Source organism: Hippopotamus amphibius, chromosome 12 (assembly GCF_030028045.1).
Source record: "Hippopotamus amphibius kiboko isolate mHipAmp2 chromosome 12, mHipAmp2.hap2, whole genome shotgun sequence".
Taxonomy (NCBI): Eukaryota; Metazoa; Chordata; class Mammalia; order Artiodactyla; family Hippopotamidae; genus Hippopotamus; species Hippopotamus amphibius.
In genome coordinates this window covers 26,878,300-27,006,649 of record NC_080197.1, presented here as the reverse complement: position 1 = coordinate 27,006,649, position 128,350 = coordinate 26,878,300, and the positions used below count along the sequence as shown (strand labels likewise).

Sequence of the window (128,350 nt, the reverse complement as noted above, 5' to 3'; positions counted from 1 at the left end):
TGAGAGAACCAAGATATGCTCCCTGGAATCTAGGACCTGACCCCCAAGGCCCAAAGCATCTTTACCTACCCCTGAGCCCAGCCTTGAGTGTAGGGAGGGGGTGCCTAGAAACCTGAGGTGGAGGAGTGCAGGGAGGATTGGCTGGTTTACCCCACCAGGCTTTTTTCTCTACCCTTCCCTAAAAGTCCCTTCAGGAAGGGTATGAACAAAATTCCTTCATGTATTCATTCAACAGCTAATCCTGAGTGCCACCTGTGGGACAGATGCCCTGACAGGTACTGGGACACCATGGTGACCAAACCAGATGCAGTGCCTGGCCTGGGAGAAGTCAGAGTTTAGTCAGGGAGGTACACACGTCGAAAATCACGTGTGTGAAATTAGTAAATGATGCCAAGAAGTACAAAGTGCTTTGAGAATGCATACAGGGCACCTGTACAAGTCCAAGGTACCTGGAAGAGAGTAAACCTTTGGGTGAGTGACAGACTGGGACTGAACTCAGACCCCCGATTCACCGTCCAGGAATTTTAATTTTATAATAGTTTTAACCTATTAAAAAAGATATCCCTGTCAGGGCCTTATATTTATTCATATTTTTATGTATTAAATCAACTCTGTTCAGGTATAATTTATATACAATGAAACACACCCATTTTAAGTGTGTTCCTTTACATTATTTTTAACTTAAAAAAAAAATAACCACGAGGAAACCACTAGATTTCCTTCATTTCTGCTCCCACAGTCACTGGTACTGAGGCACTCAATAAATGTTTGTGGAATTGAATGTGACAGAAAATAGAGAAGGGGAGAGAAATTCACTTGAAATTGCAGCCCAACACCGCAGTAAGACAATAACTGTATTGTTTTCCATTCTTTTTCCATCTCACAGGTCACTGGGGCGTCTGTGATTTGTTTCGTTTTTACATATTTGGGGCTTTCCCAGTTTGCCGAGCTATTTAATCTCTGATACTCAAAGTGTGTCCCTTGGACCATTTGCATGGACATTACCCAGGAGCTTGGTGGAAATGCAGACTCCTACACTTGCCCTAGACCAGCATGTTACACAAGATCCCCAGGTGACTGATGATCACATTCAAGTTTGAAGTACAAATAATCACCGTTTTAAAATGCCTACCACATGCTGGGCTTTATTTTATGCACCCAAAGACACACCGTGTATAATGTTAATACTTTGCATGGTCTACCTTTTGTCCCTCACATTATTTCTATTTTCATGTTTATCACATTGTGTTTTTGCTATCGTTCCTTTACGTCTCCTTTGCTTGCTGATTATGTTGTTTTCGGTAAATTACTAACCTTTCTGTGCTTTCATTTCTTTTCTGATTGGTAAAAATAGAGACAATGATACAACCCACTAGAAAAGATGAAATGAGATAATGCTTGTAAAACACAGCACAGCAACTGCCCACGGTAAGTGCTCAATAAATGCTTTGTTAGGAATAGTATTCCAATTTTTCAGTCTTATAAAAAGAACATGGCAATAAGCATCCCGGTACAAAATTCACTTTCCACATCTGATTATTTCTTTAGGAGAAATTCCCAGAATCGCCGAGGGACATTATGTTCAGAGTTTCATGGTTCAAAATAGCGCTAGGATGACAAACTTTCAAGTTAGGGAGAGACCAGACCATGATTTATCTGAGAGCACCCAGAAATTAGCATTTCAGCCTGAACAGGAACCTGGCGGCAGGTCCCTGATGAGGACCCTGCTCTCCTAACCCACATCCCTCAGCCCTGAGAAGAATTCCAAGTTCTCTAAAAGAAACCTCAAAATCTCACACAACAGCATTCTTGGTTTCAATTATAAATGCTACAAAAACATCATCATAAAATGCAGCAGTAATATTCTACTGAGCGAGATGAGAATAAACAGTGCTCATGACGAAGCCCCGTTGGTTGCGAATTCGGGTCTTAACAATTTTTCAATTTTATTGAGAACTTGGTAACTAACAAACACAATAGATAAAAGTTATCTTTCCAATGTTCTTCACAATCCACTCTCAGATAGAAAGGAATGGTGATTACTGTTAATGAGATAACTTTGTAGCAGGAAATGCAGACCTGGGGCCAGGCCTCCTTCTAGAGAACCCCTGCCCCCAGCAGCTCCCACTGCAGCCTTAATGAGGGACCTTGCTCCCTTCATTCACTTTAAAATGTCCCTGCGGAGGGCAGAGGAGGCCCCCTCCCCCCACCCCTGCAAGTGAAAGGAGTTCATTAAGAAGTCCTTTCTCAGGCTGGAGGATTCCTGCTGGGAATTTCACCAAGGGGCTAGGTTCTCCCCAGGAGAATGGTTGACACTTCAGGTTCTGAAATGCCAAAAGGCATCTTTTAAAAACTTAAACTTTTTATTTTGAGATAATTGTAGATTCACTTACACTTGCAAGAAATCACGCAGAGAGACCCCTGTACCCTTTTCCCAGTTGCTCTCTATGGCACAAATCCTATCTTGCAAAACGAGGGTGAACCAGGATATCGACATTGATACAGAGACACAGAACATCTCCAGCACCACAGGGATCCTGCATTTTAACAGGAGGGACAAACTCCAGATCCTCTTTCTGCCAAAAACTAGTGGAAAAACATTATGGATATTTTTGTGTTTCGACTTGTGATTAACCTCATCATACCTTCCGTATTATCTCCTTTATTACAAAAGCACATAACAAAAGCCACAAAATTACAGTTAGCCTGGACTCTTCAAAACACCTGTGTCATGAAAGTCATCAACAAAGGAAGGCTAAGGAATTTTTCCAGATTAAAAGAAACTGAAAAAGACAAGGTGACTACATAAATGCAATGTGTGATCCTGAATGGAGGTAAACAATTGCTATACAGATATTATTGGCACAACAATGTGAATATCCTTAATGCTACTGAAGTGCACACTTAGAAATGGCTAAGGGAATTCCCTGGCAGTCTACTGGTTATTACTTTGTGCGTGGGTTCAATTCCTGGTCGGGGAACTAAGATCCCACAAGCTGTGCGGTGCAGCCAAAAAAAAAAAAAAAATTAAAAAAAAACAGAAAGGTGGCTAAGACGGTAAATTTTATGTGATGTGTTTTTTTTTTTTAACCACAGTTTTTTTAAAAAAGACATTATTGGGACAATTGATGAAATTTGAACACGATTTAGATTGGATAACAATCTTGTATCAATGTTTAATTTCCTGAATTTGATCATTGTACTTGATTTATGTAAGAGAATGTCTTTTTTTCTTAAGAAATACACACTGAACGAATTTAAGGTAAAGACGGATCAAGTGGTTCAAGAAAAAAAAATGAGGAGGGGGTAGTGCAAATATGGCAAATGTTAACAACTGGTGACTCTGGGGAAAGAATATGCAGGGATTCTTTGTATTATTCTTACAACTCTTGTAAATTTCAGTTTATTTACAGAATACATTTTAAAGCGTTTTTTTTAAAGTTAAATGATCTTTGTTCCCATCCTGTCACAAGAGAAATGATTTTCTATTTTAACTAATATATCTCTGAGTACTCACTCTGAGAAGAGGTGCCTGGCATGTATATGCATTTTCTTCCTTAATCCTCTCAGTAACCCCACCAGGAGGTCATAACTCATCCTTGTTTTTTTATAGAAGGGGGGATGGGCTTAGAGAGGAAAGGTGCTAATCAAGGTCACTTGCTGATTAGGGGCAGGACTGAAGTTGGAACCTCCCAAATGTGCTCTCAAGATCACTCTGGAATGGCCTGTTAGACTTCTTTCTCCATGTTATATACTTTTTGAACCATGGACTCATATATATACTGTTTACACTATTTAGCATAGTGCCTTTTCACTTAGCAGCATATCTTGGAGCTCTCTCCACATCAGTAGTTACAGATTTGCTATTTCCTTTTCAACAGCTGTATAGTCTGAAAGAATCATACCTGATTTAAGCAAGCACCTATTGTTGGACACTTAGGGTTTTCCCATGTTTGCACTGTTACAAACAGTATTAAAGGGAACATTCCTACATCTACAGGTAACTGCACTCTTATGAATAGAGTTGCTGGGCCTTAGAACGGAATTGCTGGGTCAGCACCTTTTTTTTTTTTTTTTGGCCATGCCATGGGGCTCCTGGAATCTTAGTTCCCTGACCAGGGATTGAACTCCCACTGGACTGCCAAGGAACTCTCCCTGGGTCAGTACTTTTCATTTGGGGAGGATTTGCCAAATGCCCAAGGAGATTTTTTTTTTTAATCCTGGCTTTTAAAAAATATTTATTTATTTGTTTGTTGGCTGCATTGGGTCTTCTTTGCTGCTCACAGGCTTTCTCTAGTTGCAGAGAGCGAGATCTACTCTTTGTTGTGGTGCATGGGCTTCTCATTGTGGTGGCTTCTCTTGTTGTGGAGCACAGACTCTAGGCATTCAGGCTTCAGTAGTTGCAGCATGTAGGCTCAGTAGTTGTGGTTTGCAAGCTCTAGAGCAGAGGCTCAGTAGTTGTGGCGCACAGGCTTAGTTGCTCTGCGGCATGTGGGATCTTCCTGGCCCAGGGATCGAACCTGCGTCCCTTGCATTGGCAGGAGGATTCTTAACCACTGTGCCACCAGGAAGTCCCTGCCCAAGAAGATTTGAAGTCAGCTTTGTGGATACATTTGTTCATTCACGGGACACATCTTTATGGAACACCTGACATCCACCCAGCACGATGCTGGGTGCTGGGATAGAGCAGTGAACTCCCCTGTTGGGAGGCTGTTAAGGGCAGAGGAAATGAGATGCTTAAAATAAGAAGATTTTAAAAACAAAAAGATAGTAAATCAGGACCCAGGTAGGAAGCAAAGTCACCAACACATGGAGCAGTGGAAAGATTACTGATTAGTTTTCAAATTGGCTCTGAGCTTGTTGGCAGCCGGGGCGGAGGGGGGAGTCAATTCCACTTTTAGTTTTTTATCCTTATACATGTAAATAAATGCAAACAATCCTTTATTGTTAGACTCCTAGGACAGTTCCTGGTCTCTGATTTTTGTATAGGATGTGGTGATGTACTTGCTCGTCTGTTCAAAAATATTTCTCCAAATCTCAAGATTTTTCCTTGAGACAGATTTGAGAAGTGGAATTCCTGGGGTAAAGTTTAAGCCTGTTTAAGATGCTTGGCCTAAGCTCCAATGGACATTTGTAGTGTCCCCTCTAGAAATTTGCTTTTTAAAGGGCCCTTTGGCAGTTCCTAGTTTTGAGGGTGGGGGTGATAATGCCTCCAACTTTGGGAATCTCACCCCTTATTTCAAATTCAAGGTGGGATTCATTTTGCCTGAGAAAATGAGGGCTTGGATTCCTATTGTCTGCTTTGTTTTTCTCCTCAGGACAATTATAAAGTGAATGCCTGGGCTGGGCCCCGATTTAGGACTGCAATGCAAATTGCTGCTGGGTGTTGTGCACACAACCTGGGTGTAACCTTGGAGGAGTTCCCCAGGGGAACTTTCTCTTCTAGACCATGTTGATTATCTGAAAGCTGGAGGAGTCTATCGATTCCTTCAGGCAGTAGATACTTGCTGAGCACCTACTATGTGCCAGGCCCTGTGCTAGGTGCCGGGGACACAGCAGTGCACAGAACAGGCTACTGTTCTGCCCCTGTGCACCTCCCAATCTGATGGAGGAGACATGTTGTATTTGAAGAGTCACTCAAAGACATTACAAAGGGATAAATGCTAGGAAGAGAGGGGGGCTTGTGAGCAGGTTCAGTGAGGGGAGGGGGAGGGGGAGGGGAAGCCAGTCTTGAGTAGATGAATGCAGAGGTGTCAGGCCTTGAACCTATGAACTCAACAACCCTGGGGGAAAGTCCTGGGGTCTTAAGCATGTCATCCAGCCTTCTTCCACTACTCTCCAGGTCAGCACAACTCACAGTCACTTTCCAAAGCCCAGCCTGCAGGCAGGGTTATCGGCATGCTGTGTGTATGGACCTCCTGCAGCTTGGAGGGAGAGGGCCTGCCCAGAAGGGATAAGGGCAGGTCTGGACAAGGGGGAATCCATCCCCTCTGTGTTTATCATGAAACAAAAGAGGAGGCAGAGTCCAGGTTCACAGCAAACACAGGAAGTAGAATCCTTCCTTTCCAGTCCCTCAACAACAACAACAGTTGTTATTATTACTACATATCAGGCACTGTGTTAGACACTTTCATGTGGCTTCTCATTTAATCCTCATAAACTTCTGAAGCAGAGACCTGCAGGGCCAGGGAACTTGAGGGGCCTGCCTGAGGTCACACAGGAGTCCAAAGCCAGAGCCCTAAGCCACAAGACCTCTTCCCCTTCAACCCGTGGGCAGCACTCTATAATAGGCATTCCACATACCATCTCACTTTCATGATGAGGAAAACATTGGGACCCCTTTTAAGGGAGGAATTCAAGCCTTAGAGAAGATGTACTAGAGGTAAGTCCCAAACCCCTGTCCCTGACTCACCAAGTATTTCCTGAGCACCTACTAGGAGCTAGGCCCTGTTTTAGGTGGCCAAACAGGCGAATAAGCTGTCCCCCATGGAGCTTACATGCTAGTCAGCTTACATACATAGCAGATCGGATGATGGCAGGTGGAAGGGAGGTGGGGCGTGCTGGCAGAGGAAGGTGGAGGTTTGCTCTGTTAATAGGGAGGTGAAGGAAGCCATCTTTAATAAAGTGACATTTGAGCAAAGACCTGAAAATAGTGAAAAAATAAGCCAGGCAACTGTCTGTGGAAAGAATTCCAGGCATGGGGAGAGAAACTGCAAAGGCCCTGAGGACAGAGTATGCTTGGTGTGTTCCAGGAAAAGCCACGAGGCCAGTGTGGTGAGAGCTGGGAGGACAGTACAAGGTAAAATCAAGGTTGGATTGGATCAAGATCATGGGCGCCCTTGTAGGCCATTGGAAGGACTTTGGCTTTTGCCCTGAGATGGAAGTTATGGGAGGGCTTTCAACAGAGGCAGGGGGTGGTCTGACCTAAGTGTTGCAAAGACCCTTTTGACCCTTCAGAGGAGAATACAGGGGACAAGTTTGGAAGCCAGGAGCCCAGGAAGGAGGCTGGTGTAGTCTTCTAGTGAGGTAGACGGTAGCTTGCTAGCTTATACCAAGGTGGTGGCAATGGAAGGATGGTGAGGGTCAGGTTTGGGATCTGATTTGAGGGAAGAACTGTCAGATTTCCTGCTGCATGCAGTGTGGAAGCATGAAAGGAGTCAAGGATGCCACTGAAGTTTTTGGCCCCATTCCACGCTCTACCATCTGCCTCCAGTGGAGGAAGCAGGTGCCCAGAGAGGGGAAGACAGACCCTTGTGCAAGGTCACCCAGTGGGTTAAAGGGAGACTAAGAGCACAACCCCAGACTGCTGACCTTCACCCCCCACCTCAGGAGTCAAGCCTGAGCTTCCAAACACAAGGGGAAGCCGGCAGGTCCTTGCTGGTCTGAGGGTGGGAGAAGGATACTAAGGAGCTGAAGTACCTCCTATGGGTAGATGGGCCCCTTGCTCTCAGGTAGTCAAGGCCTGAAAAGGTGCATCCCAGAGAATCAGCAATTAATTGCTTATTGGAACTCAGAGAAGGAATGGAACTCATCTGGCTGGGAAGAAATAAATTCCTTTAGGCATTGGAGGGAAGGTAGGATATTTTTTTCTCCCACTAAAATAAAAGGAGAAAAAAAAAATGTGTGTGTATATAGGGAGTGTTTTTTTTTTTCTCCTCTCTAAAAAAAAGCTCTAAAACAGGCAGCCCATGATAGAAAATATTAGAACACTGATTGCCTTTGTAGGAGTGGGAGCAGGGGTTGCCTGGGAAGGGACACCAGAGAATTTTCTAGGGTGATGGTGATGTTCTATATCCTGATAGGGGTTTGGGTTACACAGGTGTGTGTATGTGTGTGTGTGTGAATGTTCAGCAAATGTACATCTAAGATTTGTGTGTATCTTTGTATGTAAAATTTACCTTGAAGACAACAAAACTGTAAACAAACATTAAACTCTAGTTAGTGATACGCATGTTGAAATGTTTAGAGGGAAGTGTACTGATGTCTGCAATTTACCTTGAAATGCATCAAAAAATAAGATGGATGGATAGATGGATAAATGGATATATGTGTAACCTGAGTGGTGAGTATAAGAGTGTTCCTCATAATTTCTTTCAACTTTGCTGAATGCTCGAATGTTATAATAAAATGTTGAGAAATTATAAAAATAATTAATAAATTGTTATATATAGTCAGCAGGGACAATTTAACAATAACTCTTTTAAAACTGAAAATGTCTGGGAGCTCCCTGCTGGCCTAGCAGTTAGGATTCTGAGCTTTCACTGCTGAGGGCCCCGGGTTCAATCCCTGGTCAAGGAACTGAGATCCTGCAAGCGGCACAGCTCAGCCAAAAAAAAAAAGGAATGGATTGTAATGGGGAAAAGTTGTAAACAAACTCATTGTCCATTAACAGGATAAACTGTTAAATAACTTGCAGTTCGGGACTTCCTGGTGGCGCAGTGGTTAAGAATCCACCTGCCAATGCAGGGGACATGGGTTTAAGCCCTGGGCTGGGAAGATCCCACATGCCACAGAGCAACTAAGCCTGTGTGCCACAACCACAGAGCCCGCATCCCACAATTACTGAAGCCTGTGAGCCTAGAGCCTGTGCTCCGCAGCAAGAGAAGCCACCTCAATGAGAAGCCTGCGCACCACAATGAAGAGTAGCCCCCGCTTGCCGCAACTAGAGAAAGCCCGTGTGCAGCACTGAAGACCCAACACAACCAGTAAAAATAAATAAATAAATTTATTTAAAAAAAAATAACTTGCAGTTCATTCCTACTGTGGAATTCTGTGAAGCAGTTTCAAAAAGAATGACAGAGTCATAAGTGCTGACATGGCCATTTTTCCTTAGGTTGACCAAGGAAAGGGCAAAATGTGATATACATAGAACTAACATGGCCTTCACCCTACCTCCAGGACTTTGGTTTTTGCTCTGGGAGCAACCGGTGTAAGAGTTCCAAGCAGAGGCTTGAGGGTAGTGGGGTAGGGGCACTAACACCTTATAATTCAACAAGAGTCCTAGGCATCTGCCTGGGAGCAGCAAATGGGATCTTTGGGTGGCAACCCTGGAAGCTGAACGGCGGATGGGGGAGGACAAACATCTCCTGGAGGCCCTACAATGGAGCTGGAATGGGCACTGGGGCCTGGAACTTGCAAATGGTGAACATGGCCTGGTTCCTTGGCACCTCTATTCCCTGTTCCCGTCACTGCCACTGTCTCAGTTGATGTTTCCTCATGGAGAACTCGAGGTTGAAGTCTGTGCTGCTGTGTGTGAGGACGTATCTAATGTTGTGCATCATCGCCTTCAATCCTCCCCAAGCCCTTGTTTTACGGATGGAGGGAGTGAAGCTCAGACAGGTGAGCTCGCGAGGCCAGGTAACAAGCGGCAGAAGCAAGACTTGTTCAAAGAGCTTCCCAACACTAGAAACCTATCAAGTGCAGATGAATCAAAGTTAATGTTACCTCATGTTATGATCGTCACAAATTTGGAAGGGCTGCGGGGCACTCTCTAAAGAGTAAGGCGTTGGATCTGTTTTAAGGCTCAGGAGGGAGAAAGCCATCAGCGGTTGAGGCCTGGGCCCCCAGTCAAACTCCACAAAGACCAATCACAGACAATTCTGCGTGGAGCCTCTTGCAAGGGCCACTATGAGGAGTGTGGTTCAGGGCAGCAGGCAGTAGGGTTGTATTTCCTTAATCACGTCTTATACCTTTAAAAATGATCGTCTTGGGTAATTCAGGGGAGGCAAGTTAAGAGTAATATTATTACTACTACAAATAACAATAATAAATAACTTGAGCATTCATTCATTTGAAGTCTGGTGAAATGCAGATAAAGTGTTATCTGGATCCAGGGACTGTTGCAGAATGAAGGGAGGGCTTTCTTTCTTTCTTTAAATTTTTATTGAAGTATAGTTGATTTACAATGTTGTGTTAGTTTCAGGTGTACAACAAAGTGAATCAGTTATACATGTACATATATCCACTCTTTTTTTAAGATTCTTTTCCATTTAGGCCATAACAGAGTGTTGGGTAGAGTTCCCTGTGCTGTACAGCAGGTTCTTATTAGTTATCTGTTTTACATATAGTAGCGTGTATATCTCAATCCCAATCTCCCAATTTATCCCTCCCCCTACCAAAGGAAGGCTTTCTTGCTTTCTGTTCGATCCCATTGTGCCAGACACCATGCAAAATGCTTCATTCATATATGATCACGTTACTCACCCGTCTGCTGAAAACCCTCCAATGACGCCGCACAACCTGGCCCTGCCTTCTTCACCAGACTCTGGCCTCCTCTCCAATGTGTGCTCCAGCCACATGGGCCTCCCCTCAGCTCCTTGTGTGGACCAGGCTCCTTGTGCGGACCAGGCTCCTTGTGCTCTAGGACATTTGCAAGTGCTGGGCCCACTGCCCCAGACACACTTCCTCTCCTATAGCCTCCTAACTACTGTGTCCCCTGAGATTGCTGCTTGGGCACCACTTTCCCAGGGCAGTTTTTCTCAGTCCCCGCCACTGAAAGTCCTTCCTCTTATCATACCCTGTCCTTGTCTTCTTGGCCTTGAACACAACTGTAATCTCATAATTGTTCATGAGATAAATTTAATTAATGGCTGTTTCTCTTACTCACTCAATCGTAAGCTCCAGGAGGGCAGCACCAGGAAGGCGTCTGTTTTTGTTCTCTGATTTATCCCCAGTCCTACCACAATAGATTCAGTAAATATCCACACCCCTCCTTCTCCAAGGCATCCTGTTCATTCAGTGAAGGGTAACAAGGAAAGAATTTCTAAGCTGGCTTTGCAGGGGCTGGAGAGGGTGGGCTGTTGGGAAAAGGAGGCAGGGTATACCCCACTTCCTAGCCCAACCCCCATCCCCAGGCACTCCATGGCACTTCCCTTTTTTGGAGAAGGGCAAGGAAGAAGGGATGGGAGATGCCCAGAGCAAAGCCTCACGATAGAGTTTCCTTGGCTCAGAAAATGGGGCAGATTCACCTCCCCAGGCAAAGGAAAATCGTGGGGCTGTGCAGTGAGCACAGGGCTCTAGGACCTAAGGAGACTCAGGATCCATCCTCCTGCCCACCAGTGATTTGCTGTGTGACTTTGGGCAAGTTATTGCTCCTTTCTGAGCCTCATTTTCCTAAGTACAGGACCTCCTACTCAGGAATAAGAATACTAACAACAACTAATATATAAAGAGCACTTAACCAGGCACCATGCTAAGCCTTTTATGGGGTAGCAAAGATGTTAAGACCATAGCATGGCATTTAATATGCTTGAGGCACATTTCCTGGCAGTATGACTTTGGACAATCACTCTATCTGTGAGCCTCGGTTTCCCCATGTGTAAAACACAGGTAACACTCCTTCCTACTTCATAAGGCTGCTATACGAGTCCATGTGTAACATGTGTAAAAGCCCCAGCTCAGTGCCTGGCATGCCGTATTTTCTCAATATGAAGCTACTACTAACATGCTTATTTTTTATCTATCTATCTATCTATCTATCTATCTATCTATCTATCTATCATCTATCTATTTTCTGGCCACACCACGTGGCTTGTGGGATCTTAGTTCCCTGACAGAGGATTGAATCCCGGCCCTTGGCAGTGAAAGCACGGAGCCCTAACCACTGAACTGCCAGGGAATTCCCCCAAACATACTTATTTAATAATAATTAATATAAAGAGTAATACTTGGCCAGATGTTGTGTACTCGTCTAGGCAGGTATATTTAAAGCAACTATTTCAATGGCCCATTTGGGGGTTAAAAAAAGCAGAAAAGAATTCCTTCCATGGTCAACCAGGGCAGAAAGGAGTCTGGGTGTTCCTGTTGAAAATGAAAGGTGAGGAACCCACTTTGCAAATGAACGTGGCCTCTAATGACACTGCAATTAAGACTGAGTACTTTACAATGGGGTTCTTTCACATACAAGGGCTCTGCGAATCCCCGCAGTCACTCCGGGAAGTAGGCATCGCTATTATTATTATTATTCCAATTAGAAGGGGAAGAAGATTGAGGCTCAAACTCCTTAGCATAGCACACACAGACTGGGGGGTCACAGCGAGTGGGGGTCGAGCCGGGAGTCTAGTCCCTGAGCTGCCACCAATCAGCTGTGGTTCAGACAAACCGCCTCACCCTGCACAGCCTCAGTCTCCTGGACTGTAAAATGGATCTCATCGTACCAGACAGGACTTGTAGAGATGAACTGGGCTGGCCTCAGCAGCTGGGAGCCCAAGAGACAGAGTTCTGTGACCTTGAGGAGGCAGGGAGGATGCTCGTCTCTGCACCTGCCATGAGCTGGGACAGCCAGGAGCACAGTGCAGCACATACTCATTATTAATAACAAGGTATTTTTTTAATTTAACAAGCATTTTTTATGGTAGTTTCCATGTTCAAAATGCCTCACATGTATTAACTCATATAATTCTCACAACAACCCTGCGACATGGTAGTATTACCATCTTCATTTTACAGGTGAAGAAATTGAGGCACAGAGAGATAAAGGCACTTGCTCATAAAAATATTGACCATATACGGAGAAGTTCCTGTGCATCAGGCACTTTCATGATATTAAAAACCTGTGGCTGCTCTAAGAGCTGAAAAGATGATGGTATAATTCTATATAAATAGAATATTTAATCACAACATAGGTAAAAGTCCACCAATGTGTTGATTTATTAGCATGAGGGCATCAAGGCTGTATGTATGTATATGTGTTTTTGCTTTTTAATGTTAATTTTTTTGGGGGGAGATAATCTTTTTATTTGAGATAATCTCTAACTTATAGAGGAGTTGTTAGACTAGCTCAAGGAACTCATGAATGTCTTCTTAACCAGATTCTCCGTTTGTTTACATTTTTGCCCCATTTGTCTCTCATTCTCCCTCTCCCATATATATGCATATAATTGTTTCTGAACCATTTAAGGGCAAATTGGTGACACTGTGCTCTTTTATGCCTCAATACTTTTGTGTTTATTTCCTAAAAGCAAGAACATTCTCTTCTCTATATTTTTTTGATGACGAAACAAATGTGCTTTAAGCACAGAATTTTTGTTGTTTCCTTAATAAATATTGATTGCCATCGTGAGCGTAATGATTGTGGTCTGTTACAATAGATTTTTAAGCAAACACTGTTGTACCTGTATGCAACCAGAGGAAAATCTGAAATCAATCTAGAAGAAAAGTTTGTGTGCATGTAGTAACACCTATATATATATACACACACACACACACACATATATACATACATATATTTTTAATACCAAAAAGAAAATTTTGGGGGTCTGGGAAAATAAAAAGCAAAATCTTTCTTAAAAATATTTCATTGGGGGCCAAAGCCTTGTTTGCCTAACTTGCTAATCCAGCATCAATGTATTCCTTTAAATTCATGTAATGGTCCCAGCAGCAATGCCCTGAAGTCTTCTCTCTCTGTGACCGAGGAAAACTAACGTTCAGAGAGACCAAGTGATTGATTTATTAGATTCACATGACCTTAGAGGACAGATTCAAATCACAGTATCAGATGAAAGGTCCCCCTCTTGGGCGTGGGATCAGCCCCTCTGAGAACGGATGCTGGGGGTGAAGGCGTGGTGCGGGAGATATATATGGCACACGTTACCACCCAGACAGTGTGAACAGTGCTGGACAGAGAGTTGGGGGACCTGAGTACCAATCCAGCCCATGCTGTGACTCCACACTGACACGGCCAAGGCAGACCCACTGTGCTCCCCTCCAAATCCACGGTCTGCAAGCCTTCCTCATTTAGGTAAACACACCACCCTTTGCCCGGGAGCTCAGGCTAAAATCCCAGGGGTCATCCTTGATGTCACTCTTCCCTTTACCCACTGGAGCCATCAATAGCACTTGGCTCAACCTCTACAATCTATCCCAAGTCCAGTCATTTCTCTCCATGTCCTCTGCTCCCACCACCATCCATAGTCTTCCAGATCAGGTACCAGACGCCTCCCCATCCACCTCCCTCTTCAGGTATGTTTTAAATATTTATTTATTTATTTGCTTATTTATTTGGTTGTGCCGGGTCTTAGTTGCAGCTAGCAGGCTCCTTAGTTGTGGCATGCATGTGGGATCTAGTTCCCTGACCAGGGATCGAACCCGGGCTCCCTGCATTGGGAGCACAGAGTCTCATCCACTGTGCCACCAGGGAAGTCCCTCAGGTCTGTTTTAAACATCTGAGTCAGAACATGGTTCAAATGGTGACATCCCCACCATGGCTTGCCAGTCTTACAGGACCTGGCCCCTCTGTTATTTTCCCCCTCCTCACTCCCTGTGCTCTGGCCGCACTGGCCTCCTGGCTGTCCCTCCCACAAGCCAAGCTGGATCCTGACCTAGGTCTTCCCCTGGCTACGTCTTTCCAGTCTCCATTTTACAGCATCTTCTTCCCAGATTTAACCACACCTGACATTCTCTTGTTTATTTGTGTTTCTTGCCTGACACTCCCTAACCAGCTGGTAAGCTCTGAACCTTCTGTCTTGAATTCCTAGCCAGGTAGCTGCCACATAGTAGTTGCTCAGTCAAGGTCAGGCTGCATGGCTGACTCACTGTGCACAAGCCCTTCTCTTCTCTGGGGCTCAGTCCCCTCATCTGAAATGAGGTCCCCAATTCTCCTTGCCCTGACTCCTCGTGGAGTGGCTGAGGGCTCAAATGAGGTGGTGAATATGACCAAGGAACTTTGCAAACCATAAAGTTCTGTGCCATGGGGAAACATGCCATTTCTCTTTCACCTCCTTTCCAAATGATAGGACAGAGACCACTTGCTTATTCAGACCTTGTATGTTTTTCTTCCTGGAGTTAGGTGGTCTGCTGTCCCCAGAAATGTCTGCCATGTCCCCCAAAACCCTACTCTTTGGCCCCTTAACTACGCCTCCTAGGCATTCCTGCTGGTACACAGACATCCTTTGCCATGTGGCAGGCCTTAACTTATGGATCAGAAGACAGAGACCCAGCAGCCCTCCCCACAGGCTCACCAGCTTCATATATAATTTCTTTCCTCTGAAGACTTACCACAGATGGTGGGGAGAAGCCACAGGCCCTCTTGAGAGATCTTCTTCCTGCACCAACTGACTGGAACCCAGTTTTGGATGCTCATGCCAGAAGGTCAAGGAGTTCCTGCTACTTACGTGAGGCTTTCCTGGTTGCTGAGCCCATTTCACTTTCATATCTCCTTAGCCTCTCTCTGGGTTCCTAGGTAGAACAAGATCCAGTAAGTTTAGAAACTTTGGCAGCTTCCAGCAAATTTACCATTTACTCATTTGCAAATACCTGGTAAGAGATGAAGGGGAAAAGCTGTGGTTTTCATTCAGAGAGCTGGAGCCCAGGAGGCAGGAAACCTGTGTTCATTCACTCAACAAACTGGTATTGAACTCCTCCTGTAGGCACTAGAAACAGAGCTTGGAACAAAACAGACAAATGTGGTTTCTCCCCTCATGGGGTAGAGTTTATAGTGTCTGTGTGTGCGCGTGCACGCATGTGCTCCTAAAACAAGAAAAACAAAAGTAAGAAAGATGTAAACAAGGAAATACGCAAAACAATTTCAAATAGCTGTGTGTGATACAAAGAGAATGAAAAATGAGTAAAGGAGACTGTTCAGGTGGGGTGGTCAGAAACGTCTTCCCAGTTGACATTCTGGGAGAAGACTGAATGCTGCAGAGATCTGGGCAAAAACATCCAGAAACATGCTTGATGTGTTTGAGGACCAGCAAAGAGGTGACCTCAGATGAAGTGAGGGAGGGGCTAGGATAGGAGATGCCTGGGAAGGCAGGCAGGAGCCAGCTCATCTAGGGCCTTAGTAGGCCACCCTATCATCCTTCATTTGTTCTTTCATTCGTTCAACATTTATTCAGCCTCTAGTGTGTGCTGAGACACACTGAGACCCTGCCCTCACAGCATGATACCTGGAGGCACACAGTAAGCAGGTATACAAATACTATTCAGTGTAAATACCAGGTACCAGAAATATTAGGAAGTGCTGTTTTCCAATAGTTCAATGCTCCTTCGAAGGGCAGAGGCCGTCGAGACCTGCTAACAGAGTGGGGCTTCTCCTTCGGGGGATGCCAACTGTACCCCGAACCCAGCCAGGGGGCTGAGCGCCTTCGCTCCCCTGCTCTCCCTCCCCGCCCCACCCCTCCCCTCAAGATGGCCGACAAAGGGCCAGCAGGGTGGGAGGAAGGGAGGAAGGGCGAGTCCACGGGTCCAGAGCGGGGTGCCTGACCGCGGAGGCACCGCAGCGCTCAGGTGGCACCGCGGCTGGAGTGGGCACAGAGGGGAGACCCGGCTGCTGTGTGACTCCAGCGGGGGCTCTTCCTTCTCTGGGCCCCCGCATCCAGACCTGCGCGTCTGTGTCCGTGGTCGGGGTGGGGGGGAGGGGAAGGGAAGAAGGGCCCGGGGAGGAGTCTCGAGGGTTGGGGGACGTCAGCGGGATCCCCTTGGAGGCCTGTTACCCCGCTGCTGATTTAACCGGCCGGGGGGCCGGGAGGCGGCGCCTGTGGAGGAGGGGCGGAGGGGAGGCTCCGGAGTGATTTCAAATTTCCCTCGTCCCCGCCCCCCGCCCCCCGCGCCCGAGGCCCGGCTCTGAGTGGCTGCGGCGGGGGCGCCCCCGGGCGGGGGCGGGGCGAGAGTCGGGCCGGGGTTACAAGGGGCCTCGGCACCGCCCCCTCCCCACCCACTCCAGCTGCCCGGTCCTGCCCGCGCCGCTTCCTCGCAGCAGCCGCCCCCCGGCCCGGCGGCCGCAGCCCGCGTGGACGCCCCGAGCGCCCCCCGACGGACGCCACCGGCCCACTGGCAGGCGGGCGAGCGGGCGGCCGCGCCCGGCCAGCAGCGCGGGGGTTAAGTGGCCCAAGTAAACGTAGCTCGGCGATCGGCGCCGGAGATTCGCGAGCCGAGCGCCCTGCGCGGCCGCCCGCCGGCCCCCCGCCAGCCTGTCCGGACCCGCGGCTCGACCGCGGAGCCGCGCCCGAGCCAGGCTCTCGGCAGGTGAGCGCCCGGTGGCCCCGGGGAGGCTCGTCCGCCTGAGGACTCCGTGGGCTGGTGGGGGAGGGGACCGCGGAGGGGTCCCGGGACCGCAGGGAGGTTATCCCGTTCCGGGACCTCCTGGGAAGGCGGCTCCCATCCAACTGGAGACCGGGCGTGCTTGGGGAGGAGAGGTCCCTGATCCTACTTGGGGGAAACGGGCCAGGGGGATAAAATGGGCGGGGAGCATGTGTCTTACAGGGATACGAGCGGAAGGGATACTTGCTATGTTCCCGAGACCCAGAGGAGGAGACAGGTTCGTCCCAACGGGGGGCGACGGGCGGCCTTCCTAGCATCTAGAGCCGAGGGGAGGAGGTCCCCCACTGGAGTTAATAGGGAGGGGTATTCTTACCTGGACTCAGCTTGCGAGGGAGCCTCCTTGGGGAGGGGGACGGAATAGAAGAGTCCTGCCAAGGAGATGATCGTCCGTCCTTTGTGACTTGGACCTGGGGGTTCATCCGAGGGGCTTTTTTTTTTCCCCCTTTTCCCTCCCAGGACTAGGTAGAAGAGAGTTTGTGGTGGATGGGTGCGGGCGAGCAGCTGGGCCGGGGTGTGCGCGCTTCCCGAAGGCGTGTGCCAGAGGGGCGGGCTCACGGGGTCCTCCCGAGATGAGCTACCGAGAGCGAGGCGCTGCGGGGCTGCCGGGATGCCCTCGGGAGAGGCTGCCTTCTCCCTGTGCACACCTGGCCAGGGAGGAGCCGGTCTGGGGCGGCGCTTCCCTGCCGCGGCGACGCTGCCTGCCCTGGGGGCTCACTTTCCATTTTCCCCTCTTCCAGGGTCAGGCTGGTCCCACTTCCCAAACTTGCAAACTGAGGTCTGAAGACCTCCAGCAGTACCTCCGTGCCCGTGTGGTTTTTTGGCGAGGGAGAGTGGGTGTTGAGTCCCACTTCACAGGCGAGAAATTGGAAGCTGGGAAAAAGCTGGCACACTTAGCAAGTTAGCTACAGAGAGTTGCTCTTGGGCCTGGGTTTTCCTGCTGGAGTCACTCACCTGTGGCAGGGAAGGGCTGTAGGAGTTCTGGTCCCAGCCCCAGGCCTGGGCCTCCACTCTGCCTCCTTCCCTTATCTCCTGGGCTGAAAGGTTGGCTGGGCACTTATGCTGCCCCATCGCCCCAAGCTGAGAGGTGTATGAATTACAAGAGAATTAAGGACAAGAGTATGATTTCTGACTTTCGGCCTCCTGATTTCTGGATGCTGTGAGTTTTGGCAAACCGGTGCTAATTGTTTTGGGGCGCCAGATCCCTAGTGGGACCCTCACTTCCAGGGCCCAGCACACTGACCTGTCTCGGCCCTCCTCCACCAGGACTGCTGTGACTTCTTGCACCCAAGCCACTGGAATTCCCAGGTGCAGACTTGATTCTTCCAGCACTGAGATGATGCTACCTATTTTGCAGGGCTGACATACAGTAAGCCCTCAATAAAGGCTTGCCATTATCTAGCGTGTGGTCGAAGCAGGCTGCCCTCTTTTAGGGGAATGCATAGGTCTTTGGTATGTGTTTAAATCTGTCCCTGTAAATCTGTTGCCCTCTGTGCTTTAGTTATTACATCTGTGAAGTAGGAACAGTTGTATTGATAACCCCAAGTTGTGTAAGAATGAAACCAGTTTTTACGTGATTTAGCTTCTAACCCTCTGTTCATCAGATGTCTGATGGGGGTAATAGCCCCTATCATATTAGGCTTGGGTCAGGACTCAATGCAACAGTAGATGTCTGATGGGGATATTAGCCTCTATCACATGAGGCTTGGGTCAGGACTCAATGCAATAGTGCTTGGCATAGCAGGTGGTGAATGTTGACACTGTATTAATTAACCACTAGCTCCTCTTTTTAGGGTGGCCATTAATGAGAATTGGGCATCAAGGGGGGCACCTCTGCCAGCCCCTCCTTTCCTGCCTTCCTCCACCAAGGTATTCCTCTAAGTTATGAAAGCTTTTCCAAATTATTGTCCTCGATTTGGGAGTTGGCTGGAAGAAGTGCCTTTGTTCCTTTCTGAAAGGAGCATATTTTTGTTTTATAGGTTGGGGCCATTTTTACACTCCTGCCCAAGTTTGGTTCCTACCTTGAAGGCGTAGAGCTGAGTGAGATCCTTTCCCTTTTCCAATGGGGAGGAGAAGGCTGAGACAAAGGGCCCAGGGATGGGCCTGGCTGCCTCCTGTTCCTTAGATCCATAAGCAATACCTCCACCCCTTGCAAAGCTGGCTAGGAGGGAAGGAGGGTATCTGGGAGCTGCAGGGGATGAAGGGGAGGAGCAAGGGAGGTGGGGCCAGGAGAGGCTGCTTCCCCTCCAGCCTTTCCTCCAGCCACGTGGGGCCTGCAACCCATAAGGGCCTGTTGCACTTTCTAACTGCAGCCCTAAGCTTCCTGATGGGGGGGTTTGGTCAAGTTCTCCTTCCCAGAAAACTTGCCCCGGGACTGACTCCTTTTGTCTCAGACTAGCTCCCCTGCCAGCTGTCCTGCCTCCAGGCTCAGATACTTTCCAATTTCACCTGAGATTGTCCCCACTAAATCGGAAACTCCTCTTGGTCCAACCCCATGGCAAGTGCCTCCACCTCAGCCTTTGCAAGGAACAGGTTCTCCGGTCAGGCACACTCTTGGTGTTGAGTGAGTTTTAAAATCATGAATTTAGGGTGATTTTTCACTTTCCTGACGGGCCAGGGCTGGAGGAGTACCAGAATTCCTCATGTTGTCGGTACTCGCTTTGTAAAGCCATGGCTTGATTCCCCCTGCGCTGAAAATTTGCAGCTGATGAAACTCAGGGGGATCCAGATATTTTGGCAGCTTGATGGTCAGTGCTTTTCAAAACTTGCACATCTACCACTATCCCAGGACCAGAGTTTGCCCTTCCAGAAGGGAACAAGCCCAGTCCACGTGTACAGATGTGTCTGGCTGTGGCTGGAGGGACGTGGCCTGGTAAATGCAGAGGGAGCCCACACGTTGGGGCTTCTGTGCTGGATTACCTTTCTGCGAAGTGGGTACAAGTACACACACACCCAGTGGAGTTGATAGGAGGGTGAAGTGGAATCCAGGGGCCTTTTAGCTTAGCAAGGCTTAGATGCTCTTCCACAAAATGAGTTTGGTGGGGGCCCTAAGAATTGTAAAAAGCCTGTTCTGCTGTAGGTCATGTTAGTCATTGGAGTCAGTATACTCAGGGGCCTGGGCTTTTTGGAATCAAATCTGGATTTATATTCCTACTCAGTCCCATTTAAAACCTGGTGGCCTGAGCCTCAGTTGTTCTATCTGTAAAACAGGGATGCATTGTTGGCCAATTCCAAGGGATGTTGAAGTTAAGTTGAAGTCAGTTGAGATGCTATAGATTGAAAAGTGCACATACTGAGGATTCAATAAGTGTCGCATTTTGTAGTAAATAGCGCAATATTGACAAGTGGTCATTATTTACTTCCTGAGAGAAACACAATCCTGGTTAGCATTCCTGAGATTTTCCTCAGGGAATAAGCAGAAAGTGAGGAGGAACTGTTCGGTGTAGGGAATTGGAATACTTCAAAAAGTGACTTCGCGTTTGATACCAATAAATCAAATTTCTCATCTTCAGATGCCAAGAAAAAACAGGCCTGTAAGCTCACAGTCCCAACATAATATTTTGCTTTTATTGGGGGGTGGAGTCCTCTTGGTTTCTGCTAGAAGTGGAGAAAAGTGTAGAGGACCAGCAGCCCTTCCTAAGCAAAGGGATGAGAACCCAAGGAAAGTAGAGAGTGGCAAGGAAAGGCACTCAATTGGCGAAGGTGCCCAAGGGCACTGGTCACCTTTGGGGCTGGCTTCCCAAGCGGATGGAGGAGCAGTGGAGAGAGATTGCTTTGGCATCTGCAACCATTGGCCTCTGTTCTTCCCCAGCTTGGCCTGACCGATTGTCTACATCACGTAAGCCACAGAGATTTTCATTCAAAGTGTGCCTGGCTCTGCCCCAGGCAACCCCCGCCTGTTGTGTTGTCCCCTTCACCCCCAACACTTTTTAGTTTGGCGACTCAGGGATCAAACTTAAATTTTCCAGAAAATGGTCTTTTTTTTCCAAAATTTATTTATTGGCTGTGTTGCTGCACACGGGCTTTCTCTAGTTGCAGCCAGTGAGGGCTACTCTTCATTATGGTGCATGGGCTCCTCATTGTGGTGGCTTCTCTTGTTGCAGAGCACAGGCTCTAGGCATGTGGGCTTCAGTAGTTATGGCACACAGACTCAATAGTTGTGACACATGGGCTCTAGAGTGCAGACTAAATAGTTGTGGCGTATGGGCTTAGTTGCTCCGCAGCATGTGGGATCTTCCTGGAGCAGATATCGAACCCAAGTCCCCTGCATTGGCAGGCAGATTCTTAACCACTGTGCCAGCTAGGAAGTCCCGAAAATGGTCTTTTATAGTCTGAAATTTGTGGTGAGACCATTAGCCATTGAAAGATAATGATGAACAGGAAGTTATGTGTGTTTTCAAAAATTAGAACTGATGGGTTAGAGGGATCCATGGGGAGATATTCTTAACCAACAAATTTCCTTTTGGGGACAGGTTGATGCTGACCAGGTGTGCGGGAGGAGGGGGTGCAGGAGGAGGTGGGCCCAACAGTGTTGGGGACTCCTATACTGAAGTTGAGGGAATAAATTTCCCTGAGCTATTACATCCCTTGTTTTTTTCTACTCTTTCTATACCTCTTATTAATCAGATGTGGTGGCTCCTGGCCTGGTAGAATTTTGGCCATTTGTCCTTAAGTTCTGCTTTTTGGTGTCCTGAGCTTTTATGTTTTGAAGGTTCTTGTCCTACAGATTCCATTTGTAATGATGTCTTCATCTTGTTTTTTTGACACATCCTTTATCTCCCTGAGAGCCTTAATTTTAGTGCTTAGTGCTGCCTCCAGTATTTCTGAGTATGTCTTTTCATTTGTTTTCACTGTTTTCACGTTTCATATTTAAGTTTTTTGAAACTTATCTCCATATTTGAGAGGGAACAAAATTGTCTGTGGGACTTAAACTGGAGGGATTTTTTGTGGGACAGGGACTTGAACTTGTCTTTGGGTCTCTCGAAATCTGAAGGGAGTTCTCTGATACTGGTTTGTCTTATTCCCCCGTAGTAGAGGAATCTTCCAGTGCCCTGCCCAGAGGAGGGGTACAGGCCAGGCCGCAGGAAAACGGTACTGGGGAGTTCTCAGTTTGGCTTTAGTCTCTCCCTCGATCAGGTCTGCTGTGTTGCAGCCTAGGTGGAGAAGTGGTTGCCTATCTATTTCTTTTCCATCCCTCCCTGCAGCCCCATTTTTCGAGGTTAACTGGGCTTCCTAAGCAGCATCTTATTTCCAGTTGCATTTGCTTCCCGTAGCAATTGGTGGTATGCTGGGGCCAGAGCCAGGGCTTTCCACTCCACTTCAGCTCCTGGAGAACACTGACCTTCAGCCGACACAGTGCTGGGGTCCCCGGCGTCCTGTTTTCACGAATGTGTGCTGTGTAACTCGAGGAAAGCAGCAAAAGCAGGCCTTGGTCAAGCCTGAGTATCCTGTAGCTGCAGCACTGGAATGCAGAAGGGACACTGCAGGCCAGCAGGAGACCTCACCTGGGATGTGGTGAGAGATGCAGTGTTAGGTGAGATGCCTGAACAGTCAAGCCCTGTCTGCAGGGATTTTCTGGGTTGTTCTGGGTTATATGGGACGAAGTGTACACCTGGAGGATAGGATTTGGAAAATTCTGAGCTGAGTGTACATAGAGGTGTGGGTGAAATCTTGTCTGCTATAGTGTAAGAGCAGGGCAGCTTTGGGGGGTGAGTCCTCCCTACCCGCCAACTCATAACCTCAGCCTCGAGCGGTCAGGGGCTGGCTGGCTTTTGCCTGCCTTTGATGGTTCCTGAAGCAGAGCTGGAACTCCTATCTGAATGGATAACAGTGGCTTTTTCCAGTGTCCTGATCTGTCCTAGGATGTAATGTGTTGAGCTGAAAGCACAGTACAGAGTAACTGCTCAATATTAAATATTGTCACCCTTACCTAAGGCCACACAGCTAGCAGGGAGTGGAATCTGCATGGAAATGCTGCTGCATTTCTTTGAGTCTTTGCCTCTTTCACCTGGCTTAGACCCACAGAACCGGCAGGATGCAGTTGGGTTAAGCGGCTCTGGAGTACCTGTTTGCTGACTGCTTTGTCTGCAGGCCTGACTTACCACTGCATTGAGGTGGGCAGACCTGAACCTCTCTACCAGGTAATTGTGGCTAAATTTTCAAAAAGCTGTTTACGTGAGATATCATGAGCTTTTTTAAAAAAAGCCAATTTAGTATGCAATTCCATTTTAATCTCACATAGTTACAACTTTTTTTTCTTGTGATAAGAACTTTTTTTTTTTGGCCTTGCCACCTGGCTTGTGAGATCTTAGTTCCCTGACCAGGGATTGAACCCAGGCCCCTGCAGTGAAAGTGCAGAGCCCTAACCACTGGACTGCCAGGAACGAGAACTTTTAAGATCTACTCTCAACAACTTTCAAATATATAATACAAAATTGTTAACTACAGCCACCATGCTGTGCTGTATGTTACATCCTGGGACTGACTTGTAACTGGAAGTTAATACCTTTTCATCCCCTTCCCCACTTCCCATATACATTGCCCCTAGTTTTTCTTTGTATTTTGTCTTTTTTAAAAATAAGTAATGCTCAAGGACTAATTTTCTGATTAATCTGTAAGTCCTCTCATGACAACAACCAGGAATGCTGTCTAATGTGCAGAGCTAAGCTCCCTAGAAAAGAAATCTGGGGGCCAGAAGAGGGAACTAGAAACAAGAAAACCCAAACTAAACTAAGGGTTGTTCAAGATCTCTAAGGAGAAAATTAATGAAACTTTTCAATAAGGTTGGCAGGTTTGTCCTAGCAGGTATGAGCATTTACTATAAAGCTATCATAATTAAAAGAGGTGGCAAGGGATAAATACCCAAAAGAGAAGTGAACCCAGAGACATACCACATATATAGGGCAACTTTATAAAAGAGGTGGATTTGGGACATAATTATTATGTCTGGCTTTCCTTATAGGGAAGATTGAGATCCCTACCTCAAACCATATACAAATAACTTCAGGTTGACTAAAGCTGAATGGTCATTTTCAAAGGAAGAAATGTTTCTTGGACAGTGGCACTTTTTTAAGCTCTTTATTGGAGTATAATTGCTTTACACTGTTGTGCCAGTTTCTGCTGTACAACAAAGTGAATCAGCTGTATTTATAAATATACATCCATATCCCCTCCCTCCCATGACTCCTTCCCACTCTAGCTATCCCACCCAAGTCATCACCCATCATTGAGTTGATCTCCCTGTGTTATGCAGCAGCTTCCCATTACTATCTGTTTTACATTTGGTAGTGTATATATGTCAATGCTACTCTCACTCCATCCCAGCTTCCCTTTCGCCCCCCCCACCCTGTGTCCTCAAGTCCGTTCTCCACATCTGCATCTTTATTCTTGTCCTGTCACTTGGGTTCATCAGTACCATTTTCTTAGATTCCATATATATGAGTTAGCATAAGGTTTTTGTTTTTCTCTTTCTGGCTTACTTCACTCTGTATGACAGTCTCTAGGTCCATCCACCTCACTATAGATAACTCAATTTCATTCCTTTTTATGGCTGAGTAATATTCCATTGTATACATAACAGTGACATTTTAAAGTTGACTTGCTGATTGTGAAAGTAACATGGGGATATGGTTGTCTGTTCTCCCACAAGCTACCTTCTTGGGAGACCTAACTTTTTACAGTTACAGGATAAATGCTGGAGGAACTTGGCTTAATGCACATGGTAAGGAATTAACAAATGGGATTGTATTGTTGGGCCCATTCTTGGCCTCTCAGGGGTCTCCCCAGTGTGCCTACATGTAAGTTAGTCAGTCTCCTATTGATCATTTGTTTGCAGCTTTTGCTACAACAAAGACAGTGCCAATCCTGCCCATAGGTTTTTGTGAGGGCTTTGCACTTGAGTCGATTCCTAGCAGCAGAATCCTGTGTAACAGGATACAGACACTTGGCATGTGAGATCATACTGTCAGATTGCCATCTTCAAGGCTAAGTCAATATACCCATGGTATTGGTACGTAGATGGGCTGAGATTTAAGGCAGTGGTCTAAGGAACAGGTGCAGCCTGCTGTGAGGGGGTAGCTTTTCAGAATAGTGGTCTCCTTTCTTCCCTTACCTCCTGGGAAGAGGGCAGAGGGCACTTTGGCTCTGCTTTTGCCACGGGGGACAAGGCCACAGGAGTGGGCATGGCAGCTCCCAGAATGTTCTGTGCCTCATGATGCCCCACCCATCATTCTGGGTGACCTGTGACTTACCTGTCCACATCTGCACATCCTTCCTAGGGCTTCCCAAATCACCTGTAGGGGAAGGGGGCTGGTTGCTTGCATTTTGTTTATATAGGGTAAAAAGTTGGACTCCACAAACTCCAGTTTAAGCTGCAATCTCATTTCAGATCCTCCTGTACGTTTCTAGGTTTTGCTGTGAATTACCTGGAAGGTAATGGTATGTGATTTTACTACCATCCATTGACTAACATCCAGGTGTTTGTTAGTCTTCTGCTATTAATGGGCAATGCTGTAAGGAACATTCTCATAGCCAACTTTTTGTACGTGTTCAATTTGACCCCTGCTGGGATCAATTCTTATGATTCTGATAAATATGCCAAGGCCCAGCTATTACTGTACAATGACAGTGGTGCAATATAGCCATGACCCAGAGACACTAAGCAATTCTCCAAACTTCTGAATCATCATGAAGGGATGCTTTCCTTTGTGAGGCAGAGCTGGGAAGTCTGGCAAGACAGCACACAAGAATGCACAAGCTCCAGGTTTTAAGGTTTTGTCATCTACTTTGGGATGTGTAGCACTAACCACCTAGGCATTAGGTGGGGTCACTTCATTTCACAGACTATAGAACTTGGGCTTGAGAAAGACCGTGAGGACTTTTTCTTCCTGCTTTCCTGTGAATCTGATCTTTTATGGAATTTATTGGAGATTCCTGATTGGGCAAAGTACTGACCTGGGACCCTGTGCTCTGTCCCCAGCCAGGTGGGCAGGCTGTTTCTGTCTTCCTTGACTTTGCACTGTCCCCGCTGCCTGGCCGCCTCCCTCTCCACTGACCTGGGAGAGCTATCTCTCCCCCAGGGACATGGTTATACCTTTTATAATTATGCTTACTGCATTGTTTCAAGGTGTCTTTAAACACCTTGAAACTGAGGTCTCAGTCTGCATCACTTACTCTGGGAGCCTTGGCAAGGGATCTGCGGGTCTTTCCTCTGAGCTTGTTTACTCATCTGCAAAATGGGATCATAAGAGTAGTTCTGTTTGTGAGGTACATCCTGGTTGCGCTATCTCAGCTATTTTTGGGAACAGCTAAGAGACTTGAGCAGTTCAAGGGGAGGAGTCAAGATTTCCCTCCCACAGGCTGAGAAGGAATTTTTTTAATAGGGGAGATGGGACTATCTTTCAACCTCTCCCTTTTTACACCCTTCCACCACTTCCCCATCATGTCCGCCATCCCACCTTCCTGCACAGTGAGTTTAATTAATGCAATTAATACTTACAAGGTGTCGGGGAAATAGTTCTGCTACTGGTGCCAGCCTGGAGAAAATGAATGACATGACTTCTCAGCTTTATAGCTGGGTTGGGGGCAGTCCCTGGGCCTCCTCCCTGAGTCTAATTAGGGGTACCACCCACCCTTCTGTCTGCCACATTGCATTTGGACATGTCTGACCTGGTTCAGTCAGGACACAAGCACCCTGCACTAATGAGGCAGGGCCTTGCAGGGGGAACCTTGCTGGTGAGCCCACCCGGCTCCGTTGCCCACCCCGGAGTCACGTGCTGGACCCCAGCCTCTGGGAGAGGGTCAGAGTTCACCTGCATCACGAGGTCGGGCCACGACCTTCAGCCATAGGGCTCCCGTAGCCCCTGAGATGGATGGTGAATTTTTCATAACTTGCCTGGGGCACAGCAGTTATAGGCACGTGCCCCGGGTTGCCTGGGCATGAGTTTGGTGCTGCCACTTTGCTGGGTGACTTAATTCATCTGAGCCTGTTGAGAGCAGGTTGATGAGAGGACTTGCCTCAGGATGGGTGGGGGTTAAGAGAGGTAGGGTCTGGGGACTGTTACAACAGCCAAAGTGGCAAGGCTCTCCTGAAGCTGGTATGTCAGCGCCTCTGGAAAAATCCCTCAGGAAGGTGTCAGGGAGGTAATGCAGCCAGTTGTCTTCCAGCACTGGAACCACCAGTCTAGATAAAGCAGCTGGCTTGCGTTGGGGGCCATGTTATCTGGGAAATGCCAATTGTAACTCATTAGAAGCCAAACAGCTTCATGAGGGAGATTTGTATCTGCCATTACAAACCAATCCCTGGTGCTAATTTCTTCCTGTTGCCAAGAGCATGTAGTTAAAATTTGTGTGTTCTTGTTTAATTTCTCTGGATTCTTAGAGCACTTTTAAGCAGATCTCATCGATCAAGTATGTGTCATGTTGTCTAATCTCAGTTTGCTCCTCTGTTATACAGGGACAAGCGTGTGTACCTCATTTAAGGATTAAATGAATTAATACAGGTAAAGCACAAAAGGGTGCCTAGCATATAGTAGTAAACGGTGAAAATAATGATCAGGTGAGAGGATTTGTATATCTACAAAGAGATGACCAGATTTCACTTTTTGAAGCAGAGGCCTATGAGAGGTGCCTTCCTAGCTTTTGAGCTGTGGTTTTTGAAATCTGAGTACCTGTTAGGGAGGTGGGGAGGGCTTCCAGGCTGAGGGAGAGGCCATAGTACACGCCTGGAGCTGGATTTGTTTGGCCTGTGCCTGTGATATGGACTGGAGAGAAACCAAGCTGGGCATCTTTCATGATGGTTCTGGACAGTGGTATGTGTGATGTAGCTAATGTCATTGCAAATCCAGGGTCATGGAAACTACAGGGAAGGAATTTTTAATGAAATCACCTTGAATTATGCCACTGGAAGTAAGAGTATTTTACCTGCACAGCTTGCCCCTGGGTACCCAGGGAGCTGGTGACACAGCTGGTTGGTTTCCTTTCCTGAGTCTTCCAGTGCCTATGGGTTTGGTTCTAGGGGCAGGATTTTTCCTGAATGTTGAGATCTGGCTTTGGGAAGGAGCTCTGCTCACTTGTCCATCCCTCCAGCAGGCTGGTGGACAAGTTGGCACTTCTGAGGCCCTGGGGAAGCCTGAGGTGGTTAGTCATAGTTAATCACCGTCAGCTGCGAGCTGTAGGCTCCAAATGGGTCTGTCTAGGAGGCAGACTCCCGTTCATCTAGTTGGGGGCTGACTGAGGAAATCCTGGGCCCCAGATGAGAGGGAAGTCTTCTTGTCCCTTGATTTCAGCCTCCTGACTAAAAGCCCTGTCTGCCCCTTCCCCCTCCCCAGAGCTTCCCTTGGACCCTCCTGGTGTCTTGCACCCCATGGCCCCGCCTCCCACCTCCTGCCAGTCCACCCAAGTTATTTAGTTCACTGGTTTGGCCTGAGGTGAAATGCTGGAAATTAATTATTACTTCGAACCACACTCCAGCAGTTTTCTTGGGATACTGGCCACTTAGACTCACAGGAACTGGCCATAGGTCAGACAACCTGTTCTTCCGGGTCAGGGCTTGAGAGTGAAAGGGGCCTAGAGTGGGTCAGTCGCTCCTCCTTTTCCCTGGGGCTGGTGAGATTCCTTAACTGTGTTGGGAGAAAACAGACCAGGAATGTGAGCCTACCCATCCTGGACCACATGGGGTGGTTAAACGCCACATTGTGCTCTGTATGGGTGTGTATACATTTGTGACTCAGGCAGTGTTTCTTTTCATTTTTTATTTTTTTGGCCTCTCCAAGTGGCTTGCGGGATCTTAGTTCCCCGACCAAGGATTAAACCCCTGGGCCCCACAGTGAAAACGCGCATCCTAACCACTGGACTGCCAGAGCTCCCAAGGCAGTGTTTCTTCAACTTGCATGTCATCACCCTGGGATCCTGTGAAAATGTTGATCTGCTTTAGTCGGTGTGTGAAATTCTGCATTTCTAACCTGCTCCCGGGTGATTGCATGGCCCCTGGACCATATGGGGACTAGTAGACGTCTAGTTGCCGCACATCCATACCTGGAGGATGGACTGGTGCAGAGGATGGAATTGACAACCCGCGTGACATTGCAAATCCGCTGGGTAGGAGGGGCGGGCTGCAGGCCTTATCAGTGAGCCCCGCAGCGCCCCCTGGTGGGGATGGCGCCACCGTCACAGCTTGCAGCCCTGTAGCCTAGATGACGCTTCTGGAAGGTACCCTGGGAGGCTAGCTTGGGTCATCAGGCACCATGTGGTGAGTCTCCAAGATGGGGAATAGGGGCCAGGAGTGATCAGCGCCCATAGGCAGCCGTTTGCTGGGGAAGCCTTTCCCAAGCAGCGTTCCAGGACAGGAGGGTGCGGCACCAAATACTTCTGGAACTTGTTTGGGCGAAACTAAGGAATGGGAGTCTGGGGGCCTCACCCGTCCTCTTGCATGTGGTTTTTTATTGTTTTTAATTTTCTAAAAAAATATTTATTTACTTATTTAGCTGCCCTGGGACTTAGTTGCCATAAGCGGGATCTTTTAGTGACGGCACGCGGGATCTTTTAGTGGCGGCACACGGGATCTTTTCGTTGTGGCACGCGAGATCTAGTTCCCTGACCAGGTATTGAATCCAGGTCCCCTTCTTTGGGAGCGTGGAGTCTTAACCACTGGACCACCAGGGAAGTCCCTTACATGTGTGTGTTTTTTTTTTTTTTTAATTTATTTTATATTGGAGTATAGTTGAATAACAGTGTTATGTTTCAGGTGTTTTGCATATGACTTTTTGACTTTGGAGACTAACCAAGTCTGTGTGTCAGTTTTCCTTTTAAATAAAATGGGCCCACAATCACGTTAGGAGGAATAAATGAGAGCAAGGTGCAGGTTCTTGAGGCCAATGTGCTGCAGGCAGTGAGCCAGGTCAAAGGTCGCACAACCCTCCAATGCATCTCTGAAGACCTGGCCCATCCCTGAAGACCTGGCCAGAGCTGGTCTTAGCTGAATAGCCTAATGATGGTGCAGTTACCTGGGTGGGCAGCAGTTGGGGAGGGGGTGGGGGAAAGGCCCAGAGGTGGGTGGGGCTGGAGCAGATGGGGAACATGCCCCTTGTTAACTGCCTCAGTCCTTCCCCCTGTGTCTCCTCCATCCCTTCCCTCCTTGGGAACTTGGGACTCTGAGCCCCAGCTGGTAAGGGAGGAGGAGAGTGAGCGACAGGCCAGCAGACCAATGGGCCCCTGAGGTTGGGGTGGGGCGGGGCTTGTGCTGCCATGGAGAGGAGAGAAGCTGTTCTGTGGGGGAGGAGGGGGCGGGTGGGAAGAGGACCTGGAGATTGAGGGGAAGGGAGAGAGCAAACAAAGGGGTCAGGAGGGAAAATAATGCACTGGCTTCCTGAGGCCCTGCAGAGGCTGGGCAGGGAGAGAGGGCCAGGGGCAGAGGGGACCAAGGCTGGCGGCAGGCAGGCCGGGGCAGGCGGGCCCTAGATGGCATTGTTTGAAGTGGCCGGCTAATTGCACAGAGCAGCCGAGCCTCCTACCACGGCCCAGCCCCCTCCTCTGTCCTGGGTGCTGGCTTCTGAGCCTTCAGGTCGAGTGGCCACATGGAACCAAGTCCCGAGCCTCCGAGTTTGGTGAGGAGGGCAGGCTGTGGGGGGCAGCCTGGGTGGGATCCCTGGGCGGGAGTATCACCCTGAGGACAAGTCATGGGGCCTCTCTTGGCCTGAGGACTTGGAGCCATTGGCGGGAGGTTTGGGGGCAGGCTGCCCCCTCATGCCTTTGCTTCGCTGCTACCCTCCTCATCCTGGCCCTCCTGCAGGAAACAATGAAGGGAGACACCAGACAACTCAACGGAGAGGAGGACGCCAGCAGGAGGGAAGACTCCATCCTCACCAACGGGGGCTGCAGCGACCAGTCTTCCGACTCCAAGGACGCGCCCTCGCCCCCGATCCTGGAGGCTATCAGCACCCCCGAGATCAGAGGTGGCAGAGGTGGAAGAGGTGGCCTGGCCTGTGGGGAGGAGGGGTGGGCTGGTACCGCGGATCACAGCGGGGACGCTCGAGCCCCCCGAGAGGGCTCAAGGCAGGTTGTGGGGCGAGATGCTCATCACTGACAACCTCTCTGCCCCAGCCCCAGGGAAGGGAAGAGGATGGAGGCAGAGCCCCTGGCCTCCCTATTCTCCTGTCACCTCAGCTGGGACTCTGAGTGACCCCAAGGCGATGATCCCTGTTCTTTTCCAGACAGGGGAATGGTCGAAGCATAGGTAGACTGGGGTCTTTGGCCCTTCCACAGTTGCACCCCTCTCCCCTAGCAGCTGGGCCTGTGATTTTATGGGAAGGAATACACCAAGGTAGGGAGCATCTGAGGCTTGCTACCAGTCCCACCCTGTCCTGCCTTCACCTCTGCTGCTCCCAGATCAGATCACCTGGGATCCTCCCCACTGAGATTTTCTGACTCAGCTGGTTTGGAAACCCCTGTATTGTCCCATCCTGCTGTTGAGAACGCCTCAAGTTGTGCTGTCCAATAGAACTTTCTAGAGGGTGAAAGTGTTCTGCTTCTGCATTGTTCACTACAACAGCCAGGAGCTACCCGTGAGCACATAGTGTGGCTGCAATGGATTGCTCATTTAAGTGGAGTTAGTGGCCACTGATTTGGGCAGCACAGTTCTGAAAGGAACTGGTCAGGAGTACCTTCAGTAGGGTTTTGGGTCCTGTTTTGTGCGGGCCTTGTGTCCTGTTACCATACTAATACGTTGAAGGGACTATGGGTCCTGAGAGGTTAGGAGGATGCCGTTGGATTTAGCGAAACCCCAAGCCACTGCCCAGAGAGGAGACCAGGAGAGCCTGGCGGCTGCCCCTTCCTCAACAGACACTGGTTCCTTCCTCCACAGGCCGCAGATCAAGCTCACGACTGTCCAAGAGAGAGGTCTCCAGCCTGCTAAGTTATACTCAGGTACCAGCTCTACTCTCACTTTTTGGGGGATTCAGGGGAATTCTCTCTGATTTGCATTAAATAGGGAAACTGAGGCGGACTTAAATTGGTACCCAGTAAACACTTGTGGAATGAGGAACTTGAACACTGCTGGGCATGCAGAAGACTTTGGGCAACCTCACTTAGAATGGCATTTGCTGCTATTTGCCAAGCTTTTGAAAATTTTTTTTCTCAATCTGGGTGCTCAATTACATTGATAAATTTCTACTGTAGCAAGCTGTCCTTTTATTCCTGGAATGAGTCCAACTTGTGCATGGTTTATGTTTTAAATTGGGTGTACTTTAGCATCTGTTCATGAGTAAAATGAATGTATGATTTTATTTCTTCTAATATGTCTGTGTCTGGTATGATAGCAAGGTTTTATGGCCATGTGGCCTCAAAGAGTTTTTTTTTTTTCACATTGGAACTTGCCTGTCTTGTTTTAGGGGATTTTCAACAATCATTGTGATATCTTTTACCACTTGTTGCAATATCAAGGTTTCTACTTGATTAGTTTTTTCCAAGTTATAGGTTTTCCGAGTTATAGTTTTTCCATATTTTTCTTCACTCCTGACATTATGTATGCCTTCTGTTTTCCTATTAATCATACTAGTTTCATCAATTTGGTTGCTTTTTCCAAAGAACCAGTGTCAGGCACTGGAAACAAAGTCATGGACAAAATTGTGGACCAATGAAAACTTGCTCTCGTACAGCTTTTCTTATTCTCATGGAGGACAGGTGGACACCCAGATGATGAGGAACAGCTGTGTGGGGATTGGGAGGGACAGTGCTGGATCAGAGGCTCAGAATACGTGTTTTCATCTCTGGACACTTCCTCTGTGCCCCGTCTTGGGCAAGTGTGCATTATTTGATTCTCACTATAACCCTGTTGTGCTATGAGGGAAGAAACATTGTACCAATTTTTTAAAAATTTATTTATTTATTGGCTGCACTGAGTCTTCATTGCTGCACATGGGCTTTCTCTAGTTGCGGTGAGCGGCGGCTACTCTTCATTGTGGTGTGCGGGCTCCTCATTGCGGTGGCTTCTCTTATTGTGGAGCACGGGCTCTAGGCTTGCAGGCTTCCGTACTTGGAGCACACGGGCTCAATAGTTGTGGCTCACGGGCTCTAGAATGCAGGCTCAATAGTTGTGGTGCATGGGCTTTCGTTGCTCCGTGGCATGTGGTATCTTCCTGGAGCAGGGCTTGAACCTGTGTCCCCTGCATTGGCAGGAGGATTCTTAACCACTGTGCCACCTAGGAAGTCCCACTGTACCAATTTTAAAGGGAGGAACAGACTCACTCAAGGCCTTTGTTGGCAAGTGAAAAGTCAAGTTCTTAACACTCCAGCCAGACCTTGGGCCACTCATCACTCACTGCTCTGGTTCTCACGCTCAGTTTTTGTTGGGTTTGGTGTGCAGCATGGGACATGCACTTAACACAGAATTGGCACCATTTCTTCCTGGTCATTGTATCAAGAAGTATCTTCCTTGAGCCTATGATTTCTCCAGCTGCTGTTAACTGTGGAAATTGACCAGGTCTCCCTGCTGGGCACAGAAAGCTAGTCTAACCACAGTGTGGGCATAGGAGGCCTCATGATGCACTTTGCATTGACACTATTTCTTTGGTTTTTGAATTCCACTGGGGTTTCCCTTGAATTCCTGATTGTGTGGTGAGCCATTGTAAAATCTTTTTTGAACAAAATGAGGTTGCAAATCTTTTTAATTGACTCAGACCAATGTTATGATTGTTTTCAATATGATTGACTCTTTTTTTGATTAACTCTGGTTCTATGACATCTAAAATTCATAATGTTTCTTTTGTAAAGGATCTCACGGGCGATGGAGATGGAGAAGGGGAAGACGGAGATGGCTCCGACACTCCAGTGATGCCAAAACTCTTCCGTGAAACCAGGACTCGGCCTGAAAGTCCAGCTGTAAGTGCCCAGCCCTGAGCCAAGGCACTTCAACCACACATAGGCCTGTGTTAAAAACCTTGTCTATGGGCTTCCTAGGTGGCATAGGGGTTAAGAATCCACCTGCCAATGCAGGGAACACACACACCAAAACAAAACAAAACACCAAAAAAAAAAAAACCCAAAAAAACACCACAAAAAACCTTGTCTAGGATCTCCCTGGGGGAACTTTGAACAAATGTTTTGAGGTTGGAAAATGACAGTGAAGCTCATGAATTATCATTGTGAAGGTTTTCATATGGCAGTTCTCTACTTTTTGGGGAAGAAATGCCCAAGGGTGATAGTTTGCAGGTGGATGACTCAACTGCCAGTTACCTTTGGGAGTTGCTTCTGGAGGTGGATTCTGTGACCTAGAAGTCTGGAAATGGGAAGGCAATTACTGCTCACGGTCACCCAGCCTGTTAGAAAGCAGGCTGACACTTGGTGACCATGACAGGTGGAGCTGATCCTCTCACCCAGCATGTGATGAGTATCATCCCGTTTTTACAGATGACAGAAGACGCCAGTGGTTTACTCAAGGTTAAACATTAACTCTTGTGTGCCGGATTTGAACACAGGTCTGCAGCATCTAAGTTCACACAATTTTGAGGAGGAAGCCTAAGGGATTCTGGTCTGTCTTGATCCAGTACCTTCCTGAAGAATGCAACAATTGTAATAGTGCTTTTGGAAAAGTGTTTGATTGAGAGGAAACTTGGATTTTATTTTTCAGTTATTTTTCAATGCCAGTTTCAGCTGTGCCAGGCAGAGTGGGGCCTGCTGTGGATCGTCAGGCAGCCCTGCTTGGCCACCCTGCCCCCTTATCCCACTAACTGGGGAGCTTCTGGGTGGGCAGTGACCAGTCCAGAGTCCCCTCCTCTTCCAACACCTCATTCACTTCTGTTGGCCCGAGGCTACCTCTCATGCCCAGTCCTCTAGGCCCCCTGCCTGAGAACCCAGCCTCCATTCACCAGAGGCCTCGTGCTTATCCTGTCTTGCTTCCAGGTCCGAACCCGAAATAACAACAGTACCTCCAGCCGGGAGAGGCACAGGCCCTCCCCACGTTCCACCCGAGGCCGGCAGGGCCGCAGCCACGTGGACGAGTCCCCCGTGGAGTTCTCAACTACCAGGGTTGGTTCCCCAGACGCTCAGACCCCCGCGCCCTAGATCTGCCCCTCTTGCCACGCCACGGAAAGTGGCCGCTGTTTAACCTGCTTCCTTTCTTCACACTTGCCTCCCTTTCAGGGTCTTCTTGCCTTTCCTTTCTCTCTGGGGTGCTGGTAAGCTCTTGCTAAGCCTGATGACTCCTCTCCTGGCCTGATCCCTGGATGGAGCCGTGGTGGGAATGCAAGAATTCCTTGTTGACTGGGTTCTTACTCCTCCTCAGAAGTTCAAACCACTGATTCCAGAACTATCTTGTCTCCTTAGTATCTTCAGTATGTCTTGAGGCAACTCTTTGGGTTACAGCAACTCTCGACTCCTGTTGCAAGGTTGGGCACCAGGAAGCCCTCTCTGAGCATCGCTTATTATCCTGTCTTGGTCCTTGATTCTGTCCTTGTTCTTATGGAAGTTGCTTTCTCTCACCACCTAAGGGACACTTATTTGTTCCTGGAAAACCATCCTTGGTGGTCTCTGTTTGATTAACTTACGTCTTCACCCTGCTTCACTTCTGCTTGCCTGGGAAGCCACTGGGGGTACCACTGGTCTCTGGTCACCCACCTGGGCCTGCTGCGTGGCCCAAGCTATGCGTCCTTTTGTCCACAGTCCCTGAGGCGGCGACCAGGATCATCAGCAGGCACGCCATGGCCGTCCCCTGCCAGCCCCTACCTCACCATCGACCTCACAGATGACGACGTGGTGCCCCAGAGCAGCAGTACGCCCTATGCCCGCCTGGCCCAGGACAGCCAGCAGGAGAGCATGGAGTCCCCACAGGTGGACGCAGAGGGCAGAGATGCCGACAGCACGGAGTATCAGGTACCACTGGGGAGGGGCTGAATATAGGGAAAAGGAAACAGTTACCCCAAGGTTTTTCGTCACTTTTATCATAATATTTGAATTCATTCTCCAGGTACATTTTTCATATGCAACATGGTCCTTCCTGTATCTTTATCGCCTAGACATAACTCAAACACCGGATTAGTTTACCAATCCGATTACGAATTTTCTGAACAGTATATCTTTGTACCTAGAAATACCTTGTATACATAATTCATAATTCTATTCATCATGTTTACATATACAGTTATTGATTGGCTTCTTTCCCTTATGAGGAACTGGAGTTGCTTCACTTTCATGTCTGTAATCCACTGTATTGTATAATCCGTCTAGGGTTGTTTATAATTATCCAGTTGAGCTTGTTGGTTTCACTCAGGCTTTGTTATGTATGTATGTACATAGGTATGTACACATGCAGAAATCCTTTTTTCTGTGTACATGACTTCAGAGTAGATGTTACAGATACATTTTAATAACCTTCATTATTCCATGGGCATCTCGCCTTTTATGGCAAGCTTTTAATCTTTTTTTTTTTGGCACACGGGCTTAGTTACTCCGTGGCATGTGGGATCTTCCTGGAGCAGGGATCGAACCCATGTCCTCTGCATTGGCAGGTGGATTCTTAACCACTGCGCCACCTAGGAAGCCCCTATGGCAAGCTTTTAATGTGCAAGTGGCCAAATTTTTTTTTGCATTTTCATGGCTTTGTAATATCCCATTTGATGGCCTGTGGTGGGAATATCCAGGTTTTTTACTCTGATCTTACTTCCTGTGAGTTTTCAGTTAATATGTTTCCCAGATACTAGGTTACATGTTATAGGTTACAATTATAGATCCAATATAAGAAACCCCATGTTCCTGTCAAACAACCAAGCCTCCCCATCCTCTGCCCCTTATTTTCAGCCATTCTTGCTGAGTTCTCAACCAATTTCCTGAGGAATTCTGCCTATACTTGCGGGAAGCCCTGTGTTGGACTCCGAGGCAGTTGCCATCAGGGTCGGTGGGATAGGCAGGGTTTCTGCTTGGCCCAGCTGGTCTGTCTCATTGCGGTTCCTTCTTATGGTTTTTCTTTCAGGATGGGAAAGAGTTTGGAATTGGAGATCTCGTGTGGGGGAAGATCAAGGGTTTCTCCTGGTGGCCTGCCATGGTGGTGTCCTGGAAGGCCACCTCCAAGCGTCAGGCAATGTCTGGCATGCGGTGGGTTCAGTGGTTTGGCGATGGCAAGTTCTCCGAGGTGAGTCCAGGGCAAGGTGAGCTTTCAAGGACTTGCAGACCCACAGTGTTTTCCTTGGCTTCCTATCACAGTTGCCTTTTAAGTTAATGGGCTGTTGGGGGTTCCATGGTGGTCCAGTGGTTAAGACTCCATGCTTCCAATGCCAGGGGCACGGGTTCTATCCCTGGTCAGGGAATTAAGATCCCACATGCCTTGTGGCATGGCCAAAAAAGGTGGCCTGCTCTTTGCAGGTAGATGAGGCTTTGTGACACTGTATGTCCGGAAGGAGGACAAAAACTTCCCTTGCTCAACAGCTCACACAGAGATAGAGGGTCTTGTGAGGCCCAGAGCTCTGGATCCATGGCCACCTGGGCTCTGTTGGTTTATTTCTCTGGGGCAGAGTCTCCAGTATGGATTCTGAGGGGCAGGAGTGGCTGCCTGGGCAGATACCCGCAAAGTATTCCAGTGGAGAAGCCTGGAAGAGACCGGAGGGGGTTGGTGGGTGTGTCTCTGCCTCAGTCATTTAGCCCTGGGGGCAGGGACACCCCTGGCTAGGCTTAGAGATAGATCCAGGGTCACCTGGTGACAGTTAAGGAAAAGTTCTTTGAGTGGTGATTTCAGCGTTTCTTGATTTATTGATATTAGCCATTTAAAGCTCATCTTTCTTTTTTTTTAGTATATATTTTAAAATGCTTTATTAAGATACATTCACTTACAGTGAAATGCATAGATCTTAAATGATCTATGAATCAATGAAGTTTCACAAATGTATGCACGTACATAAACAATATGTCAACCCAAATATAGAACATTTCGACTGGCAGTAAGTTCCCTGTGCATACCACCGCTGTAGGTGACCACTGTTTTGATTTCTATCACTATAGACTAGTTTGGATTATTCACAAGTTATGTATAGATAATATGTACTGTTTTGTTTCTGGCTTCTTTTATGTACATGTGTTTTTGAAAATTGTCCTGTTGTAAAGCTCATCTTTTTTTTTTAATTTGTTTTTTTAATTCATTTTTTTTAGCTCTTTATTGGAATATAATTGCTTTACACTCTTGTACCAGTGTTGGAAGAGGTAGGGAATTTCCTGAGGAATTTAAAGCTCATCTTTCTTGATGAGTCTCTGTTGGGGATGAATCAGACTATTTTGATTCTTACACCTTTTTTTTTAAAATTTTATTTATTTATTTATTATTTTTGGGGGGGTACACCAAGTTCAATCATCTGTTTTTATACACATATCCCCATATTCCCACCCTCCCTCGAGTCTCCCCCATCCTTCCCATGATTCTTACACCTTTTAAAGACACCTTTTTAGACCTCCAGGTTTTGATTAAAATGTGGCAAACAATACTTTTCCTCTGATGTTCTCTTTAGTGCATCCATCAGGTGTCCGGAGGTTAGGCAGAGCAAGTAGGCTGGGGGAATGAAGGACCAGCTAGTACATTTTTTGGGATTTGAACTCAAGTTGAGTTTCTTTTTTTTCCCTGTCAATTGGGCCGTTTGCCATTAATACATTGAAGTTCTCAGAGGGCAAGAACGGTATGACCTGCAGTTTCTATGGTGGGGAGAGTCTGCATGCAGAGGTTCTCCCTGGCCAGCAGAGGGAGCCAAAGGACAAATGTCCTGGGCCTGTGCTCTCCCTGAAGCATCTAATTGAGGAATGTGGGTGATGACTTCTGTGAAATGAAATGGAAAAAAATAATAACAAAAAATCATGAAATGTTTGTCATTGCTTTGGCCCAGTGAGACATAAAACGTGCTTTGCAAGACTGCATCTGATGCTAATGAGATGCTGTTATGTTAGCATTATGGGATAGGATTGCAATATGGGGCCTGGTGCTTAGGCCACTTGCTCTATTGAAACAGTTTGGCATTGGTGTAGCACCTTCATTTCAGTTTCTTCTTACCAGTGGTGGCAACACCCCTGTGGGTGGTTGGGCTTAGAGATATAAATAGAGGAGGTGAGCATGAGTGCCTTCGCTGGGGAGAACAAAACATCACGTGTCTTTCCAGCTCTGAAACCTGAATGCCCAGTTCCATCTCATCACTGGCAGCCTGATTGGTTCGTGCATGGCCTGGGGACTTAGGGATGAGACTTGTAGAATATGGATCTTTAGCCCCAGGGGAATTCATGTATCAACAAATCACAATAACTAAAAAGTGCTTACTCTACCAGGTGCTGTTCTCTAAACGCATCCAATAGCTCAATTATTAAAAGGCTAAAGTAAGTAGATAGTAAATAGTAATCACAGCTATTTGTCACCCTCACAAAGGAGGAAAGAACATGTGCAAAATCCTTAAAGTTGGAGCATCCATGGTGAATTTCAAGACTGAGCCGCAAGGGGGCCACACCAGGGACCATGTGGGTCATTTGCACTTAAAATATCTGTGAACTTGATCCTCAGGAAAAATCTCATGAGAAACCCAGGGCACCCCAGACACAGGCTGCAGGTGGATGCTGATGACAGCTTTCTCTTCTAGATACCAGCAGATAAGTTGGTGGCCTTGGGCTTGTTCAGCCACCATTTTAACCTGGCGACCTTCAATAAGCTGGTCTCTTACAGGAAGGCCATGTACCACGCTCTGGAGGTAACACGGTGGTGGGTGGCTAGGGCCTGGCCCCAAGAATGGGGTTAAAGCAAGAAACATACAGACAGCCAACTCAGGTCACAGTGTGGCCAAGAATGGCTTGGAGGGGACCGGGGCAACTAGGCGGGGAAGGAAGTTAAAAGACAGTGGCCCTTCTGGGAAGGGAAGGGTGGGGTTTGAGACTGCCCATGATTTCTCACTGGGAGCCCAGCTCCCCGCTCGCGGCGGTCCACGTTGCCCACTGAAGGAGGAAGGAGGAGCCCTGAGAAGGAGGAGCAACATTCACATCAGTGAACAAGCTTTTCCAGAGCTTGTGGTTCAAGGCCAAGACTGGGCAGCTGCTAAGGGTCAGCTGCTCACTCCCCTTGTCTGTGGGATCTGTCAGGCTCTGTCCTCCCTCTGCCATGGCTGGGAATTGAGAAGTCATTTATGTGACAAGCTCTGTCCTTAGACACGTAGGTCCTCCTGATGCTTCCAAAATAGGACTTAACACCTCTCCACCTTCATTAGGGAAATAAAACCAGAAACTTGGTACTTTTCGCAGAGGCTGTGAGATAGTGCTGACTGATGCTTCTATAGCTAAAAGTGGCACCGCTAATTCTGATCCTCTGCCCTCAAGAGGGAGCTGACCACCCCAGTTCCCTGCAGGGAACAGATAAGAGATCATATTTGGTGCAAGAGATCACATTTGGTGCCTGTGCGGGGAGACTTCGCTCTCCCCCAGGGCCTGTCCCTGCACAGGCCGTTCCTCCCTGTCACATACCACAGCTCAGGACAGCTGTCTGGCTGTGAAAGGGCCCAGTGTGAAGGGGAATGCGGGCCCCAGCAGGGGGCATCCCTGGGAGGGGCAAGGCAAGCACCCGCCCCTCTTGTTCATCAGATTCTCTCTCTCTCATCAGAAAGCCAGGATGCGGGCTGGCAAGACCTTCCCCAGCAGCCCCGGAGACTCACTGGAGGATCAGCTGAAGCCCATGTTGGAGTGGGCCCACGGGGGCTTTAAGCCCACTGGGGTCGAGGGCCTCAAACCCAACAACAAGCAACCAGGTGGGAATGGCTCCCTGGGGCAGCACCCTGGGGAGAGGCAGTCACCCCGCTGCGTCTCATCCAACCCTGGCTTTCTAGCAGCCAATCAGTCCTGGCTGACTCTTTTTCCAACAGCCCAGCCTTTTCTAGTTTCTCTGGGTACTCTCCTGCGAAAAGGTTGAGTACTAATAATTGGGATTGAATCTATTCTGAAAGCTTGATTAAATAGTCAAGATGGAATCTTCGCTAGCACTTTTTTTTAAAAGGAAAAAATAGGGCTTCCCTGGTGGCGCAGTGGTTAAGAATCTGCCTGCCAATGCAGAGGACACAGGTTCGATCCCTGCTCCAGGAAGATCCCACGTGCCGTGGAGCAACTGAGCCCGTGCGCCAAAAAAAAAAAAAAGGAAAAGCATAAAAGGAAAAAATAATTAAGCTCTGCATATTGGAGAAAACTTGGAAAGTACTTAAAAAAACAACCCACAAAACATGTTACCTCCATTCAGAAACAGGCATCATCTATCCTCACGTGTTGACCAATATCACATTTCCTCCATTATTAGATATCTGTGGTTTCTTGTTGTCACTCTCCAGACATCCAGGGTTTGTCTTAATCCATAAATTTAACGCAGTGTTTTCTGTTTTGTTTTGTCCCCCACCCCCAAAGTGGTTAATAAGTCGAAGGTTCGTCGTGCAGGCAGTAGGAACTTAGAAGCAAGGAAACACGGTATTCCCTCCCCATCTTTTGACTGTGCACTATTTTCTCTGCACTTTCTTCCAATTTCTCTGCATATACAGTGGTCACTGGAAAAGAATCAAATCTGTTCAAAGTCAACCTGAACTCTCACCCGCCCCCCACCGCCCCCCACTTCACTCCCACCTTCACAACGGCCCTCCAGGCTAATATTATAGGGTGTGCACGTACTTCCAGCTCTTTCTGTACACTGGTTGGATTCCTGCTTTCCCTTTATTTCTCAATATTTATGGTATAAGCACTGTCAAATGTCATTTTTTTCACTAAAGGGTCCTTATGGTTTTTAATGGCTGTGTAATTTTCTCTCCTAGGGGCAGAAAGCAGATGTAACCATGTCCCTTATAGATTATACTGTATAGATTGAATAAAAATATAAGTGGAATTTATAGAAATATAAACAATAGCCAGCTGATAATTAAGTGTTTTCTAGTAACCACATTAAAAAGCTTAAAAAAAGAGTGAAATTAATATTGATCATACACTTAATCTATTTCCAACATTTTAGCATTTCCAGTAGTCAGTATAAAAAATTACGGTATTTTACATGACCTTTTCGTCCTATATTCAACATCTCGTTTTTCATGTCTTTGAACATCTCAATTTGGATGCTAAATTTTCATTAGAAGTACTTGATGTCTATTTTCACAAATGTCCAGCTTATTCCAAATAAACTAGTTAATTGGATCAATTGACAGTTTTTAAATTTACATTGAAGTTAAATGTAAAATGCAGTTCCTCAGTCACCCAAGTGACATTGCCATGTGGCTATCAGCTCATTGGGAATCTTAGATAGTGTTAGGTTTCATCTGTAGACTAAGTTGTGTCTGATTCTCTTGGTGCTGGGTCTAGAGCATGTATTTTGCAGTTAAAGCTGTTTAAGACCCTGTAGATGAGTGAGATGCGTGAGGAGTTTTAAATTACATGCTCATCCAAGTTGTCCGTAGAGGGGCTATCTGACACCCAGTGTAGACTCATGTCCTGGCCTGGCCCGTTGCAGCTGGCACTCAGGCATAGCAAGCAGGGTCCTGTCCTCCCAGCACCCTCCTCCCACCCAGCCATGGCTACCTTCTCCTCACCTTTCACAGAGAATAAGACACGAAGACGCACAGCTGACGACTCAACCACCTCTGACTACTGCCCCCCACCCAAGCGCCTCAAGACAAATTGTTATAACAACGGCAAAGACCGAGGAGAGGAGGACCAGAGTCGAGGTGATTGTGGGGCGAGGAAGTGGGGGACCGCCCATCCTCCAGTGGAAGTGGGCCGGTAGTGAGGACCACTCAGCAAGGGCGAGGTGATCAGTAAGAGGCTCCCCGACCTCATCTTTCCCCTTCTCTTTTCTCAACAGAGCAAATGGCTTCGGATGTTGCCAACAACAAGAGCAATCTGGAAGGTAACGCCCTCTCCCTGGCTGGCTTCCCTTCCTGGGCAGTGCTCCCAGCCTGTGCTCCAGGCCTGCTGCTCTGTCCTGCGGAGGTCAACCCTGAACTCTGCCTCCACCTTAGGTCGAGGTGTGGACCTCTTACTTAGATGCTACTTAGAACGAGTTACCTGATTTTCACTGAGGCTGATTCCTAAGATCAGGGAGCAGGAAGTGTGCCTGGAGGTGAAGCATGGAAATGAGAATGCTTGGCCGGGAGAGCCCAAAACCTGAAACTGTGGTCTAAGCCCCCTGAACAAGCCCTGCAACTGGCTTTGAGGTGAAAGGCAGACACACTTCACCACTGTCACTCTCAAGCCACTCTAGTTCTTTGCCCTGGCTGGGAATTCCGCTGGATTGAAACTGCCCAGGACGCATCTAATGGAACTCAGGATGTGTGAGGAAGGCTGTCTATTGCTTCCTCAGCCCAGTGTCCTTTAGTCAACAAATATGAAGTGGTTAGCCAGTGCTGGGTAGGAAAACAACACAGCTGCTGACCCAGAGAGCTCTCATTTGGAGCGGTCCCCGATTCTGGGAACCTGGACCCATGATCCTCCCTTTCCCCCAAGACTCCTTCACCCATCCGTCTGCTTCCTGGCCGGGCGATCCACCCGGCCAGTGATGTAGATCAGTAAGACCTGCTGATGTGAAGGGAGGCAGGCTAGCCTAATAGTAAAAGGACCTAGGCTCTGAAATTACAGCCATGGCTGTATGTAGGATTGGTCACGGTCAAGTCCTATCATGTTGAGACGACAGGCAAACTGGCATCACCACAAATTGCCCCAAAGTCCCAGTCTGTAAAGAGCCTTCAGAGACTTTGCATACCAGACCCTTCAAGGTTGGTTTCTCTGCTGGTGCAGCTCCTTGTTCTGTTCTGTGCCCCACCCCAATTCCTTCTGGGTCAGACCTTTGCCTGTCTCATGGGACCTTCTGCTGGGAGCTGTCAATTTAGCCTCTACATCTCTGCAATGGGGACGGCAGCTTTGAAGCACGGTCAAAGGAAAAAATCATGAAGAGTCTTTGGCGTATTCCTAGCGTGGAGTAAATAAGAACAATGAGACCCAAAGCATCCGCAGGTGATCTTGGGGCTGTCGTTGCTACCAGTTGCATCCCTGTCTTTCTTACAGATAGCTGTTTGTCCTGTGGCAGGAAAAACCCTGTGTCCTTCCACCCTCTGTTTGAAGGAGGACTCTGCCAGATATGCCGGGTAAGTCCAGTCCGCACCCTGGGCTTTCTTGCCCCTTCCCCTTTCCACGGGTTCCCTATGCTTCCCTAGAATAAAGCACCCACATGTAGGCAGTAGGGAAGGCTGTAGTGGGGCCGGCAGGTCACCCCACTCTTCACTCCGAGGGGCTGTGGCCCGCAGACCCCAGCCAATTGCCCCGGTAAAGAGCACCAAGCCACCCATGACCTGTTCTGTGGCTGCATCCTAGGGCCTCTGCCAGCGAGTGAGTGGGGCCTGGTGGTCCCTGGTCTCCGATTTCACGGGCATTTCTCTCTGGCTGCCAGGACCGGTTCCTTGAGCTGTTCTACATGTACGACGACGACGGCTACCAGTCCTACTGCACGGTGTGCTGCGAGGGCCGTGAGCTGCTCCTTTGCAGCAACACAAGCTGCTGCCGGTGAGCGCGGGGCTCCTTGCCGCCGGCCCAGCCTCGGGAACTGCAGCTTCGCTGGCCTGGGGACAGGGCCCGGGGTCCGGGTTGTTCTGTGGCGGCCTGTCCATGAAGTGGGTCTATGTTCCTGAAGTGGAACTGGGATGTAGGGCTGGGCTTAAGAAAGGCAGGGAGTGGGGTAGAAGAGGATCCCCAGAACTTAGCCAGTTATGGGGGGTGGCCCGGATGGCGTGCTCTTCTCTTCAGAGCCTGTGGACTGAAGGTGCCAGGGTCTCCAAGGAAGAGGCTGATGTTCCCCAAACACAGGGCCTTCCTGCCCAAGGGGAAGGGCACCTGGGGGCCCCGAGAAGGTTTTAGCCAGCACACCCCCTCTCCATGGGGAGGGTGGGATTCACAGCAGAGCTGCCTGATGGTGGGCACACCTCCTCCCCGCTGCCCCGTGCAGGTGCTTCTGCGTGGAGTGCCTGGAGGTGCTGGTGGGCCCTGGCACGGCGGCAGACGCCAAGCTGCAGGAGCCCTGGAGCTGCTACATGTGCCTCCCGCAGCGTTGCCACGGCGTCCTGCGGCGCCGCAAGGACTGGAGTGTGCGCCTGCAGGCCTTCTTCACCAGCGACCCGGGGCTCGAATACGTAAGCCTGGCGCCCACCCCAGTCTGTCGAGAGTTCACGGAAACAAAGCTCCGCTGTACAAAGGAGCATCTGAGAGCCCCAGACTGGAGACCCAGCTAATTGTCCCATGTGCAGTTCCCAGGCAGCTCCAGTGTCCTTCTCTCCCCTCCTTCTTGGCTGGGATTTTTCAAGGGCCCGCTGAAGAAATAGCGATGGAACGGACTCAGCCTTCGTCTTAGTAGAACTGCAGAGGGAAGGAAGCCTGTGACTTACTTTCAAGTCTTAGTGGGCATGGCTTCTCCTGGCCTGCGTGCTGCAGTTCATGCACGAACATGTGTCTCTTTGTGGGTGACTTTGTACCTGTGTCAGATTCTCATCTGTTCTGTGTCAAAGGGTAGAAGGGCCATCTGGACCAAAGCTCCCCAGGGCATCCCAGCTAAGAAGGGGCAGAGCCACAGGGCTTGTGTCCCTCAGAGGAAGGCCAGCCCTTCTCCTACCAGAGCTTGAGGCCCCCCTCCCCCCGCCCCGCACCTTGACCTCCATGACCTCTTCCTTTAACCTGGCAGGAAGCCCCCAAGTTATACCCTGCGATTCCTGCAAACCGAAGGCGGCCCATTCGAGTCTTGTCCCTGTTTGATGGAATTGCGACAGGTGAGTTTGGAGTTCGCCTAGGGATGCTCACCGGATCCAGGTGTCCGTTGTCAATGTCAAGAAAGTCTCCCTGGAGTACCTGTTGGTTACCTGTTCTGAGAAATCCACTGGCTCCTGGTTTCTCTCCTCAAACCTCTCCACCATTTCACCCACCTGGTCCTCCTCTTTTTTTTTTTTTTAAATATATTTATTTGATTACACTGGGTCTTAGTTGTGGCAGGTGGGCTCCTTACTTACAGTTTGTGGGCTCATTAGTTGTGGCAGGCATGTGGGATCTCGTTCCCTGATCAGGGGTCAAACCTGGGTGCCCTGCATTTGGAGCATGGAGTCTTATGCACTGCGCCACCAGGCAAGTCCCTCACTTAGTCCTCTGGTCCTTTATAAAGACATGGGTATTTTAGCTGCTGCATTTTATTTTTTATTATGTGCAGGAATCTTGCAAAATTATTTCTATTCCATAAGCGTAGATATACTGGAGACTAATTGGGCAATTCTCCTCCTAATATCTCCAGTCTTGGTTCCTTCCCGTTTTCCCCAGGTTTCCCAAGTGTAGAATAAGCATAGCCAACGTGCATTTTTACCCCTGGACGCTTTGCCTGTGTAACTCATTTCCTTGTCAGAATGGCCCTGTGGTGTGTTATTAGGGGCAGTTCCCTTTTACCAGAGCAGCAAGCAGTGAGAATGAGTTGCTGTTCACCTAGCATCGCTTGTGCTTATATTTGTTCACCAGTGTCCACCTGCCTAAAATACGGACAGCTTTTAAAGCTTTTTTTTCTCAGCATGGTTTTGGAGAAGACACACATTCACGTATCTGACTCTGCTGGGGCTGTAGATGCGGGTCATTGGCTATATACCTGTCAGTTTTAATAGATGCTGCCAGTGGGCTATACCAGCCATAGATACATATTTTCTCCATGAAACTCTGCCGAGAGCCCAGGGAGCCCAGTGTGCAGTTTCACTGCCGTCTGCAAGGGTCCACTTGAGGACTGCCATGGCCTTGCTGTGTCTGATCTGAGTTCTGGGGAGGGCTTAGTCACTGAAAGGAGGGGCCCTGGGCGGGAAAACCCTGATGCCTTTTTTCTTCCCCTTGACACCCCCTCCCCCCAACAGGGTACTTGGTCCTCAAAGAACTGGGCATCAAAGTGGAGAAATACGTTGCCTCGGAAGTGTGTGAAGAGTCCATCGCCGTGGGAACTGTTAAGCATGAGGGCAACATCAAATATGTGAACGACGTCAGGAATATCACGAAGAAAAATGTGAGGGCAGCCCCCTCTTCCTCTACTCCCTGAGCGCGCCCCACATCCTTGCAGCCGCACTGCCACCTTCTCCATGCTCGGGGTTGTGGCAGAAGAGAAGTTTTGGTTACATCAAGCTGTAGTGTTAAACCCACAACTTGGAAATCATTCAGAGTGATTTAGATCTTAGGGCCTCCTGAACATTTGGTTTTCCTGAGTCAAAAGTGGAGTTGGGAGACTTCAGTGACCAAGCAAGACCTAGAAGTGGGTTACCTGGAACCCAGGCTGTTCATCTCTCCATCCTCACTGCCATCCCTGATGGTTTTTGCTCTTGCAGATTGAAGAGTGGGGCCCCTTCGACTTGGTGATTGGTGGAAGCCCATGCAATGATCTCTCAAATGTGAACCCTGCCAGGAAAGGCCTGTATGGTGAGCATCCTTTCTTTCCCGTGGCCCCGAGAGACCTTGTGTCCCCCGAGTGCTGGTCCGGGAGGAGTGGCCTGAGAAAGCAGTCAGCGCCTGGCCAGCCTTACCTGGTGGCTCTGTTCATGCCTCATTGTGACTCCTTGTGAGATACGAATGAGTACCGAGTGACTACTGCCCTGCTGATTGATGCCTGTCATTCCAGAGGGTGGCAGGGATGGGGCACAGGGAGGCATCAGCCTTAGTGGTGGGAAGCCGTCGGTGTCAGTGTGGAGGGCTGGGCTGAAGGGTTTGAACCTGGCTCTGCCATTTTCTTTCGTGGGCTCAGAGGGCACAGGCCGGCTCTTCTTTGAGTTCTATCACCTGCTGAATTACACACGCCCCAAGGAGGGTGAAGACCGGCCTTTCTTCTGGATGTTTGAGAACGTGGTGGCCATGAAGGTTGGCGACAAGCGGGACATCTCTCGGTTCCTGGAGGTGAGGGGACCCGGGGTCTTGATTGTCAAGATAACATGAGCATGAAGGCCCTGCTGGGTGAGGGCGGGGGGTGTTTCCAGTGTTGGGAATGATTTCCGGGTTCCCCATGGAGGGTGTGGCTAGATGGGAGAGGAATGGAGTGGAGTGGGTTAGTTCTCTTTCGTACATGGAAAATATTTGATCTCTCACCTCGCCCCAAACCCACTGAAGTCAGATGACGAAACCATCATCTACTTTTGGAGGCCTCGTGAGGGTGAACTAGAGAGTTTTTACCCTAAAGAGTTTTTTCTCACCCGTGTTCTCAGAACTTCTGCATTAGGGACCCACAGGCAAGTTACTCATCTGCTGCTTAATATGCGCAAAGCAACGTAGTGAATACTTTACATACAAACATACTTCCCTCCAACGTCAGAGCTTAAGTTCTGCTAGAGAGCTTATAGAACTAGCTGGTCCGTTCCCTCATGCTGTGGGAACCTGACCAGTCAGGGGCAGAAGTCCGATTTTACCAACACTGCATTTCCATAACCAGGACCTCAACTTTGAGCTGCTTTTACCACTGCACACTGCACATTCTGTAATAAATGATGTGCCCCAGGGGATACCTTCTCCTAAAACCTGCAGGTCTGATCTGGTCTCTTTCCCCACCATTACTATGGGGGTACTAGCTGTGTCCTTAGTCAGATTCTTGAGGGGAATTGGTCTGTCCCCTGCCTGGCAGGAACCATGCCTCCGCCACAGCCAGGGGACAGCCGTCTCAACTGTCTGCCACCTGAATTCTGCCGTGGGCTCCCAGCAGCTGCCCTTCTCTCTCCCTGCAGTGTAACCCAGTGATGATTGATGCCATCAAAGTGTCTGCTGCTCACAGAGCCCGATACTTCTGGGGCAACCTGCCCGGGATGAACAGGTAACAAGGGGGCTCCTAGTGGGACAGGTAACAGCCAGGTTAGATGTGACTAAAGGTGTGAGCCATAACCATTGACTCTTATGGGAGAGACACATTGAAACCTTGTCGAAAGAGCTGACTCTGCTGATAAAAGGCCTCACCCTCTGCTTCAGAACAACCCCTAGGGTTATAGTTGAAGCCTGTTAAGCAGTACAGCAGCTCCCTGAGAATCTCAGGCCAGGATTCCTCAGTACACTCATTCCTGCTCTGCCCATGGACCTGGTGCTTAAAAGTGCCACGTGTTGGAGCAGGTTTCTTCCTGGCCAGGGATGCTGATGCTTCTGCCCCTGAGATGAAGTGATCCCTGGACCAGGCCTGTGGTGACCAGTGGCAGAGCTGAGACAACAATTGGTAGCCCAAAGCCTGTCTCTCTGGGATTTTCTTGACTGAGATCTTTTACCAACTTTTCATTAGCCCTTTCACGTTGAAAGTCACAAAGCAAGTCGCTTGGCTGAGGATTAATTATCTCCTTTATGTGGCTTCAGGGAGAACAACCTGCAAATTAAGATACCAAATGTGATGGTATTATGACTTACAAATGAGTTAGCTTCAAAAAAATTCTTTAAAAGGAAGTGTTAGAAGCATAACTTTCAGACATTTAGCAAAGTGTGGACAGAGGTGAGAAGGTACTGGAATGCCTTGGGATTTCGTTGGGTATCTTACATTTTCATTTGGCTAATCAGCCCATCAGACAGTGCAGGGTCCACATCTGGATTGGACTCGGCTTATTCACTCCACTCCCGAGCTCTCACCCTGCCAGGCCCTGCTGTCCCTGCTGCCAGTCCTGTGCTGACGTCATTAGATGTCAGTCTTGGCTCTCACAGAGCCAGTGGGGGAGGCGTAGAGAAGACAAATGATTTCAGGGTCAGGGTTGGGGGGGACACTGGAAGAGTTGATGGGAGGCTTCTTGTCCCAGCAGGACCCGAAGTGAAGGAGTAGAGACATGCACTTGAGAGCAGAAGGGAGAGGGTCAGGGGTGCCAGTGATGGGCATTCGCAGAACAGCTCAGAGAACAATGTTCCAGGGGTGGGGAGTGGTGCACGGGGAAGGCAGGCAGAGAACTCCGAAGTATGGGCCAAATTAGGGGAGGCCTGCGGTCATGGCAATGCATCCATTTACTTTGGCCCCGGGGTTCACGTTGAGTTTTTCAGCGAATGAGATGAATGTGTCTCGGGATTTCTGGTGGAAGAATAGGCTATCACGTGATGAGGGCTGAAGTGGGGAGGCAGCTGAGATGTTTTTCAGAGGAGGGCGGCTCTGACTGTGATTGTGTTGTGCCCAAGAGGTACCATCCACATGCACTGAACACAGTGAGAACAGTGGTCCAGGAGGGTGTCCTGTGGAATTCTAGGGAGGGATCAGATTCTAGATCATGGGATTTGCTGAGCATTATCCAAGTTGGGATGAGAAGTGAGCTCTACAGTTGGGCTCTGCAGAATCAGCTCTGCAGAATCAGTGACTCGGCGTCAACCGCGGGCCACAAACCCAAATCCAGCCTTTAGACCAAACACCTTGATTGTTAAGATTTCAGTCATAGAATCTGTAGAAGGTAGGGCAGGGCTGTGAACCATTAGCTCCCCTGGGTCCATGGAAGAGTTGGGAGTGGAGAGAGGGTGAGGTCAGTGAGGTATTCTGTGTTTGATGGCCCCTCTTGTGGGTACCATATCCAGTCTTATGTCTGATTTCTTTTGGGCCTTGGTGTTCCTTACACAGGGATGCTGTGGCGTTCATAAACTCTGTGCATTCAGACCTCTTGCTGGTTTTCTGCTCTGGACCTACTTTACCACTTCAGTTTCTAAAGTTCTCTCCATTCCCCTTCTCAAGCATCTGTTTGCCTATCTCTGCAATGGCAGGTTTCAATGGTGAAAGTGACAGTCCTTTTGTGAACCACCTTCTGTCTTTACCTGGACCCACTATTAAAGCCTCCTGAAGCTGCATTCCAGCAATAAGCCACCAAACCATGGGTTTCATGTGCTAGTTGTAGTGAGTAGACCCACAAAGACCTAATCCAAACTCCTGAGGCTCAGAGAGGTGGCAGAATTTGCTCAAGGTCACTCACTCAGCCAGTGAGCGGGCGGCTGAGACTGAGGCATCTCCTGACTCCTCGAACAATGTGCTTCCCCATCCTGCTCTCTGGGAAGGAGCTTTGAGTACTGTTAGCATTTGGGAAGGGGGAGCATTCACTCCTGGACATCGGGCTCCCCTGCTCAAGGGCCTGGTCTGTCCCTGGCTCAGCACACAGGCTTGTGCTCAATGCCAGGGCCATTTTTATCATGTATTTGTAGCAAGTTCACTGCCAGAGCACATTTTGCAGCTTGGGCTCTCACTCCCACCTTGGGAGGCACCTAGCCAAGGCCCCTTTCCAGGAGGTAGAAAGTAATGGGTTTTGGATGTTCCCAGGCCTGTGATAGCATCAAAGAATGATAAACTCGAGCTGCAGGACTGCCTGGAGTTCAATAGGACAGCAAAGGTAAGATGTGCTCTGTGCCTGGCCCACCGGGAAACGCACTTGGTGACCTCTTAGTGGGACTTGACCTTGGTGTCCAATTTGTTCCTGCCCCTCCCCCCACATGATCCCCTGGTGCTGGGCCTCTTTCCCCACATAATTGTTCTACCCCCTCTTTAAGTATAGAGTAGGAGAGGTTCTTGATAAACAAAAAGAACTGAGAAAAGGCAACTAGACTTTCTGATTGTGAATGTACACTCCATGGACAGACACTCAGCTCATCCTCCTGGTGAGAAATGAGTACACTTTTGCCCCACCCCCCAAAATCTACTGTTAAGACACAGATAATTCTATTAAGATCTCCATAAACATAATTTTCAATGTTTCCATTAAGCTAAGCTCCATTCATTCAAACCCTGGTTGACCATCCTCTACAATCAGGGTGGACTTTTAATTTTGCTTAATCTTGCTTGATCAATAACTCTGTTTTCTTGGCCCCCATGTGATCTCATTTGTGGTCACTTTTTTGTTTATCTCTTGTTCTCTCTGAGGCTGGTCCTTCCTGTTCATTAACTTCTTGGCGTTTGTGGGAAGCACAGAGTGTTCTTGTCCTTCCAACTCTCCTTTTCTCATTCCCTCTCGGAGCTGGGCCCTGCCACCCTCTCTTCCCCACACCCACCCTCCCTCCACCTTCCCTCCGTGCTTCTGAGTCTTGACCCAGAACCCTTCATTCTGTGCTCACTCCATGATGTCGTTTTGTTCTCCAGTTAAAGAAAGTACAGACAATAACCACCAAGTCGAACTCGATCAGACAGGGGAAAAACCAACTTTTCCCTGTTGTCATGAATGGCAAAGAAGATGTTTTGTGGTGCACTGAGCTAGAAAGGTGAGCAAGGCTGTATGTGGAAAGGGGAATCGAGCAGATAGAGAGAAAGGGGAAGAAAACATGGTTGAGGCCAGCAGCACAAATGGGCAGGTGCTCGCCTCAATTCCACATGGTCTCTCGGACCTTCTGTGTTAGCAGGGCTGGGAGTGACCTTTTCAGTTGCTGCTTACTTCCTAGCAGAAATGGCAGAAGGGTTGTGGTGGTGAGGAATCTGAGACATGAGATTATGAGACAGCACATCTGTCTATGCTGGCAGTGCTGCTCTGGCATTTGCTTGCCCCAACATGCTGGGCACTAGGATGTGTGAGGATCCAGCTACAGGAAACCCCACCAACATGCCATTGCTCTTGCTCAGGAGTCCTCCTGCCAGGTTGCTTGTCCTAAAGCTGATTCCTCCTTAGCCACAGTCTGTCTTCTCCCTTATCCATTTATTTGGCCAAGTTGGTAGTTTATCTATTTGGATTCAAAGAACCAGCTCTTCCATGTCATTTCTCCTGTTCTGTATTTAATTTTTTTCTCTCACTCCTTTTTTTAAAATTTTGTGCTTGTGATTAGAATGTAGTAAGGGCTATGAATATTCCTCTTTACATTTTTGGCTGTGTCTTGAGGTTATTTGATAAGAGTATTTCCATTCCAGATATTTTAGTTCTACAGCTGGATTTGTTTCTTGGTTTAATTTGTGGTATTAGGTTGTAAACCTGGGGAGAATAAGGTCCAGTGTATCTGTAGCCTCTGCCCAGACCTGTGGTAGAATTCCATGCAGGAGGCTGTTGGTATATTTGGTTGCCATCTACCAGCTTGGCCCTAGATCTAGCAATTTGTTTTAAAGAGGGAAAGAAAATGCAGGATGCTTCAGTTTACTCCCGGTAAATTACCTGAGCATCTGATGATTGGAAATAAGGCCCCGTTGCCTAACGTCTGTCCTTTTGTGGTTTGAGGACAGGAATGTTTCTGTCTGCTGGCTGCCTGCCTGGCTGGCCATCTTGGCATTAATTCATTTGAGAAAGGTCCTCTGAGCACCCGCTCTGTGCCAGCAGCACAGTGCTAGTGTGGGGGTGTGCACCAGTCAGGTGCCCGCAGAGAGGGGCCATGCCCTCAGGACAGTCATGTGTCTGCTGAAGAACTGGTGGACCTGACCTCTGGGGGTTAAGCAAGGGCTCGTCTGAAGGCCTAGTGGGCCTGGTTGAAGGGATGGGTCAAAGGGCAGGAAGAGCAGCCAAGGCGAGGATCTCCCGGAGGCACTAAGCGCGCTGGAGGGGGCACGTCTGACTCCCTGTCTTTTCACTCTGGCGCACCACCCCTCAGGATCTTCGGCTTTCCCGTACACTACACAGATGTGTCCAACATGGGCCGCGTTGCCCGCCAGAAGCTGCTCGGGAGGTCCTGGAGTGTACCTGTCATCCGACACCTCTTCGCCCCCCTGAAGGACTACTTTGCCTGTGAATAGTACCCCAGGCTCCAGGGCATGTGGGCAGAGCCACGACCCAGGAGGTGCACCCAGGCTCTGCCCTTCCCAGCTCAGCTGTTATGGGGTCGGGCCGAGTACCTCATCAGGAGCAGAGCTGCCTGTCCCCTCCCGGCAGGGGGACCGCGAGGTGCCACCTCCTTGTGCACAATTCAGACCTGGCCGCTCGGAGCGGCCAAACACGGTGCTCAATTTTGTCTCCTAAAACTTTAAAACTTGAAATAGGCTTTTTTTTTTCCCTCCTGGGTTTACCGCTCAGAGAAACGATGGCTAAGATACCAAAACCACAGTGCCGACAGCTCTCCAATACTCAGGTTAATGCTGAAAAATCACCCAAGACAGTTACTGCAAGACTTTAATTTTTTAAATGTCTGCAGCTCCTTGTTTCCAGGAGTGTGCAGCGGTAGACATGTAGCTAAGGGACCTTTTAAGGGCCCAGGTTGGTTTTTTCTAGGGCTAGCAGAAGAGGACATGATGTCCGTGTCTGTCTTGAGCTTTCCCCGGCGCGTTCCCCTGGCCTCAGTATAAAGGGCTGGGGTCCGGGCCCATTTAGAGTATTTGCCACAAGGATGATGGTTTCAGCAGGGATGACATCATCATCACATTCAGGGCAATTTTTTTCCCCCATAAACCCAAGGGCAGGGCTACCCTTAGCTAAATCCTTCCCAGTGACTGCAATAGAACCCTCTGGAAGCTCAGGAAGGGGTGGACTGTTATATATAAGCTGCCAGGTATGGCTTCTCACTATCTTCCCTTCCCCGGGTGAGGGGAGAGATGGAGGAGGCTTAGGTAAGACCCATCCCCCACCCCGGCACCCTCCAGACTACTCTGCAGGCACAGGTCCCCAGGTTAGAAGCATGACACCCCAATTCCTCAGCCTTCTCCAAACTCAGCAGTGACAGCCAGGGCAGAAGCACATTCCTCGCACTTTCCCCTCATCTAAGAGACTGCAGGGGGAAAACTGCAATACAAGTGACCCTCCCTCCAGAGATTTTAAAGTCCTTTTTTATCCCATGATAAATCGATAAATCGTTTTTAGGGGGAACGGGAGGTCGGAGAAGCTGCATTTCAGAAATGCTGTCGTAATGGTTTTTAACACCTTTTACTCTTACTGGTGCTATTTTGTAGACAATGTTGACAGGTTTTGTGGGAGTTTTTTTTATACACTTTTAAAAAAAAAATCTGACTATTTTTGTTTTAACATTTTCATATTTTTTTTTTGTAACTGGAGCCACGTAACAAGTATGGGGAAAAATTGTGCCTTGTTTCAACAGTTTTGCTAATTTTTAGGCTGAAAGATGACAGATGCCTAGAGTTTACCTTATGTTGAATTAAAACCAGTATTTCTCTAACAGTCTGGTGTCCCTTTTGTTCTTTTGCAGGTCAGATGGGTGGGATATGTGAGGGCCTGGTTAAAGGTGGGTGGTTGAAGTAGGTCATTCATTCATTCAAGCCCAGTGCAGAAGTACCATGATGACCCCAAATCTAGTGCTATGGTCCCAAAGCTCCAATGTATCAGCATTCCCTGGAAGGTTTGCTCAGTGGAGATTTCTGGGCCCCATCCCCAGAATTTGATTCATTAAGTCTGGAGTGGAGCCTGAGAATTCCTTGCTGCTGGTCCGAGAACCAATCTAGTGAATGGGTTTCTAAACCTTCCCCAAACAAATAAGTGGAGAGTTCATTTAAAGCCTTGATGTCTGGAACCGCCTTCTCCAGATTATTACAGCTCTTGGGTAGCTGGTCACGATGCCTCAAGATTCCCAGGGCTGATCCTCCAGTTCCTTGTCCCTTTGTAGGCATCTCCTGCACCTTGTTCCACTGCTCCCAAGCTGTCACATCACAGTTCAGCCAAGGCCAGCGAGGGGACTTGGCCCCAGGAGAGGAGACTGGTAGGTAGTGGCCCATAATTGAGATTTTAACATTGCTGCCTGTGGCCCCAGCTCTTTGGGTGGAATGTGTATCTTGCTCTTCTGTGCTTAACACTGCAACTCCCTTCAGAAGTTCACCTGGGGCAGCCCAGCCAGGTGTCCCAAATCCTGAGCCCATCATGCCATAATCCTCATGTCTCACTATCTCTAACCATTGGTCAGGGAAAAGGAGCTGATTTCAGCAGCTCTCCAGAGGTTAATGTCGGTCAGCTGGTGTGTGCAGAGGGCGAAAGGTGTGTAAATGGGATGCACATATAGTGTATCGATTGAGCTTCGGTTGGACTTGGCACCTTTGAGCCTCAGTGTCTTCACATAAGATAGATTATAATCATGGCCACCTCCATGATTAGAGTTCTGGGCCTTAATAAGGTCACGTTTAGAAAGGGTCTTCTGGCCCAGAGTTGGAGTGGAGAATGAGAAATGAACTATTTTTTCAGGCACTGCTGGGCTAGAACAGCCCAGGTGCAAGTCACCATGGTGAGATGATTGGCAGTTAGCAAGCCACGCTGGGCTGGCGCTCTGCTCAGGTGTTCAGGCCCCAGGGGCCTTGGCTGCCCTATTAAGCCATCTTGTGTACAGTGTTGCACCAAATGCCAGGACAGGATGAAGCAAAATAAACAGCCTCGGCCTCGAAACCCCAAGAGAGGAGATGCACTAGCCCTCCAGGTGAGGGGCCCTTGGGTGTCCTGGCCTGCTTATGGGCAGGCTTGGGGGAGACCTTGTTGGGGCTGCAGGGGCAGTTCTCTGTGTTTTCTTAAGGTGGGGGCTAGGTTTGGATCTCAGTGATCCCAGGCCTGGGGCCAAGTGGAGAATGTGATGAAAATCCTGATCTTAGGGAAGTAGTTGGGGTTTGCACTGGCCTTTTCTGAAAAAGTCTTCCAGTTGCCTGGGGCTGTATCTAGTGTCTGGCATGTTGTGTCACCTTGGGCAGGTGACCTTTGGAATTTTTCATCTCTATAAAAGTGGGAATCATAAATCCTATCTACTTCCTAGGGCTGCTGTGAATGTTCAAGGCTGTGGTCTGGGTAAATTGCTTTGCCTGGTGCCTGGCATGCAGTAAACCCTCACATGTACTGAATGGCATTGTGATAACGAAACCCATTAATGTATTGTTAATGACTGGGTAGTGATGGTAACATCCAACATTAAAGTCTTAAAAAGGAAGGACAGGTAATATTCACGTAGGTGTTTCAAAGGAGCTGGGCAAAGATGCTAACTATAGCAACAGCAGCCTCTGGCATTGAAGGTGTCCATCACCGCCCCCCCCCCCCCCCGGGCCCCATCATGTTGGGGTCCCCTTGCTCCTTGTTAGGGACCGCAGATGGGGGAGGCTTTGGCATCCAGCACCCCAGAGACCTGTGGAATGGATCTTTCCTGAGGGTTCAGGCACTGACCTTTGGACAGTTCCACGGCCGTTTGGTGGGAGATCAGCACTGGACAGAGAGGGTCCTCCACTTTACCTCAGTCCCTCTGGTTCTCCAGCCAACTGCTCGAGTGGTTCTCCGTCCCAGTCCAGTGCTTTGCCCTTGATTCCTCTCCGCAGCCACACTGGATGCCTCTCCTGGCTTCACCCCCTGCTAAACTGTGACCTTGGATGTGCTCCACAGACACTCTGCCTCAGTTTATCTAGCTGTAAAACAGGGATGGTAACAACCTCTTAAGGTTGATGTGTGGATCAAATGATTCAGTGTACGTGAAGTACATGCAGAGTGCTTGCTGGGCAAACGGCAGCTGCTTTATTGTTTACTGTTAGAGAAGCCTCCCAGCCACCCTGAAGTGAGGCAGTGATTACTGTGATCATAGGTAAGAGAACTGAGGCTTAGAAGTCCCCTAACGTACCCAAGGCTACAACAGCCAGTGGCAAAGGAGCTGTGACTTAGAATCTGTTCTGTGAATCCATTGGTCTCACCTGCATCTGTGTATGTGTGTGTGTGCATGTGTTTGGATCCTGAAATTACCTGCTTCCTTTTGTAGCCTGTGGTACGATTTACCTTTCCTGCTTCCTTCCCTTCTTACTTTTTTCCAGTTTACCTTCCCTCCCTCCTTTCTGCCTTCTTTCTGTTTAACTTCATTAGCAGATTTGGGACTGCTTACTCTGAATCTTTGCACATGCTGTTCTCTGCCTGGAACAGCCTTCTCCCCTTTGCCAGACTAGTCCTCCAGTTCTCACCTCTTCCAGGAAGGCTTCTTTGCCCCCATTCTAGGCAGCATTAAGAGACATCCCCTAATCTGAGACCTCCTTCCCCGTGGGCAGATAGAAGAATCTATCTCAGCGCAAAGCACTCTGTTACCATTTCTTACTTTTGTAGTCCTCTCCTCCATGAGCTTCTGAGGTCCTTAAGGCAGATGAGACCTCTTAACACCATTTTTTAGTTCCATAATCTTTTCATACATTTGGAAAACTAGGGTCTTGAAATCATACTTTTTGTTTGTTTTGATTTTGGAGAGGAGACACAATTTCTATCTGTGATAATGAGATTACTTCATATTTTAAAACAGTAGCTTAAAGACACATGGTAAAGTCTCCCAATTTTGCCTGCTGGATGGAAATTCTTTTTTCTTTTTACCCTCTGGCTTTTTGTAGTCAAAGCTTAATCTGACCCAGACAACCCTAGCTAACCTCCTCCTCAGGGAGGAGGGTGGAGCCTGAGTAGATCACGTGGCCCTCTCTCTTTGGGGACCAGTCTCTTGGGAGGGTAGATGAGTTTTCTTTCAGAGGCCCTTGCTTAGAAACCTGTGATATCCTGTGTCTCCAGAACCAGGTTCAAACTCTAGACTGGCACTTGATGCTCTTCTTGACCTGGCATCCCTCACACCTTTTCCTCCCCCACCCAAAATGTCTTTTAGGTACTACTGACAACAATCGGTTGACAGTAATTGAATATTGACATTAATTGAAAGGGACTTCAAAATCACCAACATTTATTGAGCACATACTATGTGCTAGCAGTGGTCTAAGAATGTTATATATCTCATATGATTCTAACTCCTAGCCAGTCAGGATTTGAACCCAGACCTGCAGGTTTTGCTACTTCTGAAATTCACTGAAACTGTTGGAAACTTAATGTCCTTGTGTATAAGATGGGGGTGATACATTATATTGCCCAAATAACTAATAAGTATCTTTACTCAGTTATCCATACTTCATGTCCGTTCACTATAGTGCTAATATTACTGCTACCACTGCTATAATTATTTGGTTACAGGGCTCTTTGCTGCATCCTCTTGTTTGTCTTTTCCTACCCTAACTCTTGTGCTGGGTTAATGTCTCATATTTTAGGGCAAGTATCATCTTTGGGAAGCCTTCCCATACTGCTCAGGTGAGGGCAGGTCTCGTGCTGCACTCTTGGGAACGCTGCATACCAGAGAGACTACCCAGCAGTACTGGTGGTTAAAATATTGAAGTGCCTCCAGGCCAGTTGATAAATAGCTCCTGCCCAAGATCCCCAACCCATTCTTCCCTGAACATCTCTCCAGGCTTCAGGGGAGGGAGAGACTCAGGCCAGAAGAGGCCTCCAGGACCCTACTCCTTGCAATGTAGGTGCCATCACTCCCGCCATGGCCTCCTCCAGCCTAACACTAAGTCTGCTTTGTAATTAAACAGTGATGTGTAATTATGTGATGTGGTTTGCCTTCCGTGCCAGATTGGAAATTTTAAGAGCTCAGAGGCTATGTCTGGTTCTTGGTCACCACCAAATCCCTGGGGCCTGATTGATCGGGGAAAATAAAGATTTCTTGAACACATGAATAAATGATATTTGGACAAGGAAGCCAGCTCGAAACCTGGATCGGTCTTTGTGATGATGGGCAATCGACCTTTCTGACCCTCAGTTTCCTCTTCTGTAAAGTGGGTGTAATTCATTCTTTGAGCAAGTCTCTACTAAGAATGTATGTATCAGGCTCTGGGACACAGTGGGAACTGGATAGAGAAGAGCCTTGCTTCCGTGGAACTTATGGAAAGGCAGACAATAAAGGCATAAACAAATAGACAAGATGACTATACTAAGAAAATACGGATGATGAGATTACAGGGTCATTCTAGATAGAATGGTCACAGAATGTGCCTCTGAGGTGAATTTTAAGTCCTTCCTCAAACCGCCTGATTTATTTTGTATCCAGTAACTCATTTTTGTAGAATTTCATTGTAAAACCAATTTTTCCTGGCTCCTGGGGTGTAGAATTTGTCACTGGATCCCGCCTTCTAGGCGGAGTCACACCGCGCCGAGGAGGGACCTCGTTGGTTGCTGCAGACCACGCGGCGGCACTGCCCCGGCAGCCGGCGCCCCGCCCCGTGGGCGACCAGCGGTCCATCAAGTGTCGGGCTCCGCCCCCGGCGCGCGGCTTGGTCCCTCTCTATAAAAGGAGCCGGCGGGCGATGACGAGCCTTTACGTCCGCGCGTAAGGGGGGGGTACGTGTGAGGTCATCGCGCGGGCGGGCGGGCGGGGTCAGGCGGTTTGAACGAGACGAAGACGGAACCGGAGCCGGGTACGGGCAGCGGACGCGGTCCAGCCGAGAGCCGGTGAGCCGGCCAGCGGGCACGGGGCGGCGGCCGGGGGGCGGCTGGGCGGGCCTCCGGGCGGGCAGAGCGGCGGCGGGCCCTGCGGGCGGTGCTCGAGCCGCTCCCCTCGGCGGTGCGGTTCGGGCCGGGGTGGGGGAAGGGCGGGGCCGTGACCCGGCGCGCGCGGGCTGGGCTGGGGGGCGCGCGCTCTCCGCCGCGCCTGGGGGCGGGGGCGCGGGGGCGGGGCCTCGGGCCGGAAGTGGGGGCTGCCCCTCGGTGGCGTGGGGGTTTATGGGCCGCGGCCGAGGCGTGGAATCAGGACGGCTGAAGCAGGAGGTTCCGGGGTGGCCGGGCCGCGTAGGGGGCGTGTGTGTGCTTGAAGTGTGTCCTGCTGGGGATTCTTGAGATCCCCCACTGTAGGAGACGGTGCCGTCTGAGGATTAAGAGTTCGGGTTTTGGATTCTAACCTGTATTCAGTTCCGTGCTGTGCGACCTTGGGCAGATGCTTTAACCTCTCTGGGCCTCGGTTTCCTCATCTGTAAGACGGGACAAGGATAATACTGCATGTGGAAAGCTCTTCTCGTGGTGCATAGCAAAAAGCAAGCCAGCTCACTGGACTTCTTCCTTTCTTCATCGGTATTTGTTGAGCGTCCACTAGGTGCTAGGCACTGTGCTAAGCGCTGGCTGTACACCCAGGAGCAGGAGGCCAAAGGCCTGCTTTCTAGGAGTTTATGGTGGGGAGACAGGAAATAAGAAAATGAATACCTGGAAAAGATAATTTTATATGCTCACTGGGAAGACAATATAACAGGGTGATATGAACAGTGCTTTTTCAGTCCCTGGTTCACAGCTGACCTGGGGTGCTGCGGGGCAGAGCTTGGCCTCTGCTCCGTTTTGGGAGTGAGACTTCTGAGGCCCACTTGAAGGAAGGCACACCAGGCCTGCCATCCACCTCTGTGATGGGGGATCTCTAAGAGCAGTAATAATAACTGCTTGCCAGTTGGGCGCTTGCTGTGAGCCAGGTGTTGTGTGGCATTATGTTATTTACTGTTATGCTGTCTCTAAGAAATACTGTCTTCATTTTACAGATTAGGGGACTGAGACGCTGAGAGTGGTTTTCCTTTTTGGTGTCCAGCAAGTGGCTGAACCCATGCTTGTGACTCTTGAGTCCAGGCCCTTAACCTCTGTATTATGCTGTCTCCCTGAGGTCCAGATCTAGAGACCATGTTTCATCCAGTGTGTCCTTTGTGGTGGTGTGTCAAAACGTGTAGCGTTTTGTGGCACATAGGGAAGCTTAGGACATGCTGTGCTTTTCACTCAGGTTCTCATTTAATCCTCACCACCACCTTTTGACGAAGATATTGTTCACCTTTTACAGGTGAGTTATTTTTTACAGGTAAGCTGTTTGTGATCTGGAAAGGTGAAGTATTTACTTAGGGTCACATTGCCTTTTTTTTTTTAATTAATTAATTTTATTGGCTGTGTTGGGCCTTTTTTTTACTGTGCGCGGGCTTTCTTTAGTTGCGGTGAGTGGGGGCTACTCTTTGTTTTGGTGCACGGGCTCCTCGTTGCTGTGGCTTCTCTTGTGGAGCACAGGCTCTAGGTGCATGGGCTTTAGTAGTTGCAGCACATGGGCTCAATAGTTGTGGCTCACGGGCTCTAAAGCGCAGGCTCAATAGTTGTGGTGCACGGGCTTAGTTGCTCCGTGGCATGTGGGATCTTCCTGGAGCAGGGATCGAACCTGTGTCCCCCCTGCATTGGTAGGCGGATTCTTAACCACTGCACCACCTAAGAAGCCACTCACATTGATTTTTTCCGGTGGCACCTTCCTCCCCCTCTTTCCATAGGGCTCAATATGGTGCCTTGAAAGTAATAGGTGCTTATCAGCCAGCAGTGAATCAGAGTGGGTTTGGGAGCCTGCTCAGAGATGTGCTGAAGGAGTAGAGGTTACCTGGAGAGGCAAAGGGGAGCTTTTTCAAGGCAGTTGAAACCTGGATCAATGAGCCTTTTAGGGGGATGAGGTTTGCGTGGTGGTCATGGGGTCTCCCATTGAGACCAAGCAGTGGGATCCCCGTAGAGGAAGAGGGAGCTGTCGCTAGCTGTAGCTAAGGCTCTGAGAACGGGGCTCTGTTTTGACTGCCTGAAAGAGCCAATTAAGTGGTTGAGTCAGTGGATGTTTATTGCACATCCACAGGGTGCCTAACCCCATGAATTTAGTGGCTGCAGAGTTTGCTGAGCACATGGGGCCAGGTATTAATATACTGCTAATGAAAGAGTTTTAAATTATATGATGATGAAAGGCCATTAGGTTTTCTGAACTGGGGTGTGGTCAGGAGACCCACGTGGCTTAACCAGCTGCTTACATTTTATGGCAACATGACACACACAATACCCAATGTATGTATGTATGAATGTTGCCAAAATAGATTACAGGTGCTCAGCTTGGGACTGTAATGGTTTTTGTTTGGATGTGTCTCTCCTTAGAACCTGATAATAGCATTTTGCACACAGTATGCGTTTCATTTATTCATTCATTCAGTGGTTTTAAACAGGGGAGACACTTGGTCTGAATTTTGATTCAGAAACTTCTCCCTGGCTGCTGCGTAAAGACAGTTTGAGATAGAGACTAATTTGATGGCTGCTGCAGTGGTTGCAGATGAGAAATGGCGGTGGCAGGTCTCAGGCACTGTTTTTGGCACTGGAGATAGGAGACTAGTCCCTCCCTGCCCTGGACCTTGTTTGTTTAATACCAAACCATTTTTTTTTGCCTTATCTCATTTAAGCCTCACCTCACCCTTTTCAGATAGGTGGCATTAACGGACAAGGTAACTGAGGTGTATTGAAGTTAAGTAACTTGCCCTAAGTCATATAATTAATGAGTGGTAGCCTCACTCATTCAAACCCAGGCTTCAAATACTCACAGCTCTTGGCATGGAGCAAGTTGCCTACTGCTCCAGATCTCATCTGGGGATGATTCAGAAATGAAGAGATAATGACAGTTGCAGAGGTTTGAATGAAGTGCTGTGGGATTAATTTCCCAGTGGAGTCAGGAACTAAATTGTGTTGGCTCCTCGTATACCATGGTTTTATCATCTGAGTTTAAGTAATAGTGCTGATAGTTTGCTTTCTGAGAAAAGTTTATGTAGACATATTTTTCTCTCTTTGACACTGTCCTGCCTGAAAACAAGTAGCATTTACTGAGCCCTCCCGAATGCAAGGCACTGTGCCAAGTGCCGTGAGGGATGGGGGAATGTGGGATGTGAGGGCACAGACCTGTCAAGTCATTTCTCTCTCCAGACCTCAGTCACCTCTTTTCATAAAAAGGGGATTGGATGGGAGATCTCCATCTTTTCTGGCACTCACATTCTGTAGCTTTGTGACTTGTGAGGCGTGCAGGAGACACATGGAGAAGACTAGCTAGTCACTAGGTGAAAAAATGAAGTGCCAAAAGAGAGCATGGGGTCCCGTGGAGGTTCCAAATTTGCTCTGACTTTTTTCCCCCATTGGTCATATTGATGCACATGAAATGAAGAAAATTACAAGTGTCAAGGTCACCATGAAAGTTAATGTTTTATGGTCATGTGTCCTCATGGTAATTGCCCAGCGATTTCATTTAGATCTGGATACACCTGCCCTTTTCACATATTGCTTGCGTCTTCCCTTCCCATTGTCTGTTCTCCGCCAGCAGTCAGGGTGATCCCTTCCTTCCTTCCTCCCTCCCTCCCTCCCTTCTTCCCTTTCTCCCTTCCCTCCTTGCCACATCGGGCTGCATGGCATGCGGGATCTTAGTTCCTTGACCAAGGATCGAACCCATGCTCCCATTGGTCACCACTGATCTGCCAGGGAAGTCCCAGGGTGATTTTTTTCAAACTTAAATGAGAATGTGATTCTACCCCCACTTAAATCCCCACAGTGTATTCTTTAACAGTTAAAGAATAAAATCTAAACTCCTCACCATGGCTTACAGAGCCCTAACAGGATCTGGCTTCTTCACTTCTGTTCCCACTTCCGTTCCTGCTCTCCCTTCTGCTCATGGGGCTGTAGCCACCTTTCTTCCACATCTCCGCGTGGCTGCCTCCTTCTGATTCTTAAGCTCAAATGTCAACTCCAAGAGGCTTTCCCTGACCATGTTCCCCTAGTGGTCAGTGTGAAATGACATTTGTTTGTGTATGTGGTGTCAGACTTCTAGAAAGTGCACTTCCTATGGACAGGCAACTTGTTTCTCCTGCACATCTGTTTCCCTGTTCCTAGAACAGGGCTTGGTAACCATTTTAAGTTAATGTGTTTCTGTGTGCTTGTTGATTTGAATTGGAAAGCCTGGCAGAAAGGTGAGGGGCAGGTTTTCTAGGGGAGGGGAAGGAATGTGGACGATGGCGCCAGGCAGACTTGGCTGCCAGTTCCTGGGCTTCAGCGTTGCTCCTTTTTCCTCATCTGTAAAGTGAAGAGAATACAGTGAGTCTTGCAGCGAGTTGTTGCGTTAAGTGGCAAGTGTCTGCTAACCTACTGGTGCTCAGTAGGCCCTGAGATGCCTTCCTGTCCTCAGGAGGCTCAGCAGAGAGTCGGTACTAAGGGCTCTTCACTGCGAGGTCGTTTGCCACCACCTTTGTAGAATAGCTTATTGAAAAGGTTAAGTTTTTGATTATAAAAGTGGACATAGTCTTTAAAGAAAATTCGGAAAACTTTGTAGTGGAAACTATAAAGAGAAATGAATAAAAAAGCCCATCATCTGAAGAAAACTGGTGTAAACATTTTGATATGTTAATGGATAAACTGGGATTGACGTTTTCTAAGCAGAGAACGTTCCTGCTTGTGCATCAGCCTCTTTTCATGAAACACCTGATCATTCCTTTACTTAATGTCTTTTGTAGCTTAAAGTTTTATACCAATTACATTAAAATGGGGCCTGAATTTTAGGCTGGCTGGTGTTGGGCAGTTTGTTTCAGGTCATGTTTATTCATGGAAATCCAGGCTCGTGGCTGGAACCCTAGTGTCTCTGGTTTGGCCTGTTGGGAATGAAGGTGGGGCTTATAAATTGAGTGTCCCCACAGGTCGGCTCTGGTAGCTTCAGGAAATGCTTACTCCTTCTTGCTGCCCAATAATGCGAGCCCTTCTCTTTTCCTCACACGCTTAGAAGATGGCAGTGAACGTGTACTCAACGTCGGTCACCAGCGATAACCTCAGTCGACATGACATGCTGGCCTGGATCAATGAGTCTCTGCAGTTGAATCTGACAAAGATTGAACAGTTGTGCTCAGGTAAGAGAAATCCAGTAGACCCCTTTTCCAGGAAAGCCTGCAGTTTCCTTCAGAGATGCATAGGCCTGTATCTGATTGCAAAAGTTGCAGGTTCAGGTTCTGTGTTGGGGCTGCCCTGTTTCTTTCAGCCCTGCCCTAGTTCTACTGCTGAGAGGAACTGTGCTTAAAAAGAACGTGCTCTGTTCTGGCCTGTGTGTCCACCGTCTCCCACTGTAGAGGTGCCATTCTGAGGCCTGCAGCTTAGCCCCAGCTTCTCCATCTGCACTCTTGTGCATCCAGATTTGAAGTGATTTGAGAACAATAATTGTAATTGTTCTAGATCTATGTTAGTTTATCAGTGGCGTTTCTTACTCTAAGTAGCCCAAGACCAGAGTCAGGCAAGTTTGCCATTTCAGCCACAACTTTATTGAACTACTGTTTATTAAGAATCTGGCAGACAGGTAATGATTTAAAACAAGAACAAAAACATGTTCTGTTTCTGTCTGTACTAATTGTGTAACATTTAGAAAACTAGAGAAAAGAAAATGAAAAATGTAGGTAGTTTCATTATTTAGAGAAAGCCACTGTTTGGATGTTTTCTTTTGCTTTTCTGTGCACATATATATTTGTGTATGTTCCAGCTTTTTTTACTTAATTATATTGTGGATATTCTCTAGTGTCCTTCACTGTCTTGGAAATACTTAAGTTTAATGGCTGTATACTGTTTCTTTCTGCAGATATGGTGGAGTTAATATCTTCCCAATTTTTGGACATTTAGGTTATTTCTAATTTTTCCATTGTGAATAATGGCTAGTTTTAGTGTCCTTTAACATAAATTTTATCTCTATTTCCCAGTGACTCCTAGATGTGGAATTACTGGATCAGAGGGTATAAACTTTAGGTTGTAGGTAATTATTTTTCATAAAAGAGTTACCAGTTTCTGCTTCCTCCGAACACTTCCTGTCTCATCTTTTATGAATTCTGCTGACTGCCCCTGACTGTCCTGACATGATTAAGAACGTATGTCATGTGTTAGGGTTATCAAAACTGGATTTACCCCAGATAGGAGGTGGGGTCAAGAATGTGCCAGTAGAAGGATGAGCTATGTATCGTGCTGCTTCTTAAATTCTTATCTTGATCTTGGGATAGAGAATTAGAAACTTCAGCTTCTCCTAGTAATTAGAACAGCAGTCATTTAATTGAACACTTTTATGTCAGGGTTATGTAAATACTTTTCAAATATATCTTTATTATCACTGTACCTCTATGCAGTCGGGATGTTTATTAACTTTATTTTACAGATGAGGAAACAGGCTTTGAGAAACTGCGTAACAAGTATAGGGTTATACAACCAAGAACAAATTTGAGGCTTGAACCTTTGTTGAAGTCAGGAGCCCATGTCCTTCAAGCTCTGTACTGTACTTGTTCTCCAGACTTTTCTTTTACTGACTAGTGTCATTCGGATCGCTTAAAATTATTGCTGTCATTTATATGAAGTCTTTTAATTAATTTAGCTTCTGTACTTCCTTATTTTGTAATTGGGTCTTAGTCTTGATCTTAGTTTCATTTGCTTGTCTTGTTAGTTCCCCTGTGAGATTTTTTTTTTTTAAGAAGATTAGTATTTTATTTTTTAAAATTGTTTATTTATTTATTTGGCTGTGCTAGGTCTTAGTTGCGGTATGTGGGATCTAGTTCCCTGACCAGGGATCAAACTGGGGCCCCCTGCATTGGAAGAAAAGCCAATTGGAGGGAAATCCCTGCCATGTGAGATTTAATTTCAGTTTTATAGGTGGTCAGAGAGGCTTGATGTGAAATTGTATAGTGAGACAGGGTTACCCAAGAGTTGTGCTTATTAAACATCAGTTGCTTTGTTAGTCGCAGGCACTGGCTGTTAGTCTTAGATCTGTGCTGTTTTTCCCCTACTTACTGTTAATTTCCTCAGTTTCACTGCCACATCCCCATTTGTTGGAGGCTTTTAAAGCATTTGTTTGCCCCGTGATTAATGACTAATGGGGAAGGATGAGGTCATCTTACTTTTCATTGGAGCTAGCTTTTTCAGCAGCAGTTTCTCCCTAAATTTACCTCTCTCTGTTTTAAATATACTCCAAGGTGTATTTCACTTAGTTATTTCAAAAATGAGATCTCTGTTCATTTGTCGATATGTTGTACATGTGCTGATCTGGCTCCAGAGTTATCTCATTCAGACAGGGGGCTGTCATCCACGGTCAGGACTGGGCGTGAAGAGACTTCAGCCTGCTCTGAGCCATGTGACTTTGGATGAATCCCATAATGTTCTTTTTTTTTTTTTTTTTTTTTTTTTAAATAATTATTTTGCTTTTCTTTCTCTTTCTCTGTCTGTCTCTCTCCCTCTCTCGGCTACACCACGTGGCATGTGGGATCTTAGTTCCCAACCAGGGATTGAACCCAGGTCTCCCTGCATTGGAAGCACAAGAGTCTTAACTACTGGACCACCGGGGAAGTCCCAAGTCCCGTAAAGTTCTGGTTCCTCATCTGTAAACTGGGGTAGTAGGATCTGGCTCACCTATTGGGCTGTTGTGAGGCTCACCTGTAAAAATAGCTCTCAGATACTGATTCTGCACCAGATCCTGGAGGTGAGCTTAGGTCTCTCAAGGGTCAGGACACCTTCTCATTTTACAGGGGAGGCTGCATGGGGCACAGCTTATGCGTTATAGAGCTTGATTTTGAACCCAGATCTTTCTGACCACACATCTCATATGCTTTCTGCTGTATACATGCTACATCTTTTTTTTTTAATATTTATTATTTTATTTCTTTTATTTATTTATTTTGGCTGCGTCGGGTCTTAGTTGCAGCACTGGGATCTTTTGTTGTGGCGTGTGGACTCTTCGTTGCAGTGTGCAGGCTTCTCTCTGGTTGTGGCGTGTAGGTTTTCTCTCTCTAGTTGAGGCGCATGAGCTCAGTTGCGCCTTGAAGTGTGGGATCTTAGTTCCCTGACCAGGGATCGAACCCACATACCCTGCATTGAAAGGCAGATTCTTCACCACTGGACCACCAGGGAAGTTCCACTATAGCTTTTTAAAAGAAGCATTTGGGGGAGAGTTGGACAAATGTAAAATACATATTATCAATTATAGTGATATCGTCTCCTTAAAAATGTGAAGAGTTTCAGCTTTGCCTGCTGCCTGCCATTTTTCTCATCCTAGATAAAGTGCTTTTCTCCAGTAGAACGTGCAGAATACTTTCTGTGATTTGTAAACGAACTTCTTTTCATTCACGGCTAGTTCCCCTCTTGAGAGTCGTGTGGGACTTTTCTCAGAGTATGTAGAAGGTTGCATCATGTTTCACATTGGTGTTTAGGAAATGGGGGTCTCAGCTTCCAGTGTGAGACCAAACAGGATGAGCCGCAGACACTGTGTCCCTGAAGAAGGTCTGCTGCCAGAGGATTGGAGTCGGAGAGAAAGTGAGGCTCCTCAGATGCTTGTGTTTACTGAGGCCCCAGGAGAGTCCCAGTGACCTTTAACACTGGTGCCTGGTCCCTCCTGATCTTACCTCGGATGAGTAGAGGGTCTTGCAGATCAGAATTCTCTACCAAGCAGAAGCTTTGAAAGGTAGGAATAGGTTTTTCCCTTGAGAGGGCAAAGCTCTGAGGTCCTACACTATTCATGTGCTGGCTGCCGTGAAATGGCTGAGTTTTATCAGCATTGTGGGCTCCCTGCCTCCAGCAGTGAAATGAGCCTTCTCTGGGCCCTTGTAGTGAGATAAGGTGAGGGTGACTTTAAGTGATGGAGTTGGCCAGTTGTTTCAAGATTGATTACATTCTGTAGTCTCTCTGTTTTGGAGAGTTAGTCATCAAGTATTTTGGAAACATAGTCGTCAAGGAAAAAACCCTGATCACAGAGAATGATTTTTTTTAATATTTATTTATTTATTTATTGGCTGCTTTGGGTCTTCGTTGCTGCACGGCTTCTCTAGTTGCGGCACAGGTTTAGTTCCTCCATGGCATGTGGGATCTTCACAGACCAGGGATCGAACCCATGTCTCCTGCATTGGCAGGCAGATTCTTTTTCTTTTTCTTTTTTTTTATAAATTTATTTATTTAATTTATTTATTGGCTGCGTTGGGTCTTCATTGCTGCACACGGGCTTTCTCTAGTTGCTGCGAGCGGGGGCTACTCTTCATTGTGGTGCACAGGCTCCTCATTGTAGTGGCTTCTCTTGTTGTGAAACACGGGCCCTACGTGTGTGGGCTTCGATATTTGTGGCACATGGGCTCAATAGTTGTGGCTCACGGGCTCTAGAGCACAGGCTTAATAATTGTGGCGCACGGGCTTAGTTGCTCCATGGCATGTGGAATCTTCCCACATCAGGGCTCGAACCTGTGTCCTCTGCATTGGCAGGCGGATTCTCTACCACTGTGCCACCTAGGAAGTCTGGCAGGCAGGTTCTTAACCACTGCGCCACCAGGGAAGTCCACAGAGAATGATTCTGATGAGGGATTGCTTGTATCAAAAGGGCGATGCTGAAAAAAGAAAAAAAAAAAAGAAAAGGATTTCCCTGGTTGCCTAGTGGTTAGGACTCCAGACTTTCACTGCCGCAGCCAGGGTTCAGTCACTGGTTGGGGGACTGAGATTCTGCAAGCTGGGTGGCGTGGCCCCCCCAAAAAGGGTGTTGGGGATGTCAGTTGCTTTCCATTGCTCTCTTCGGTCAGTTCCAGACCATGATCAGGCCCCTCTGCACTTTCCCAAGGGCCCAGCATGGTGCTCTGAACATGTCGAATGGCCCTCACTGAATGTTCTTGGATCTCTCTTCCTTGCCTTCTCCCCTCCAGCCTGGCCTCCTTCACAGTTCCTGTGCTATACAGAATAGGAGAGGTGTTCAGATGCTCCCAGGCAAATGCTGGGTTTCCTTTTTTCTTAGCTTATTGTGGGGCCCTGCCAGCCCTTGAGTTTATATAAAACAGCTTGTTAGTCTTATTCCCAGCGCTGCTCTGAGGGTGAGACCATGCCCCTGACCAGGCCTCCCCGACTTTGTTTTCTCCTCAGGTTGGCTCCCTTTTCCAGACACTTCATTTTGGGCCATAAGTCCACCATTCTTCCAGTGTTGCAGGCCTGAGAATCATCTTTTGAGGCTAACTCACAAACTGCTCTGTGTTTTCTGCAGGGTCTTTTGGCTGTAGCCCCTTCTCAGTTTGCAGGCTGCTGCCACAGTGGCCTCTTAACCTGGCCCTGCGTTCCCTCCAGGCCCCCTGCCCCCACTCCTCTTTCATTGTATCACGATAGTCTGCAGCCTTTCCAAGAGACCATTTTTTATTTTGTCACTCCTCTGCTCAAGGAAGTATCTCTTTACATTTTTTTGCCTAATTCTTCAAGTAACTCTTTGCGTTAATTAAAGCAAACGACAAGGGCTTCCCTGGTGGGGCAGTGGTTAAGAATCTGCCTGCCAATACAGGGGACACAGGTTCGAGCCCAGATCGGGGAAGATCCCGCATGCCTCAGAGCAACTAAGCCTGTGCACCACAACTACTGAGCCTGTGCTCTAGAGCCCGTGAGCCACAACTACTGAGCCCACATGCTGCAACTACTGAAGCCCACTCACCTAGAGCCCGTGCTCTGCAACAAAAGATGCCACTGTACTGTGGAGCCCGCGCACCACAACAAAGAGTAGCCCCCCTGCCCCCCCCACTGCAACTAGAGAAAGCCAGCGCAGCAGCAAAGAAGATCCAACACAGCAAATAAATTAATTAATTTAAAAAAAAAAAGCAAAAGACAAGAAACTTACTTTCTTCTGGTTATAATCGGGTCTTTATAGAAACATTAAGAAGATGACCATGAGCTGCTGTGTGGTCACCAGTGGCAGTCGTCGTTACCTTTTAGCTGTATTTTTTCCCCCAATTATGGTTTTATTTATTGAGCTCTTACCATAGGCCAGGCACTTTCCAAAGTGTTTTACCTATATAACCTGGAAGGTGAGGACCATCATCCCCATTTTATAGTTAAACAGCTTGCCCAAGGTTACTCACTTTAGCTGTGCTTTCAGTATTTTCCATAATTTTAAAACATAATTGACATACTCTTTGAATAACTGAAAGTCTCAAATGGTTTAAAATTCAAAAAGAACAAAAAGATTAACAGTGAAAAGTCTCCTGTGGAAAGTAAGCCCATCTACTAGCCACCCAGTTCCCCAACCCAGAAGTAGCCAGTGTTATCAGCTGGATGGCCTCTGGAGAGAGTGTGTACAAGCAGAAATGTACAGATAACATCTGTATGTATTTTTGTTTTAAAGATTTATTTATTTATTATTTATCCATTTTTGGCTGCGTTGGGTCTTCGTTGCTACACGTGGGCTTTCTCTAGTTGTGGTGAGCAGGGGCTACACTTCATTGTGGTGCACAGGCTTCTCAGTGGTGGCTTCTCTTGTTGCAGAGCATGGGCTCTAGGCTCACAGGCTTCAGTAATTGTGGCGCACGGGTTAGTTGCTCCGCGGCATGTGGGATCTTCCTGGACCAGGATCGGACCTGTGTCCCCTGCATTGGCAGGTGGATTCTTAACCACTGTGCCACCAGGGAAGTCCCATCTGTCCATATTTTGTGTGTGTGTTCACTTTCCCCTCCTTTACACAAGTGGTAACATTTCCAAAATCGCATTGGACGTTCTAGAGAGTGTTCCATACCCATGCAGCAGGTGCCTTTTTCTTTTCTTTTCTGGCTGTGTGGTACTATAATTTCTCCAGTCCCCTTATTAACAGACATTTAGTTTGTTTCCAGTCTATTGCTATTGCAGACTGTTGCAGTAAGTAACAAATACAAGCACACAATGTTGCTTCTTGCTTTTAAAATTAAAATAGGATTATTTTTCGCATGTTAAAATATCTTGAGGACGACTTTTAGCATCTGCATTCATGACTCCTCACAGCCTTCTGTTTCCAAATTTTATTCACCCTTTAGGATGACTTAAGCCTCACCTGCTCCCAAAAGCCTGAACACTTTTACGTTTAATAGAGTGTTTCCTTTGTGTAAAACTCAGAGTTCTCAATCTAGAGTTTTCTGATAGGAAGGTATTTATTCTTTCTTTCTTTCTTTTTTTTTGGGGGGGGGGGGCACAGCATGCAGCATGTGGGATCTTAATTCCCTGACCAGGGGTTGAACCCATGCCCCCTGCATTGGAAGTGCGGAGTCCTAACCTCTGGATCGCCAGGGAAGTCCCAGAAGGCATCTATTTTGTGTAGAATGTTGACTTCAGCTTTCATCTAATTCTCCAAGGGACCCTTAACCCAAAGGGTTGAGAGTCAGTGCACCTGAGATGTTGCAAGCTTTTGGAGCAGGGGCTGCATTGTGCGCTTGTGTGTTCTCTGCTTGTAGTACAGATCCTGGTAGGATGGGGCTGTGGTAGGCAGCAGAGACTTGGTGGTTGGTGCCATGATACAGCTGGTCCTACCGTAAGTCTGTACGTCTTCCAGCCATGGACCTGTTCTCCTGCTCCAAATCGTTGGGACAGCAGCCATCTAAGAGGGGTCCTCTTCATGCCCTGCTTATGTTGCCACCTTTTGTTATTAAGGCAGAGACTGGAAGGAAAGCCCCTTTTAACCTCTTCTGTACCCAGTTGAGATATTTACAGGCCAGGAGATTTGAGCCCTTTTGTAAAAAAGCAGTTGACAGATTTTTTAAAAAACATTTACCTTCTTTTCGTGTGTTCTGATTATAAAAGTAATGTTCATTGTAGTATATAATTAATTTTTTTAAAAATAAATTTATGTATTTATGTATTTATTTATTTATTTTATAGGCTGTTTTGGGTCTTTTTTGCTGTGTGCAGGCTTTCTTTCAGTTGCGGTGAGTGGGGGCTCCTCATTGCTGTGGCTTCTCTTGTTGCGGAGCATGGGCTCTAGGCGCATGGGCTTTAGTAGTTGCAGCACATGGGCTCAATAGTTGTGGCTCACGGGCTCTAAAGTGCAGGCTCACTAGTTGTGGCGCACGGGCTTAGTTGCTCCGTGGCATGTGGGATCTTCTTGGAACATGGATCGAACCTGTGTCCCCTGCATTGGCTGGCAGATTCTTAACCACTGCGCCACTTAGGAAGCCCCATAATTAATATTTTAACAGTAGAATGTATTCAGTACCACTCCCCAGAGATGATCGCTGTTGAATCATTTTTGATCTACAAAACAATAACTTTGTATGGTTTAATCTAATACATTGTGTTTTTGTCTTTTTTCTGTGCATGTAACATTTTATAGATATGTTTTTGTATATTGCTTTTTCTTTTAATATTAAATCTTGAGCTTTTCCCAGAAAAAATTTTTTAAAAATGTGCTTTGAATGCTTGCATGATATTCTCTTAGGCGATGGTGTGCAAATTTATGTAATTGGTGGCTCCCACTGTTGGACATACAGGTTGCTTCCGTTTTTTCCTCTCATAAATATAGTTATAGGGGCTTCCTAGGTGGTGCAGTGGTTAAGAATCCGCCTGCCAATGCAGAGGTCACAGGTTTGATCCCAGCTGCAGGAAGATCCCACATGCCGCGGAGCAGCTAAGCCTGTGTGCCAAAAAAAAAAAAAAAAAAGACTATGGAATAAATATAGTTATACACGTTTCATGTGTAAATCTTTGCTGTATTTTTTTTAAATGGGTATTACTTTATTACATTTACTTCTTTTTTTCTTTTGGCTGTACTGCTCGGCTTGTGGGATCTTAGTTCCCTGACCCCAGGGATTGAACCCGGGCCCACTGCAGTGAATGTGCAGAGTCCTAATCACTGGGCCACCAGGGAATTCCCTTTGCTGTATTTTTTGTTTTAAATAAATTTATTTATTTATTTTTGGCTGCGTTAGGGTCTTTATTGCTGCGCAAGGGCTTTCTCTAGTTGTGGCGAGTGGGGGCTACTCTTCATTGCGCTGGCTTCTCATTGTGGTGACTTCTCTTGTTGCAGAGCACAGGCTCTAGGCTCTCAGGCTTCAGTAGTTGTGGCACGCGGGTTCACTAGTTGTGGCTCGTGAGCCCTAGAACCCAGGCTCAGTGGTTATGGCACAGGGGCTTTGTTGCTCAGAAGCATGTGGAATCTTTCTGGTCCAGGGCTCGAGCCCGTGTGCCCTGCATTGGCAGGCAGATTCTTAAGCACTGAGCCACCAGGGAAGTCCCCCTTTGCTGTATTTAAAAAAAAAAATCATTTTGTTAGGTTGGATCCTCATGTGTTTATTAGCTGTTTACATTTTTTGGTATGAATTGTCCAGTTGATTTGTCTATTTTTAGTGGGGTCTCCATGTTTTTCCTTATATATTAACTGTTTCAGCCAGTTAGAGTGTAGCAGCATGGTGTACCTCTTTCTTCCCCGATCCAGGAAATGCTTCTTTATTCCAGGGTAGGGTGTTCTGAGACAGTATATAATGACATGGAAAAGAGCAGTGGTCAGGGAGTCAGAATACCTGGGGTCTGGTTCTAAGCTTGGTCTCTGGCCTCTGTATTCTTGGGCCACAGTTTTTGGTCCTCAGCTTTTAAATTTATAATGGCTCTAAGGATTCTTCTACCTTTAAAATAAAAACTGAACATTCTTCAGTTGAAGCAGGTTTTTCTGAGAAGCAGATGACGGTTGTTTTTAAGTGGTTTTGAATGGAAAGCCCCATGAATGGCCTGAGAATTTAGTAAATGCACATTATTTTGCTGGTTCAGAAAAAATATCTTTCATGTGTAAAGCATTGCTGTGGGTATAGATGCTGAATAGATGATCTTCTGTGTGTGTGTGCTTTAAGTTGGTTTGTATGCACCAGGATCCAAACCAGATCTGTACGTTGCAACTGGTAAATTATGACTTTTAAATTTTCCTTTAAAATATAACAGTTATCACTCTTCACGCTATTAGTTTGTTAAAGAGACTGAATCATTGTCCTGTAGAATTTAGGAACCTATTAGTGCTTCCATTTTAAAAAGCATAAATATTGCTAATTCATTGCCTGGTATATAATTTCCACAGTATATTTTTGTTGGATGTGTAAATGAATCAGCCACCTTAAGAATCAGGCTTTCACTTTCTGGTGCTCCTTTCTACTAAAAGTGTCACTCTGGTTGCTGAAGTGCTTCTGCTTTCTTTGCATCTTTCCAAAAATAATGATAATGGCATTCTTTGTGCCAGATCTGGCTGGGAGCCAGTTTGGCCCTAAAGTAAATCAAATACATGTATTAAGGGTGGCCTTGTTCTGCAGAACACCTATTGCTTAGTCGCTGGATTTCTTGCCTCCTTTCCTGAGAGGGCAGTAAGTGCACATGAAGCCTGCTCTGTATTAGGAGAGTGCATTTTGGTAGGCATTAGAGAAATAACATTCCTGGAGATATTAAGTGCCAGGAAAACACTTTTGGGGGTGGTGATGGATAAAAATGGGCAAGTGGAGGAAGGAGTGAAATTGGGGAGCAAATGGAATGAAATATATGCAATAATTTCTTTTAGTGGCCTTTACAATTGAAAAAAATTAAATGGAGGAACACAAAAATGTCTTCTATTCAACTTTGTTTATAAAACAATAGGTTAAGTTTATTTAGAGATTTAAAAAGCTCAGGGAGGCAAAAATCTTAGAAAAAGCACTTTTAACCTAGGTCAGAGGATGGATCTTTGAAATACTAGAGAAATCCCTCCTCCCACTGGCATTCATTTTTCTTTGTAGTTGTTATTTTCTTGTCATGCTGGTTTCATATAAAGAATAGTTTTAAAATTTCGTGGAAACAGTCCTCTTTTCCTCATCGTGGGGTTCCAGGTTGCAAGTGTGTTGTAGAATTTACCAGGTGAAACCACAGTCCTGTTATCAATTTTGAAGTTGAGTGGTAATGAAGCTTTGGGGTTTTGTAGGTCCACTTTACAAGTTCTAAAATTTAGTATGTTAAGTGGGTTTAGGTAAATTTTCACCCTGCTTCAGTAATAGCTACAGCATTTAATGACCTAGTGTGTATTTCCTTCTGTTACTCATTCAGGGGCTGCCTATTGTCAGTTTATGGACATGCTGTTCCCTGGCTCCATTGCCTTGAAGAAAGTGAAATTCCAAGCTAAGCTAGAACATGAGTACATCCAGAACTTCAAAATACTACAAGCAGGTTTTAAGAGGATGGGTGTTGACAAAGTAAGTAAACTTTATTCTTTCATTTAGGGTGTTTCTTAACTAGTGGTAATTACTAAGGATACAGATGCTGGCCCATGACTTCGGACATTTTCATTTTTCTTTTCTCAGTTTATATGGTTATCTTTCCTCCAGTTAACAGAATTTACGGGGAGCAAAGTTTCCCTCTGCTCTCCTACCCCCGGTTCCCTTGTGGTCTTTCTTCATCGTGAAATTGGTAATTGTCTGGAAAATCAATCTGTGAATCTGTACCCATGATTTTTCTTTTTTAATTACTATTTAATCTGTATTAGTCTGGGGTCTAACTCGTTTAATCTCTGAATTTACTCTTCTATAAAGCGTACCATATGGTAGAATAAATAGTTCTAATAGAGAAGATTCTAGAACTACTTGATTTTTATAACAAAGTACAAAGAAGCTGGCTGGCAGGTGCTGGAAAGTTCACTTTTGCCTCCAAGGTTATTTGAAGCTCTGAGCAACACAGTCCACCAGGCTTCATTAGGACAAATATCTCTGTTTTAGTAGATCCCCATTAGAAGGGCTTATCTTTTAAGCCATTTGGGGCGGGGGGTGGGGGGGGAGAACAGACTTTTTTTTTAGTAAAGCTTGTAATCAGCCCCCTGATTTTCTTGCTGCTGTATCTGCTTTTTATTTACTTTGAAATCTGTCTTATTTTTATTTCAGTTTTGTCTCTGTACAATATATAAAATATGCATTTGTATTGTAAGAATATTATTTAGTTGTCAGGCGTAGTTTAAACTAGGTGTAGCTTATTATACACAGTAATTTTTCTTTTTCTTTTTATGGAATTTATTGTTTTGAATAATGAAAATTTCTGAAGTGTGTAAGTTAGAGAGAATAGTGCAGTGATCTCCTATGTACCTCAGCGATTATCAACTCAGGGCCAATTTTGTTTCATGTATACCTCTGTCCCACCCCCTTACTCGTGGATTATTTTGAAGTGAGTTCAGGACATAACATTTTATTTGTAAGTGTTTCAGTATCATAAAAGGAATTTTTAAAAACTTATTTGCTCAGAGGGGTGGATATAGTTCAGATTGTAACTGGACTCCTTGAAGAGTTAAAAGATAAGCTCTGGCCAGCAGTCCCACCATTTGAAGTAATACCTAATAACACTGTATCCTTTTTTTTTCTCACTAGTTAATTTTTATTTTTTTAAGAACTTTTATTGAGATACAGTTGACATACAATAAACTGCATATATTTAAGTGTACAATATGATATTTTTTTCTTATTAGTAATGTGTATTTGACAATCCCAATCTCCCAATTCACCTCCCCCCGCCCCCTCCCACTTTCCCCACTTGGTGTCCATATGTTTGTTCTCTACATCTGTGTCTCTGTTTCTGCCTTGCAAACCGGTTAACACTGTATTCTTGTATAATAAAAAAAAAACTTACAGAGTCCTTTAAAGTATGTTTTAATAGGATTGGAATTACTTGAAAAATATACCATCAGTCTATCGCAGGACTGATTCTGTACCTTGCTTGACCTATTTTTTTTTTAAATATTTGTTTTATTTTATTTATTTATTTATTTGGCTGCATTGAGTCTTCATTGTGGCACATGGGATCTTTTGTTGCAGCACAGGCTCTTTGCTGCGGCACGTGAGCTTCTATCTAGTTGTGGCTTGCGGGTTTTCTCTTCTCTAGTTGTGGCAGGCTCCAGGGCTCATGGGCTCTGTAGTTATGGAGCACGGGCTCTGAGCAATGGGCTCTGTAGTTTGTGGCATGTGGGGTCTCTAGTTGAGGCTCACAGGCTCAGTAGTTGTGGCGTGCAGGGTTAGTTGCCCCCGCGGCATCTGGAGTCTTAGTTCCCTGACCAGGGATTGAACCCGCGTCCCCTGTGTTGCAGGACAGGTTTCTTTACCACTGGATCACCAGGGAAGTCCCTGACCTATTTTTAAGACAAAATTTGTTTAACACAGTTCATCGTGGATACCTGTGGTTAGTTTGTGCTCTGGATTTCATACCTTGTGACAGGCACTGTGGCCATGCAAGTTCCGTGGGAGGTTTACTCTCTACAGTGGAATGACATATCTTAGGATGTGTTTGGATGTGTGTGACTTATGTATGATACTTGTTTCTTTTGCATTTCTGATTTCTTTTGCTGGACTTAGAGGGGGATTGGCTGTTGTTAAGTTCTCTGTGGGAGGCAAATTGAGTGAAACTTGCTCTACAAACTTCCAGGGGCTTACTTAGCACTGAGTTCTTGCCTCTAAAATATTTTTTTTCTCCTTTGGCAGAGCTTTATACTGATTTGATGAATGGACACGTTTGATGCTTGCCAGAAGCCTCTCTTGCTTTGGGCTAAACAGTCTTATGTTTCTCTGCAGATAATTCCTGTGGACAAATTAGTAAAAGGAAAGTTTCAGGACAATTTTGAATTCGTTCAGTGGTTCAAGAAGTTTTTTGATGCAAACTATGATGGGAAAGACTATGACCCTGTAGCTGCCAGACAAGGTCAAGAAACTGCGGTGGCCCCCTCCCTTGTTGCTCCAGCTCTGAACAAACCGAAGAAACCTCTCAGCTCTAGCAGTGCAGGTAAAACAAACAAACAAAACCCCAAAAACCCACACACACAAAAATTCCATTTCCAAATAATAGTGCTCTAGGTATTCATTCATTCAGCATTCAACCAGAAGTGTTTGGGTAGCCATAGGCTTAGGGAGCTTAAAGAGTGTAATCCCAGCCACGTGGCAGGAGCATGGATCGTGGCGTCAGGGCCCTGTGTTTGTTCTTAGGTCTCTGGAGCCCTGTGTAAGCACTTCACATTTACCCTGCCATTTCCACCTCCATAAAAGTACTTGCCCCAGAGGGCTGTTCTTGAGGCCTGAATGAGTTACAAGATGTGATTTTGCCAACACTCTTTAGTAGTAAAGGTTAATCCCTCAGGTTAGCTCACGTAAAAGAGAGGTTAGTTTGAACACAAGGACATTTCATCTTAGAGCCCTGGGATGGGAAAGTGACAACCAGACCTCAACTCCCAGGATGTGAAGGAGCTTTCTAGGTCTCTCAGGGACTGCTCTTGGCTCTGTCTCATCGTTCTGTCTGCAGATCAGCTTCCTGTGCTTACGGCTTCCCTGCCCTCCCTAGAACTTCAGCTGCCAGCAGAATCTAGGAGGCAGGGGGAAGCTGTTTATAGGGATTTTCTTTAAAAATCTTGTCTTGGTAGGTCCAAATGTGTTTGCAGTCATACGCTCACAGAACATATACTTTGGGGCAGAGTGGATTTCTACAGATGCTAACTCCTCCTTTCCAGAGGGTGGCAAGAACGTTAAAGTCGCATAGTACCTTGAGAGAGAGGCTGATGCATCTGGTAGGTAGAGAGGGACATTGCGTACTTAGTAATTTTGATAGCTTTATTGAGCTCTGATTCACTTACTGTGCAGTTCACCCATTTAAAGTATACAATTGAATGGTTTTTAGTACATTCATAGGTGTGTTCTACTATTGCCATAATCAGTTTTAGAACATTTTCATTACCCCCAAAAAGAAACCTCGTGTGTGCCTAATAGCAGTCACTTCCCATTTTCCCCCAACTCTCCTCCCTCCCCGCCAGTCCTAGGCAAGTACTCATCCACTCTCTGTCTATGGATTTACCTATTCTGAACACTTCTGAAAGGAATTATAGGTACGCAGTCTCGTGTCTGGCGTCTTTCATTTAGCGTAATGTTTTCAAGGTTCATCCATGTCCTATCATGTATCGTGCTCCATTCCTTTTTATGGCTAAATGATATTTCATCGTATGGCTGTAGCACATTTCATTTATTCATCAGTTGTTGGTAGTTTGAGTTCTTTTCAGTTTTTAACTACTTGAACAGTGCTGCTATGACCATTCGTATACAAGTTTCTGTGTGGGCGTGTGTTTTCTCTTAGGTATGTATCTAAGAGTATACTCTTGGAGCAGAATTCTTGGGTTTTATGATAACTCTGCATTCAACCTTTGGCAGAACTACCTGACCGTTTTCCAAAGTGACTGAATCATTTTATTTTCCCATCAGCAGAGTATATGAGGGTTCAGATTTCTCCAAATACTGAGTACTTTATTTTTCAGCTTCTTAGAATGGGGAACTGCATAGATAACCCTGTGTGTTTCATATTTCAGATGCTGCTAACAGGCATGTAGAGACTTGCATTAAGTGTTTAGTCTTCAGGTTAAAACATATGCTAGAAATCTTCTAACAGAAATGCCTGTTACTGTGGGTGAAAGGCCTTATGGTTATGGGACAGTTTGGGATGTCAGGAAGATGAGATGTTTCTAAGCTTGGCATAATATACAAGCTTTATAAAGTATTCACTGAATGAATGAATAAAATCATGGAAGATAAATTTACCTTGAGGAAGCCCATTCTTGATTATTCTTAATTAGTTTAACTTGCAGATAGATTGGCGCCTTTACTACTTTTTCCTTGTCTTTGTCTGCTTTGGCCATTCCTACTGAGAGAAGTCTGTAAATCCCGGTCACTGTGCTGCTTTTCTCTCCTAACCCTTCTAAACACCTTCTACAGGGGAAGCAAGATGGGGTTTTGAAGTCATTAGTGGTCAAAGCAGTCTCTACCCCCTCATCTTCCCAATCCAGGGAGCCTGAGGTTCTGAGTTAGGAAGCACCTTACTTTCCAGATGGGGAATCATGGGCACCCCACAACAGCTGGGGCTGTGAGCTCCTGGCGTGAAGTTTTCCTTTGCTCCATGAAGCTGCCCTGTCTGTGGATTTGGTTGGAGCTGGGTTAAGGTAGATCATCTGTATGTGCCAGAATGATTTTGCCTCTTTCAGATGATAGTCCTGTCCACCCCAACGGAAAAAAGACCACACCAAAGGACTTATTTCCAGCACGAAAGATCGTGACTAAAATTGGTACTTAACTGTGCTGCCAGGATGAGAAACCACTTTGGGCAAACACGGGGCGCAGTCTTGCATGCTGGGCTCTCTGCATTGGGTGTCTTCACTGCATAGCTGTGGAGGGCAGTTGGTCACAGCCTCCTCTGGTTGGTGGGGTTTTTTTTCGTCTTGAAATCTCTTCTCTTAAAAAAAACCAACAAAACTCTGCTCCTCTCTCAGCTCCACAGAGGCCCATTGCAACACACAGAACTACTGCAACCCCTAAGGCTGGCCCAGGTGTGGTGCGGAAGAATCCTGGTGTGGGGAACGGGGATGATGAAGCAGCCGAATTGATGCAGCAGGTAGGCACCTCCTGTGTCCGTGACAGGAGCTGCTTTGGGGGAGAGGGCGCTTGCTGCCTGACCGGGGAGGCTTGTCTGTGTTCTCGTGGGAAGACCTGCCTTGTCTGCATACCAAAGCAGTCCTTGTGACACGTGAGCGCTTTGGGGGTTGGTGGAGACTGTGAGCGTGGAGGTGAAGATGGAGGGGGGTGGCAGGAATTTCTGAGCTCTGTTAGATCTGTCTATTTCTATTAGACACTGATGTCTGTTTGGAAACCTGCCCATACAATAGAACCCTGTTGAAAGTCTCTGGAACGCTGTCAGAGTTCTGTGGGATTTGGAGAATATCTCTTGAATTTTGGCCCTGACAAAAGATAAAGGAGAGTTCCTTTATAAATAATAATTTAAGGAAAAGATTCTGCAGTCTCTGTACTGAAATTGTGGGTCACTAGAGAGTCAGGTTGAAAGTGGAACTGGTATGCAGAGTCTTTTGCTTTTCTGTTCTGGTTGAAGATTTGAAACATCGTCTTCAGGATTGGTTAAATATCCGGAAGGTACTTGGTAGAGGTAGATCAGAACAAATCTTAGACTTCAGACATTTTCTCACAAATTCGTGTAGCTGTTTTATTGGTTTGCTTTTGGATGATTCTCTTGATTAATTCCAGGTTTAACATCAAGGATGCTCTGTGATTCCTGTGAGTTTGGGATTGAACCCTTTTACTTTCCTAAAAGCCAAGTCCTAAAGCCTGGGGGAAATGGCCTCACTTTAGTCTAGAACCTCTTGTGACTCAGATCATACTCCTAGGAAATCAGGACATGAAAGCCTGCCCAAAGGTCACATTTGGTTCTTTTCATTCTTTGATTTGTGTGTGCCCCATGGTCGTAGGTGCCTCGGGAGTGTGGAGGTGACTGGATCACCATCCCCATTGTTGTGGTGGCCTCGAGCACCCTCTGGGCACTGTCACTGTGAGTGCAGAAGTCCTGGAGAACAAGGAGCCTTCCCTGTAACTGTCCAGGCACAGGTGTATACAGGCAGCAGTCTCAGTGAGAAATAGGGGAAAGAGGTGTCAGTGCCAAGGCCTGACGGCCAGCACAAGGCTGGCCTTGTGCTCCCCAGGAGAAGATGCAGTGGGTTTCATGGGACTGCTGCTCAGCTGGTGTCCTGTGTGAGGGAGCACTGGATCTGGGTTGCGTACATTTGGGGCTCATCCTAGCTCTGCCACTTAACTTCTACTTGGGGCAAGTCAGTTAACCTCTCTGAACTCACTGCCTCTTGTGCAGTGAGGCTGATACTTTGCTCACGGTAGTTGAGTGGGTTTCATGAGCTGATGTTTTGCCAAGTGCCTAGGAGGGTATTTGGGATAAATGGCGGTGGAGGAAAGACTGTTGTGATTATTATGGTTCTTGTCTGTGGTCTTAATAGAGTGAGATAGGTTCTGAAATGTGTTTTACAAGTTCACAGGAGTCAGATGTTTTTGGTGAAATACACAACTGTTAATAGCAAAAACAATACTACCATTTTTAGGGTGCGAGCGCCAGTGCACTACTAAGCATTTTGCTTTCACTTTTGCAGCAGCCATGTGAGTGTTACAGAGGACAGTGTGGCTAGGAGAGGTTAAATAGCCTGAGCTGGGGTTTGGACCCAGCTCACACCCAGCTGATCCAACCCTGCCTCAGAGCTAATTTGTTTGGCCTGCACAGGGTTTTGATTTTTATTGTTATTTTTTTAATATGAAGGAGTTTAGGTTCTTTCCAGGTTGCCGAAGTCCTGAGCACAGCCTGTTACTGACTCCCATGGCTCATTTACATGATATCTCTGACCCTGAAAGTATTGGAAGTGGTGGCCCTTGATAAAGGTCTGGCGGTCTGGGCGACATGACCGGTGTGGAAAGTAGAGTCACTTGGGCTTAGTGGGCTAAGAGGAGAGCAGTGTATTCTATAGCCTTGGGAGATCTGCAGCGATTCCATGTTCTTTTTTTTTTTTTAATTGATTAATTTATTTTGGCTGCACTGGGTCTTTGTTGTGGTGCATGGGCTCTCCAGTTGCAGTGCGCAGGCTTACTTGCGGTATGTGGGATCTTAGTTCCCCGGCCAGGGATCGAACCCGGGCCCCCTGCATTGGGAGCTTGGAGTCTTAACCACTGGACCACCAGGGAAGTCCCCGATTCCACATTCTTAAGTCATCCTGGAGAAGTGTTCTTTTGATTTTAGTCCAAAGCAAAGCTGTTCCGTAGAAAGAAAATGCAAACCAGAAATATGAGGCACATATAGAACTTAAAGTTTTCTGATAGCCACGTTGAAGAAAGTAACAAGAAACAGGTTAAGTTAATTCTAATAACGCATTACCCAATATATCTAAAATATTAGTGTTCTGACGTGATCATTATAAGGCATCATCAATAAGATGTTTTACATTTGAACACGGTACTAGGTCTTTGAAATCCAGTGTGTGTTTAATATTTACAGCCTGTCTCAGTTGCACCGGCCACACTTCAAGTGCTCGAAACACCACATGTGGCTCATAGCTACTGTATTGGCCACTGCAGGTCCAAGGTGTTCTCCTTGGGCTTCTTAGGTTACAGCTATTACTTCACTGTAAGAGAAGGTTCTAAGAGGGACATTGATTACTAGCCACAGATTTTTAATAACCTTATAAATAAGCAGAGGAGTGCCACGTGAAAGCTGATGACCTTGTGTATGCTTGTTGGTTATTTCTTGTGGATTCGTAGTTATTGAGTGATGTCGAGGAGGGCTGCTGCTTTGGCCTTGTGTGTGGGGCTTATCGGGCTGGGTTCTGGTGCCCTTGATTTGTAGGCCGGAGAAGGTTTCAGTGGATTTGTGAGGGAGGCACTTGTGTAACGTGTGTGTCCAGGTGGACTCCAAGCTGCCGTGCCTCTTTAAGCTGTTTTGACTTCCCTTTCCTTCTCATGTGACTGAAAGGCCTCTTCCCTGGCTCACAGACCTCGGGCTGAAGATCCAAGGCAGCTTCCACTGCCGAGGATAGTCAACTCTTGCCCTTTTGTCCCCTTCTCATACTGCACTTTGGGAATAACTGATAGTTTAAGGAAAGGCAACAGACAGCAGTTAAAGCGGGCGGGGGGCGGGGTGGGAGAGTGGGGGCAGATGGATGATTTCGTTTTGCTGCTGGCTAGGTGGTGTTAGTACTTTATGGAAACTTTCAGTTATTTTTAAAAGTGATTTCTGTGGTTGCTAAAGGAATAGCGAAGAGGGTGTCTAGAACCTTGGTTCTGGTTTGGTCTGTTCAGGCCTTTGATGATGAACACTGAAATTAAATCTTTGACAAAATAGTCCTGGTGGTTACAGTCACCTGCTCCTTACCTCTGGGTGCTTCTCAGCTGCAGGTTACAGAGGGACAGGTCTCGATCCCTTCAGTTGGGTCTGGCTTCTTCGTCAGGCTGCGGGGAAGCTGGATAAGCTGTTTGCTTGTTTTTGCAGTTAGAAATTCAGAAGGTGGACTAGATTTATCTGGTGCTTCTGGCTCTCAGAATCCCCTGCTACCCAAATTGTCCTCAGCAGCTGCACCTTTGATTCCCTGGCTTGGTTTTCCATGGGGCCCTAGTCTGTAAGGCCTGTGAGGATTTTATGCTGCACCATATGCAGTGTAATTTGTATTCAGTGAGTGTTAAATTGAATTCACGTCATAGATTTGAATATACTGGAATGAAGACACACTGCTTAAAAAACACAAAGGACTGTGAGCATTGTTATGACTTCTATTACTCCTGGCTGGATAGAGTCCTGGCCCAAGTACTGAGATTTATTTTTTCATTGTCCCCTTGTGGAAATTAGAGTCTCTCAGTGGGGCATCTGGAAGATCTTGCAGGAGTGGTGAGCTGACAAGATGCTCAGGGGAGCTAGTGGTGGAATGTGGTGGGGTCTGCCCCCTGCCTCTGCTGTCTTCTCTCCCTTTTGAAACTCTTGGGAGAGAGAGTGATGCAGGGACCCTCTCATCAGAGGATGCTTTTCTTCTGAGTCATGGATTGCCCCCAGCCCCAGCATTCTAAGGGGAGAATCATTGAGTTTTCCATGCCTAGGCCCCCCTCAGTGCTAGCTGTCTTTGGCTAGTATTAGCCATCTTTAGCTAGTCTTCCCCTCTGGGCTCATCATTTCTCCCCTGCTCCCTTGGTCCAGACCCTCTCTTACCATTGATTTCAGCTTGCAGAAAGACCTGGACTTGATTGACCAAGTGCCCTGGTAAGGACGCAGTGTATGATTGGCAGCCACCCTGCTGGGCCAAGTTGTGGATTCTGCTTCTGTATTTGTCTCTGGCTCCCATGGGTTTTTCTCTTTGATCTTGTCTTAGTCCCTGAGAAGTTCCTGCATGTTTCATGATGTAGCCTATCTTTTCCTGGGAATTGTGATATTAAATAACATGAACAAGTCCATGTTATTTATCTGGGGCTGAAGAAAATTGACATTAAAATGGGGTTTTGTCCTTGTTAGAAAGTTTGATGAAAGACCGCATCTCCTTTTTGGGTTGGAAGTTTATCTGATGTGCTGTTGGTGTGTGAATGCCAGGTGTCTCATCCTTTCTAATGTGTTTTGTGCAGGTCAACGTATTGAAACTTACCGTTGAAGACTTGGAGAAAGAGAGAGATTTCTACTTTGGAAAGCTAAGGAACATTGAATTGATTTGCCAGGAGAACGAGGGGGAAAACAACCCCGTATTGCAGAGGATTGTGGACATTCTCTATGCCACAGATGTACGTGTTGACATGAGGATATTTTCTTGCCATTTTGTCACCCAAAAGAAAATACATTTTATCTGATTGGTTTCAGCAGACTCAGTACTGATGCTTGTTGTGTTTCAGCATAGGGTTCATCAAAAGACTTCATCTTTGACCCTCAAAGTTAGCCAGAGAGGGCATCTCTCTCTGCCCAGCTTCAGCCTCTGCCTTGAAGTCTGTGAGCCTTTGAGGCAGGCATAGGACACTAAGGTGGCTGGCTGTCCTGCTTCTGTAGTTTGTGGCCACTGATAGGTCATGAGTGCCACAAAGTGCTCTTACCCAGCTATCCCCACTCCACCCCCTTCAGCTTGGACCTCTCAGCCTGAGGTGCTGCCTCCTTTTTAATAGGGCCCCAGGCTTGCCCTGGAGAGCCAGGCACATGGCCCCTATTTGATGTCTGCTGCCCACAGCTGTCAGAGTGTACCCTTTTCCTCCCACCCTGGAGTGTGCATTTCCCCAGAGTGCCTTGTGATCAGTTTTCTTGGGATCCATGCGTATTACACAGCCAGGTCTGCTGATGTTAATCATGCTGTGTTAAGCTGAACAAGGAAAACTGATTTTCCCTAAATTTAGGACTTGACATCTTGCTGTGTCCACTGTTTACTGGCTGTAATTCTTCTGCATGCCCAGCAAGGTCTTTAGGATCAAACTACAGTATGTGTCTAAGTGTTTTGTAGTATGTGGCAGTATACAAATATAAGGTAGCATTAGTGCTATGACTAACACTGTGCTCTAAACATATCAAGTGAATTTGGGGGGATTAAGACAGATGACTGAAAAGTTGATAATTTGTTCAGTAAATCCTAATTTTGGGCATGCTCTGTGCTAGATGATACAAACAAAGAGGATGAAGGTACAGGTGTCCTTGATCTAGTCTGAGTCTGTTATTTTAGTGGAGTCATATCTTAAGTAATTTAGCCGTAGAGATTTAGTTTAAAAAAAGATGGGGGCTGAAGGAGAAGTCTAAATTTTTATGCTAGTGTGGCCATTAGCACATGCCAGATGCCCTGGAGTGAGTGTGAGGTGGGAGGGGTGGGTCTGGTGTTTCCCATGCTTCTCATGTGAGGTCAGCCTTGCAGCTGTTGTATGTTGTGGGTGTTTGGGGTAAACAGAAACTGTGCACATCCACCACCCCTAAAAGATTGAGGGTCGATTTGTGCTCAGTTTTGGCCTTTTGTGGGATGTGATTCCACTACCTAATTGATGAAATAGCAGTCACTTGATCTCATGCCATTAAATGCTGAGTGTGTGGTGGAGGCAGGAAGAACCGTTGCCTCTGAGAGGCTTTGACTGTGAAGAAAGTGAACCCACAGTAGAAACTGATCTTTCGTTCTGTGTTGAGTAATAGCTTTCCCCTCTCATTTTCCCATTTCAGGAAGGCTTTGTGATACCTGATGAAGGGGGCCCTCAGGAGGAACAAGAAGAGTATTAACAGCCTGGACCAGCCACGCAACATCCGAATTCTTCACTCCAAATCATGTGCTTAACTGTAAAATATTCCCTTTTATTATTCTTAGAGGACTCACTGGTTTCTTTTCATAAGCAAAAAGTACCTCTTCTTAAAGTGCACTTTGCAGAAGTTTCACTCCTTTTCCAATAAGTTGAGTTAGGAGCTTTTACCTTGTAGCAGAGCAGTATTAACATCTAGTTGGTTCACCCAGGGAACAAAGAGGCTGACCATGGGGCTTACTTTGTGGATGCTGGTAGCACTGATGGCTGGAGAAGGTGGAGACCTCAGTAGAGAGATGTAAAGACTGAATCGAATTTTAAGCTAATGTGAAATCTTGGCAGAGAACGTTTTAATAAATAAATAAATGCCTTAAGAGTATTTAAAAGATGCTTCATATTTCAAAACGTAAAATGTAACTTGCCAGGAGATTTTGTGTGTTTGACATTGTGTCTGGGAGGGAAGGGTCAGAACTTGGAACCTTTGGGATCTGATGTTCCCAACCCTCACAGGGCTACTTGATCCTCACAGGCCCAGACCTTGGTCCAAAAGGAAAATTTGAAAAGTTGCTTTGTAAAGCCATTTAGTGTCCTTGACCAATTGCATCCCTGCTGAGAAGCAAGAGGCATTGTTGCCTGGATGAATAGAGGGTGTGTTTTAGCCCTGAGACATTTTGAGTCAAAGAGCTTGATTTTCATTGAACATTTCTCTGGTGATTTTTCCAGTTATCCCTGATATTTCTGTGTACTGTGGGGTTTTTTGGTTTTTTTTTTGTTTTTTTTGGGAAATGAGGTGTGTCCAGTTTTTAAATCTAACAGCTACTTTTGGGGACTTGCCCACATCTCTGGGATTTGAATGGGAGTTGTGTCCCATTTTACTGTCTTTTAAGTTTACATTTAACATGTTTCTCTTCTCTGCTCCCCTTGCCCACTGGGGACTCCTCTTTGGCTCCTTAAAGTTTGCTGCTTAGAGTGGAAGTTCAGCAGGCAGGTGATCATGCTGCGAGTTCTTTCTGGACCTCTGGCAAAGGGAGTGATCATTGAAGGCCACCGCTACCTTGGGATCTGCAAGGCTGGGTGTTTTTGGTACCTGCTGTCCACAGCCCACCACTGTTATCGGAATACTTTGCCAGTGCACTAATCTCTTTGGAGATAAAAATGTTAGCGTGTTACTAAATGTTAATTTTCTTTTGCAGAAAATACAGTACCATGTCTGAATTAATTATTAATATTTAAAATATTTCATTCCTAACTCCCTCATTTGCCTTGCCCACAGCCTATTCAGTTCCTTTGTTCGGCAGAATTCTGCAAAATGTGTGTCACCCACTACTGAGATTGTTCAGTCCCTGATGTATTTGTATTGATTTGTTTCTGGTGGTAGCTTGTCCTGAAATGTGTGTAGCAAGCAGGTATTTTATGATAAAATTGTTGTGTAGTGCATGCTGTGTGTGAAATTCAGAGGAAAACCCAGATTCAGTGATTAACAATGCCAAAAAATGCAAGTAACCAGCCATTGTTCAAATAACAGTGGTGCTATTTCTCTTTTGTGGCCTTTTAGACTTTTGTTGCCCTAAAATTCCATTTTATTGGGAACCCATTTTCCGCCTGGTCTTTCTTGACAGGGTTTTTTTCTACTTTAAACAGTTTCTAAATAAAATTCTGTATTTCAAGAGTGTCATGTCTTCTGAAATTTGTCTTGCCCTGGGTATATTCTTTTAGCTTCAGATGGTAAGGTACCCATGCTTCTTTCTTAAATTAGGACTGATCTTTTGAAATCCTTCACTGTTTTTTTTCAAATGTGCTTACTTCTAAGGCTGTTTCTTTTTTCTCCACTCTTCACAGTACATTTCTCAGCCTCCTGCTGTTTCACACTCTCATATTACTGTGAGAGGTCTTTCAGAAGTCCAGGGCTTGGCCTAGCTACAGTGAAACCTTTTCAGGCTGTTTCCTCCAGAGATATACAGGACAGAGCTTAGTGGATACCATGGGGCAGTACTTTTTTTTTCATGAAAGTGTGTTTCAAAGGCAGTGAACACAGTCACATCTATAACATAACCTGAAATTATCACCATTTTTTCTTCTCTTTTAAAATTCTATGCTGTAAGAAATGAGTTCAAAAGGCGACATGCTGCCATTTTCAGTATGCAATAAAGTTAAATGGGCAGAAGGTAGTTTTCTGTATGATCTTTAGGGGACCCACCACAATTATGGGTGCTCTGTAAACCCAGCTTGGTGATGGTTTTGACTAGGGTTATATCCACATTACTTCCTCTAGGAGTTACCGGTATGGTACCTTGTTTAAAATGTTATGCACCTTCAAGAAGAAATTGGATACCACGTGTGCTGGTAGTCCACACGATGATACCTCCAGGAGTACATGGAGTTTGCGAAGATAATGTTGGGTAATGTCAGCTGAGAAGTTACCTTGGAAAGAGTGAAGCTGATACTGTGTGTACCTCTGACCTAGTACGTGCATTGGCCTGGCTCTCTAGGCTGAGGCACGTAGTCTTCCAGTGTGACTAATTCAGGTTAGGTCACTGGTGCGGTGAATTTGAATAAGCTGCTTGCTTTGCTTGGCAAGGTCTGGGTTGTGTGCAGGATAGGTAAACAGATGGCTGGATTTAGATTTAGGATTCACTCATGCTGGTGGTCCTCAAACTGATGGGCTTCATAATCACCTGTAGAACTTGATTGGCATAACATTTCTAAAGTCCAGTCCCAGAAATTCTGAGTCAGGAGATTAGAAATCTGCATTTTAGTATGTACCTCGGGTGACCTGGGCTTAGTGTAGTCCTCAGACCTGTACTTTGGCCTTACATTTATGCCTGCAAGTTCAAGTCTAATTCTGGCAGGGGAGATACCAGATTAGAGTCCTTGTAGGTTCCTTCTGGCTGTGTGACTTTTGAGCTAAGTGATCTCTTTTCTTGTCCTGACTTTGCAAAACAGGGATGATGATGTTGGCTGCAGTGCCTCCCTCACTGGGTGCTTGTTGAGATCTGGTTGAGCTGAGAAACAGAAAAGGCGACCACAACGGTAGAAAGCCCTGCTTGGGTTCTTCAGATCCAGTCTGAAATTGTTTCTAGATCGGAAAAACTTAGGGCAGAATTCAGGAGGGTGATCCTTAAGATAGGCTTTGAGTATTTTGTGAAATAAGTAACAAGTTCTTCTAATGTTTCATTTTCAGCTTGGGGGTATTGAGGAGTCTAGCTTCTTTCAGTTTTCAGACTATGATTTTCATCCTGTTTTTCCCCCAAGTGAAATCATGGTCTAAACACACCTTTCCCCTTTTTCTTTTAAATGAAGATTCAGTGACTCCATCATTCAGATTCATTGATTTAAAGAAAGGTATTTTCTTCAGGATTTACTTTCTAGAATATAATACGGTGTTGGAAAGGAAGCAGTTTCTTTTGCTATAATCAAAGTGAGTCTAGGGAAGTTTTTCTTTAAGGATTGTTTTATGAGATTTGGTGTGAGGATCTCCTTTTGTGATGTTTCCCGTAGTTCACCATAGTCTACAGACAAAACCTAGGCTGTAAGCCTGATCAGCCTAATCAGTTTAGCTTGCTAGTCTGTGGGTGACCCAAATCTGACTGCCATCAACAGAGTGGAAGTAATTGCTTTTGAACCTGAGCCTGTGGTTAGTGTTCGTGAATCACCAGTCATTTTGCTGGTCTGGTACTGTTGCCGTTGATTTAAAATTACGACTATGTCGTACTTTTGAATTCATACATTCCAGTTATAAAATTTTAAAACCTGATGAGTTCATATTTATATCTTAACACTTGAAGCTTTTTTCTCAGTTTTCACATGTGACAGTATAACTGAGCATGCAGAGCCCTTGTCTGAAAGAAAACCCACAGAGGAATTCTGTCCTTTTACATTGAACTTGACAATGCTTACAAATATTACCCCAGATGCCTTCAACCAGATTGTTATGCAGCTGTAATTTGTGAAAGTCTGTTTGTCTGTTTCCCTTTTGGCTGAATCTGAGTTGGAAAGCAGTGTTACCTTCGCCTGGAGCACAGAGCTTTCTGTTGAGGTTGTGGTCAGGTTGCTTCATTAATTTTGTTATCTAGGTAAGCAGGTCTAGCCTTTAGAGTCAGAGTTCTAGGCCTGTTATTCCACGACTATATATATATATATATATAAATTTTGAAAAGTAAAGTAACCTATATTCCTTTTGTATTGAAGGCGCTGAGGTTCTGAAATGTAAAATGAAAGTAGCCTTCACAGACATCTTTCTGCAGGTAGGGAGAGGCAGGTCTTTGTCTTGTGATCATTTGAAAAGCAAAGCAGGTTAGCTATCAAAGCCTAGAACTTTGTGAATGGTATCAAGAGATAGAATTACAATGTGATCGGTTAGCAGTTTGGAATTCTGTAAGATGTCTTACCTTAAAAATTAAAAGTTTTTTCCCCTTAACTTTTTCCTGGTTTACTTTGAATATTTTCCGCAGGAATCGTTGGTGAGGATGGGCTGGCTGCAGGTATGAAAAAGAGGAGGAAGAGCAGTTTATTCCATCTGTTGATGTCTTTAATTTTCAGTTTTGGTGGGAGAATGAGATTCGGGAAGCTATAGTGGGATTCAGTCCATTAGGGTAGGTCTAAACAAAGCTGACTTTATGGCTCTTACTAGTTTCCAGCGGGGACAAAGATGAGTCTCTAAAGATTCAGCCTTTATGGATGATTCACACATTGCAGTGTAGACTACTTAGTAACGTTAAGCCAGGATCAAGCATGCAAGTGGGTAGACTGAATATATGAAGGGAGTGTGTGGCTGGAGCCCTTCTCTGACCTTTAAAATGAACGAGGGAGAAGTGCTGTGAGGGAGAAGTGCTGTGAGCGGGAGGCCAAGGACCGGGAGTTGAGATGAGGGCTCTCGCCCAGGCCCTGCATCCCTGGTCTGCAGAGCATGGCTTTTCATTGGCTAAGTGAGGAGATGAGCGAGGATGGTTTCTCCAGGATCCCTTCTGAGCCAGGAAAAGTTACTTAGGTCTGTAAAAGCCAGTAGGAGACTGGCACTGGAAAGAGTGGGAGAGTGCCCAGTTCCAGCAAAGTGTTGCCTCCGGAGGCCGGATTTCATCCGTTGAGAAACAGTTTTGGTTCAAAGAAAAGCACAGTGTTTCTCAGCATCAACTACGTACATTTTGCTTGTGAAAGTTTGAAAAAACTCGCACTGACAGTGAAATGGCTTGTAAAGTGTACATTTTCTTGTGTTCTAATAAATGTTTTGACTCTAAAAGAAGAGATTTTGACAGGTGAAGTAAAAAGTGGTTCAACACGTGTTTGGCTTTTTTCCCCACAGGCTGCAAGCTGCAGGGAGAGCTTTGCTAATATATCCATCCCTTTGCTAATACATCCGACTGCCATTTAGTGCAAGAATCTAAACGTATTGCACCCAAAATCTGTCACGGTTTATCCTAGTCTAAGCTTGATTGACCTTTAGATTTCGTTCCTCTCTTCACAGTTGTTTTATCATGTTTGTATTTATATTTCTCCTGATTGGGCCTGTTTATATATTTTGGAGTAGTTGTAGTGGTTTTAAGATCCAGCATACCTCAGGGTCATCTGGATTTTAGCATTCTAAAGGTTTCTAACCTGATATTGCCTTTTTTTTTTTTTTTGGTATATGTTTTTCTACAAAATAATGTGAGTTAAACGTGTAATTATATATGACTGCTGTTTTTACTTTGAAATTTTAAACCCTACTAGGAAGAATGGAATGAACTGTTTTTTACAGGTAGCTGTAGGCTAATCCCAGCTTGCCCCTGTGTGTGCACCTCCCTCCTTACTAATTTTAAAGGCTGAGAGAAGAAACAATAATTCAGTGTTGAATGAAATAAAAATTATTTTAAAAAATTTCCTAAGAATTTTTAACTCTCTGACTTAATTTTTTTCCTTCTTTGTGGGGGAGGAGATGGGTAAGTAGGTACTGAACCATCCCAAGAATCTGCCGTTTTTCTTGAATCATGGTATTTTGAAATCTTTGGCATTTGAGCCTGGAGTTCTCTTTGGCAGTGTGTTGTGGTAGGCAGAGCAGTGTTTTAAATGTCATGTGAGCTGAGTTGTTGATCTCAACTGAAGGTGTGATCTTGACATTAATCCTCAGGGTCCCTTCCAGTTCCAACCGTCACTGGCTTCTGTCTTGTTTGATTTTGGAAAGGAAAAAGCCTCTCTTCTTAGCTATCGAGTTGCACCTTAAAATTTTCGATAAATTTTATAAAGCTGAGAAGCATACAGATTTTTTTAGCTTTATTGAAGAATAATTGACACATATAAATTGTATGTTAGGATACAATTTTTGACGTTTTAAATCCCACAGTGGTAAAGCTGGAGAAGACAGGGTTGGCACTGATGCTAAGTGGACTGGAGCTGCCTTCCGGAGCAGTTAACGGTGTCCTTGAGGCCTTCCGACAGCACCCATCCTATCTGCCCTTTTAGGGAGCAGAACAGAATCTCCTTAGAATTGGCAAGTGATGCCTGAACTAGTCTCAAGTAGGACTTAGAACTTTTTTCCAGAATTATTTTGTGCAGCGGTTTATCTTGGAGCTTTTTATCTTCTTAAATGCCCTCCCTCCAAGAATAAAGATGCAAATGTAGAGAATGGACTTGAGGACACGGGGTGGGGGGTGCGGGGTGGGGAGTGGGACGAAGGTGGGGAGGAAGTGAGAGCGTAGCATTGACATACATACACTACCAAATGTAAAATAGTTAGTGGGAAGCTGCTGCAGAACACAGGGAGATCAACTTGATGATGCATGATGACTTAGAGGGCTGGGATAGGGAGGATGGGAGGGAGTCTGGGAGGGAGGGTATATGGGGATATATGTATAAATACAGCTGATTCACTTTGTTGTACAGCAGAAACTGGCACAAGAGTGTAAAGCAATTATATTCAAATAAAGAGCTTAAAAAATAAGTAAAATATTCATATCTTTCATACATGTTAGAAAATGGGCACTGCTCTAAGCCTCGTAAGTGGTCTTCCAACCTATCCTTCCCCCTCCGCCCCCCCAAAAAAGCCCTCCCTCCCGCTTCTGTTTTTTTAAAACTTGAGTTATTGGTGATCGTGATTTTCTTTGTTTTAGGTGGGGTTTTTCTGAACTTTTCCTTATGTAAAAAGTGGAATGCATGGTACTATTTCCCCTTATTGTCATGTTTCTTCTTTGGAAGGAAAATTATATTTATTGTGGTAGAATTTAGCATATTTAAGCCCATGTAAAAGTGTTGATCAACACAGGGGCCGCTGTAAGTAGAAATGGTAACACTGGATTGGAAAATGAAAGCCCCAAGCCAGAAGACAGTGGGGAACAGTCAGATGTAGCGCCATCAAGCCTTGTTTCTGTTTTTTGTTTTTGGTTTTTTTGTTTGTTTTTAATAAACCCTTCTAGTTTATTAATATCTAGTTTAATAAAACTCTAAAAGACCTGTGTCTTTTATGACATTTCATTGAACCATTCTACTTTTCATGTTTTACAATGTGACAAAATCATTTGTCTCCACTGTTGATGAACTGGGAGCAGGTGTTTCTCTATGTGGCTGTTCTGGGGAGGGGTCTTGGCTTGGTGATCAGTTAACGTTTTGGTAACATCTAGGTCATCATGAAATGTGATTCAGCTGGGTATCTTGAAGTCTGGAATCCATGTCCGTGGTTGAATTCTGCCTGAGAGATTTGCCTTTGGCCAAGTCACGCTGCTGAATTGTGCCCGGGTAAGACTGAACAGCGCTGCATCAAGCCCAGGCCTACCGTGAAGCCTGGGCCTATGAGACCCCCCCATCTCACACACAGTGCTCATGTATGCTGCCTCTTTCCAAAGAGTTGGCGCTCGTGCAGCTCATCTTAAGAGAGCTGTTGTGCCCTCACTTCCACTGTCCCCCGACTGTGGGGGCCAGTTGGCCTTTTGGTTTTGGTGAAGCCTGCTTTATCATTGTACTCCTGGGTGTTTTCTACGGTTTCCATGAGAGGTGGGCACTCTGTGCGGTGTTCGTCCTGTGGGTTGTCCTCCACTCACCCTCGTCCCGCTGGTGTGTGCTGTAGCGCCTCCTGTCACTGTCTGCTCTAAGTGCAACTTCATCAATAAAAAGAGTGTCTCAGATTAGATGAATCATGGCTGCGTGGTTATGGTTTGTGGAATGGATTCTGATGTTCTGTCTTGTGTTCTGCGTATAGAATTCTATCTCATTTTCCTGGTTCTCAGTGTGGCCAGCTGGCCCTGCAGTCAGGTGCAGGCCCTCGGAGTTCCACAGCGACTTCATAGAGGAGCTACGTTGGACTTGGGGACGGCAATTAAGATGTCTCAGTCGAGAAGGAAGTTGAAAACCAACAAGCCTCTGTCAAATACAGCCAGAGAGCAGATCGGGTCAGAGTGAGTGAGGGTTTGGGGTTAAAGTCGTCTCCAAAACATTGGACGCCTGGGCCCTAAGATCCATTTGCCTGAGGTTAGAGGCCAAACAGGAGAGCCAAGCCTCTCTGAGCTAGATTTCCAGGATAGCTTTGACTGCGTTTGGCCTGAGGTCCTCTGCCCCTACAAATGCCTTCAAACGAATTATTATTCAGCAAACCAATTATTCTCTCATCCCTCGCCTGCTCCCCTAGTGGCAGTTCTAAGCTCTCACCCCGGTTTCCAGGTTTGTACCGACCCCCCCACCCTGGCCCCCTTCCCTTCAGAGGAGGCTTCCTCTGATCTACCTGCTCTCATTCTAGACAGACATTTAACTCCGCAGCTGGATCTTCCCTCTTTCCTCCAGTATCAGGACCAGTACTTCCCTGTGCTTCTTACTCTTGTGCTTTGTTCTTGGGGGTCTCTGTTGCCCTCGATATTTTTTCCTCTTTGTGGCCTCGGTCGACGAACATACACAGAGCTCCTCCCTTTCTTCTGGTTAAACTCATACTTCTCTCATAAAACTTGTAGTTTTAAAATAATTAAAAAGACGTAAATAGTTGTGAGACTAGTACAAAGGACTTCCCTTTGCCCAGACTGACTAATATGGTGAACATTTTGCCACGTTTGCTTTATCATCATATACGTTTGTTGAACCATCTGGGAATTACAGACATTGTGTCCCTTTACCTTTAAATAAGTGTGTATTTCCCAAGAACAAGGATGTTCTCTTGTATAACCACAGGACAGTTGTCAAAATCAGGAAACAACATTAATTCAATATTATCTAAGAATGTAGTGTGTAAATTTCACCGATGGTCCTAATAATGGCCCTTAGACCTTTTTCCCCACCGCCAGTGTGGGATCCAGTTCAGAACCACGCACTGCCTTTAGTTGTTAGCTCTCTTCAGTCCCCTTTAATCTGGAACAGTTCCTTAGTCTTCCTTCATGACACTGAGAATTTAAGAGTAAAACCTGGTTGCTTCGTAGAACGTCCTGCAGTTTGGGGTTGTCGGGTTACGTATGCTTGTGGGGTTACCACGGAAGCAGTGATCCTGAGTCCAGCACACCCGGAGGCAGGGCCTTTGGCTCCCTCATCAGTGATGTTGACTTTAATCACACGTTAACCAAGACTAAAGCAAAATAATATCCTCATTTTCTGTATACATACCCATGCCTTTCTGCTTAATATAAATGTGATATACATGCCTTTTGTTGCTGCAGACTTTTGTATTCCTTTATTCTCGACCTACCTCTTTGGCCACATTAGCCCCCAACTCCCCATTCTCTGTGTCAGCACCCGAGTGTCTGTACTCGTCATTTTGCATGTACTGACAGTACTGTACCCCTTAGACCCAGGCAAGAAGGGCCGCTGCCCTGGGCCGAGCTTTAGGGTGTCCCACTCTGTCCCTCCTCTGGCCATGTCCGTCTCCACCACGTGAGGTAGGTCCAAGGAGCTAAGCCGATGGCCACTCAGGCCCTGCTGGTGTGCTGCCCCACCCCCCGCCCCCTCACCCCCAACTCTAAGTACTGGAAATCCCTGCCCAGATCACCTTGAACTTGATTCCAGAGTCTTTGTGGGCCTATTCCTCAGTGCATCATTTTTGAGGGCAGCCCTGCTTGCAGTGGCCATGGAGCAGTGTGGGCGTGGGGGAGGTGCCACCTGCGTGTATGGGCTGGGGTGTCCGTCCACATGCCACCGTCCACAAGCCCCCTCAGCAGGATGGAGGTGGTGTGGGGGTGGGCAAAGGGCTTGGGGGCCACACTGCCAATTCTGTCAGTGAGCTGAGGAATTCAAGAATTCTAAATTTGAACCTGGCCTTCAGGTTGTTATGAAAGTGTATTTGTGCGGGTAGGAGAATAGAATGTGTCCTGTTTAGCAGTATAATAATTTATAAACATTTTAAATGACTTGCTCTGTGGACCAATATGTGTTCTTTTGCTCTTGGCCCCATAATTACTGAGGGTAGTCCTGTTTACAGATGTGTGTATGTGTACACGCATGTTCTTATATGTATAAACACATACCTATTTGTCATTCTGTAATAATTATTGGCATCATTCTGTGCACTCTTTAGTATTCATGGAAATCCCTCCTAGTCGTCTGCTGAAGTTCAGATTCATCCTTGATTTCCTGGGTGACGTCCTGAGTGCAGCGGTATAGGTTTATCCAGCCATTCCTCTACTGATAGTTATTCACTTTATTTTTTGCTGCTATGAACGATGCCGTAGCAACCACTGTTTTTTTTTTTTTGGCCACACTGTGTGGCTTGCAGGATCTTCGTTCCTCGACCAGGGATCTGACCCGGGCCCCAGCAGTGAAAGCACTGAGTCCTAACCACTGGACCGCCAGGGAATTCCCAGCAACCACTCTTGTACAATGGTCTTTCACAGATGAATAAATTGCTACTCACCATTCGCTCCCTTGAAATCTTAAAGATTGGTATGAACCTTTTTTGAATTAAAAAAAAAATAGAGAAATGCATGATTTTAGACTATAGAAATTCTCTATAATCTCACCTGCCAGAAATAACTGTCATTACATTTGGAGTTTCTCCAGGCTCTCTATGCAGGTGTTTTTAGCATATATGGGTATATATTCTTCACAGAAAGGGACTTATGAATACACCTCTGCAGCTTTCATTGCCATATTCAGTGGCCTTCATTTCCTATCAAATTGGCTCGCTCTGGAGTATCCCAGTCTTCCTGGTTGACTCATCCTGTCTGTGTGTTTCTCCTCCTCTCTCTGTCCCCTAGATGTAGCCACTCAAGTTTCAGTCCCCATGTTTCTAGGTATTTGTTTTTTATTTCTAACAGGATAGCCCAGCATCACTTGCATGAAGCCACTTTCCCTCATTGCCCCCTTTTCTGGAAACATTTCTGGCGTTTCCCTCAGTTGCCCTGGTTCCTGGCTTCCAAGACTCCTTTCCTTTGGCTCTTCTCTCTCTTTTGGTCTCTATATCTGAGCTGTTGCCACGACACGGTTAGGTTAGGACACCACTGGCCAGCCTGCAATCTTCCTCCTCCTCTCTCCTTATTCTGATGAGTTTTCATAATTGCTCTTCATCCCATTCAGATTCCCTGGCGAAGATATTTAAGATTCTGCATTCTGCTTCCATTTTTCTTTCCCCCTTCCTCTTCCACTATTCCTCCCCTCCCCTTATCCCCCCAGGAGCCCTTTGTCCAGCCAAGCTGGCTCATTCACTCTGTCCCCTGAGCCTGTTTGGGGCTCGACTCTTTCCTGGCCATTCGCCTGCTGTCCTAGAGTGCCCTCTCAGTTCCTGCTGGTGACGGTTGCTGATGAGCTGGGTTGATGCTCCAATAATCCTAACACAATGCTGTCTTCCATCCTCTGTGGAGGTGCCTTGACCTAGTAGAAATGTGCTCTGTGTATTCTCCGAGCAGAGCTCCATGGAATACACCGCTTCCCCCCCCCACACCTGACCCCATGCTGTGTAAGGAGAGTCCTCTCAGCTCGCCTAAAGAGGTCCTGCCTCCAAGGGCATTGAGGGCGGATGGCGGTGCACACAGTGGAGAGTCAGGGGCCCATCCTGCCCCACCTTTGGCGCATGGGTTTGACCCTTTGGAAACGTGCTCGCCCCGGACCTTATTTCCATAATCTGTGAATTGTCGTGGGACCCCCTGGTTGCCTCCTAAGCCTTTTCTACTTCTGATGAAAGAGTGACTCCCTTTAGGAACCCTCTGGCATTAAGCCAGGAGTAGAGTAACTTGAGAAGCCCCAGGACCTCAGCAGGACCACTCTTTTCCATCAGAGGAAAGAAGGCTTACAGGTAGGAGCTCTAGCAAAGCTCCCTGTTACAGGAAGAGGGGTGCTCATCAAATACAGGCTGCAGGGTCCATGGGCACTGGGCAGCCACTCTCCTTTGACCTTGATTTTTTTCCCACCCTCCTGTGACTCAGCTAGGTCAGCCTCCCACATGGTCCTTACAGAGACTGGCGTTAAAGAGACTATGATTCCCTATTCTAGGTCAAGACCAATGTCTTCTGAGGACTTCACAGAGAGCTCTCTATCTCGAAAGGTAAGAAAGCCATCAGCGTTGACAACAGGAGAGGGTGTTCCAGAGCCCCCAGACATCACTTGTGAGCCTCCAAGGCTGTCTTATCAGCCTCTTCACTGGGGGAGTTGCAAGCTTAGATATTTACAAAGTAACTTAAGTCTACCTCAGTAGGCTGGTTTTTCCTTTTAAAGTACTGCATGGGCCAAAGGCAATAAAACTGAGGCCACCAATTTGCAGTCTCTACATGGACTGTACTTAATTTTGTCTAGCCAAGTTGTGATAATGGTGGGGTGGGCTGTACAAAGTATTATCAAGCCAGATGAGTATTTAGTGTCCATTATGTGCCGGACACTAAATACTGGGGAATATAGAGATAATTAGTATAGATTAAATGAAGATAAATTTAAAATGCCCTGGCCTTCAAAAGGCACATGAAAAGCTGCTCAACATCACTAATTATTAGAGAAATGCAAATCAAAACGACAATGCGGGATCACCTCGCACCGGGTAGAATGGGCATCATCAGAATGCTGGAGAGGGTGTGGAGCAAAGGGAACGGTCTTGCACTGTTGGTGGGAATGTAAATTGATACAGACACTAGGGAGAACATATGGAGGTTCCTTGCAAAGCTAAAAATAGAGTTACCACATGACCCAGCAATCCCGCTGCTGGGCGTATACCCAGAGACACCATAATTCAAAAAGACACATGCATTCCATTGTTCATTGCAGCATTATTTACAATAGCCAGGACATGGAAGCAACCTAAATGTCCATCAACCGATGAATGGATGAAAAAGATGTGGTACATATATACAATGGAATACTACTCAGCTGTAAAAAGCAATGAAACTGGGACATTTGTAGAGCCATGGATGGACCTAGAGACTGTCATACAGAGTAAAGTGAGTCAGAAAGAGAAAAACAAATATCGTATATTAACACATATATGTGGACTATAGAAAAATGGTACAAATCAACCAGTTTGCAAGGCAGAAATAGAGACACAGATGTAGAGAACAAACATATGGATACCAAGTGGGGAAAGCTGGGGCAGGGGGCGGGAGGGGGGTGGGGTGGAATGAATTGGGAGATTGGGATTACCATACATACATTACTAATGAGAAAAAAAATCAAATTGTACACTTTAAATATATACAGTATGTCAATTGTATCTCAATAAAAGTTCTTGAAAAAAAAATGCCCTGGCCTTCAAAGAGCTCACTGTGAGATGGGGAGAAATACAATTTGTTGGGGCTTCACATGTGTTTAGGTGTCATTTTATCTCACTATAACCCTTCAAGGTGGATACTGGGAAGAGATTTTGCAGATGAGGAAACTCGTGGCTCGGAGAAGTGATGTGATGTACCTATGATAAGTTAGCTTGGGAGCAGGGAGCCAAGCAGAGTTCTAGCCCAGAGCTCTGGGACTCTACAGCCGTGTGTTTCCCATCACACCTTGCTGTCACACATATGGACAGACACGCACAGGTGTCATGCATGGCAGATAGGAACCAAGAGTTTGGAAGCACGGAGGAAGCAATGATGACTCTCACCTGAAAATTATTGGAAAGCTCCTTGGAGGAGGTGTCATTTGAGCCAGATTTTGAAGAATGGGTAGGAGTTCACCTCTGGGTGTGATGATCTGTGTTGCGTGGAAGGAAAGACATGAGTAGAAGTGGAATGCTTGCTGTGTTGGTGGGGAGAGCAGTTGGTGCACTTGGACCATGGTATGTGCATTAAAACTAGAAAGACAGGTCAGGGCTACATTGCAAAGGGCTTCGAGGGCCATGCTCAGGGGTTGGGGTTGATGAGAGTAGCCTGGAAAGTGTTGGCTGGGGTCGAGTCATGATCAGATTTGCCTTCCAGAAAGATGATTGGTATCAGTGTTGGGAGGTGGATTGGAAGGGGAGACCAAACTCTGGTCCCAGTTGGGGAAGTTCATTGTACTTGTCCCAGCAAAAGGCTAGGGTTTAGGTGGGGCAGGGATGTGGGAGAGGAGGGTTTAGAAGTAGGAGATGGATCACAGTAAGAATCATTAGGAAGGACAGTAAGAGTGCAAGGGAGGCAGAGGGAAGAACCAAAGATGGTGGTGGGACTTCTAACCTGGGGGCTGGCGTGGCTCGTGAGAGCATTAACTAACTCATCTATTGGGCTCCATGAAGGCAGCTCTCCACTTTGTTCACTGATGGATCCGCAGGGCCTGGCACTCAACGAATGTGCATAGACCCTGAGTGAATGAGGGAAAGTTCACAGTTGGACAAGCACTGTTGTTTGGTGCAGTCGGGGTGGGGAGAGTGAGTAATCCAAACGCCACTTTGCCTTTTGACTTTGTGAACCGAAGTCTTCTTGACTGCCTGAGGCCCAAAGCAGTGCATTTCAATGGGCAACACTCACAGCTATCACACGATCCACACCTGGAGTCTTTTGGGGGAGGTGGGTGGCCTTTGATGACCTGTGTGTTTTGGAACCTGCTAAATGCTAAATGTCAAAATGAGTCACGTGTAGGGGCTGCGGAGAGGCAGCTTTGTTGAGGGCTGGAGGTATGGGGAAGTCTGCGTGGGGGGGTGTGACAAGGGGAGCAGGAGCAGGAAGATGCCAAGAGTCCCTGATGGAGGGGACTGCATGAGCTTTGCTGTGTGCTCGAGTGATCTGATCTGACCCGGGGTGTCTGGGCTGGTCAGGACAAAATCACATTGGCTGGAGAAGATGGAGCTGGATTCCTTGGGGTCTTGAATTACGACCACTGAAGCCTCAAAACTATATAGTTACTTAACTGAAGCACCTTGTAAATTAGAGTCCTGTGATGTGTAAGGTGGGAACTTGGCTGTGTCTGCTAATCTTGCTGAGCCTCAGTCGTGGCATCTGTAAAAGGGGAACAATAGTTAACTCCCCAGAGTCACAAGAAGCAGTCTAGATCTTCCTTGGGCTTCCTAGGCCTAAAAGTGGTTAAAGACTGACTTGTTCGCATCAGTAAGTAGCACACCATAACACTACCTACCCCAAAGCTGTGCTCTTTCAGTAAGATGTGCTTAAAACTGTTCAGCTCGGGAAATCACCCCTCTCAGTGCCTGGTTCTTGTAGTCATCTGTGTTCCAGGTGTCCTCTGCAGGTGGATCCCAGAAGAGCAAGGAGGCTCTCAGCTCCCCGACACCATCCATCTCCCTTAGCCAGACGTCTGACTTCCAACACAAGTCTCAGCTGTTCACTGAGTCACACCTGGCTGAGATGGAGAAAATGTTTCAGGATGAGGTCAACTCAACTGGAGGTGAGGCTGCGTCATGGGTTCAACCTCTGGCTTCTGCACAGGGTGGGGCCCAAGACCTGGCGTGGGTGGAGGGTGCAGACTCGACAAATGTTTTTGTATCCAGTATCTCCTTTAAAACTTTCCATCGTTATACTGTGTAAGTATTATAAGCCCACTAGAGTCTATTTGGAACCAAGGAAAAAAATACCGCTAATCCAAACACTTAGGTAACCGCTGTCAGCATTTCAGTATGTTTTTTTCTAAACAGTTTCATATGTATGGTTCGTTATCTATTGCTGGGTAGCAATATTCCCACAAAGTTTGTGGTTTAAACCAACACATGTTTATTATCTCACTGTTTCATTGGTTCAGGAGTCTGGGCACAGCTGAGTTGGCTCCTCTGCTCAGGGTCTCACTAGGCCACACTCAAGGTGTCAGCTGGGGCTGCAGTGTCAGCTGGGGCTTGACTGGGAAGGATCCACATTTTTTTCTTTGGCTGCGTCAGATCTTTGCTGCTGCTTAGTCTCAGTAGTCGCGGTGTGCAGGCTTAGCTGCCTCGTGGCACGTGGGATCTTATTTCCCTGCCCCGGGATCAAACCCGTGTCCCCTGCATTGGAAGGCGGATTCTTAACCACTGGACCACCAAGGAAGTCCCGGAAGGACCCATTTCTAAGTTCATTCAGGTTGTTGGCAGAATTCAGCTCCTTGAATCTGTAGGACTGAGGGCTCTTGTTTCTTCCTGGCTATTGAAGGGCCACTGTTTTCAGCTCCTAGAGCTTCCCAGTTCCTGGCCCTGTGGGACTCACCAACGTGGCTGATTTCAAAACTCAAGCCAGGCAGGAAGATAGAAACTCCAGCATGATGAGTGCTACAATCTCACAATCATGCACGCACAGTCCTGTACATCCTGTCACCTTTGCAGTATTCTATTGGTCAGAAGCAAGTCACAGGTTCTGCCACACTCAAGGGGAAGGGATCACAGGAGGGCATGCAAGCCAGGAGATGGCCATCATGGGGTCACCTTCAGCTTCTCTGCCCCAGATGACTACGTCTGTTTTCACAGGTCTGTAATTATACTTTAGGTAATTTCAGACCCTTCTTTTTCTCTTAATATTAATTCTTTAAGGGTTTTTTTTAAAAATTAATTAATTTTCATTGCTGCATGTGGGCTTTCTTTAGTTGCTGCGGGGGGGGGGGGGGCTACTCTTCATTGTGGTGCACGAGTTCCTCATTGCAGTGGCTTCTCTTGTTGCGGAGCATGGGCTTTAGGCGCATGGGCTTCAATAGTTGCGGCACACGGGCTCAGTAGCACAGCCTCAATAGTTGTGGTGCACAGGCTTAGTTGATCCATGATGTGTGGAATCTTCCCAGAGCAGGGCTCGAACCCGTGTCCCCTGCATTGGCAGAAGAGTTCTTAACCACTGCACCACCAGGGAAGTCCCCTCCTTGCTTTTTTAAAAAATAAGTTTTATCTGGTTTCCCCTCTTGAATATGTCTTGACCTAATATGTCTTGAAATCTTTTCCTATCAGTATAAAAAGAGCTTCCTCATTAAAAACAAACAAAAACAACAGCAAATGGGCGTGGTTTTAAATGGAGGAAAGGAAAATTCACCCTTAGTTGATGGAAGGTAAAGGAAAATAGGACCCTTTCTCTCTTTCAGAAGTTTTTCAAAGAGGTGGATTCTGAGCATGGGCTTGATACCATTTTTTGGGATCCTTGGCCGTTTGTGCTGCCTCGGAGGGAAGAGGGGGAGATACATGGTTCTCTTCCCTGTTCTGCGAGTTCCCTTTTTGGGCTGCGGTGGTTTTGTTAGTCTTGAAAGTGTCCGTGTGCCCTTGGCCTGCTGCCCCAGGAGGCCTGCCTGGCGGAGGCTGCACGCTGCTCAGGGGTCGTGGGAGAACCACTGGGCTGGGGGCCCTGCAGCTCAGCTTGCAGACATGGCACTTACCTTTTGCACAGGTGCTCCTGGGTGGATGTGGGTGGCACACAGGCTAAGTGCTACCCCCTCCTTATGTCAACAGACTTTTTACCAAGCTCTGCCAGGCCTTATGGGCTACACAGGCCTCTGTTGGATTTTATTCAGTTCTCCCCGAAGCCCTGCAGCAGGGGTCCTGACTGTCCATGGGAGGCGCCTGGGGCCTCAGTGCAGACAGCCATCAACCACAGTCCCCGACTGAGCGACGGGTCCTCTGACACCAAAGCTTGTGCCTTCCTGGGCACCCCCACTGTGTGTAGCACCTCAGCTAAAGTAGATGAAGGAAGACCCCTTTGGTGAGAGCAGGGCTGCGAGGCCAGCATGTAGCAGCATCCTGTCCCCATGATCGGCGTTCTGAGAAGGGCGGGCATGCCCTCCAGGTAAGTGTGGGGAGCAGGCACTTATCTCCCCTGGAGGGCAGAGTGGAGGCTAGGAAATAACATTGTTCTTTTCCTTTTTTTAATTGAGGTATAGTTGGTTTACAATGTTGTGTTAGTTTCAGGTATACAGCAAAGTGATTCAGTTATACATACATATATATTATTTTTTAGGTTCTTTTCCCATATAAGTTATTATAAAACATTTTTCTTAAATATTTTTAATATAGCATTTATTTTATTTTTTTTCTTATTTTGTTTTATTTTACCTTTTAATAATTTTTAAGATTTTTTTAAAATTTATTTTTTGGCTGCATTGGGTCTTTGTTGCTGCCCATGGGCTTTCTGTAGTTGTGGCGAGCAGGGGCTACTCTTGGTTGTGGTGTGTGGGCTTCTCAGTGTGGTGGCTTCTCTTGTTGCAGAGCACAGGCTCTAGGCGCACAGGCTTCAGTAGATGCGGTGCATGGGCTCAGTAGTTGTGGCACATGCGCTTAGTTGCTGCACAGCATGTGGGATCTTCCGGGACCAGGGATTGAACCCATGTACCCTGCTTTAGCAGGAGGATTCTTAATCACTGTGCCACCAGGGAAGTCCCAGCATTTATTTTTTAAATGCTTATAAGTATATAAAAAACAGAGGTAGATAATCCATTATCCTACCACTTGGCATTACAAGGAAAGGAAGAGAAAGGGGCAGGGGCTGGGGGCACTTGGCACTGGAAGAGTGCACGGGTAGAAGGTTCAGGCAGCACAGAGATGTTCAGGTGCAGCGGGAGCTTCTCCCCTTCCTCCTCCCCAGACTCCTGCCCCACTGTGTTCGGAGGAGGTCATCTCTGACCTGCCTAGAAAAGTGAAGTGGCAGTTTCCCAGGAGATGGGGAGCAGGGCGGGTCTAGGCAGGGCCTGGCGTAGGAGGTGTTGCTGGGCTAGAGAGCACAAGGCTGTGGGGCTAGGCCGCCCTGGGCGGGGTAGGGGGTGGTGGTGGGTGCCCTCGGGACAGGAGGGCCCTGAACTCTGGCAGTGGGGCTGACGGGGAGGTGGCACGTTTAGACCTGTTTGAGAAAGGTAAGTGTCATGGGGGCCTGGAGGTCAGGCTGGATGTGGAGGCTGTGGTTTGGTTGAAAGAGCCCATCATGTGATGGTCCTGCATAGGGTCCTGGAGATTATAAGAGAGGAGAAATCCCCGCTGCACCACTGTGTGTCCTTGGGCAAGTCCCGTACCTCTTGTGCCTCTGTGTGCTCATCTGTAAGATGGGGAGAATGACAGTGCATCACTCTAGGACCATGGAACTCACCCCTCAGATGTTCATCTTGGGTGACTGGGTGGAGGTAGCTCTGTTAGCAGAGATGGTGAGCACAGGACGTGGGAGCAAGTTTAGGGATAAAGATAACAAGTTGGATTTTAAACATGCTGAGTTGAAAGGGCCAGGGGGACGCTTGGAAATAGTCAGGGACGTGGAGAGAAATTCTCTCCTGAGATATAGAGATGGGGGGGAGTAATGAGGTCATCGAAGGAGAGTGTCCAGCAGAAAAGAAAGGGACAGTGATGAGAAGAGCTGAGGTAGGCGACAAGTGACAGGACAAAGCTGGCAACGGACCCTGGGGGAGACACAGCTGCCCGGGGAGGCCCGTGTGGAGTGCTTGGCTGCCAGAAGGCAGGAGGCCCGAGGACCAGGAAAGACATCCGCAGGTGGGGTTCGAGGTCACTGGGGCTCAAAGAAGTGAGCTGTTAGGAGTCGGGGGGCCGCCCAGAAAGTCTCTCCTGCCTGATCCTAGGGGACGTAGTGGCCCCTCCCCAGGTACGTGATATTTTCACTTTTGTGCTTCGAGAGCTATTAATGAACTATTTGGTGTGAGATTGGGTGAGCGCTTCCTTGTAGCAGTGAGGTGCAGAGGACCTGACTGGCTCCCACAGTGTACATTTCCTTTCCAGGACACCTTTGTGTCTATTCTCTTGTTACACTCAAAATTTTTTTCAGTAAACTGTTTTTTTTTTTTAAATTTTAATTTTATTTATTTATTTATTATTTGGGGGGGGGGTACACCAAGTTCAATCATCTGTTTCAGTAAACTGTTTTTAAAAAGAAGGATGTTAAAATAATACAGTAGGGAATAATAGACACAGGTCCTGAAACACCGATGAAAGAGACTCTCCCTGGAGTGTTGTCAAGAAGAGTTTGTTCATTAAACTCGCACAAAGGCCCTTTGACTGCCAGCTCTTTCTCAACGGATGGCTCTGTGCGTGTGGACTGTCGCCTAACGTCCATCTGATACATGGAGGGACCATTACGTGTCACTCAAATGTGTAAGGCTCTTGGCCGTTGCTTCAGATCAGCAGGATGGATCCTTCTTTAAGCAGGTCAGAGTCAGGCTTTCATTCGTTCCTCAGTCTAGCAGTAAACGATGATAATTGTCACTGCGGTGCTGTGCTGGGTGTTTTATGAGGAGCACAGAGCAGGGTGAGAGCATGACCCCAGATTGCTGGGGATGGCCTGGGTGCTACCACTCACCAGCTGTGTGACCTTGGGCACACCACTCCACCTCTCTGTGCCACAGTTTCCTCACCAATGCCCTGCCCACCGCCTGCCACCATCAGGCAGTCCGTATGAATAAACGCAGATGATACTGGTCCCCAGTCATCGTCATCACATCCCAGTGCCGACAGAAGCACTCAGGGAACAAACGTTTGCTGTGCGCCAGGGACCCAGTCTCAGAGGGGACAGGCTCAACCCTGCACTCCCCAAGCTCATGGCCATGGTGGTAATGAGGAAGGTCAGGGCACAGTGGGACCAGGCATGGGGTGGGCCACCTCCTTAGAGAGTCCCTGGGGAAAGGCTGCCCTGTGGCGGAACCAGACGGTGAGAAATGGTGTGGGGACATGGTGGCTGGAGCAGAGAATGAAGGGGATGGTGGTGAGAGGCGAGGTCGGAGAGGAGCAGCCTTCAGGCCACGGCGAGAGTTCCAAATATTTGGAGGAAGTTCTAGAAGTGCTTTTTGAAGACTGTGATGATGATGATTATTATTCATTCACTCTTTCTTTTTCTCTCTCTCTCTCTTTCTTTCTTTCAGAAATTTTACTGAGATACAGTTAACATACAATAAACTGCATATATTTAGAGTGTGCAATTTGGTACCCCAGTCTCCCAATTCATTCCCCCTTAACCCTCCCCACTTTCCCCACTTGGTGTCCATATGTTTGTTCTCTGCATCTGTCTCTATTTCTGCCTTGCAAACCGGTTGATTTGTACCATTTTTCTATATTCCGCATATATGTGTTAATATACGATATTTGTTTTTCTCTTTCTAACTCACTTCACTCTGTATGACAGTCTCCAGGTCCATCCAGGACTCTACAAATGTCCCAGTTTCATTGCTTTTTACAGCTGAGTAGTATTCCATTGTATATATGTACCACATCTTTTTCATCCATTCATTGGTTGATGGACATTTAGGTTGCTTCCACGTCCTGGCTATTGTAAATAGTGCTGCAGTGAACGTTGGAGTGCATGTGTCTTTTTGAATGATGGTGTTCTCTGGGTATATGCCCAGTAGTGGGATTGCTGGGTCCTATGGTAACTCTATTTTTAGTTGTGCAAGGAAGCTCCATACTGTTCTCTCTAGTGTCTGTATCAATTTACATTCCCACCAACAGTGCAAGACCGTTCCCTTTTCTCCACACCCTCTCCAGCATTTACTGTTTGTAGATTTTCTGATGATGCCCACTCTGACTGGTGTGAGGTGATACCTCATTGTCGTTTTGATTTGTATTTCTCTAATAATTAGTGATGTTGAGCAGCTTTTCATGTGCCTCTTGGCCATTGAAGACTGTGATTATTTTTTAAAAATCTAGACAGGAGTAATTGATCCATTTGCAGACAGATTCCCTTGTAGCCACAAAACCCAGCAGGGGAAGAAAATTTTATCTCTGCCCCTCTGCCTCTCCCCTGCCCATCTTTCCCTCCAGCCCAAGTTTGTATTTTAATTGCCTCTAAAAGATGTACTTCACCTCTCCCTCCATAGCTTTGAATTTATTTATATATCTTTGTTGCCATTGTTTACTTATTTTATTTTGTTTCTCTCTGTCTTTATTATTTACTTATTTTGGCATTTTCATCAGTTTTCTTTGTCTCATTGCCTGGTCTGTCTTACTTGCTCAGAAATGGGATTTGATCTTGGGTATGATCTTTTTTAGTACCCATCCGCTCACTGCTGTGGGACCAACACCGTGCTTTTGTGTGGCAGGTGTGCAGCCAGTATTTGTGGGTGATCGAATTTTGAACGGACGAGATGCAACACATGACCCGGCAACGTGATCCTCTGTGTGTCCCCCCTCAGCACTCAGATACCCAAGAACATTGTGGCTGGTAATGGGGCCGAGGGACTTGTGGTGAAGTGGACGGTGTTCTTCCTGCTCTCTTTTGAAGCCCTGGACATGAAGATTTTCATTAAGGCTGTGAAGAAGATTCTGAGCAATATGTCAGACGAGATGATAGAGGCACTGTTTTTGAAGGTGGACCTGAACTGTAATGGCTCCGTCACCTGGGTGAGGAGGGCACCCCCACTGCCTCAGGTAGCTGGAGGGAGGCTGGAGGGCGTGGGCCTTGGCCGGTCAGTGGGGCACATGGAGGGCTGAAGAGGGGGCCAGATTCTGGGGGGCTTGCTGGGTAAAGCGAACACTTGGAGTCTTTGAGGGGGCCTTCCTGAGACTCCGGTGAGCTGGGCTCACGGCAGCTCGTTCCCCTCCTGGGGTACAGGAGACTGTGTAACAAACGCCAGTGACCCCTGCATGAGTGCACAGCGGTGAGTGGCGTCAAGGGCCCCCACCTGCCACGTGGCCCTCCTGCACACCAGCCTCCCATTAGGCTATGGGGATTCCAGCTGGTGCCACAACACCTGGTGGCCCTTTATGGTCACTCAGTGGCTGTTAAATCAAAAAATGGCAGGGTTTTAGAGCATATTAATAATAATGCTTTTTATCCCTTATTTTAAATGTTCTACAATGAGCATAAACAGCATTTAAGAATGCAGAAGAACACAATAAAGTACAAAAACACAGTCTAATGTATCTTTTTAATTAATTAATTAGTTTTAAATTTATTGGCTGTGTTGGGTCTTTGTTGCTACATGAAGGCTTTCTGTAGTTGCGGCAAGTGGGGGCTTCTCTTGCTGCAGAGCACGGGCTCTAGGTGTGCAGGCTTCAGTAGTTGCAGCATGTGGCCTCAGTAGTTGTGGCTCGCGGGCTCTAGAGGGCAGGCTCAGTAGTTGTGGTGCACGGGCTTAGTTGCTCTGTGGCATGTGGGATCTTCCTGGACCAGGGATGGAACCTGTGTCCCCTGCATTGGCAGGTGGCTTCTTAACCACTGCGCCCCCAGGGAAGCCCTCAGTCTAATGTATTGATGTAGCAATGCTGACAATGGTTGCTGGCATTTACACCAGGCATTGTGCTGAGCAGTTTATATATTAGTGTACTTAAACTTCACAGGAATCCTATGGGGTAGGTGCTGGTAATGTACGTCCATTTGACAGATTGGGAAACTGAGGGAAGAGAGAAATAAACTGGCCTAGGTTTACAGAGCTGTTTAGCAGCTGGGCCAGTCTTCAGACCCAGGGATTTTGCCTCAAGAGGCCATGTGTGAACAGCTCTGTCTAACCTCCCCCTCAGCATAGATGTACCTTCTGTTTTTTATGCGTTTTCTGCTTTCACTTCTCTTAGTATTCTATAATAAACATGCTTCCAGCACTCTGTCATCTACACAAGGATCTTTCTTCATAACTCCCTGTCTCTTGTTATAGCTTCACATGGTGGCCCACTTCGGCCTTGGCCATGTTTTCTTGAGGCTGGTCAGTAGAGTTTAGAGTTGCCCTCGTGGCCTGGCTTATGGGTCCTCCCCTGCTATTGACTTGATACATGAGCTGGGGCAATTCATCTATACTTATATAGGCCTCGGTCTTGTTATGCATAAAGTGGGGTGAATAAAGGGACTCAGATGAGACACCAGATGTGGAGTGATGTGAGGATTGTCTGGGATTACAGAAAAGCGTTAAAGAGGGTGGCACTGCTGTGCTGTCTTCACAGATGTGTGCACAGAGGCCCTTCGCACCATCGAGATGCAAGAGCGGCTCTGCTGCTTGGCTGCCTCCCTCGGCCAGAGCCTCTGGGGGCGCCCAGAGCCCCTTGGAAGGGGCTGGGAGAGACGCGGGAGGCACTGGAAGCCGGTGCTCTGCTGGTTTGGCCGATGCCCTTCCTGCTCGTGTTTCTTCCCAAGGCAGCAGGAGTACGTGGACTATGTGATGCGCGAGTTCCAGGGGAAGGCGAAGATGATGAGAAACCAGTATCGCCCGCGCTTCCACCTTCCCATGAGGATCATCCCCCTGTAAGGAGCCTCTCCCTGGACTGAAGGGTGTGTCTGGACAAGGCTGGGGCTGGTCCTGTATGGGCGCCCCTTCCTAAGTCCCCGGGCCCCTATGTGGGGCCACCACGAGCCTGGCGCCGGGCCTGCAGCTCGGTATCCTGTAGCTTGTTTCAGCCTCACAAGTTCGTAGGCGGGCGTGAGCATCCCCTCGTGTCCCCATTTTACAGACAAGGAAACTGAGGCTCAGAGAGGCCAAGTGACAATGGTGGGGTTGCCCTGTTGGACCCTCCCGGTCTCTATCTTCAGCATAGACGTTGCTCCTTCTTCCTGCTCTACCTGGTGCTGAGCGGTCTGTGGTCTCATCCACAGGGCACAGATGGCTCGCATAGCAGGGACAGGGATTTCCTCTGAGGTGACAGGAGTGAGAGCCATCGCAGGAGAATGCCCCTCGAGCCCACGCCAGGCCTCGGGAGCGGCCCCTGCATCGCTCCTGGAGCGAGTGGCTCCTGTCCCTGCCTTGACCTCTGCCTGACCCTGTGGGCTCGCTCCTCCCTGTGGTTCCTTCTCTTTCTGTGCCCTGGCCCTGTCTGCCCCCATCCCTCCAAACTCCCTGAGAACGAGGAACATTTTAGTGGATTCAGCCTGAGGGCCCGGGCCTCCTGAGCTGGGCTGCTGAAGGCCCCTGGCTCTCTTCCCGGCGGAGCCCACCTTGATTGGGGCGCCAGAAGCCCCGTGGTGGCTAGGGCCTGGGAGTCGGGTCCTGGGTACCAGGTGTGCTGACCTCCCTTTTGTGGCCTGGTTAGGAGGGGCTGTGGGTGGGTTTTTCTCTGGGGACCACACCCTGAGTAGGCCACGGGGAAGACCACAAACTAGAAGGGAGTCTCTGCCCTCAAGCAATGTGAAGTTTAATAGAGAAGGTGGTGTGATGAAAACCACAAAAGGGTAACTTTGAAAACAATTTGGGGACTTCCCTGGCGGTCCAGTGGTTAAGGCTCCGCGCTTCCACTGCAGGGGACATGGGTTCGATACCCGGTGGCAGAACTAAGATCCCACATGCCGCACAGTGCAGCCAAAACAAACAAACCGAAAAGCAAATAAACCCAATTTGGTCAAGATTAATTGTGGAATTAAGTCAATAAATATGACCAATGACAGATTTTATAACCGTAACTGTTGACATGGAAACTTTGCAGGGTGCCATCATGCCTTTGCTGGTCTATTTCCTGGGACTTTTGATTCCCAAGGGTGATCCCAAGGGCCTGAAACAAGAAGCTTGTCCCTATTTTCTCCTATTTACTTGGTCAACCCACCAACCTGGAGGGCATGTCCAGCTTGGTGGGGAAAATAGGCAAATAGTATTTCATCACCATCAGGAAAGGGTAACTTAGAAAACTGGCTCACCTGGACTGAGCCTGGTCCAAGCTCACCCACCACACCATCTCCTTGATGCCATGGAAGTGCTGTCACCATGGGGAATGAGGCAGCCGAGACCTCAGGAGGGGACAGCTCCCTGGGGCGTGCTTCACTTTAGAGCTGGCACCTGCTGGGTCTGTTCCCCACAGTCCCTTGGCCCTGACAGAGGAGGCGGAATTGGAAGTGACGGCTAGAGGGTTGGGTGACTGAGAAAATTTGTCAGGCTCTGGGCAGAGCCGTGGGCTTGAGGGCAAGAGAGAGGGGAGAGCCGTGTCCAGATAACGAATCCCCGTGTCTCTTGCAGAGGCTGTAACACAGTAGAATTTCCCAGTGACGGGGGTTATCCTTAAGCCACGGCTCAGCTCACATCCATGGCGACATGTGGAAAGGGCTCTGGCTGGAGTTGGAGTCAGGTGCCTGGGTTCTAGTTCCAGCTCTGCTGGGAACCAGGACATAACTCCAGGCAAAACGGTTAGCCCCTGGCTCCCTGTAAGGTGAGACAACATCACCTGCCCTGCTGGGGCCCAAAGGTGTGGGCACATCAAGTGAGAGACGGTGTGCTGTGCTGTGTCTGGCCCTTTAATAGCCAGTTGGCTTAGCCAACTCGAGGCAGGAAAGAAGCCACTGGAAGGTGGCATTAAAGTTTGCTGGGAAGGCTGTTGGGTGGCTTCCTGAGAGGCCAGGCCTGCCCCAGGAGCTGTTGCTATGCTCAGGGCACAATTTTGGAGATGAAGAGTTGGGTGCACGAGGCCCTGATTTCTCACCGTCCCCTGGTCTACTTTTATCTCATTCTTGGGTCCTCTTGCCCTCTCCATCTCTAAGCACTAGAGTAGTTGCTGGAAACACTGTTATTTTGCAGTTTTCGTCACAAGTCCCACTCCACTCACCTTCTGTGGGCCGTTTTTCCTATAAAAGAATGTCTGTCCCCTGTCTCATCTGGCCCATCCCATCATGAGGAAGCTGACTGGCTATTTTATGGGATAAACGTACTGCTCTGGGAGCCCCGTGTCACCCCAACATCCCACGTGGGTCTCCTTTCCTTCTGGCCACTGCTGTTAGTGGTGACAGTCTGCTTAGAGGCAGAGTCCACGTTTCATGGAATTTCTCGTGGTGCGTGTGAGGGAAGCTTTGTCCTGCTCCTTTGTGTTCTTTGTTCTGGTTTGTTTTGGGCTTCTCTCTCTCATCATCTTCCACAGGAATCACGGGTGTGAGATTGTGAAAGTGGAGTTCCTAGTCCAGCGGCTCAAGAAGGTCGGGCATTTCCTGACTGTCACCAAGGACGGGATCCTGCAGTTCTGGTCGGAGTCCTTCTTGCTGACCAGCTCCTTTAGGGTGAGTGGGGCCCACGTGGGTGCTTGGAGAGACTCTGCCTGGTGCCCTGGGCCCGAGTGGGCTCCTTCTCTGGGTCTGTGGGCTAGGCAGCCGCACTTGTTCTTGGGGGCAGGTTCTGGCTTCCCCATGGGACCATGAGCCTCACAGTTCCCTTCTGAAAGCAGGGTTCCACCTGGATGTCCATTGCACTTGGATGTCCAACAGACACCCTAAATCCACTTTGTCTAGACTGAATATCACTGTAGCCTTCCCTGCCTACCAGGCTTCCTTCTCCTGTGCCCCCGGGTCAGTGAATGGCGTTATTATTCACCAAGGTCCTCTTGCTGGAGACCAACCTCCTTTCCTTTCCCTGTCACACCCACTCCATCACCAAGTCCTGCGGGTTCAGATCCTCTACTTGGACCAGGGAGGAGATCACAGTGACTGTGAACGGAGCCCAATTTGCCAGGCATAGAGCCCTGACTGCGCCACCTCCCAGCTCTGTGACCTTGGCAGTTACTGTACTGCTCTCTGTGCATCAGTTTCTTCATCTGTCAAGTGGGGTTAGTAATAGCACCCCCTACAGACAGGGCTGCTGGGAGGATTTAATGATGTAGTCCATGCCTGGTGCTCGGAGCAGGGCAAGGCACGCAGCAAGCACCTGATAAACATAAGCCGACATCGTCATGACCATTGTCGTTTGTGCTGTCAGCTCCTGGCCAAGCGCAGTAAATGATAAAATGCTTAGGAGAACCCCTGTGTACTTGGTGTTGCCAGGCCAGAGTCCTCCAGCAGATGAGGAAGGCCCAGCTCTGCAGAGAAGGCTGCGTGAGCGTGCTGTGTGCCTGCAGAGTGTTTTTAGTTGCATCAGGGGTCATCCTTTGGGGCAGGAGGATTCTGTATTGTCCCCCGGCCCCCAGTTGCCAAGGAGGGGAACCAAGGTCTGTGGAGTTCCAGTGACTCTCCTGGGTGTGCTTGGCAGCCTAGGACCAAGGGGGATTCATACCTGTACTCCTAAGTCTGGGGTTTCTGGCACATTCCACCGTCTTCTTCTCTGTGTGCTTACTGGGGGGACACATGGTAGCCTGAGCTCCTGCTTGTGGCTAGTACATGGTCACCTCAGCACCCCCGAGGGCCAAAGCCTGGGAGAGCCAAAGAGGACAGAGGGAGGCTCCCCCCAGGAGGCCCGCAGTCCTGGGTATCCTTCCCTGAGGGGCTGCTTTTGGCAAGTAGCTGTTGGCAAGAGTGAGCCACCAAGCACCATCCTCGAGCACCCACTGCATGTCCACGGTCGTGCAGATGGAGAGCCCTGGAGACTGGGCTTCACCTCCCAGCCGTGCAACCTTGGGCAAGGCTCTGAGACTCCCCAGGGCTCTCAGTTTCTGGTGTGAACACGGGTGTGTGCGGGGGGTGATGGGCATTCCCATCACCTCCATTGTCTGTGGGTTAGACCCCAGCCCTGGGCCAGAGAGGGGCCTTGGAGGCCCTGGTCCATTGTCCCACCTGCCCCAGCTCTTAGCACAGGCCCCTGCCCTCAATGCTCTGAGTTCTGATGGGACAGTTCAGAGCCTGCATGGCATTATTAGGGAGCAAAACACAAATTCTGCAGCTGGCCGTCCCTTACTCATGGCCTGTCCTCTCCAACCCAAACCTGTCAGGTTGGCCTCTTCCCTGGACACAGCAGCTCATTTCTGCTGACCTGCCTATGTTCGTGGTGTCCACTGCCTGGAGTGCCAGCTCACATTCTGTCTGCATAAGGGTTGTGTGAGACTGGCACCAGGGTGGGAGGCACCCATGCCTGCCCAGCTCCCCCTGGTGCCGGGCAGCACACAGATGCTTTAGCTGTCACGGTTCCAGTCATTCCCTACAACCTGGCTGGACGGTTTCTTGTTAATAAGCCACTTTGACCAGGCAACGCTGGCAGATGGTAAACAAGATTCAGACAAAACAAACAAAACCAATACCAATGCTATGCGTCAATTATATCTCAACAAAAATCAGAGAAAAAAGATTCAAGCATAAATGGACAGATTGTGGAAAAGTCAGTCTCCCTCTCCTAAACCCTAATTCCTCTCACTGGAGGCAACTGCTGTGACCACTTTGGGGGCGCTTTTCTATGGAAAGCCTATACACGCGCACACACACATACACACAATCCCTTTGTTTTTATTTCTTTGTATCTTTATTGGTTGCGTTAGGTCTTTGTTGCTGTGCGTGGGCTTTCTCTGCCTGTGGTGAGCAGGGGCTACTCTTTGTTGTGGTGCGTGGGCTTCTCATTGTGGTGGCTTCTCTCATTGCAGAGCACGGGTTCTAGGCACACAGGCTTCAGTAGTTGTGGCACATGGGCTTAGTTGTTCTGTGGCGTGTGGACGTGGGCTTAGTTGCTCTGCAGCATGTGGAATCTTCCTGGCCCAGGGATCGAACCCGTGTCCCATGCATTGGTAGGTGCGCCACCAGGGAAGCGTCCTCTCCTTTCTTTTTAAATACACAAATGGTAGCACAGAAAAATGCTGCTGTTCACCTTGCTTTTTCACTTCATAACAAATCTTGGCAACTATTCTGCCTTGTATGTACACAGCTCCCTCATTCTTAATTTCCAGGCAGTGGTCAGTGGTGTGGGTTTGTGTAAGCCGTCCTTTCCAGGCAGGCTCTGGCCTGTCACTGTCATAGCTCGGCAGCAGTGCCCGTTCCTGCTGACACTTCTCTGCGAGTACCTGCAAACACATCCGTGGATGGCTCTTGGAAATGGATCCCGGGATCACAAACTATGTGTGTTTAAAACTTTGATGAGCTTGTCAAACTGCTCTAAAAAGGGGTTGTGAGGATGGGTGTTCTTTAAGCCCATTTTACAGACGGGGAAGCTGAGACTCAGAGAGCTTAGGGAGTTTATCCAAGGCCCCATCGTTGGTAGCTGGGGATGAGGCTGGGCTGCACACCAAATCTGTACCTGGCTCCAGGGCCTCGGGGGGGCAGGAGAGGGTTCATGAGGGCGCTGCGCTCCTGGTATGCTCTCCTGGGTAGCCTCCCCAGCCCAGGTCTCCTCGGCTCTCCCTCTGGCAGCTTTACCAGATCCATCCGCTCCACAACCAGCAGATGTCTCTTCCCCAGAGTTCTTTGATATCAGTAACCGTAAATGTGTCCGAGCCTTCACCTTCATCGATCTGGACAGCTGCGTCATGACCATGGGCTACTGGTGAGTCTCCTGGGAGACCATGCAGGGTCTTGGCAGCAACCCCATCACTCAGTGGGTCCGGGACCCCCAGAAAGCCTCTTTGGAAGCAGCACTGGAAAGATCCCCACCCTCTGTGCCTGCGTCCTCTTCCCCTCAAGCTGCTTCTCTCTTGGGTCCCCTTTCATAGCCACTCAGACCTCAGAGTCGTCGTCAGCTCCTCTTCCTTTCCCTGCCCCACCAAGTCAGCCATCAAACCTGGGCTGTCCTGTTGTGACTCCGGGAACATCATGGTTTATCAGCTGCTCTTGACCAAGAGCAGCTGAAGGACCAGGGATTTGTTTATTTTGGTTAAAAAAACCTGCTTATTTCTCTTGGACCTGATTCACTAATGGTCTGGATCTGGGTGGCTGGGCCCACATTTGTCAGCTATGGAGGGCAAGGCTGGAAGGTTGTGTGGAATCTGCTGTCGCTCCCAAGGTGGAGGAGGGCCTCCGAGGCCGGGAAGGGGCAGAGGGTTGAGCTGGACACGCCCAGAGAGCTCTGCGGCCTCTTCTGCCTCCCTCTTTCCCCAGGTCTGACTATCGCAGGGCTGTGTTCTGCTACGGGGACACCAAAGGCAATGTGATCATCTTCACCTCCGACGATGTGACCAATGGGCTGTTCAACCCCCGAATCCTCCCCAGGACCTCCAAATGGGGTAGCAAGAGATGGTTCTGCCCTGGGAGCTCTTCCCCCTCCCCACTGCCCTGCTCGAGAGCCCTTGGGAAGGCCATGCACCCACATGCTCAGCTCAGAGCCTCCTGTGGGAGACGGGGTGATGGGGTGACAGCAGGACATGGTGGGGGGCTGGGGAGATGGGGAATCTCTCTGAAGGAGGGAAATTGTGTACATGAGGGCCATGCGGGGTTGAGGGGGCTTCAGGACCCTCCTCACCCCAGGCAGAAAGAACCCGTGGCAGCTCTGTGACCCGCTCTGGGGCTTGGGGAGGTGGCTCTAGCTTCCTCCACGGTGTGAGGAGGGTTCTGCTCTCCTTGGCTGGAAGCTGACTGTGGGTGGGTGGTGGCATGGGGCGGAGAGGCTGCCCAAAGGTGGGCTTTGTGGGGCCTGGGGGAAAGCCGGACTCCACACAAGCAGCGTGAATCAGCACAGTGACATTTACTGAGCCCCTGGGTGCTGAGCGCTTTGGACAGTCACCTCCTGCAGTTCCTGCCTGCTGCCAGGAGGGGCTGCTGTTGTCACAGTCTGTTAAGAAAGGAGGAGCAGGGGGTTTAGGGGGAGAAGCACTTGCATTGGCCCCACAGCGGGTAAGTGTGGCTGAGATCCAAGGCAGGCAGTCTGCCCCAGAGCCTGCACTTGAACCACTTGGCTGGGCTGTATCCCAAACCTACCAAAGGCTGGAGGATGCTGTTTGGGGCAACTCTGCCAAGGGGCACAAGATCCCGAGGCCTTGGGGCCTGGGGCTGTCAGGGACTCATCTGAACTGGACCCTGCCTGGGATCAAGCCTTTGACCCACAGTGTCAGGCCTCCAGGCCACTCCGCATCCATCTAGAGGAGGCCGAGGCCACTAGGGGCCCCAACCCCCAGGGACACTGACTCCCCTCCATCCAGGACTCCAGAATGGCCACTTGGGCTTCTAGCCAGAGTTTCTGAGCACTCTGGATCTTTGTATATATTGTGAAATGATCAAAATAAGTCTAGTTAACATCCATCACCACACACAGTTACACTTTTTTTTTCCTGTGATGAAAACTTTTATGGAGTCTGGTTTTAATTATTCTGGCATTGCCACCAGCAGCAAAAATATGAGGCCTCTGTTATCCACCAATTTATACAAAAAACTTAGCATAGAAGCTGGCAAATAGTGTAAGGAGAGAGAAAAATGTTTTCTGGGTGAAGGAATGAATGCGAGTTTCTTCACCTCTGTGAGCCTCTGTCTCCTCCTCTGTAAAAGGGGGTGGTAACAGCACTTACTTCACTTACCTTGAGGCTTACATGAGTGCTGTACGTGGCGTGTGTTCAGTAATTGGCCACATTCATTCTTTGGAGATGGTTCTAATCTGTTTCCTTCACTCTAGATTCCTCTACCCCAGAGGGAATCTTTTCCTCTTCCTTTCTATTTTTTAAATCAGCTGTTAGTCACCCAGTTATATGTGCATACATTGTCTCTGTAAAAATATAAAAGCATTGTAAATAAAGCCGGAATCCTGTGGGTCCCCCTCCCCATTCCCTTATCCAGTCCCAAGTCCTGGAACTAACTGCAGGTAGCGGGAGGGGAGCGTATGCCTGAGATGATGGTGGGGAAGCTTCCGTCTTGGTTTTTGTGCTTTGAATGGGGCGGTGTGGTGGGATTTTGCTTGGAGCCGGTTTGCTGAGGTCCATCTCTCTGCTTTGCTGGGAGTGTTACCTCATGTCTGTGATATGGCTTTCACTCAGCTTCTTGTTTTATTGGGTCTCAACGTCAGGAGGCTATGACGGGATCCCCTCATCCTGGCCACGAGGGCCTCTGTGGTCTGGCCCTTCCACCTTCCCACTCCAGCCACAGGGGCCCCCCTGTGGCTCAGGCCTGCTCCTGCCCCCAGGCCTTTGCATTGCTCCTCTCTGCCTGTTTTTTTTGTTTGTTTGTTTTTGTTTTTTAAACATTTTTGTTATGAAATATTTTTAAACACACACGAAAGTAGAGAAAGAGTATAATATTTTAATATCACTAGTAATAGTCCAAGGTAATCTCTACCCAAGTGTCTTAAAAATATCTTTTTATAATTAAAATAAGTCCCCTACATACGAATGAGTTTTGTTCCAAGAGCACGTTTGTTAAGTCCAACAAAGTTAGCCTAGGTACCCAACTAACACAATCGGCTCTATGGTACTGTATTGTAATAGATTTATAATACTTTTCACACAAGTGATACAGAAGAAACAAGCACAAAAAATAAAGAGAACATTTTTAATGTTATAGTACAGTACCTACAGTACCTACTACTGAAAAGTACAGTGGTACAGTACAACAGCTGGCATACAGGGGCTGGCATCGAGTGAACAGGCAAGAAGAGTCACTGACTGGAGGGGGGAGAGGAGGTGGGAGACGGTAGCGCTGAAGGATCATCAGCAAAAGGAGACGGAGGGCGAGCTGCAGTGTCACTCACACCTGACATTGATGGTACAGGTTCTGCTTCCTTGCTGCATTCAATTCTACCTACGCTCTTGAAAAAACGATTCGGTGATGTCTGGGTGGTACTGTACCAGCTACATTACCGCTGCTTTTATGCTTGCTTCCAGACATCCTGGGTTTGAAATAAAGATACTGTACTACTGTACTCTCTACAGCACTGTACAGTAAAGTACACAAAAGCACAACCACCTGTAGAGGATGCATGCATGTGACAATGTACACCAGACATGTGAACTAACTTATGTGATTGGACATGTGAACACATGTTTGCATCTTTGGAAGTTTGCAACTTGAAGATTCATGTGTAGGGGACTTACTGTATGACTTTGTAATACATCTGTTTTGTTTTTCTTAATTAAAAAGAATTCTGCACCAGGAGGATGGCCTACAACTCACTATACCCTGCCCAGAGGCAGAACTCATGTTTCTCTGTTCTCACTACCTACTTTCTACTCCAGCCCTGTTCCTCCCCGACCCACTGCTAACCTCACATCTGATAGATGCCCGATAATCTTGTGCCGTTGCCATTTCACACGTGAGCCACTTAAAGCCCAACTGAGGATCATTCCGTCATTGCCACAGCACTTGGATTTCCATCTAGCCTACGTGTGGGGCAGGATGCTTTAGGCCTGGGCTCCAGGTGTATCCTAGGGTTAGTGCCTGATTCCTCCAGATATTTGCCGAGTAGCCAGCATAATGCCTGCCATACCATGGGCATGAGAAGGTGTGGGTCAGGGGTAAGGGCTTGCAGGCTGCCTCTTGAGGGTGGATGGTGAGGGGCAGAGTGTCCACAGGAGGTGGGTGTAGGCCAGTCCTTGTTCCTAAACTGAGTCTGGTTAAATCACAGGGATGTTTGGCCTGAGTGTTTGGAAAAAGCTTCAGGATGCCCCGATGATGAGTGATCGCGAACTAAAAAAAAGCTTAAAGGAGGATGGTGACTTCATAGACAATGATGAGAAGACCTTTCATCTAGAGCTACAGTGAGTTATCACAATGTTCACTGGTCAACTGGTCAACTCTGGCCTGAGGAGAGGGATGCTGGGCGCCTCCCCAGATCCCAGGCAGCCTCCCCTGGGTTGGGAAGTGCTGGGCGTATTTGGGTAGGGCCTCAGAAGGCCACAGGCTTGGGGATTTCAGGCAACTTGACTTCACAGGTGGCAGCTGTGGCCTAAGAACCTGAGGCTCTTTTCTATCTCAGATCAGCATTAAAAACCAGAAAATATAAAAACTCAAGTCCTTAGATGCCCCAGATTCAGGTTCAAATTTGCCAGGGCTGGCTTCCCTGCAGAGGCCACTTCCATGTGGCCCGAGGCCCTTGGTGGGAGAGTGCCCAGGGCTCTGGTCCTGCACAGACACGTGTGTTATTTCTCTGATTTGGGGGAGGCAGTTTTCTTGCTCCTTGTTCTTTCCTCTATAGGTTCCTCCTCCACCTGTGCTCTATCCTTGTTCCTGACCAAGTCTCAGATTAACTTGGGTCATTCAAAAGATATTTATTGAGGTCCTGTGACTGCCAGGCTGTGCTAGGTTCTGGACATCCAAAACGATCCAGACACAGGTCCTGCCTCACAGTTCACGTGGGGAGATGAACATGCAACCCCCTGGCCACAGTTCTGTGTGATAAATGACAGGACTATTAAGAACAGGCATGGTTCAGAGGGTAATCACTTGACTGGGTGGAGCAAGTAAGGGAGGCTTCATAGAAGAAGAGATTTTGGAATTGGGTTTTGACATGTAAGTAAGAGTTTGCCAGGAACTCACAGAGTCCTTGTGGCTCCTATGCTGCTGTCAAGGCATACATATTTACAGTCCTATCGGGAGATAGCAAACAAGGCAGAGGCATGGTTTCCCTGGGAGGGAGAGGATGGTTAAGTATTCTACAAGGGGAGGCCCAGGAAAGGTCAGGATGGGATGTCAGGCCTCTATAGAAGAGGGCGTAGGGTAGTGGAAAGGGTTGCAGGGCTTGTTGGGGGGCAGTATAAGCAGGGCTTTGCTAGTGTTAAATGAACACTTGCTCAGTGATGGGCTCTGGGCTGTATGGTCTCAGGGGAGGTATGAGAAAGTTGGAGAGGATCAGGCCCAGAGGGAGAAACCCTCTTGCTGTTCCTGGGAGGGCTGTCCCGCCTTGTGGTGCAGAGGGCAGCTTACGAAGGAAAACCTCTCACATCAGGGAGGAGCGGGATCTTGCTGAGGCCCTGGCGTACCAGCAGCAGGAGCAGGTGGCCCTCATGGCCCTCCTGTATGGGAAGGCGGACACGGAGGCTGAGGCCTGGGCCAGGCTGCGCAAGATAACCCTGACGTCCCCATGGGCTGGAGAGCGCTTCCCGGAAGACATTGAGGATAGCTGGTACAAGTGGGAGTCCAAGGGCAAGCAGGTGAGGCTGGCTGGGGGCACAGAGAGGGGTAGGGGAGTCCCGAACGCTCAGTCCCGAGCCTTCGCCCTTGCCTGTGACCCCTGCAGGAGAGCACAGTCCTGGGAGCGGCGTACAAGCCCAAGGAGCGGTCACGGAGCCCTGGACTCCTGTTCACCAACGTGCGGTATGGCTGGATGAAGCACCAGGTGAGGCAGGGTGTGGTTAGCTTCCTGAGATGCTGGGGCTGGAGCCTGGTGGGGGGTCCCATCTCCATCGGCGGCCAGCCTTGTGCCCACGTGGCCCTCCAGTGGGGGTGGGGGCACATCTGTCCTTTAACAGGATTCTGGGCCACAGACAGTTCCAGGATGAAGCTGGTCTGGTTGGTTTGTTTGCCAAGGCCCTGGTTGAGGCCACAGACGTAGGCTTTGTCCTTGAGGACAGACCTCCTTGGGCCGGTGGGAGGAGGCTGTCCGTGGGCCTGGCACCTGTAGATCGCCTTCAAGGCATTTCCTGGAGTCCGTTTGTTTGTTAGTATGTTCACCGCTCGTGTCTCCATACTTTGGGCCACTCCTGAGCAGACACAGGGCCTCACATTGCCAGGCACACAGTCAGCAAGAGGTGAAGGGAATGGAAGGGAGCCTGTCCTTGGGGAGAGAAAGGAGCCAGGGATTTTGAAAAGACCAGCTTTGAGACCCATCATGCCTCTTGCTGGGGCGGATCCCAGCTTCTTCCAGCCTCTCCCTCCTCCTTAGGGGCATTAGGGGAGCTCCCACCCTCAGTGGTGGGGACTCAGAATAAGTGAGATAACCCCCTGTCCTGGGCTGGGGAGGGGTCAGTGCAACGAAGGAACGCTTCTCATCCCTGCCCTTTCCTGGAGATGGGCCTCAAAGCACCGCATGGCGAGTGCTAACGGGAGAGGTGGGGGGTGGGGGCAGGTCTGGAAAGCTCCTTGCATCTGAGCCCCACTGGTGGTCCAGCTTGAGGCCTCATTCTAAGATGGGGACAATCTGGTGCTGACCTCACAGGACTGTTGGCAGCACCAAGAGGAGGCCGCGTGCTGGGCCTGGCGCACAGCGGGTTCGCGGCTCAGCAGGGTGCGGCCATCAGTGACAGGCACGGTACCCTGGAGACTGCTTCTTTCTCACGGGAGGCCCCAGGGCCCATCTTCCCTGTGAGCCTGCTCTTGGTCCTGGGTGTCCCCCACGTGCCCCTGCTCTGTCCCCTGCAGATCTCGCCTCAGATCTACCAAAGCCTGCACTTCAACGAGCTGGCGCCCACCCAGCAGCCTGACCTCACGATGCACAGGGTCCTGGACCAGCAGAGCCAGCTCACCCTCCTGGTGACCCACCGCATCCGGAAGGACCCAGGTCGCAACAGGGAGACTGTCCCCGAGCACACGACCAGCATGCCCACCGCCATGGCCTCCTCTCCCTCCTCCCTCTCTCTGTCAGCCTCAGGCTCCGGGTTCCTGGCGTCCGGCTTGCCCGCCTCCCTGCGGCCCCAGCCTTCCCCATCCTTGCTGCAGCCCCAGTCCGCCCCCATGCCCAGTCCACCCCTGCGGTCCTGTGCCAGATATCCAGGTACATCCTGCAGAGGCCGGCGCCCCACCTGCCCAGCGCCTCTCCCTTCAGGCTGCTCTCCAGGCCTCTGAAGGCCCCACACCTGAAGGCTTCCGTCCTCTGTGCAGAAGGGCTCCCACATCGGGCTCTGAGGTGGCCCACCGTCTCTTCAGTCCTCCGGCAGGGGATCCTGTCTGTCTCTGGCTTACCCCTGCTGGGCCCAGAGGGTACAGACCTTGCCCTGGCTGTCCCCCCTCTGCTGTCTGGTGAAGCCAACCTTCTTCACCAGAGTCCTGGAGAAGGAAGTAAATGTTCTCAGATGTTGGAGTCCCACTGGCCTTGGGATTGGGCTGTGTGTCCCTCGCCCCCTTAGGCACCAGGCTGTGACTCCGAGATGGAGTCACGCTCCCCTGGCAAGGCCCTGGGCTGACAAGAGGCGGAGAGGCCCTCCCCCCAGGATGCTTGGTGTGGCTGTGTGGCAGGTGACAGGCTGACGTCCGGGACAGGGGCTTCACAGGCCCCGACATGATGTGGGGGGTGGGTCGTGCCACTGGGGTGAGCTGTTTGGCTCTGAAACTTGGTTCAGCCTCATGGCAAGAGTAAGGCCCTGTAGCCCTCCGTAGGGGGATGGCGGCTGTCTGTCTCCTGCCCCTGCTGGGTGTCTGTCCTCCTTCCCCATCAGACACTCCTCCACAGGGAACCCTATGTCTCATGCAAGGGAACCCTGGAAGTGTGATGGGCGGCACCACGGCCTGGCCCTGCCGCTGTCTGGCTTGGGGGTCCCTTGTTGTCTCTGGGCTCTTGTCCCCCACTGGCCCAGAGGCACCTGTCCACGCCTCTGCTGGGCCACCAGCCCTCTCTGCAGCCGCGCACCCTGTTCTGGGACACGTGGGGACTCCGGACGCGCGACCTGCGGCATGTGGGGAGCCAGAGCGGCCACTGCTGTGCGCCATGCTGCCTGGGGGCCACGCTAGGCAGGGGCTTGCTGGAGCGGCGAGGAGGTGGGCTGCAGAGCTGCTTTTGGCGGGGGGCGTGGTCTGGGTACCTCTCTGTTCCCACAGGTCCTACCGCCCAGCCCAAGGCTCAGCCTCTAAGGGGGTAAATGAACAGCCTCTCATCTCTCTCGCCCCTTCCATCTCGCATCCGTGCTCCCAGGGGGTGAGTCTGGCTCCTCTCTGCTCTCAGCAGGGAGTCCCTGCATCACTCTGCCTCCTCCTGGGTCCGCTGTATTTGCTCTGCTGTGGAGAAACGGTGGTCCGAGCCCTCCAAGGCTTGGTTCTTGGAGTCAGGGGCACCCAGGAGTCTGAATTATTGAGGCCAAAATACAACTGCCTGCTATACCCTGACATCATCCTGTGTCGGTTTCCTAGGGCTGCAGTAACAAAGCACCACGAACCAGTGGCTTGAAACAACAGAAATATATTGTCTCTCAGTTCTGGAGGCCAGACATCCTGGTGTTGATGGGCCATGCTCCGCCCGAACCTGGAGGGGAGAATCCCTCCTGTCTCTCCCAGCTGCTGGTTGTTGCTGGCAGCCCCTGGCTTTCCTCGGTTTGGGTAGAGGTGTCGCTCCAATCCCTGCCTCTGTCATCACGTGGCCTCCTCCCCTTGTGCGTTCATGTCTTCACACAGTGGTCTCCTCTGTGTGTGTCTCTCCTCCTCTTATAAGGACACTGGTCATTGGATTGGGGACCCACCCTACTCCAGTACGACCTCATCTTAACTAATACATCTGCAGTGACCTTATTTCTCAATCAGGTCACCATCTGAGGTTCTCGGGGTTAGGACTTCAACCTCTGTTTTTGGAGGATACACGTAGTTCAACCCGAACCAAGCTCCAATTCATAAATCCCCTCAAATGATCGGAAAGTTACAGGAGCCACAGGGACCTGCAGTGCAGGAAGTGAGGGGTGAAGTGTGGGTCTTCTAAGCGCAGGGGGCAGCTGAGGCTGGGGGCTGGGCAGGTCGGCCAGACCTGGGTCCTCAGTCTGAGTCTCTCCGGTGGCAGGCCTGGCCCTTCACCCCGCTCTGGTCCAGGCCCATCTGCCACACTCTCGGTTCTTCTCAGGGGCTGCTGGGGTTTCTGTTGCATTTGAGCCTCAGCAATTCAGAGGCCGACGGAGAGGATCCTGCAGCCCCTGGGGTGGAGCCCTCCCTGCCTTGTCTGAGGGCCCTGGCCTGGCTGCTCCTGGCAGTGGCTCCCCTCTGACAAGGAGAGATTCATCAGGGGCTCAGTCTGGGGGCTGGGAGGGCCCTTTTCCTGGTGCAGCTGTCAAAACCTGGTCCTGAACGATGGTCCCTGGCCTGGTAAGTGGGGGAATTGCAGAGCTATGACCTCCACGGCTCGCTCGTCAGGCTGCTGCTCAGTCGCACTCGTTTGGGGCAGTTACCTCCATGCTCCGCCATGCTTGGTTTCCAGGCCTGCACGGGGGTCTCTGGGCCCCACAGCCTTTGGGAGCCTCAGGGTATAAGCGCTAGAAGGGCCCCAGAGCTCAGCTGCTCTAACAGGGAGGCTCAGGGAACCCTACGTTTTCGTATCTAGAAACTGGTCGAGCTGGGACTCGAACCCAGGTTTTTCTGAGCCAAAGCCTCCAATCCTTCTGCTGCATCTTGATCTGGGCGGTGTCTCTGGTGGAGACTGCAGGAAGCAGGGAGGTGGGTGGATAGGGTGGTGGTAAAAGCAGTGGCAGGGCCAGGGCCTGTGTCCAGAGGTGAAGGGGGAGATGTGTAGGGGAGTGAGGTGGGACACGGGGATGTGGCAATGACTAGGCCTCGGGGATGTTCTTTAAAGGCCTCTGCACAGCCTTGACAGGGACGGAAACTCAGGATCCCCTTTAGGCCCCGAGACCCTGACTCAGGGCCCTCTGGCTGGACACTAGGGGCCAGGACACGTTGACCTCTGGGGAAGCTTCTGCTTGACTCTGGGACTCAATGACTACCCCCCTGCCCCCCGCAGTGGACTCGGTCCTGTTACAACATTTTACTGCATTTGCTCACATGTTTAGTTTTGGCATATTTTAGAAAATAATTGCGGAGTCTGAGTCCAACCTCCTATCGCGGCCACTGCCAACCATAGAGATCCGTCTCTGGCCACCGAAGGATGCAGGCGCCCAAGATGCAGGATCCCAGGCCCCAAGATGAGAAGTGGGGCTGAACTTGGCCAACACTGTCAGCGACCCGTGTCCCTCCTGTTGCCCGCAGCTGGCCCAGGCCCTACTGGGACATGGGACAGATAATCCCAGAG

General features: G+C 47.9%; 3 protein-coding genes across 12 annotated transcripts; all 3 read left to right on the top strand.

The window, feature by feature from the left end:
* The first annotated feature begins 16,809 nt into the window (after window positions 1-16,809).
* On the top strand, window positions 16,810-54,956 carry DNMT3B (DNA methyltransferase 3 beta). 5 transcript variants are annotated; one of them, XM_057703420.1, is made up of 22 exons: window positions 16,834-16,962; window positions 30,821-30,983; window positions 31,892-31,953; window positions 33,799-33,906; window positions 34,927-35,052; window positions 35,686-35,895; window positions 36,992-37,150; window positions 39,621-39,728; window positions 40,628-40,772; window positions 42,588-42,713; window positions 42,851-42,895; window positions 44,050-44,129; window positions 44,432-44,544; window positions 44,984-45,167; window positions 45,713-45,797; window positions 46,908-47,053; window positions 47,370-47,460; window positions 47,783-47,931; window positions 48,750-48,835; window positions 51,275-51,344; window positions 52,088-52,206; window positions 53,512-54,956. In XM_057703420.1, exons 2-22 carry the CDS (start codon window positions 30,827-30,829, stop codon window positions 53,651-53,653), a joined length of 2,511 nt encoding a protein of 836 aa, XP_057559403.1. In that variant the 5' UTR covers window positions 16,834-16,962; window positions 30,821-30,826; the 3' UTR covers window positions 53,654-54,956. The 5 variants fall into 5 exon arrangements, 4 of the variants coding, with proteins under 4 accessions (XP_057559402.1, XP_057559403.1, XP_057559401.1 ...); XR_009048506.1 differs by lacking the exon at window positions 51,275-51,344 and having other exon boundaries at window positions 30,821-31,001; window positions 53,512-53,529; XM_057703419.1 differs by lacking the exons at window positions 51,275-51,344; window positions 52,088-52,206 and having other exon boundaries at window positions 16,810-16,962.
* Window positions 54,957-60,014: 5,058 nt separating this feature from the next.
* On the top strand, window positions 60,015-89,456 carry MAPRE1 (microtubule associated protein RP/EB family member 1). Of its 6 annotated transcripts, none has more exons than XM_057701867.1 (8): window positions 60,434-60,734; window positions 61,420-61,476; window positions 65,230-65,353; window positions 76,266-76,411; window positions 78,764-78,971; window positions 81,490-81,611; window positions 86,162-86,314; window positions 87,714-89,456. In XM_057701867.1, the coding sequence occupies exons 3-8, from the start codon at window positions 65,233-65,235 to the stop codon at window positions 87,768-87,770; spliced, it is 807 nt and encodes a 268-aa protein (XP_057557850.1). In that variant the 5' UTR covers window positions 60,434-60,734; window positions 61,420-61,476; window positions 65,230-65,232; the 3' UTR covers window positions 87,771-89,456. The 6 variants fall into 6 exon arrangements, with proteins under 6 accessions (XP_057557851.1, XP_057557848.1, XP_057557852.1 ...); XM_057701870.1 differs by lacking the exon at window positions 60,434-60,734 and having other exon boundaries at window positions 61,242-61,476; window positions 87,714-87,817; window positions 88,744-89,456; XM_057701868.1 differs by lacking the exons at window positions 60,434-60,734; window positions 61,420-61,476 and adding an exon at window positions 60,015-60,119 and having other exon boundaries at window positions 65,233-65,353.
* Window positions 89,457-100,160: 10,704 nt separating this feature from the next.
* EFCAB8 (EF-hand calcium binding domain 8) lies at window positions 100,161-127,315 on the top strand. Its single transcript, XM_057704060.1, has 15 exons — window positions 100,161-100,202; window positions 103,264-103,447; window positions 110,203-110,321; window positions 112,049-112,152; window positions 114,741-114,876; window positions 115,568-115,583; window positions 117,877-118,048; window positions 118,600-118,724; window positions 122,045-122,177; window positions 123,365-123,574; window positions 123,661-123,754; window positions 124,777-125,128; window positions 125,961-126,108; window positions 126,169-126,265; window positions 127,175-127,315. The coding sequence occupies exons 1-15, from the start codon at window positions 100,161-100,163 to the stop codon at window positions 127,313-127,315; spliced, it is 2,073 nt and encodes a 690-aa protein (XP_057560043.1).
* The last annotated feature ends 1,035 nt before the right edge of the window (window positions 127,316-128,350 follow it).

What these genes read in the sequence shown, in the direction of transcription:
- DNMT3B (XM_057703420.1), top strand. Translation starts at nt 30,827, where the DNA reads ATGAAGGGAGACACCAGACAACTCAACGGAGAGGAGGACGCCAGCAGG. An exon ending in CCGACAGCACGGAGTATCAG is followed by an intron (nt 35,896 to 36,991) that starts GTACCACTGGGG and finishes TTTTTCTTTCAG; the next exon opens with GATGGGAAAGAGTTTGGAAT. An exon ending in GCGATGGCAAGTTCTCCGAG is followed by an intron (nt 37,151 to 39,620) that starts GTGAGTCCAGGG and finishes TTTCTCTTCTAG; the next exon opens with ATACCAGCAGATAAGTTGGT.
- MAPRE1 (XM_057701868.1), top strand. Translation starts at nt 65,233, where the DNA reads ATGGCAGTGAACGTGTACTCAACGTCGGTCACCAGCGATAACCTCAGT. An exon ending in TCTCAGCTCTAGCAGTGCAG is followed by an intron (nt 78,972 to 81,489) that starts GTAAAACAAACA and finishes CTCCTCTCTCAG; the next exon opens with CTCCACAGAGGCCCATTGCA. An exon ending in ACATTCTCTATGCCACAGAT is followed by an intron (nt 86,315 to 87,713) that starts GTACGTGTTGAC and finishes TTCCCATTTCAG; the next exon opens with GAAGGCTTTGTGATACCTGA.
- EFCAB8 (XM_057704060.1), top strand. Translation starts at nt 100,161, where the DNA reads ATGTCTTCTGAGGACTTCACAGAGAGCTCTCTATCTCGAAAG. An exon ending in TGAGGTCAACTCAACTGGAG is followed by an intron (nt 103,448 to 110,202) that starts GTGAGGCTGCGT and finishes TCTCTTTTGAAG; the next exon opens with CCCTGGACATGAAGATTTTC. An exon ending in ATGGCTGGATGAAGCACCAG is followed by an intron (nt 123,755 to 124,776) that starts GTGAGGCAGGGT and finishes TGTCCCCTGCAG; the next exon opens with ATCTCGCCTCAGATCTACCA.